At 40.3% G+C, this 144,179-nt stretch overlaps 3 protein-coding genes across 6 annotated transcripts; 2 read left to right on the plus strand and 1 right to left on the minus strand.

Moving 5' to 3' along the window:
- Positions 1 to 31,703: 31,703 nt before the first annotated feature.
- On the plus strand, positions 31,704 to 36,521 carry MOCS2 (molybdenum cofactor synthesis 2). The gene is made up of 5 exons (XM_041470686.1): positions 31,704 to 31,846; positions 32,192 to 32,313; positions 34,834 to 34,980; positions 35,078 to 35,149; positions 35,546 to 36,521. The coding sequence occupies exons 1-3, from the start codon at positions 31,835 to 31,837 to the stop codon at positions 34,958 to 34,960; spliced, it is 261 nt and encodes an 86-aa protein (XP_041326620.1). The 5' UTR covers positions 31,704 to 31,834; the 3' UTR covers positions 34,961 to 34,980; positions 35,078 to 35,149; positions 35,546 to 36,521.
- Positions 36,522 to 42,248: 5,727 nt separating this feature from the next.
- Positions 42,249 to 109,893, minus strand: ITGA2 (integrin subunit alpha 2). Its single transcript, XM_041470685.1, has 30 exons — positions 109,793 to 109,893; positions 91,352 to 91,475; positions 83,313 to 83,422; positions 82,297 to 82,388; positions 78,523 to 78,637; positions 78,005 to 78,132; positions 76,719 to 76,867; positions 75,546 to 75,696; positions 74,953 to 75,118; positions 73,493 to 73,566; positions 72,043 to 72,181; positions 69,329 to 69,474; positions 68,477 to 68,620; positions 66,397 to 66,600; positions 65,498 to 65,634; positions 63,875 to 64,014; positions 62,769 to 62,920; positions 61,616 to 61,726; positions 60,945 to 61,027; positions 60,016 to 60,157; positions 58,322 to 58,414; positions 57,233 to 57,309; positions 57,061 to 57,144; positions 53,913 to 54,015; positions 53,015 to 53,125; positions 52,450 to 52,554; positions 52,027 to 52,140; positions 49,676 to 49,765; positions 46,246 to 46,362; positions 42,249 to 45,500 (listed from the first exon to the last, which is right to left on the minus strand). The coding sequence occupies exons 1-30, from the start codon at positions 109,830 to 109,832 to the stop codon at positions 45,411 to 45,413; spliced, it is 3,531 nt and encodes a 1,176-aa protein (XP_041326619.1). The 5' UTR covers positions 109,833 to 109,893; the 3' UTR covers positions 42,249 to 45,410.
- Positions 109,894 to 117,896: 8,003 nt separating this feature from the next.
- On the plus strand, positions 117,897 to 138,716 carry PLEKHF2 (pleckstrin homology and FYVE domain containing 2). 4 transcript variants are annotated; one of them, XM_041470823.1, is made up of 2 exons: positions 117,897 to 117,990; positions 135,364 to 138,716. In XM_041470823.1, exon 2 carries the CDS (start codon positions 135,378 to 135,380, stop codon positions 136,125 to 136,127), a length of 750 nt encoding a protein of 249 aa, XP_041326757.1. In that variant the 5' UTR covers positions 117,897 to 117,990; positions 135,364 to 135,377; the 3' UTR covers positions 136,128 to 138,716. The 4 variants fall into 4 exon arrangements, with proteins under 4 accessions (XP_041326757.1, XP_041326760.1, XP_041326758.1 ...); XM_041470826.1 differs by having other exon boundaries at positions 117,899 to 118,013; XM_041470824.1 differs by lacking the exon at positions 117,897 to 117,990 and adding an exon at positions 118,195 to 118,397.
- Positions 138,717 to 144,179: the final 5,463 nt, after the last annotated feature.

Raw genomic sequence — 144,179 nt, forward strand, 5'->3', positions numbered from 1 at the left:
TGACATATTCACTAAATTCCACCCATATTTGCAACAGCTTGATGATAATGGGCTCACTTTGGTTTCTCTTCTGAGAAAAACATCCCATCATTTCTGTTGCGGCATTCAACTCTCTACTGAGCCTCAGAGCATACCTCAAAACATAAAAAAATTAAAATAAAAAAAGCGGGGGGGGGTGGGGTGGTAAAACAATCAATTGAACAACATCTATCAAAACCCACTAACTGTGGAAGTCAGAGTTGCACAGATGGTAGAGGGCTGGGAGGCTGGTCCCGGGGGAGGCTGTGTGCTGCTCACCCTGCTGCAGCGCCACAATGCCCGTCTTCTATTAAACTCTCCACCTGATGGGGTGGGAATTCTTATGCTCCTAAACCACTTATGGACAATTCATAGGAATAATGGAAATTTAATTAATTGAATAAAATATGTGCTGTAAGTTAGGCAATTTTGTCTACCATGTTCTCTGAAAGCTTTTTGCACTCAATTTCAAATTATTCCAGTCAGATACAAGGATATAATTTTTTATTTCCTCTGGCTCTCAGAACTTTAAAGTCTAAGTACTTTACCATCTGTGGCATATTTACTCTCACAAGACCCCTATGATATATAGAGGGACTATTAAATCCATTTTAAATTCATTTTAAGAATGAGGAATGAGAGCCAGAACAACTCTGGGATCAAATTGGTGACTCAGGCCTCAGTAGGGTATGAATTGACCTCCTTATCTTTGACTAAAGCCTTAATTACTGCACTCTTCGCCCTCCCAGTATTACCTTTGCTGTGAGATTTTTCAAGCTGGGGAATTCTGTAGAGTTGGCAAACATTCTATGAAAATGATTTATTTTCCTTTTTTAAAATCTGGACGGATTTTCCTAGAATGGAGGATATTGGAATGAGAGTGAAATCTGAGACAAGGAATATAGATTTACAATCATAACTTGAAGGTAAGTTTTGTGATATCAGTGAGATAGATATTCAAGTGAAGCCAGGAGGAGGGAGGGAGTGGGAGAATTTCCTTGTAGATGTGAGGGAAAAAAAATACATAAAAGCAATATCTTACACTTTCTAGAAGGGTACAAAGCTTAAGAGTCTTACATGGCTCTTACCTAACCCTGCTCGTTCACTTGTCAGAGCTGCAGATTGGTTTAGTTTTCCAAGCTGACTTGTAACTCTGCCCCTGCTGCCCCTTATTGCTTTCTCCTATGTATGTCAAGCCCTGAAATCTACTTTTTAGGCACTAGATGATATTACAGACCTCTAAACCACAGTCCATCATTATTACCTTTCATTTTTGCTGATATCCATGAATTCTTGATTCTTTAGTTACATTAGGTTGCATTTTTTCACACTGAATCACAGCATAATACTTCCAATTCATATTCCTTACCTTTAAGTATGGACTTTGTTATTACTTCTGGCCTTCTGCATGTTTATTTCAGTTCCCAAACCTCCTTACTGTAGTTTTGATATCCTTTTCCACTGAATCAATAATTACATGCAATGAGACTAATCCCTATGATACGGTATGGATAGTTTATCACCAGCTTAACCTACTGTCATGAACTGTTATTTTCATTTTTAACCCTTCAGCTCATTCTCTTCCAGTGAATTTACAATAATTTTTTAAGGTTTCGAGAAGCACCAAACAAATTCCTCTCTCATATTTGGCTCGATTTCCTATATATACAATGCCATAAATATCACTCATGCTGATTTACATGCTGCCATGAGTATCAAGAAAAAGAAGACACTATGATACTTCTATTTCTCCCTATCTCGATATGATCCTTTCCATTTTTCAGTAATTGTTTGCCGCAAAAAACAATGATCAGGCCACAAAGTGTGCATGCAGCACATTAACTGAGCCCATTGATGGGGAGTGATGTTAGCCCACAGCAAACAGACTCAATCTTCAAAGGAAAATGTTTGTTCTTTTCCATGACTTTGTAACTTGTAAAAGCTAAAAACCCCACACAACTACCACACATTAAATAACTTATGACACTTTTATTGCATTTTAAAATCAAGAGTCATAAATCTGCATTGTAAATGCTTATGGCTTACAGATACATTTCCTCTGATATTCCCAGTATCAATATATTCATGTTGTATCATGAACCACTGAGCAAATACAGCACCAGTCTTGCCACCGCCAGTATTGTATTGCACTGAATGGCACTGGAACTCAGATTCTGGTGTGACAGGAGTCTAGCTGGACATACCTGTGAAAGACTCAACTGTTAAAGGATTACAACTCAAAACTTTTCCCCAGTTTGTGGAGATGCCAGGGTGCTTTGCCAAGGTGGAAGAGGTGAGCTTTTGGGTGTGCAGTGGTTAAGCCTCTGATCTGAAAAGACAGAGGGTGAGGGATGGGCCATGAGTGAGACAGGAGAAGGTCCTGTGGAGTCAGGCAGGTGCCTCTTGCCATGCTCACTTGTCCTGCCTTGCACAAAACACTGCTATGGGGCTCCCTCCCCACCCCAGGGAAGCACTGGGACATTGACTGTGGCCTGAGGGTGCTCATCTCTGATAGCAGCCATAATGGGCCATAATGGACTCAACTGTGCTGGTGTGATGGGCAGCTCTTCTGTCTTAGAGGGTCTCAGGAACTCCCAAAGCGTCCCCACCCCAGGGAAGGTACCTGGGCATTCCCACCTGAACCAGGGTGGATATACAGCCAGCAGATTTTGTGTTTCATGGATTTTCCTGTGGATTTCTCCCCACCACTTCTTTGGGACTTCACCCATGACCCAGTGGATTCAGTTTGCGACCACACAAGATTGTGAAGCAACCAAGTCTCGTACTGGAGCCTACAAGTGGTGAAATTTTCATTCTCTTGTTGTTTCTCTCTCTCTTCCTTTTGCCTTGTGCATGTTCTTGGGAGATGTTGCACTTCCATATTGCAATGCTTTCATGTTGTTGTATTACTGATAGGAAAGATGGGTCTCTAATGTCTTTACAAACAACTCAGTGGGTGAGGGCCTTTAGGAGAAATGGGTGTTAATGTCTTTGAAATGGGTCTTAATGTCTCTATCAACCTCAAGCCACACAAGGTTTTACAGAAACCAGTTTGTGTACAGTTTGAACTACTGAACTTTAGGGCAATAGTCAAACTGGTCCGCACTAAGTCTATTGCGGGACGCAGATAGCCTGGATTCCTGAACTTTGGAGGAAAATGACGTGTTCAAGGGGGAAATACGTGGTAGGCAGTTAGGGAAGGTTGTACCTTCCTAGTACGTCAGCCAGTGGGGAAAGGAGGAGGGCAGGAGTTTAGGATCAAAGGAGGCTGCCTCTTCCAAAACCCTGAGAAACTGCACAAGTGTATGCCCCAGTGGGCTGTCCTTGTATTCAAATAAAGTTGCAGGACTCCTCTGTCTCCTTCATGAACATTGGCTTTTCATAGCACGATTTTGTGCATATAACTATATGCAATAATAACCAAAATGCCTACATACCTGCTTTTCTTTGCAACTAAATTTTTCCATAATAAACCATATATGTGTATATTTACGAACACCAATCATTCAGTTTTGCTCACTCTAATCTGCTCCAAGGGATTACCCTTATGGGTTACCTTTATGTTCTGCAGAAGCTCACAAAAATACCCAAAATGTTTTTCTGTTGAATTACACCTCATGAAAGAGTATTGTCCAGCATTTTGTGCAAAAGTGTAAACATTTTAGAGCCAACTCTTCATGACTGACTGCCATTTCTTTCTTTGAGTAAATTTTGAAACAATTCTTAAATATGTGGCTGCTTCTTTTTTTTTTTTGCTGCTTAAGGTGCTGTTTCTGAGAAAAGGTAAAATAAAGTCATAAGAATTTGCTGCAAATTAAATATTTATATATACCTCTATTCCTATTACTGATTCATGTATTTACAAGAAGTCCTTTAAACACGTTGACCAAATGCAAATGCTAGTAATTAGATCCAGCATCCCTAAGCATTCCCATTATTGTTTCATATGAAGACATTTTTCTTAATTTCCCTTACTCAAAAAAGCTGTTATTCCTGGCATGGTATGGTTACCCTATTCTTCTGTAACAGTAACTGCATTTCAGTGGTGGGTGAAGAATGATTTTTATATGTACAGTCTAAGTAAAACTCTTTGCGATCTGTCATGATGAAAGGTGCTCTGTGTACAGCACTATTATTAACTTAGTGTATTTCATCAGGTTATTCTATTTCACATCATGCCACTCTACTGAAAAAGCCTTGACAAAAATAAAAGCTCTGCAATGTCACCAATTGAGAAAACAGACTCCTTCAAGAGGCAGTGTAGCATGGAGATAGCAGGCATCCCCACCAGCTGAGGCTGCCATTGCTGGAGTGCCCAGGGATGCCTGTGGCTTCCGTGTGTTTTAGATGTAAGACATGGTGTTCTCAATGCAAAATGAGATGTAAAATAGGAACAGAATTAGATTTGAAGAATGATTAGTACACCAGCTTTTGAAGTAATATCTTTTCAGAATACTGAAAACAAATATTTTATTAGTTAATGCAGTTGGATGTAATTTGAAAAGTTATGCAACTGTTTTTTAAGGATTTTAGCAGTCCTAATAAAAAACATCTGAGTTCTAAAATAGAAAACTCCCATTAAATTATTAATTACTTCAAGAGATAAAGTAAAACTTTTGATACTTCCATTTATTTTACCGGAAAGTCAGTACCTATTTTCTTTAATAATACTTCTTTCTTTCTTTTTTTTTTCCCTAGCTAGCTCTCTGTAATTACATAAATTTTAGCATGGAGTTTTTATAAAATTTATAGATTATTGTAGCTAAAGAAGAAATATAACGAAGATTAAGCTTAGGATCTGATGATTTTTGACTTGTGACTGTAACTCCTGAAATCCTAGTCACATTCAATCAGCTCATGATGCCTAGATGTATTCTATAACAGTTCATTTTAATGAAAACTAGACTCAGAACAATATCTAATGGAGCTTGAAGGAAAAAAAAAAAAAACAACAAAAAACACATAAATACTTTATTACTCGTTTTGCAAACCTTTATAAAAACAAACAAGTACTACTGTGATTAATTCATTGTATTCAAAAAGCCTCATAAATCTACAGGCATTCTGTGACAATATAATAACAAGTTTTGTTTTGAAGGTTGTAGCTAATACTCTAGCTAACAAACTTGCCTCTCCTTAAGGCTGAATTGCAGATTTGTTCCAAGCCTGGAGCAAGAGGCAGAGCATTGTGCTCTGCCACCAGCAAAGACCAGGGCTGTGCTCCAGTTTTGGGAACCACTGTCTGCTTTGGCCACCTCAGTGAGGTGAGAAGGCAGCGATTACCCAGGGCTCTGCCCTTTAAAGGGTGTGTTTCATGGGAGCCCATCCAGCACAGCATGCTTTGCACTTCCACACTTCAAGCTATCAGACTGCCATAAATTAATTTTCTTATTTTATTGAATAGAAAAAAAAAAAAAAAAAAACAAAACAAAAAAAAACCTGTCAGAGATGGATCAGGTTCTCTGGTAAACAACACTGTTCTTAAAACAGGAGAGCTGAAAATGAACAAAGATGATTTTTCTCTTCACCATCCTAATTCTGTCCTATGCCTGAAAGTGGTCTTTCCTTAGTACAACTTAAAACAGCCTGAACATTGCTCAAAATTAGACTAGACTGAAATAGATCTTCATAGCTGCATTCTGGTAAAAGAACTAACTAGTAAATGCACCATGGCCATAACTTCTGCAGCCATGGACTCAATGGCCCCTCATCAGCTGCACTGGAATAAGTGGTATCCAGGTTACAACTAACTTTGCAGTATGCTAAGGAATAGTCTGCACTTCATTCACAGCACTTCTTTGAATGCACAATGATGCAGTGTCAACACAGAAATAAAAACCTATGTCCAAGTAGGTAGTAAAAAACTAAGGTTTCTCATTTCAGAAAGACAGGCAGCTATACCAGAATATTTTTACCACACTTCTGGTAAAATCTCATTGGGTACTATTGTCAGCCCCCCGTGGCTGTAAGCACAATGGGTGAACTAAGCATTCGCCCTGCATATGCTGCTTGGCATTAAGTCAGACTTCTTAACAGTATCTCAGTGGCATTTTCCCCAGGCCAATTTCCTTTGTTGGGTTTTCTTTTCTTTTTCTTTTTTTTTTTTCTTTTTAACAGGAAAAAATATATGTCACTGAAGAACCACATGAGAAACAGTCTTAAATTCTGACATATCCTTCATCTCAATGGAAATGCCCCCAATGTTTCATCTTAATGAAATTATTGTAGGGTTGCATAAAAATGTAACTTAAGAGTAAATGCAAGCAAAACAAGAAAAAATATACTTGCTACCCTAGAGTGAAGTATATTAAACTCCACTGCATCACTTTGTTAGAAGTGACTGATGAAAGAGAAGAATATCAGCCATGTAAAACACCAAGGATGAAGATGAGGAGGTTTCAGCAGTTGGGAGAAGAAAGTGCTGGCAGAAGTTGCTGAACAGCTGCCTGCCCAAAGGCCTTGGAATGAAAGGCCTTGGAATTAAATAAAGGTGGATTTAAGGTATCTGTCCATTCAAGTCCAGTGAAAGAAAAATCATGTATGGTACAATTCATCAGCCTTATCTCTAACCCAAAAAGTTGAATTAAACTAACACACCACAAGCTTTTGCAAATTGCTCTGACTGGGAGTGTTTTGGCAAAAATTTGGGTTCTACAAAATTGCAGAACTGCCATAAAAATTAACAAACATTTTACCTTCAAATCAAATGAATCTGCAAGTAACTGATGCTTAGTAAATATAACTGGTTGCAAAGAGGCTGCATAATTGTAATAAATGCCAAATAAATTCCATGCATTTCATATATATTCCATATAAAGAGCCTCTCTCAGGCCTTGAACAAACTCTTGGTTTAAGGCTTTCACACTCCACCTACTTCCTACAACACTCTAATCTTCCATTAATGGTCAAAAGTTTCTTTCTTGTTTATTACAATTACATGGTTTTTATGGGTCAAGAACAAGGCCTTAGGAAAAATGCTGGGATAGAAAGGAGGGGGAAGCACTTTGAATGCTGATGAAGAATTAATTTAGAACTCAGTTCTTCCAGGCTTTTAAGGATGTTTTCTTTCTGGAAAGACATTAGAGATATTTAATTCATGTGACCTCTATGCCATTTAGGACAATGCTTTGATTTTTTTTTTTTTTACTATGATTTCTGTTTTATCTTTTTTATTTGTTTCATTTAGAGGTCTTTGTTACTTATCAGATGTGATGTTTCAACTCTGCTGTAATTACTGGCTTTTCTTCTTTCTCACATTTAGTTTATTAATGTTGTTACTTAGAGCAGATTGTTTAAATATTTTGAGAACCCTTCAGGGATTGATAAAGGGCAATTAATATCAACTGTTGATATTGTCTTTTCTTTTTCCCGTGCTCCCTAGATCTTATCTTCAATTTAGATTAAAGGGATGAGAGAAGGAAAGGAATTCTAGTCATTTGGACCAGGATTTAGAAAGTAAATGTCTTCAAAGTTGTGCTCAGCTGTTTTGGCTTAGCCTTCTGCAATGACAGGGACCATCTGAGGGCTTTGGACTTGAATCCAGGTTTGGATTCCTTGGAAATGAACCTCATACACAGAGGCAAAGATAAACACACAAACATACACACAAATGTTCAGGCTGAACTGGGCCCACCTCTAATTGCATATTTATAAAATTATTCTGGTATCATAACAAGATTTGTAGTAGAATAAGCATATATAAAGACAGATGGTCAGAGAAAATTTGAGAAACAAAAACTGAAACACTATTTGCTAGACACCCTTCCCTCTTCCGTTTGCCAGTCTGGCATATAAATCCGGGATATTAATTCCTTGTGTATTATGAATGAAGTAAAATATTTTTTTGAAAACACTGAAATTTTAAATGCTAAAATATTCTGTGTGTCTAATAAGATACAAAATGGCTCCAAATGTTGGCTCAGCAGTGAAAAGGAGTGCATGAGATCCACTGGTCTTATTAATGCATACAAGCTTCAGTGAGATAGAAGGAGTCCCAAACCACTGCAGGACATGCTTTGCAGCAGATTGAAGTCTTTTCCCAGAAAAAAAAAAAAAAGCGGGCAACAACTGAGAACACTGAGAGGAGGCAGAGAAAGCTCTCTGATCCCAGAAGTGTGGGAAGCTAACAAGATGCACCTGGTATTGACTAGTGGACAATTATTGAATATTTATAAAATGACAGCTAGATATACAAACTGGAAATATTTAACCAATAGAAGAAAAATAAAGTCCTAAAGAATATAAGCATATCAGCCATAATTCACCTTTCTTATTTTAGCCAGCTTTGCATTTCTCCCTTCTTTTAAGTTTCTCATATTTTGCTTTTTCAGTACTTCCAAACTACTTTGTCACTTCATATTTGCAGGGCAGAATAAAATCCAAATCAGACTCTGAGTCTCTTGAATGATTTCTGAGCTACTGCTGGATTCCATTCTGTAACAGGGAGGAAGGGCTGGAGTACAGGGTGATATGGAGATCATTTAATTGTACCAAGGCAGACTTCATACAGCTCTGAACTTTGCCTGGAATTAGGGGTTCTACATTTCTCACAAAAACCCAGATGTATATTCTCATAACTGAAGAATTTCTATCAGCCCTCATCTTCCTCTCTTATTCCTATCTTTCACCTCCTCAGTTCAACATCTCTTTTTTTCTCTTCTCTGCCTGTCTGTTATTCTTCCTCCGAAAACTGTTTCATGCGTCTGTTCATCTGTGGTCTGTGGTTCCTGCCTGTGGGCAGGTTTGGACCTTGAGACATGCCAGGTAGCTTACTATTGTTAACTTCTCCATGAAAGAAAAATTAATTAGCGTGGAGTAGGAACCCACACATTGCTAGAAAGGACAATGTCATTGACATATGAAAATTGAAGGATAGAAGCACAGAAAAAAGGTTAAACAGGCCAGGTCTGTGTGACTCCTAGGGAAATTAAATTGTGGATTCAGACTGTTTGGATTAGGGCTGGCCTTGTTAGCATTTGTGCTCTGTCTGGTTTCATCTTGCCTAACTCAGGGTAGCTAGCCAGGTACCTTAATCAGGAATGTATTCATTGTTAGCTCCCTCTTGAAAGAGAAGGGGATGCCTCTTATTCAGCTCAACCCTAACACTCCCTGAAAAAGCCTGTTTCTTAACAGACTACTAAGAGAGCCTAGTGCAAATATGATCCTAATTTCAGTCCCTCAAACTGCGAGAATTAGATTTTTGCATTCAGTTGTGCCCCACAAACTTTAACTCTGAATGCATCAAATTGAGGAAGAATGACAATGTAGACCTGCAGGCAAGAAAGTGGTGCAGCTGAATCCTGTGTGACACTTCTATTCAGCCAGTATCATGGCGCATGTCATTGCATCATCTGGCACCCCACATTTGCTTTTTGGGACATACGGTAACCAGAGAAGCCACAGCGCTGTTCAGCGCTAAAGGCAAAAAAACGTGCTGGTCTTTGTTTCTTACATCCCCAGAGACTCAGGCAGCAAGAAACAAATGTTGAGAGGTCTGAAAGAAACCCACAAAAATGAGTCAAATAATGGAACCAGGTCTCCTACTCTCCAAGGAATATACACAAACAATGACATTTTCTGCAATTTAGCCATTTACAACCTAATGGGTTGAGAAAAAAAATCTGAATGGGAAGAGTCCTACAGGTTGGGCCAGTTCTATCTTTGCATCTTCAAAATGCATCAGCATTTTGTGGTCCAAACCCACTACCTGGACAGAAAGAAAAATCCAGACCATGCTTCAACTAAAGAAAAAAACATGAACTTGTTTAGGTATTTTTCTGTATCAGGGCTGATTTCAAATTTCTGATACCTCTGACCATGTGAATCTATAGTCAGAACAGTGAGTTCACAAAAGTATTTTGACATCCAAGCTATTAAGAGACAATTGCCAGCTGTTTTTCTCAAGAATATATAGATCAGAGTGAACCCCTTTCAAGAAACTTGTGTTAGGCTGCTATAAAAGTAGTTTTTGTAAAAAGAAATTAATTTTCTATTACTCATAACTAAGATTATTCATTACTCACCTAAGGTCAAAAGAAAATTGTCACATTTTTAAAATCACACTTATCTAGTAGAAATTCTCATTTTCTCCTCCTCAGTCAGTTATTTTATTTTACTAATTAATAAAGGCCCAAGTCTGAGTAGACAATAAATGTCCCTGAGCACAGGTATCTGCTGTAAATTGAAGTGCAAGAGTTGAAGAAGTTAGCACTTTCTGTGTAAGTCCTCGAAATAATAGGCTAAGAGAAGAACGGACTTTAAAAGAGAGCATGGGATCTCACCTAATCCAAAAACCTGCTCAGAGCAGGACTACCTGCAACATCAGCTCAGGCTGCTTAATACCTTGTTCAGATGATGTGAATGGAGGCTGCACATCCCTTTTGGAAACCTGTTCTAGTGCCTGCCTGATCCCACTTGGAAAATATTTTCCTTAGCATCTTGAAGGGCTAATTCCAGGGTAACAGCAGATATCCAATTACCTTGAACTGATTAAAAGGTTGAATGTTTGCATTACAAAAAACATTTCCTGGGAGAGATAAAAAAAGTATTTTCACTCTGGAAACTTTAAAAATGCGTGTTACAGATATATTGTTCTTCCATTTATCCCTTAAGAAAATTGTTCTTGGAAGAATAACCCCTTCAGAAGTTGTTATAGCTGGAAACCCTGGATATGCCATAGACAAATGAAAATAAATGGGGCAGATAATGGAGTTACTAAGATTTTTGTTTTCTTTTCATAAATCTGTCACGGAGTAACCTATACTTTTTTGTCTTATACTCAGTGGAATTAGAAAAACATTGAAAGAGATGTCATTGACATCTACAAATACACTGCTGGCAGTTCATTCTATTTCAATGCTGACAAAATTTTAGTGTCTCAAAAACATTCAGGAAAAAACACCTGATTAGTTTAATGGGCCCTGGCTGCAGAGCCCTGTAATGAGACCACTTTGTTGTCAGGGTCAGTTTAAATCAATTATGCCCTTGATCCCTGTTTTGAGAGACTGTTTACAACAACTTCTTTCCCCACGAATAAATGTAACACTGATGTAATGGCCAATACAGTTGATAAATGCCAAGAGCTAAAGGCCGTTCATATGAGAATTACCTAGTTGCAAATTTTCCTTTGGGAAAGGTACCAAACATGGAATAGTTACAAAGTTTATAATATGTATAATTACATATTATCAATATCTAGCAGTTTCCTGTCACATACTCTGTAAATTTGTCTGTCCCACCAGAAGTATTCCAGCTGCCTGGGATTGCATGGGGAAATAAAGCTGAGGAGCTCCATAGTCAGGACCCACTCTGGGGATGTGTACTGAATTCCCAGCACAGCAGCGACCCATCCTCCCTTACACAAACTGCCTCAGCTGTAAAACCTCCCACCCCAGGAAGGCCACATCCATGGGACATGCACATGAGGGGCACTGAGGAGGTGTCATAATCCATCAAAGACCCACAGAGCTCTCCCCAGACTCATTGCTGAGGCCTTGCAGTAGATCACTGCATGTGATACAAAGAGATGCAACAGATTCAGAGAGATCTGCAAGAGACTGTGTCAAATTTGTCCCCCTCCCCTGGGGAGGTACCTAGGCCTTCCCACCCAGCCCAAGTGTATATCAATGCACTGAACTCGGTGCTTCCTTTCACCATCAAGAAGCCCTCATGGAGACCATCAACGGGATGCCATTGGGATCAACAGAGTGGTGATATTTTCTGCTTAATCTGTCACTCTCTTTCTTGCCTCCACTTCTATTTCTTTCTCTTTCTTTATTCCTCTCTCTCTCATTTAGTGTTAGTAAAACCCATACTATTCACTTTGGCATATGTGTCGTTTGCACCTTAATTCAGGTGGAGGCATTTCTGAAAATTTTAATAGCTGGAATTTTAATAGTTGGAATTTTAATAGTTATGAGGGGGCTAGAAATCCACAGTTTCAGCAAGTTTGGTGGTTGAAGGGATGCCGGGTGTGGCCCTTTGTGACACAGGACACAGGTGTGTTTTGTCAGGAGACACGGGGTGACATGGGACATTGTGGTGCCCAGAGGCTCTTGTGACATGGCAGAGCCCTGCTCTGCCAGGGGTGTACTTAAGGGACACAGAGCCAGTCCTGTGCTGATCAACGCCATGAGAGCTTCCATCTCAGCAGGAAGCAGCTCCCAGGGTCCCTCTGCATTAAAGGACGTCTGAGATGGAAGAGGACAGGGTAAACCCCAGCTCCCAGCCCTCCAGACCCTTGACCAGCTTTCAGGAAGACCAGACCCTCAGCAGGAAGTGTCTGAGGGCAGAGGGCAGCTCAGTCTTGCCTCTGTCAGAGACTGAGAAGGAGGGGGTCCTTATCAAGGTGGATGAAGAGTGGAAAGATGATGCGGGTCAAGGACTTTCCCCAAGGAGAAATATTAGTGGCCGAGAGCTTTGCCTATGGGAAGAAGTGAGAGTCCAAGACTTTTACCAACAGCAAGAAGAAATGACATGCCAGTGTGAGGTAGGTGTGACAGTCCAGTGGGGAGATGGAACACAGCAAGAGCTGTGCCCCTGGGAAGAAAACATGACAGTCCAGTACCCATGGCATGAAGATGATGACAGATGCCAAGAGTGCTTCCAATGTGAAGAAGATCCAACATACCAAGAGCTGTCCCAGTGGGAAGGGGAGGGATACCAGGATCTGTCTCTTTTGCAAGATGTGCAAGGCCATCCACACATGTACCAGTTGGAAGTGGACAAGAGAGACCCAGAGTTATCCCAAGTAGGAGGCAACAGTGACAAGGAGTTGTCCCAAGGAAAAGGCTACAGTGTCAAAGAGCTGCCCCAATGGGAAAAAAACAAGAGTGACCAAAAGCAGACCCAACAGGAAGAAAGTGTGAGCAGCCAGAGGCTGCTCCAATGGGGAGAAGGAGTCAGATACAAGACCGAGGACAAACCCTTGCACACAGAGAACAATGAGGATGCCCAAACTTGTGCCCAGCAGAGGCCAAGCTCTTCTGGCAGCATGGGCACTAAGGTATCAGGAGAGGCAGCCCATGAGCTGCCCAGCACCTCTTCTGCCCTGGGAAGTCCCACGGAGGCTGAGCCAGCAGCTGTTGCTGCTGTGGCTGGAGCTGCTGAGGAGGAGAAGCCCCCTGAGCCTCTGGCTCCCAAGGAGGAAAAAGCACCAGATTCTCCTGTACTCAGTGATGAGGTGCCATCATTTCCAGGGACAGAGAGACCAGAGACAGAGACAGACAGCCCAGAGAGCCCAGGGACAGAGAGCCCTGCCCCACACAGCACTCCAGGCTGCAGCCAGGCTCTGCTGGACTTAGCAGAGCACATCAGCTCTGAGGTGGTGTGCAAGGCTGTGCTTGAGGTCCAGGCATCTGGCCAGCAATCAGAGGAACAGAGGGACCTAGAGCAAAGCATGGCTCCAGAACTGGAAGCAGCAGCTCCAGCAGAAAGCAAAGAGAGACCAATCTTTGCCCCACTCAGCCCCTTCTGCCTGTCCAGCCCCTCACCCAGATTCCTGGAAGACCACGTGCTCAGTAAGCAGCAGGAGGAAGCAGACAGGGCGTCAGACCTGTCAGGACAGGGATTGCATGGTGGACAGGAGAGAGAGAAGGGCACCTTGGCTGGGGAGCTCAAGCTTTTCCAGTATGATGATGAAGAGGACTCAGAGCTCTCCCAACGAGAAATGAATAAATACCAAGAAGTGTCCCAAGGGGAAGCCTGCTCAGAGCAAGAGATGTCCCCAGGAGATGCTGGTAGCTACCAGGAATTGTCCCCACAGGAAGCCTGCTCGGAGCAAGAGCTGTCCCCAGGGGAAGCTGGTAGCTACCGGGAATTGTCCCCAGGGGAAGCCTGCTCAGAGCAAGAGCTGTCCCCAGGAGAAGCTGGTGGCTATGAGGAATTGTGCTCAGGGGAAGCCTGCACAGAGAAAGAGCTGTCCCCAGGAGAAGTGGGGAGCTACCAGGAATTGTGCCAAGGGGAAGACTGCATGGAACAAGAGTTGTACCCTGAAGAATACAGGAGTTACCTAGAATTTTCTGACTGGGAAGAATGTACAGAGAAAGGGTTTTCCCAAGAAGTCAGTAGCTCCCAAAAACTGTCAAACAGCGAAGAATACAGTGAGCAAGAGCTGTCCCCTGAAGTCAGTAGCTACCAAGAACTCTCTGATTGGGAGGAGTCCACTAGCCAAGAACTTTCTGAAGAGAAAGATTCTATTGGTCAGACGGTGTCCAAAGGGAATATTAACAGACTTTCCATGCAGTCCAGCTGGGAAAATGACAGTGATAAAGAGCTCATGCAGGACAGCTGGGAACACATGAGTGTTCACGGCACTGGGGTCAAGCCCTTGCTGCAGAAGGAGCATGAGTGGGACAATCTGAGCATCCTTGAGCTGTCTGAAGAAGAAGAAGACAGAGACAAAAGACAGGGACACTTTGCAGAGGATGGGCACCCAGCACCTGCCCCTCGGGAGGCTTGGGTTAAGCCATGCCCCCAAGTGCCGCTCTATGCCTTGCCTCCCCATGTGAAAACCCAAGCCCTCAGAGGACTTGCAGTTTCTCCTGCCTTCAAGAAGCAGGTTCCAGAGGCAGACCCTGCCCCATGCAGTTTCCCCAGCTGCTCAAATCCCCAGATGGGAGCCCAAGCCTTCAGGTGGCAGGCAGCTCCCCACAAGAAACATCCCTCCCATCTCAGGCCGGCACTGCGGGCACTGTGCAGACAGCTCTGCTGCCCCTGCCTGGCGCCGCAGCCCGAGGATTAGGGCTCGCTACTGATGCCAGCCTGGGCCCCGCAGGTGGTGGCTGGCATCACCCTGCCCCACATCCTGAGGGAGCCACATGGGCTGCAGCTGCATCCCAAGACATAGAAGGGGTTGCTGAGGCAGGGATGCCCTGGGAAGAGACACTCCTTTAAGTTAGGATGACACAAAGAAATGTTCTCCCACAGTTCCTTGAGCCTTTATGTTAATAATCCAAGTTACATCATCCCTTTTCCTCCCTCTCCCCAGTTCTACAATGCTCCTCACTTCTGCTTTCCCTACTGGTCCTCATTCCTTACAGCTCCTCCCCTGAATCCCAGCTGGTTGTTACCCTCTAACCCCACCTCTGTACCGCCCCTATTCCCTCAACCCATTGGCCCTCAGACCTGATGCTCCACCTCCCTTCTCCCATATATGACCCTGGACCTCCTTTGTTCTTGGTTCTTTGTCCCTGCTTCTCTTCAGTGTGCTGCTAATAAAGGCCACTGGAATCTCATACAAAGAACCCCTCCCATCTGCTTTTCTCTCTGTCGACCTTTGAGTGACAACATGTAGTGCAAGTGACTGGTGTGCAGAGATAGCCCTTCTCAAAAAGGATGCTGTCGGGAAGGCAGTAGTTTCAGCAGCTCCTGCTGCGCCACCACAGGTGGCAGCCAGCTCCCCACAAGAAACATCCCTCCCATCTCAGACAGGCGCTGTGGGTGCTGTGCAGCCAGTTCTGCTGCCTGTGCCTGGCACCGTAGCCCAAGGATTAGGGCTCGCTGCTGGCGCCAGACCAGGCCCCGCAGGTGGTGGCTGGTGCGGAGCCTGCCCCACGTCCTGAGGGAGCCACGCGGGCTGCCTTTGCCTGGACATGGCCCTGCAGCCTCTGCAGTGCCCGGCTGCTTTGGAGCATCCCAAGTGGATGGTCTGAAGACCAAATATTACTGATGTGGTCAGCCCCAAACCAGCACTCCTGGGGGACATTTGGTGGCAGATGGCTCAGTGGTGAATCACGGAGAATCATCAAGATGGGAAGAGAACTTGAAAGTCACCCAGTCCCACCGTCACCCTGGCACCACCATCATCACCCTGAAGCCATGTCCCCAAGTGTCACATCTGGACAACTCTTGAACGTTTCCAGAGATAGTGACTACCTACCATCTAGTCTACCATCTCCCTGAGCAACTTCTTCCAATGCCTGACAACTCTGTCAGGGAAAAATTGTTTCTGATATTTGATCTGAACCTTCCCTGGTGGAACCTTCCCTCGAGGAAAGGTCATTTCCTCTTGAAAGGATTACCTACTGATCCTTTGCGATTTTATCCATGAGGAATGGGCACAGACAGGAGGTATTGCTTCCAGGGTCTCACTGCACACTGCAGGATTGCAACACACACAGCTCATTCAAAATGAATGAAAGGTAGGTTTAAGAAATAGTAGTAGTAAAAAAAAGAAAACCCACACCAAAAAACCTCACACCAAAAAAAAAAAAAACCCAAAAAAAACCCCAAAAACCACAGAAAAAGAATAAAAATAGGAATAGGAATAATAATAAAATAAGATTTAAAATATGAATTGCTAGTACTAAATAATAATAATAATAATAATAATAAGAATAATAATAAGAATAAGAAGAAGAAGAAGAAGAAGAAGAAGAAGAAGAAGAAGAAGAAGAAGAAGAAGAAGAAGAAGAAGGAGGAGGAGGAGGAGGAGGAGGAAAAGAAGATGATGTAGTAGAAGAAATAGTAGTAGTAAATAATAACAAGAAGAAGAAGAAGAAGGAAAAAAAGATGACGTAGTAGAAGAAACCGCAGTAGTAAATAAGAAGAAGAAGAAGAAGAAGAAAAATAAGAAGTAGAGGAAGAAGAATAGGAATAAGAAGAATAGGATGATGGAAAAAAAGAAATAGTAATGGTAGTAAAAATAATGATAAGCAAAAGAAGAAAAATTATAAGAATAATAAGATGAAGAAATAGTAGAAGTAATTAATAATAATTACTATTATTGATGATAATATATTTATGATAAAAATTATGTTGATGACAATAATAATAATAACAATATCAAGTTAAAATACACATAAACACATATTCTAGAATTACAGAATGCTTTGGAATGGGAAGGGCCTTAAAGATCCTATAATTCCATCTGATTACCTTCTGCTCTCTTTCTCTCTCTGAGACCTCTTTCCTATTTCTTTCTATCCCTCTACTTCACATTTCTTGTTAAATAAAATCCATGTTAAATAAAATATGCATGTTGTTGTCATCATATGGTCTCATTTGTGTGCCTTGGTTCAGGCAGAGGCATCTCCCCCTAATTGGATTGGAACATATTCTCTGCTCCGCCTGTCATTATAGCAGAGGTGCTCCACCTCTCTGAGGACATCCATCACTCTCCTCTGAACTCTATTCTATTCTATTCTATTCTACTATTTTCTATTCTAGGCTATGCTATTCTGTTCTATTTTACATCCTTCTTATGCTTGGGCCCCCAGACACAGATGTAGTGTTCCAAGTAGGATCTCACAAAAAGGGACTAGAGGACCACAATCACCTCCCTTGACCTGCTGCTCTTCGCTCCTTTCCATGCAGCCCAGTATATGTCTGGATTTCTGGGCTGTGAGCACAGATTGCCAGCTCATGCTGAGCTTCTCCTCCATCTGCAGCCCTAAGTCCTTCTCAGCCTCTGCCCTGCTCAGCTGCCTGTCCCCTGCAAACCCTGTGCTGAGGGGAAGGTCCATACAATCTCTGTGTCATTGGCAAAACCATTAAAGAGCCCTTGTGCCAAGGCAGAGCCCTGAGGGACACCTCTCATTCCCGGACTTCACCTGGACATGGAGCCACTGACCAAAACTCCCTGGCTGCATCCATCTGACCAACTCTTCATGCCTTGTATAGTCCACCCTCCAAAGCCAGGCCTCTGCACTGTGGGGCTTGGGGTATCATGTGGCACTCTGTCCAAAGTCTCACAGGGGCTCTGGGCATACCAGTGATGTCAGAGACTGAAATGTTATGGGTAATGGCTTAAGCATTGCTATGAAGCAAGCATTTTCTCATTATGGCAAAATTGTATAAAGAAGCTGTGACTGCCGAGGCCCACCCAGCCTTGACGTGACTGGAGCACCGGACTATGGTTTAAGCTGCCCAACAGAACTTGAGATACAATAGTGACACTACTGTTTAATTACCTCAGGTTGAGAGCCAAGTAAACAAGACTGAGGGAGAAGAATGTATCCACAAGTAAGCCAAACCCTGCATCTCTCCTAAAAATTAGCTCTGGCTGGGTTTGGCCAGGAGGAGGTGAGAGCCCACAGGCTCATCTGCTGAGGCCAGGTTTGCACACACTCCCCACCAACTAAGAACAAGGAGAAGAGTTATGGGGGTGTGGCATAACCTCGGGTCCGAGGCAGTAACCAAGGTGCACCAGTTCTGAGAGACATCTGTGACAAGCATAGGTCAGTGAATATCCCTCCATATTTCTCACCTAGAGAGAGAGTGGTGTTATGTTTCTCCTATAAATATATATATATAATATGTGTGTATATATATTTATATATATAGTATCCCTTAGTATCACACCTTCCATGAATGTTAACAGGTTCTATTAGGATCTTTGTGATGTTGTGCTCTCTTTCCATCTTGACATGTGTTTAAGATTATGGTGATCTAGTTTGCATGACAGTGAAATTAAGTAAACTGCTCTTAAAAAAGGATACCAAATTGCTAATTTTAGTTGATAATTTTACTGGATGATACTTAAATTTTCCTCTTGGGGTAGCACCACTGTGAAAACCCTTGTAGCCTGGGAAATATCATAGTTTTAAAGGTTGTTACTATACTTTAGCTCCTAAAGAGTGATATACAATGTGTACTTCATAATTTACACTATTTTCTCCCTATATATGCTTATAACTAAAGCTGTGACATTTTTCATCTGCATTTACTAAATGGTAGTAAAATCTCTGAAACATGAGTAGTCTGACTTTAACAATAGAATGTCTTTTACAGTGGTCAAGCTAGAACTGAAGAAGCTCCAAGATCAAAATGTAGAAAGAGTGGTAATGTAAAGTCTTTGAAAGAGAGATATTCCACTTTTCCTTTCCAGCACTTCTTGACAGTGTTGCTCTGTCTCATTCATGAGATGGAAATATATGGCTCATCTATACACAGTCCTTTCAAATATTGGCAATTGAATGTGGGGACATTAATTTTCCTTCATAGCTGCCAAACCAATGTGCTATAATTTGCCCTATCCACATGAAAGAATTGAAAAGAAACCAAATCCAAAAAAAAAAAAAAAAAGAAAAAAAGAAAGAAAAGAAAAAGAAGTAAAAAAGAGAAAAAAGTAAAAAGGGGGGAAAAAAGAAAAAAAAAAAATAGATCCTTTATTGGAAGAGACAGAAGACAAATCTCAATCAGAAACATACAAATACAATACCAAGGTGAAAATTTTTCACAGTTTTCATGTGTATCTGAAGTGGTGCTGTGCTGTGCATAAAGTATTACATTTTCTTTATCTGTGCTGTTACTCCTTTTAAAGGGAATTGTGACAGGCTGAAACAGTTACAGAAGGTATAAGTAATATTGAGACTGATCAGAAATAACTTGAATTTAATTAATGCCCTGTTGCTTTCAGTTTCTCAGTCTCTGACATGGCAGGAGAGTTTACAAGCCAGTATTGTCACATATTGACAGAGTGAAAAATAGACAACACAGTAGAAGTGATTCACAAACCACTGCTGCTCATGTAGTATATGACTTGTCACATGTATGCTGGATTATAAACTCAAGTCTTTTAACTAACAACTCTTGCTCATCTTGCTGCAAAGAAAAAGCATCACTAAACAACTTTTGGAAAAGAAAACCCAAACATCTCCATTCTATATCTATTTGAATCCAAAAGAAAGATCTACAGTAAAAAACATAGGCTTGTAAGATACAGGCTTCCACTAACCATTTAAATTTATTTGTGGATAACTGTGTGCATTATTCTGTCTTAGTAACAAAGAGGCTACAACTGCACATGGCCAGTTTTAAGCTGGTCTAATGCCAGTGCTGTGTGCAAATAAGATGGGAGCTTAGAAGATGCTGTCTAAAAAGAGACATTTTCCCCTCAGTCCTGAGAAGCATTCTCAAGATGTAGCAACAGAAGCACTGAGGAAAAGAATAATTACTTTGGGGTCACTGAAGGAGGTTATGTAGTATTTGAGCTCCTATTAGGTTTGTTACAGATCACATTTATTTCCCAGGTCTGAGGTCTGAGTACTGAGCCCAAAGGAAATTCCATATCATTTTCTACTTTGCAGAGTTTAATTTTACACAGAAAGCTTTATTCCAGATTAGCTGAGTAATCCATAGGCCCTGGTGTAATGCTAGGAGCTTACTTAATACTCTAGCAATTTCTCATTGAAACTTCAAATATCTTTTTTTTTAGTTTAGCTAACCACTTGTGAGTCTTTAATTTGACAAACCAATCACAGAGTCTAGGTTTATTCTCAAAATATAGGGCCATTTTACGTTTCAGGAACCTGCACAAAACCATGACCCGTGTCTTGGAGCTACCAACACCCTGATTCCAGCTGCATAGGGCAGCTGATGATGTGCATGGACAGCAAAATGAAAGACACTCAACTTCATTAATTTAAACCTGCATTTCTTTGGCAACAGCATGCCTATCTCCATGAACAAGTTTCTGACAGGTTTCTTCCTTGAATTTAATTTTGAGGGAATGATTACATTCTGGTATCAGACATCTGGAATTCTTTTTAAATCTGGGTTTTCTATTCTTAAATTTATGGATGACTAACAAAAGACTTTATCAGTAGTGAGTTTCTACTTACATATCATTGTTATATTGGCAACCCTTAGTTAGCAGACCCACCAGCAGTTTATTTTGGCATATGCAGATGAAATAAATGATTCTACTTTCCTACTGCTAGTTCCTACCCATATACCTTCTCTCTGTAGCTGGCATCAATGTTCATGCAGCTGCACGGTGAACTGATACACTTTCTCTGCAAAGTTTCTTTTGGCTGAGCCTAGGCATCTTTCAGCAGTTAACACATTTGATCATGATGCTGGCCTCTAACCAGAAGTACTCCCAGAATTAAAAGTGCTACATGTGTATCTACTCTGAGTTAGAGAGTATATACTCAGGCAACAAATGCTTTTGTTAGTCTTTTAATACAAGGCTTACTAATAATTTGCATCAGATTGAACAAAGTGTATCAGTGCATTATCAAAAAAAAAAAAAAAAAAAAAAGGGATAGTGGATAATCTACAATACTTTCAGGGTATTCTGAGTTTTGAAAAGACTTGTAAATGCAAATTCTTCAGAAGAGACATTAAATGTCCTAATTGAAGAAAGCACACAAAGGTGTGTGAAACTCAACCCTGCAGATAACATGATGAATACAATAAGCTGTATGTATGTTCTTGCTGTTTAGATGCATAGACTTAAGAGGAAGTGACAAAATTATTCTTAAGATTAGCTGTAAATGCTGGCCAGCCAGGAAGAAAAATTAAATTCAATAGTAGTTTTACCCTTGGAAAGGCAGAGAGACATTCTTTTAATTTAATCAATATTTACTTGCCATTGCTACTAGTCCTGCAGAATGTGACTCAGGGTCACCAGGTTTCTATAAAAGGGCAGGTTTTGCAGTTCCCAGAGCCCTATAAAGCTGCTGTACATGAGTACAGAGTAAGCTTCTCTCAAGCTGCTATAGGTACCATTTTTGGCATGCTCTCGAAACATTCTGTAGAGATCTACACTCACTTTAAAGGTGGGAATAAAAGAGCTACTGCCATCTGTCCTTCAAAACAAACACCAGCCAGAAGCAAGTATGTTCAGGTCCTGCTGCTTCCTGGAAAAAGAGGTTGCAGGTCCCTGAATCCAGGGGAAGTCCAGACTGAGGAACCAGAGGCTAAAAGTCTGCCTAAAAAAAAAAAAAGGAAAAAAAAAGTAGCAGAGCATCATAATTCTACTTGAATACTTAAATATAATTTATACAGGCAAATGTTTGCTCTAGCAGGCAATGTGATAAAAGTTGCCATAACTGCAGTTCACTGCAGTAGCTTTACTAATCATACCAGTACCTGATCTCCATGGCAGAGATTTCTGGTAAATCATCAGAGTTAACCCATGGAAAATGTGTTAGTGCTTTTGCTCATGGAAAGATTACTCTTTTAATAAACATACTGTTGAGTTTGAGGGTTTTCATATTAATTCAATATTAATAATTATTTCAAATATGTCACTGGAAAATCAGGAGCCTTTAGGAAACTTTAGGTCCGGTATCACAGAATCTTCATTTTGTTAGCACACTTGGATTTAGCTTGGGAAATGGTCCATTTGAACCAATTTACTGTTATTGGGTATTGATGTGCCAAGGCAGAGGAGCTCTCAAGTATGCAGAAAGATCCACACTCCCATTGAATACTTTTCAGCAAGAGTCGAGGAAAACACCACACATGATTCCTGTCATGACTTCTAAATTTTTTCCACAGTTGCCACTTCCCAGTACAAGGATGCCTGTGTCTTCAAAGCCTGCATGCATGTGGACTCCTGTCTACATCACCGTTTTCTCCTGTGCCACACTGGTGTCATTATTTGTGTGTTACTTTTAGCACCTGGGTCTTCACGTAGCAAATATGAGACAGGTCAACTATTGTAAGTTTCTTATCTAGAATTACTAGCCATGTAGCAGGCAGGTCCTGCTTGATTTACCTCTACAGCCTTTCCCTCATATATAAGTGGGTCACCTTGTTAGAGAAGGAGATCAGGTTAACTATCCAATGTCTAGATATGGCACCTGGGAACATGGTCCACGGGGAAAATGGTACTGTTAGGTTAAAGGTTGGACTCAATTGTTTGAGAGGTATCTTCCAATCTTAATGATTCTATGGTTCTACACAGAAGACACCATTACTGAGATGCTAGTTATAAATGCACACCACCACTCAGAAATCAATGGGACTATTTCACTTAACTTTGGTTGTCTAAAAGTTTTGTGCCTAATACCATCCCAGATGATCCTTCTACAGTCAGTGAAACTGTACAGTTGCCTCTAGACAGCAGATATCTTACTCAGGCTAAGTATTAAAGTTAGATTGGTATAAAAAAACTGAACCACTAACCTTCAGATAGAGACTATCTGAAGATGTCTCTATCTCTTAATCAATTATAAGAAAAACCTAGACAACAAATTAAGGCTCATTATACTGGACAGCTAAAAGTAGATCACACTATTCCTCTCCTTTCTGACAGATCTCTGCTCAGAAGCTTCCTACAGAAATCACTGCTACTCTAGCCAGAGTTGCTACTGCTCTGTGCTACAGCTTCAGTTTACAGTCTTTTGTTTTTCATCACTTTCTTGGTTCTTGTTGTTCCTGTAATGACTTTGAAAGTTTCTTTAAGTTGTTTTTACTACTTAGATGCAAGAAGCTCTGACTCACATGTGCCAAAAATCCTGCCACACGGAGTGCTATCAACTTTACAATTCCCCTCAGGTATGAACATTCCCATAGTGTTACTGACCCTCTCAGTGTTTTACTCAGCAACAAAGCTACATTTTCTGCCTTATTCCTGTTGGCTCAGTATGCATGCTGAAATCTCAGGTCCTCTCTTATGCATCATTAGATTTGTCTTCTTCTCTAAGGACATAGAATTTTTCTCCTGTATTATCAGCTACATTGAAACAAATTGAGGTCTGACTTGTGCTAAAAGTGATTCAGCATCTTAGAAATCTTCTGGTGTTTCCAAGGCATCAGGGTTTTCAGATAATGAATATATATTCAGCTAATCCAGACTTCTAGATAGCTGATCAAATATTTTATGGATCAAGCAGAACCTCTTCTATTGTAACACTTGAAACACTTGCAGTGGTTTTTTTCCTTTTTGATTTTTAGAAAAAAATAGGCTATTAAGTCACACTTTGCATCAGATTTTCAGTAGGTACACATTTTCTCTATTTTTTTAGTACCTGTTCCCATGCTCAGGTTACTTCTTAGGTTACAAAACATACTTGTGTCTGTATCTGTGCTTCAATAAAGACTGAGGGTCATTTAACACCTTTTCTGATTTTTCTGCTAAGAACAAATTTTCCTAGCCTTTCTCCACTCCACTCAGAGTACTCTGTTTACCATGATAACTTTAGTAGGAAAAAAATTGCATTTTGTTTCTCTGGGGAGTATACATACCAGGGAAGTATATTCCCCAAGACTAAGATCAGCCCAAAATCCCTGATTTCTCCAGTTCACTCCAACAGTCAATGGAGAAACAGGCTTGGCCAGGGGAAACCAAGAGAAGAAAGTGATTTCTTCAAAATCATTCTTTGGAGAAACCTGTGGGTTTCCATTTCTCAGAGTCTAGAAAGATTAGCTTTACTACGCTAAAACATTTTGTGAGTGTACTCTGATGCATTTTTGAAGTCCCTGACTTCAAAAGAAAAAGGAAATTTTTCTTCAAAAAGCTGTCAAATTGTTTACAAAGAAACATAACCTTTACATCTCTTCACATTGTGTGCACTTGTCTCTGTCAAATAACCCTGCAGTCTGCTTGGGTACCCTTCCCTAAGTAGGTAACAGACTGATGCCTCCTCCTTACAGCATGCAGTCTGCTGGTCCCTGAGGAAAGCCTCAAGCCTTTGCTGTTTTTATTGCCTGAAACTTTAGGAGATGGCAGAGGAAATTAGATTGTTCCTGTAGTACACATTGGTAAATGTGCTTTATATTCAGCAGGGAAAGGAAGTGGACAAGCTTGGTCTTGGATCCTCAGCCTAACTCAGAGTACAGTCATTAGTACTCTGTACATGTAGAGAGTACATCAATTACTCTTTGCATTTTTTTAAAGACTGTGTAACTTCTATTATATATAAAAATAAAATAGTGAAAATAACCTGATTGTATGCTTGTCTACAAATGAAATGGGTGTTGACTGCTTATTGTTGTGGGTTTAATAAGAACGAAGCTAAAACCTCGGGATATTTGTTCTGTTTCCAAAGCTAAGAAATACTAAAATTTACCAATTTTAATGAATGTTCCCTCAGATTCTATTATATAGCCAAATTAAAAAATAATTTTGATTTTATTTTAAAAACTTAACATCCCCACATCTCTATATGATTGAAGCATATTTCAAGATTTCTGTTGCATGTAGAGTTTAGGGAAAGTGAAAATATTGCTAAGAATATTGAAAAAAACCCCAAAATTGGAGAAATGTAACATTTAACAACTTAATCTTTACTGCAGCTCTGTAAAGATGGAACAGCCATTGATAAACATGATCACTTCAGAAACAGATTTCACACTGGTCTGAGAATAAGATGTCAGCTGGTGCCCTCATGTGGATAAGTATGCCATTATATATAATAGAAAATGAAACTTTTAGTAAAAACAAAGCTACAGAAACTTTAACATCTCAGATTTCACATAGAATTTGGACAGATGGTTTAAGAGTCGTTCATTATCCACTTGCAGTACAGGCAATGCCATTTACTTAGTTGTAAGCAGAATTTGCTACCTGGATGCCAGTATACAGCATAGATCTTAATGTAAATTTCAAGTATGAAATTGAACTCATTCTTACCTGCAGAACCATAATCTCTCTCCCTCAAAAAACCGCTATGGATTCATACTAAAATGTAAAAGTGTCAAGTGACTGGCTTTCAGAACTAATCACACAACCTTTTTCCAGGGTTTGGAAAAATTTCAACAGAATATAATCTTTTTAAAGAAAGACCTTTCCTATTTACAAAGGAAACATTCCAGTTGTCAGCCATCACAGAGAGGACTTGAATATGACCAGGGTATATGGGCTGGTGGAAATAACACCTTTCTGGTCAGCTTCATTGGAAGACATTATCAGTCAAGATCTAGGTGTGTTTTCCTGGAAGTGTGCAGAACAGGTGAGTGAAAAGCATAGATCCCTTTCAATAAGAATACTAATTCGGTTTCATACAGGGACTGTATGGTGATGAACATCTGCAGACTGTCAGCAGGGATTCTGTGGATCGCAAGTAGGCAGGTAGGAGAGCAGGCAGGATGCCAGCTGCCGCCCACCCCCTGCTAGAGCCAGAGCAGGTACACTTCTACTGTTTACTGTACAACTATTCTTTTGAAGTGCTTATAAAAGTGTATGTATTTTTAACTCAAGTTGCGCAGCATTCTACAGAACCAGCTATATAATATTTACATCTTAAATACAAGGAAAAGATTGAAGGCAAACCTTCTACTATACTTTAACAGATATCAAAAGAATCAACATGTCATATAGCCAGAATCTAAACCTAAGACAGACTGCCATTTGAAGAATATTTTATTACAGTTGTGCTGTTTGTGCCCCCAGTGGCAGCTAAAGACACTGACTTGCAATAAAGATACTAAACTGAAATACTAATCTGAAATAATAGTAAGAAAAAACTTCAGCAAAACCTCCCCATTCAAGCTGAGTAAAGCAGCTATAATGATTATAAAGAATGGAAAGACAAGGTTACTGCCATCTGTCCTTTGACTTTACAAATTATGAACTGATAGAGTTTGTCTTCATCTGTCACTCAGAGATCTAAGTAGTTCTTGGGGAATTCCATTGGCTTCAGAAGACTAATATTCTGAAATGCTTCTTACTCCGTACAGTGTTTCAAATTCTTACACATTATGATAATTAGAGTGCCAACAATGTAATCTGGGAATGCAAACCAACAACTATTATTTATCTGTCAGCCTTTCATGTCTCCCTGTTCTAGGTGCTTTACAAAAGGACAGAAGAGCATACAAACCCACTAAAATACAAGAGTAATTTTATCTTTCTAAACATTATTTCAGATATCTAATTTGATAGTATTCTAAATTCTTTGCCCTATAACCACTTTGTTATAGAAATTCAAGACCTTTGCAGGAAGCAGTGCATTTTTGACAACACATTTTTTTTTTTCCAAGACAAACAACACATTTAATCTTTTAAATATTTAGATAATCCAGATCAAATATTAGTCAGGAAATTCAGTACACGGCAGTTTCAAATATGAGGTTCTATGGGTTAAAACTTGCACTTTCCTTTGGCATTGAAGTTTGCAGAAACAGTTTTTTATGCTAGCATCAACCCTGAATGCCCTAATGCCCTTTCCCATCATTCTTCAGAGCATGTGTTGTATGACTTAATAATCATCAAAAACTGCATAATTGGTTTTATTTGAATGACGATGGTGTGCATTTTAGTTTAATAAAACCTTGAGCTACCTTTTTGGGCAAAGGACAGTATAGAAATGAAAGAAGTAATCTCTCTAAAAATACTGTAGTTGCCAACAGAAAAGAAAAACACTTTATAGAAACCCTGAAAATTTGTGGATTTTTAAAATCTCATTGAAGAAGTTACACATTTCACTTACTGCTGTTGCTCAATAAAAATAAATTCTTGTAGAAAAGACTTGCCCATAAATGAGACAGTTGAACAGAAATACTTGTGTGCCTATGAATTATAGTTCCGGACTGCTTATACTCTGCCTTAAAGCTGTGTATTCTTTCTCTGTACTTGTGCAATGCAATTATATTAGAAGGCCCTCTTAAAACTGGGTGATCTATTGGTTTAGGGAGCTGAAGATTGATTCCAGATGTAGTCATGCTCTTCTAGTCCTTCAAAAAGTAACTACTGCACCATCTGTTTTGTAACAGACAATTTCAAAGAGTGCCAAGGGAAATGTTAAATACATTGGTCAAACGGCCACCTATACCTCACACACATGAATCCTAGAGGTCACAGTGTCTCAGACAGATTCATATTCTCAAGTTTTTCTCTCAATTGTTCCACTATGGAAACTCAAGGAACAGCTCTCCTTCCTTCCAAAATAGGAAGGTGTTTTCCAGATTATTACCAGTGTTGATATGTATGATGCCAAATTCAGATCTGAATTCAGTGGAATTACTGGAATTCACAGTGACATGTCTCCTATACCTGCCTGACTTCTGGATCCTTGTAGATTATTCCAAATGGCTTTTGGGGTTGTTTGGGTTTGGTTTTTTTTTTTTGTTTTTTTTTTCTTTTGAGGGGTTGGGGTGTTTGTTTTGCCTCTGAACACTCAGCATTTTACTTTTTTTTTTTTTTTTTTTCAAATGAACCCAGTAGCAAAAAAATTAAAGCTAAAATTACTTCAGATTTGGCTGGTTGCCCAAGGAATATGAAGGGTGTGTGAGGTAATGAAGGGTTATTCTATGTCATGAGTGATAATTTTTCCCTAGTTATTTCAGGAAGCTTGAAGTAAAGGAATTTTCTTTGTTCTCTAAATAAAGTCTTATGCATCAATATCTCAAAAAAAAAAAAAAAAAAAAAAAAAAGAGTACTCAAGTCTGACATCAACATGGCCTAAATTCTTCACAACAACAAAACTGGAGTAAAAAACATTCTCTGAAGATTTCCCAAGTATAAATCTGAACTTCAGAGCAGCAACTCATGATTTATACCAAATAGTCCTGAGAAAATGTTTAAAATGAAAACAAAAGGAAACAGAAAATCTGCTAGAAATTAGACAATCACAATCTTCTGCAGTCCTAGAGAGACTCTTTTTTTCTGCAGCGACATTAGGTAAATCATTGGTAAAAAGAATTAAAGATTAACAACATGTCTCCAGTTCAATCCTCTTTGGTTTTCCCAGTGTATCCAGTCCTGTTTCATACCAATTCTTGTAATAAGTTGTTACAAAATTAGCTTAGGACTAGCAGACAGACTAGTGTACCTATTTAAGTATTGCTGACTTTGCTGTGGCTCTCTCTAGTCAATATCACATGCAGAATCAGTGCTTTACACTGTAAGTGTAGTGTCTGGGCATACTCCAACTACATCTAAATGTTCAGTTTCCTTATGGTAAGTAAGAAAAAAATTAGTAGGTAAAACCTCCTTATCTAGAGGATTCCTTAGAACTGAATTTCTTCAAGCTGTTATTTGAGAAGTGTAAGGATATCCCACATACACAGGAAAATTTGCACTTTTTCAGTATTAAACATTATTAAAACAAAGAAAAGTTGTGATGTGGAATAGGAAACACCTGTTTTGGAGGACTTCATAACATAACTTTTTTGACATTGAAGACATCTGAAAGAAATAAATTCTGAAAATGTACATACACTACATTCTGGCTAATGTACATATTGGCATAGGAGAATACATAGATGCCTTTCTGCTACAGCAAAGGCCCCATTACTTAGGACAAGATTTAATTGAAAATAATAGACTCAATAAGTGAGAGAACTAGCTATTATAAATTGCAGATACCCGTATTTCAAGCCCCAAAGAAGGAAATGGTGCCTGAAATAAGGATACAGAACAGGAAATATTTTAAGGGAACATCATATAGAGCTAGTCTATATAACAATGGATAGTTTTGAATCCTGGTCTCTACAGAGCTAACATATCTCTTCCAGAGCTATAAAATTATCTCTTATTTAATCTTAGAAGGTATCTATACTCTCCCCTCAAAAAACACCAAACAAGCCAAAGAACCAAATAATTAAAATCAATCTGGATACAACTTATTCTTGCAAACCAAGCAGTGTAGTTGTCCCACCTCTTGCTGAGGCTGATGATCCTGGAAGATAAGACTTCCAGAATAAAGAAGTATTTAGGGAGAATTTTGTTTTAGCCACTAATACTACACCTCATCTTAATTCCTGGTTTAGAGTAAGAACTCTTAGCTGTTCAAGAACATAGATAATGGATCATAAGAGTCACAAATCATACTCTATTCCTCTGCTTTCTAGACACATAATGTGCCTTTAACTAAATCATACAATGCAGAGCTGAAGACTGGTTCATCCTTTGAAAAATATGCAAGAATTGGTTCAGGTGAGTTATTTCTTGGAATCAAAGAAAGAAAATCCAGAAATTCACGGTCAGTAACCCATCTCTCCTTATTCCATAGTTGTCTTAACTCTAAATGTACAGATAAATCCTTCAAAGCTCACTGTTTTCTGAGCTGAGAGGCTAATTTTCTCCAGCTGAGGCCATTACTCCTCCATTTCACTCTAAGAACACCTTTTATGGTACACCTTTTGCATGGGAAAAATGTGCCAGCCACTTGCTGGCTACTGACTGGGTCATACACACCATGTCAAAGTGATCTATTCCAGCTAAGATGTATAGATCCAAAATTACTCAGCCCAGAGGAAAAAAAAAAGCAATTATTTTATTCAGCTGACACATGCTGTGTTTAGGAGAGTTCAATTTGTAACACTAGTTAATCATTTACAAAAGAACACAGTTTTTTAAAAAGTAACTTATTTGTTCCTCGCAGCAGAGGATTAAGACACAATGTACTGAATAACTGGTGCAATACAATTGCTCTGCAGAAATTATTGTATTTCTATCACACACTTTTTGGAAAACGTAATCACTTTAACTTCCATTGTGTTTGTAACTCAGAGGCAAAAATTATTATGCAGAAAAGTCTGCTTCCTCTCTCAGCCATCTTTTTAGTTCTTTGAGGTTCTTAGGTTTTTTGCTGGTGGTAGTTTTTTGTTTTTTGGGGTTATTTTGTTGTTGGTGGTTTTTTTTGTTTTTTTTTTGTTTTTTAATCAGACAGTGTTGCATCCAGCAAGGATTGATGTTCTTGTCCTGAGAGGAGCAACAAAGCTGGTGATGGGTGTGGAGCACAAATCCTGTGAGGAGCAGCTGAGGGAGCTGGGGGTTTTTATCCTGGAGAAAAGGAGGCTCAGGGGTGACCTTATCACTCTCTACAGCTGCCTGAAATGAGGCTGTGGCCAGGCAAGGGTCAGTCTCTTCTCCCAAATAACAAGCAACAGAACAAGAGCAGACAGCCTCAAGTTGCACCAGGGTAGGTTTAGTTTGTATAAGAGGAACAATTCACTGAAAAGGTGATCAGGCTTGGAACAGGCTGCTTGGGAAAGTGGTAGAATCACTGACCCTGGAAGGGTTCAAAAAACCTGTGGATATGGCATCCAGGGATATGGTCTAGTGGTGAACACAGAGGTGCTGGGGTAATAATTGGACTCAATGATCTTAGAGGTCTTTTCCAACCTTAACAATTCAATGACCACCAGCCCAAATCACAATTACTGACCGTAAATTCTGTGGCACTGACAGTAGGAGAAACGGGTGTGCACGCCTTTACAAATGACTAGATGTCATGAAAGAACCAATCGCGTTCTGGAAGAATGGGTGTGGGGGTACATATTGGAGGGGAGATATGTAGTATGCAGATCTCTGAAAGGTTCTATCTTCCTCGTACCACACCCAATGGGGAAAGTAGGAGGGTGCTTAGAATAAATGGAGTCTGTGTCTGCTAAAAACTGGAGAGATTCTAGATGGGTATGCCCCAGTGGTATCTCCTTAGTTTTCAGTAAAGTTGATTTTTGCAGGACTCCTCTGTCTCTCTGTGGATCCTGGGCTTTGGCAGCATGACTTTCGGCACACTGTTAATGGCTGTGGACTTGCCCCTGGCTTGTCTGCCTGGAGGAGCTCCTCCGTTACTGTTCTGAGGTTACGAGTGTCACCAGACAAACACTACAGAAATAACCCTGGCCACCCACAAGGAGTCCTTTGGCGCACAGTTTGCCGTGGGGAACAAGTGCCGTGGCTCTCCCGGCCGCACTTTCTACACTCTCCCCTCCCCGGTGAGAGCCAGCGCCCTCCCACCCCGCTGTCCTCAGTTACTGCAGGCAGAGGTGACAACAGGCCCTAACCCTGAATTCCCGTGTCAGCACTGAAACGGATCCGTGGCTTTTACACGCCAGCTATACCTGTACTGTGCATCTGGTACATGTTTAACACGTAAGGCTGGGGAAGAGTAATGTTTGCGAACATCTGCAATCTCGATGCGCGCAGGGCTGCGAGTCCCCCTGAAAATCCGACTTGTAAAGTGCCGTCCCCAACACTGCCCCCTGAGTTTGGGGGCAAAGCCGAGTCATCTCCCACCTTCGCCACCACCCGTGCGGGAAAGGACACGGCGGTGCCAGGCCCGACAGTGGGAGCGGGCCCGCGGCGCTCCCGGCCAGGCCGCAGGGGGCGGTCCGGGCCCGGCGCGTCTCTCCCGGGCGCAGGCGCCGCCGTGGGCCCGCGGTGGAGGGCAGCTCGCCCCGGGACGGCGGCTCCATGCGCTGCCAGGTAGGTGCCACCAGCCGGCGACCCCGGGGCCCGTCCGGCCGGAGGCTCGGCCGGTGTCGGGCAGGGCGGCGGGGCTCCCGCTGCCCCTGGCCCTGATGGGCAGCGGGAGCGGCCTGGGCAGCGGGCGCGGGGCGCGGATCCGCGGTCACTCACTGCCCCCCGCCCTCTCCGCCTGTCCCCCGCTGTCCTGAGAGCTGGGGCAGGAAAGACGCGGCTGAGCCGATCGGCATCGAGACAAGCCTGGGAAAGCTTTTCTTGGCGCTGTGGTTCCGGCTGTGTGCTGGTATTTGGGAGCGGTTTTCTGGGCAGGCCCGCGGCCCTGAGCGCTGTTTGCTCCCCGGGCAGGTCTCGGTGCTGTATTTCGCCAGGAGCGCAGAGCTGGCGGGGCTGCGCTGCGAGACCCTCTCGGTGCCACGGGAGATCACCTCTCTGCAGCTCTGGGAGGAGATCGTCAAGGTCCACCCCAGGTATGCAGCAAGTTACCCTTGACGTGCACGAAGAAACGTCGATTTTAAAAATGTTTTTTGTAATACAAATTCGGTGTTTAGCATTGGGCTGGAGCACATAGCAGTTCTTCAACAGCACAAAAACAGTGGTGTTTCCTTCTTTTGGTAACCCGCACTAAATGCTTTGTGTTTTGCACAACTGGAAGCGCTGTAGCTTTATGTATACACAAGGAAGGCCTAGGTGCAGGAGATGTACCCAAAACTGGGCCTGAGAATACATGTGGCCCATTGTCCAGGAGGACTGTGGTGTTGCAACCTGAAAACTACCATGTTATTAGTCTGTGGAGAAGGCGAGATGTTGGAAGGAGGGATCAAGCACAGCTAGGGCAATAAATAAGAAACAAATGATAATATGTGGGTGTTTCCAGTTGCTTAGGTTAGACATTAGGAAGAAGTTCTTCATTGAAAGGATGCAAAGACATTGGAATGGGCTGCCCAGGGAGGTGGTTTTTAAGGAAAAAAGGTTTTGAAGGTTTTTAAGGAAAGGTTGGACTTTGTGCCATGGTCACAGAGTGCTTTTCAAACTTAATTGATTATGTGATTAACTGTACTGTAAGCCATTGGTCTGAGCCCATGCACACTCTGGAAGGCAGGTCTGGAAGGGAATTGAAGCCCTCCCAGGCTTCCAGCCACTCAGCCCTGACACAGCAAATATGGTCAGCCACTTCAATGAGCTGAAAAAGACCCACACCACTGTTGCTTGCATTTCATAAGGAGTCTGGTCCTGAGAAAGTACTGTGTATGCTGTAGGGGTCTCAGCAGCATTGGTGCTTTTGGGGGTGTCAACAGAAATGTCCCCTCTGTTTAAAGCTGAGGGAAGGTGCCCAGTCCTTCAAGAATGAGTTTGATGGACAAAGGTGCAACACCATTTTTGAGGGATAGAAGGGAGTAAAAAAAGAGTAAGATATAAAAGAGGTTGTGGTCCTCAGGATTTAGTGCTCACTGCTCTGGAATTTCCATAACTTTGGACTTCGGTGTCCAACTCTTCCTTCAGGCACAACCTTTCTTTAATACAATGCTCTCAAACACTGTGAAAAACAATGAACTATTTAACATTGGTGTCTGTTTCCAAGTGAGAAACTGTTCACAAAACACTGGAACAGGGACCTTTTCCTCACAGAATATTGAAATAAAGTGTGTTTGGGTGCTAGAGGCAGTAGGGAATGCGTATATTTTACTTTGCAGCCTTTTCGTCTATGTCAGAAGCAGCAGCAGCACCCTTGGTCGTTTTGCTGCAATTTGTCAACTTTGTCCTTTTATGAATGATGACTTGGGGCAGTAGAATTTTCTGGAAAAACTCAATATAATTGTAGGGCATTGACCACAGACTTCTATTCACATTGCTAATGGATATTCAAATTGCAGCTTGAGTGTACTTGACAGTGCTTTTCTGTTCCACACTTTTTCCCCAACTAATTAGCTTGCAAGGGACTTTAATTAGAGCCCATCCTTCTAATGGGCACTTCAGTTTCATGGTAGTGCACAGTTCTTTAGTGGCTTGCTTTGCTTTCATACAATCCCTCCCTTCAGTCTGTTCTCTGAATCAGTGCTACTGTGTTTTGTTCAGACTGTGCCTTGACTACTTTTGTCTGTCTGGCTGGTAGGAAACAAGGTGATTTTTACTTTTACTCTTTTGGTCTGCTTACTTGATTCTGGGCAGTATAGCTGAACTGGCTGTGCCAGATTTTGTAGTCTCAAACAAGAACTGTTATCATGCCTGTGCCATGTGAAGCAAAATGCAATACTTTTCTGTCTTACTGCTATGGCCCTCATGCTTGCTATGTAATTGCACTTAGTCATAGAAATTATTCCCTGCCTCGTGATATCCAGAGCTATGGACTCTCACAGCAATATCTCACATAAAAAATTTGTAGAAGATCTGCCAGAAGACACATCACATTTGCTCTCTTAGTTCTGTGGCCACTCCTTATCAATAGCAGATTTCAGACCTGTAAGTACAAAAGACCCAAAGCCTCACAGAGTCTGAGCACCACACACAGCAAGAGCAACTCTCTGACTACTGACTGAATCTTCATGAGATCTCATAAGCAGCATACCACAATGCTTCTTGGTGTTTAAGAAAATTGCTCCAGTCCTGCCAGACTGCATCAGGACAGTATTTCCTTCTAATCCCAAATTGGATAGTTGCTGCCTCTTGAGTTACCAGCTTTTTAATAAGCTTCTGAAGTGGGTCTGGTATTGATTGGTCTGTTCTGACATAGGCCTGTGACAAATCCAATTCCTGATTTCTGAAAATTATACTGATCTAATTTCTTCTTAGCCATTACAAGAAAATCCAAGACTGGGAAGTGGGTGTTTGTTATATTTTTGACAGTGTCTTGGAAGTGAAGTTGTGTAAGTCTCAGTGATTTTTACCTCAGCTGCCCTGTACTGTGCACCACCTTGCTGTTTAATGAAATCTCATGTTTAAATGCAAAGATTGTTTGGAAACCTATTTGTGCTGTTGCCAATCCCCCTCAGGCTTGCTCTCCTCCGGGATCAAGTGGTATTTGCTGTTCGTCAGGAGTACGTGCTTCTTGGAGATCAGCTCCTGGTCCTGCAGCCTGGAGACGAGGTTGCCATCATCCCACCAATTAGTGGAGGCTGAACCTGCCCAGGTTCTGTTAGGTAGGTATCACTTACTGCCTAGTTTCCTGTGGAGTGTAATCCTGTGCTAAAATATCTCATGAATTCTGTGATTTTACAAGAACCTTTTCTTGTTTAGGTCTGAAGATATGATTGCAATTCTCCCTCCACCCCAGTACTCTTGAGAAAACCCAAATTGTGTTTCCGTCTGGTGAGTGCAGTTGTGCTGAGCAGAAACTATAAGCCAGTGCACCAGTAAATTATTAACATGTATGCAGTAAATGGAAGACACTTGCCAGAGAGGTCAGGCATTGCTTTGAATCTGGGTTTTAGGTCTTTCCTGGTTACTATTTCCTTGTTGTATCTTCCTACCAGTGGAAACTTGGCTTGCTTAAACAAGATAATAATGAAAAATTTCCTGCCACTTTTAACAGAAAAGATAATAAAGTAAAAATAATTGACTGCTTCTTAGAAATTTTGTTAGTTTGTTGCTGTTAAAAAGATGTCCTTAGAATACCTTCATTTCTTTGCCTGTTTTCAAGTGCCAGTCCATCTATTCACTGCGGCTTATTCTATTGCTGCTGATCCTATTGCTTCTTATTCTTAGGTGATCTGATGACTGGCTTCTACTCAGATAAGTTAAAAGTGTGTTCTGTGTGTCTGTAACAGACTGATAGTATGAGGTCCTGAATGTGCTGGAGAGCATACTCAACTTTAGCTTTAGAACTATTAACTTAATTAGAAATATTAATGCAATAAAACCAAGTCATTGCTTGTTATTTACAGTTAATATTCTCTCAGTGAGGCTGCTGAGAAGTGAATTTCACATGTAGACTAGTCTCTTGGGCAAATAGATAGTGCCTGTGTTGTGCATAAATTGGGGCATGAGCACTGGATAAAAAGCAGTTGGCTGATACTAGTATCTCCAGGAACAACAGGTAGGTATCACTTTGCTGATACCTCCTTGAGGAGATGGAAGCTCTCTCAGAATAAATAATCAAGGACTCAGAATTTGCTGCTTAGGACTGGACTGAAGTTGGGTAATCCAGTCTGTCCTTAAGATCTGTTAGTAGTGTATTTAGTATATCAATGTAATTTTATTTTAATATTGACATTTTGTTACATCTAAATTCTTGTCTGAAAATGATGGTAGGTAGGTTAATTACAGCAGGTTAATGTAGCAGCATGAATGCTGTGTACTCTACAGCCATTACATAATTTCTTCTAGATCTCTCTGTGAATTGACTTCAGCTTAGGTAGGCCCTTCTAAATTCAGTGGGGATCAGCCTGGGGTTCAGCCAAGTCCATATGTTTTAAGGGTGCTGCCCTCTCTTCTGCTTGGCAGCCAAGTGCTGTGCAGTCCTGATGTAATCAGTAAATAATAGTGGGATGGCTATTTGAGTTGTTTGGCCTGGTTTGTAGCTGTATGTAGCAGACTCACAACATTTCCCATTCTTTGTTTATATTACAGGAGATTTATGAGGATGAATATTCTTGGAAAGAAAACAAGGAATGCTTTTGGGCAAATTCAGAAAAATAATTGTACTCTTTTGAAAATAAAGTGTTACTCTTCCTAATGAGCATATTTACCTTTGACTTTTTACAGAGAAAAAGTTTCTGTGTTTCTAAATGGTTCTAACAGATGTTTCAGTTTCAGTAATTTAGTTTGGACTGAGTGAAATGAGTGAGGATTAATTAGGGGTTTTAGGTGTCTTGACTCTCCTTTGGAATTGCCTTTTTGTGCATTTTAACACGGAGTCAGTTTTTAAAATAATCTTCCCTAAAATTCTTTGTTGCAAGGTTTAGACTACTCTGTCATAAATATTGTTCTAATGCTTTTACCTTGGTAGTCTGCGTTCTCTGTCTGCATGGGAGGTCACCACAGGACAATCGCATTCTTTTCAGTCTTAAAGTTCAGAAAGGTTCAATTTTATATGAGTGCAGACTTAGTTTGCAAGCTGTATGCTATTTTGACATTCTTGTAACATGAAAGCTACTTAAAGTAGATTAACTATTTTAGTGCAGACAGAGAAGAAAATACAAACTATACCCCAGAGTTACTAACTTTTTAGTAGTGCTTTTGTTCCAGTAGCTCTGTCTCACAGAAAGATTTTTACTGTGCAGCTGATGATTCCGAATCCATTGCATTAAAAAAATATGGATAGAGATTGATTCAAAGTTAAAGCTAGTACTCTACCAGCAGAAAGTATTGCCTTAGCAATAACATACCAATCTGTAAATACTTAATGATGTCTAGACAAAATTTTGAAGGTGACTTTTTGGTTGTGTAGTTGTGTGGTGCTGCAGGAAGAAAAACCCAATCCAGCTATTATTACAAATACACAACTATAGTGTAATTAAGTTCAGTAATTTGATTTCATATGTGTGGGAATTAAAAGTCATCAAATGGAATAGTTTTTCAAAGAAAAGGGACTTTATTGAACTTACTGCAATTCATATATGCATTTATATTCACATTTAAGATTTAACCTTATTACAGTTTTTCTCTTGTCACTGTTTGAAAACTAATTAAATGAACTGATGTAATATGCCTGGGTTTCACTGGAAATACTAGGTTACCTGTCCGAGCAAGGTAATTTTATTTTTTATTCTACTGTGCCATGGTAGTATTTAGATGCTAAGAGTTCAAAGTCCCATTGTGTATGGCATTTCTGCTAATGCTGGGAGGCAGTGTTATCTAGTCATCATTATCAGTGTAGAGAAGGTAAATACAAGTGAAGGAAAATAAGGTAATGCAAAATTATTTGCTCAGTTGCTCATATATATGTTCCTACATCATATATAGTTATTTATAATCTAGGTGCAAGGTCATACTTCGTAGTCAGGGCAATCCCAATCACAAGTACATGCTGGAGGGAGAATGGATCAAGACTAGCACTGGAGAGAAACACTTGAGGGTATTTGTGAACAAAAAGCTCAGTATGAGCTGGCAATGTGCACTTGCAGCCCAGAAATCTGGCTTTCTCCTGGGCTGCATCAAAAGCAGCAGGGCCAGCAGGTCAAAGGGTTTGATTCTGCTCCTCTGCTGTGCCCTCAAGAGACCCCACTGGAGCACTGTATCTGGTTCTGGAGCCCCCGGTGCAAGAAGTTTTATTGGAATGAATCCAGAGGAGAACCACTAAGTTCATCAGAGGACTAGAACACCTCTCCTATGAAGACAGGCTGAGAGCTGGGGTTTTTCAGCTTTCAGAAGGCTCCAGGGAAACCTTACATCACCTTTTAGTATCTAAACGGGGCTTACAATAAGTTTGGAGGGGGAATTTTCACAACAACGTGTAGGGATAGGACAAGGGAGAATGGCTTTAAGCTGAAGTGAGGGTAGGTTTAGATCAGATAATACGAAGAAATTCTTTACTATGAAGGTGGTGAGGCACTGGCACAGGTTGCCCAGATAAGCTGTGGATGCTTCATCCCTGAAAATATTCAAGGTCAGGCTGGATGGGACTCTGAGCAACCTGGTCTAGTGGAAGGTGTCCCAGCCTATATAAGGATGGTTGCAACTAGATGATCTGTAAGGTCCTTTCCAGCCCAAACCAGTCCTTGATTCTGTAATCATTGCATCACACACTAGCGAAGCCTCAGCTGTATGTTCTATTTTATCCTGTCTGCAAAAATATACTAACAACTTCTAGCTGCACAAAGTAAAATGAGGAAAAAAATCTTCCCCCCAGGGATTTTAATCACTTTTAATACTTAGTTACTATATCTGAATTAAGTAAATTGTAAGGAAACATACAGCTTCAGGCAGAAACATCATTAAACTGTGCTTATTGATGTTTTTCCTCAGTGGAAGTCAGTCCTTCATCTGCAGGACAGCAGCTGCTCCTTGTATGTTTACAGATAGACACACTACAAACCATTGGGCTCTATTATCTAGGCAGAGCTGGTCAAGTACAAGACTGAGTTTTCCTTTTTTTTTGGAGGTTGGAGAGAAGCCCTCTGCTGTTTGAATGTCATTTTTCCTGGGAATTGTACAGAATACTGAGCACAATCACTTGATTTGTGAAAGGATTATTTTTCGCTTTAGAAGAGAGAAATACATTAACTTTTTCATATTTGGTGTTCCTTTTTCCATGTTTATGTTTGCTGTTACCATGCAACTAATTAGTGTATTAATTTCACAAAAATAAATGTTTAGCTTGTTTTTCAGTGGATATTTTATGAGTGAATTAAAACTTATGCAGTGGTTCCATACTAGTGTTGTGCTCTGATACAGAAAATCAATGGTATATCTTAGTTATCATTGTTAAATTCTACTTTGGGACCCCATGATCAGGGCAATTCCTGAGTAGCAGTAGTGTCTCGTTAGTGCCTTTCTAGCACTGCAGTCTCCTGGAAGATTTTTCCAGGGTGACCTTAAGTGCACCTTCCCCATCAGCAATGCAGCTGGGAAAAAGGGTGCAGAAAAGAAGAGAGAATAATTGTGTACTTCCCCACAGTGACCAGGAACAATGAATGGAAGAGATGTTGTACTGAGTCACAGTTGAGTGTTACAATGTGTGTATGCTGCCATGGTAAAGACAATGAAATGTCATTTTTTGTCCCTAGCTGTGCATGAGGCAAGTACTGCTTTGTTCTGGAACAATGATATATCAGTCTTGTGTAACTTTGGGTTCTTCAGCTGGCATGTAAAAGCGAAATGGAAATGTTTCTGGGAGGGATGGTGTGCTAATTAGAGGTAAAATATATCTCACTGAAATTTAAGTCCATGCTCTAAACTCAGTATTCTGTCTCCCTCTGTAGGGCTACCCTCTCTGCTAGGGCAGTATTGTCATAAGAGGGCAGATTACTATGTTCTAAGATAAATGCTTAAGCTGTGTCTGAAGTGACCCAGAAGCATTTCCAAATTGCCAGGTCAGGGGAAGAATCCCAGCAGTGTCACACTGTGTGTTAGGAAAAGATGTGGTTGTGCTTCTTGCTGTCCACACATGCGGAACTACAGTGCTGGATGACAGCTACTCTGTGTTATGGTGAGGTCCATTGAGTGGGATGATAGCTGCAGATCTGTCTACCTACAAGGAAAACCCAGCTTTCTGGAATGAGTCCAGATATTTCTCTTCCTGTAGTGAAGGCCAAACCCACCTCTCCATGAGATCAGCCATGTTGAGTTGGTGGCTCTGGTACATAGAGGGATGTTCCCAGACACAAATGCTACAGACCCAGAGGGTCATCATGTGATTCCTGCAGAGATCTGCCAGATGAGGGCTGTCTGTGGAAGTGCATGTCTTCAGAGCGATAATTTGTCCTTCTGAAAAGATGCTTTATTCTTGGCTGGCAAAATTTGAATACACTGATCCACCCCTTTGTCTGGTCGAACATCCATATACCAGCACTGATTGATTTTAAGAGTTTCCTTTCCTGACTTTGAGCATTGTGCTGTTCTCAAGAGAAGCTCAGCCTGATGCATACGATGAAAACAGCAACTGATGGACTGTCATGGGAGGGACAGGGGAGGAAGGGGGTTGTTTTATAAGGGGCCTACCCAGGAGATGGCAGCTGAGAGATGGCTGAGCAGGAGGAGCGGCTCCTGACCTGCTGAGGTGCTGGCTGTGCTGGGGAACACAGGCTCTCACTTCGGCTGTCGCTGGTGAAAGTGGCACTGCTGCACTTAGATTGCTCAGCTTTGAACTAGAGTTTTGGCCTTTCTCTCTGCTCACTTTATGCACAGCTGTTCCAAGTAAGTTGTAGTTTTATGGAGTAGCACATTCAGTTGTTTCTTCAGAAGCATTAAAAAAGAACTGCTAAATCTAATTATTAACAAATTGTATGTTAAAGCAGAAAGTGCTGCCCTTTCCCTTTTAAAATCCCGTGAAAAATAGTCTTGAGCATTAAGTGCCATTAAGTACAATTAAGTGTCCTGTGGAGGTGATTGAAAGGAATGCAGAATACATTGGTGACTATAAATTACCAGTTTCTTTAAGAACCTTAGGCCAGTTTTTTGAAAAACAAACACACCATAAAGTCTGATCATATCAACTTACCAAAAATTAGCATCCTGATGTATCTTTATAGCCGTTCTTTTTATAAAAGTTCCATTTTGACTATTTTAAGAGGCAAGTACATTTTAAAAACTGCTAGCATACTAAAACCTTTGATTGCATACAAATAATTGACTGATTAACTGAGAACAGAAATGTTCACTTAAAATGTAGGACTTGACTTTTCTAAAGCTGTGAAAATGTACACTTCATTTACTTTCACAGGCAATAAAAAATTGAGGTAATTAGCTATAGATTTTGAGATGCATTTTCATACCTTCATTTTTTTAGTCTTTAATTTGCAAGCTTTTGTTGTAGTTTGGTTTTGGGTGTGCTTTAACCCCAGTCAGCACCTCAGCCCCACCCAGCCATTCACTCACTCTGCCACTCGTGGAATGGGGGAGAGAATAGAAAGAGTAAAAGTGAAAAGTCTCCTGGGTTGAGAAGGAAGACAGTTTAATAGGGAAAGTAAAAACTGGTCATGCAAGCAAAGCAAAACAAGGAATGCATTCACCACTTCCCATTGGCAGGCAGGTCGAGTCAACCCCAGGAAAGCAGAGCTCCATTACATGTGACAGTGGCTCGGGAAGACAAACACCAAACACTCCGAATGCCTGTGGTCAGTTGTGGACAGTTGTCACATCTCTGTCCCTTTCCCACTTTCCTATGCAACCCCAGCCTCCTTGCTGGAGAGATGGGGTGAAGAGCAGAAAAGGCCTTGAATCTGTGAGCATTGCTTAGTGACAGATAAAACATCCCTGAGTTATCAACAATTTCTAGCACAAATCCAAAACACATACCAGCTACTGTCAAGAAATGTACCTCTGCCCCAGTCAAAACCAGCACAGACATAAGTCAGTATATAGGGAATCTGGCTTGCAATTCTGCAAAACACTTAGACTTGCTGAAAGACAGAACTTTGTGCCTTAAGATTAGGTTCATCTGATACTGTATGATGGAAGTGTTGAAATTGGTAGCCTACCTGAATGTTTATGTACCACTGTTAAAAGTAGGGAGGAATTGAAAGTGGAAATTAAAAGCTCTGTGAAAATGTGTAGTTTTCAGGTGGTAGTTTCTGACAATATTGTCTTCCTCTCATCTTTCTATTCATAGCCAAGTTCCTCCCTCTCTTCTTTTAGAACATTGTTCCTGCTGAAAAGTTGAATTCAGCTTTTCCAACATATGGTGGGGTGTAGCCAGAGCCAGAGTCATGACATGTTACTGCTGACCAATTCTGTAAATAGGTGAAGTGCAGAGACTGGCAGAATGGGTTGTAATTTTAGATAGCACTGATGATAAGCCCATGTTTATAGTAAGGCCTGGCCATGGTAATGTTTCAACAACATCTACTCAGCTAGAGCTTTCCAAATACTTTGCACTTACGTGAGCTGGGTTACAGTACAGCTTACTGGTTATGTTACACTCTGGACTGTGATCTGCAAGACTTCAGGCGCAGTGTCATTGTCTACCTAGGAGAATTATCCCCTTAGATTCTCACTGTGTGCTACTGGGACAAAGCCATATTTGGCCCCATTTTATGCAGTGCTTTTTCAGTAGCATTGCTTCTCTTTAGGGTGCTGTCTGAAAATAAATGAGTCTGCATTCAGCAGTAGTCTTGGGTTTTATTGCAGTAATGCTGTTAGGCCCTCAGACAGGCCACCACAGTGATACAATCCCTGCTCCCACAGAGCTTACATGCTAGCTTTTAGAAGTCAGCTTTATTATAAACTCTCTTGTATATTCCAAATTTATACATAGGCTCATATGAAACCAACTCAGATTTTGGACTTGATTCTAGTACTTCAGGAAATCAGCAGCTAGATTTCAAGACCAGAATCAGATATAACTTGAGTTTGCTGACAGTATTGTCGACTTTTCTTGCTGCAAGCACAAACAGAAGTACATGCTGAAGCTCAAAATTTCAGGGTATTTAAAACAAGCTGCTTTAAAAAAGTAAATTTAAAAGAAAAAAACAAACCAAACCCTTGCACACAATACAAAATATACATAATATTTCCAGTATTATTTGCAGCTGTGCCAACTTAAAAGTGCAATAGACTTACCCATTACAAAAACTGAATTATCCATTTAAGTATTAATTGTAAAAGTAAAATAAACTAGTAACTTGGAGTAGTTAGGATACAAAAACCTTACCCATTGCTATGTCTCCCCTTTATTTTGGAAAAGCAGTATTGTGTCCAGGCTGGGAAGGAGAATTATATTGTTCATGTCAAAATATAATCCAGTGAAGGCCAGTGAATCGAATCATTGCTACCTGATTGATAAACTGTTAAATCCCCAGAGAAGTTACACATTGGATATTGACCTGTACCTCCCACTGAAGGCGGAAGAAGCAAATCTGGGTCAAGGCCTGAACTGCCCGGTAGGCAGCACCAGAAATTGAAAATTCTACCATCTGGTGTATTGTGAAATTCCCCCTCTGCTCTGGAGTGCATGACCCTGATTATGTAGGAGCTTCCTACATACATGGCTGTAGGGTTTTTTTTTTTTTTCTGCACAAGTTTATATAAGAATTGAGGCAGACAAATTTTTTCTTTCTACTCTCAGAACATTTGCCCTCAAAGTTTATAATTACAAGTCAGGAGCTTATTCTTTAGATTTATGCAATTGCTATTTTTTTTCCCCACTTTTTAAATATTTGTTTTGGTCACAGACTCAGCTGATGGCAAGAATCTTGTTTGATAATTGATATAAGAATCTGAATTGTTTTTCAGAATGTTAGAAGAACCACAACAAAATGTCCCAAAACATAACATTTCATAGATACAAAATAAATTCAAAACACATATAAAACTACACTGAGCATAATCCAGCTGTTGCTGCAAATGAAGCTGTTATTTGCCAAAGACATGGTTGGCTTTTGACTGATTAGCTATCAAAAAAGACTGAGTAAAACTTTCAAATGTGCTTAAGCCTAGTCCCTCAGAAAATAATGTAAAAGTGCCTAAGCATAATTACAATCTAGCTTTGGGGGGGAAGAAACCATGACTTCATGTTCTCAGTCAGGCACATTTGTATGTTTTACTCTTCAAGTAAATCACCTGAAGTTGGAAACAATCTCACTTGCATGGCAGCATAGATATGAAAAACGCACACATCTTCTCTCACAATCAATTGTAAGTGTAACTGCCAGGCATGAGAGAGAAAGGCAGCCAAGAGGCCAAATCTCCTGACTATTACCAGTCTTACAGACTGAGCTTTCACTATAACCAGGCAGCGTAACAGCATGTGATAAATTTGAGGTGTGTAACCAACACAAAGTCACCCAAGTGTTGTGCTTAGAGCTCATTCCAGAGCACTACAGTACTTCACCATATAAAACATAAGTTAACTTCATCAAGACATGAACAGGTAGGACCAAAAAAAATGTGACAGGTAAGGAGGTTGTACTGAACTTTGGTCTCCTGGAGGGCACTGAGATGCTAAAGAAGTGCAGTAAACATTTTATAGAGCTTAGATCTTCACTATCCCCTTTTGTAACGTGCATCATTCCTCAGTCAGCTATCCCCTTTAGTTCACTCTATGCTCTTACTCTTGCAAAATCTTTCAGTACAGAATTAAAGGCAAGATCTTGACTGTCTTTCCTATTTATGTCAAAAGCCAAACTGATATCAGAGGGACCGAGAGTATAAAGGCCAGCATAACAGTAGTGCTAGTGCTTCTCAAGATGAAAATGAGTAATAACATTGCAGAGAACATGCTGTAAGTGATTATGAAATTAATATTTTCTTCTCAGGGAGAAAGTATGCAGAAGACAGTTTTACACACCATTTGGCAATACTTCCCCAAAACAATATCCTTCAGTAATTTAGTTGTGACCTTAGTGCAAGAATTATGTGAACTTTTGGAAGACTTTGCCCAACCAGTTGTCCTGTAGCACCCAGACAGACATCTTCATACACAGTTCCCAGTTTACAGATTAGTTAAAGCAAAGGTTTGCTGGTGGAAATTATTTTTCTAAAACAATAAGGATGGAGCTAGTCATTGAAAAAATGACTTCTTCTTCCAGTGTGGAAGCAGTATTCACCACACATTCATCATCAACTTAATAGAAAATGTCCTTTAACACATGTGGTACTTGTCAACTGAATTACCAACTGATGCTGTTCCACAATAATCTGAAATAAATTCTTCTGTTTCACTCTGCAGTGGATCAAGAGAAGGGCTGCTGGAACAGTATGTTACTGTATACTCCGGACCTGCCAGTTCTAAGGGTTAAGTGTGTTTGAAAGGCAAAAATTTACAAGAAAAGGCATTATAAATCATTTTTGAAAAAACCAAACTGTCCTGCAGTTACTCTTACAATAGAGTAGAATCTGTAAAATATTTCATCTATAAAGACACTTTTAAAAATGTTTAAATGTTACTAAGCTTTAAGGCACTCCAGCTGAAGAACTGACTGATCACAACTACTATTGGTGGCTCAGATCTCTTTATCCATGTAACTCGTCTTCAGTCTTTGTCCTTTGTGAGTTCTGCAATTTCATCCACATCTTCTATATCCTGTGTCATTTTCTCGTACTGTCTCTTGAAGAAGCCAAGCTGTGAGAAGTATTAAAATAACACCACAATGCAGTCAGTCATTGATAATTCATTACTCAGCAAAACGAAATACTGTGATGGTAAAAAAGCACATGTGTGCATGCATACACTATAGAGTTTGATTTGTAGACAATTCCTGCCTCTAAAATGAAAGGAGGTGGGCCCTAAACTCCTACCTGGTGCAACTAAATGCTAGAGTAGCAATGCTGTTAAGCCACTTTTCTCTCTACTGAGATACAGACATTTCCATGATGCCTTGGTGTGCCAAGGAGCACTTCAAACACCAATGCCCTGGCACGCAGAAAAACTTTCCCCTTTTTCTATGTAACCTTTGTATTTTACTTTTTGCCCCTGCCCTTTCTTTTGCCTGTTCTTTTGTCCAATATATATCCTCTCTCACCTTGTTTGTAATCCCCACCCTTGTCCACTGGGAATATCATGGGTTGGTTCAGAGCCCAGATAGGATATTATGGAAGGAGGCAGACAGTGTTGAAAGGAGAAAAGTAAATGCCACAGCCCCTGTTTTGAATGATTGGCAGCTCATTTAACATCTTCATCTTGCCAGTTTCTATAAGGACTCATTTCATAAACCCTTCTAAAATATGTCAAGGGTGTCAATGCAGTACTATTCATACCACCAAACTGCAGATGTGGTTTTGTTTCACACTAGAAAAGAGAGATTCCAAAGAAAAGAGCCCAAATATATTCATCCCTTTCCGCTTTTAAGATATAAGTACCAACTTACTTTCCACAAAACAGCAACCAGTATCAACAGCAAGAGGAGTCCAGCCAATATGCTGCCAATCACAACACCTACTGGTACCTCAGCTTTCTCATCTGGCTTCATTATTGTAACTGGGATCTGAAAGCAGAGAGATTGTGTCTTAGGCGCTAATGTTAACTGCAAATAAGGTAGGATTTGCAAACCAAAGATCAAGAATGCCTGGACTGCACATATTCCAGGATCAATGACCAGAATACACAAGCAATTACAGCCCTTTCCCTGGTGTCCATGGGTGCCTGGTTGCACTGTGGCACACGGCAATGCCAGCTAAGGACTAGAGGCCCCCATCGCTCTCGGCCAAGCATAACAGGCAGAGGACCAATCTCTCCTGCCAGCTCCTCTCCATCAACAGCAGGCCTTTCAGAGGCTCCACACACCATCACTGTGTAAACCAGCCATGTTTACATGAAGGCGGGGAATAGCCTGGTGTACAGCCCCAAAATCAGACTGCTGAGAAGCACTACTTTTCACCAAGCATTGTCAGTGCCTGTTATCTGTGCTCGGCAGCTGTAGGAGGCAGTACTAATCACACTGAGGCCAGACACCATGACATCTGCTGAAATTCCAATGCTCCTGCTGGGCCTCAGTCTCCTGTGTCTGCTGTTCTTACCTTCTATGAAACCACTAATGAACAGATCTTATGGTGATCTGTGTTCTCCTGGGTCAACTGCATGAATCTGCTGCAAGATGTATAGGTCAAACAGGAGCACACCCCTAGCACACCCACATTTCCTGAACCACACCTACATTTCCTGAACCAATACCAGAGAGCTCCCAGAAGGGCATAGAGTGTCTGGAAGTTAGTTTTCAGGTCATACCCCATCTAGCTGGATTAGGTATAACCAAATATATAATTACATATAATAGAGTTTCTCAGAGTTGTTGTAATATTTATGAACTGTCAAATTTTTGGATTTAATCTTGGAACAACATGCAGTTAGCTGAAAGTTTTTTTCTTCCTGAAACATGATAAAACAAGTCACACTGGTTTATTTTCTCAGGGTGGTTGTTCACTGCATTTGTCTGGAGTAATTTAATCTTAAGCTTTCTGGGAAACTTGCACTGGACTGACATTTCAGCGATTTAAGTCATTTCTGTTGGAAGGCTCCAGTGTTGTGCTAGGTGTGGTTATGTGTATTCATTTCACCAAGGCAGGACAGCTTTGTGTATTTTCTAACTGAATGGCCATAGTGATGATTCTAGCAGGTTAACATTCTGGCCTCCAGCTGGCAGTCCTTTCCAACTTGGAAAAAAATGTGAAATCTTTTACGTAAAAATACCTAAACAGCTTCCCCACATAGCATCACAAGGCAATATTCATTTTTTTGGCTATATAACAACCCAGTTCATCCAATGTAAAAAGTCAATTTCATATATGTAGTTTGCCCAGTAATGCTTTCTGCATTAGATTAACAGTGAAGTGGCACCATTGGAAAGCAAGATTGATGCCTAAGAACAAATTATCTTTCCTGAAGTTAAACTGGTCAATAAGACACCATGAGAGTGGGATTCAACTCATCTGGTGTTTATCTACAACATGGTTCCCTGACTCCCAAAGGAGGATAGGCTTTTTTAAGAGCCTAATTCACCCTAGTTATTTTCAGGATCAAATTTAGGATGAGATGAACTGCATTTCAGAAATACTTGTTCTTTCCAGGGACTAGGGCATATAGAATACAGATGACTAATGCAGATATTAAATTGGATGAATCCTACCACATCCCTGTAAATTAACAGGGTAAGTAGGGAAGTGAGCTCTGTTTGCTTCTGTACTGTCCTGTTCCCAAGGAAGTGTGAAGGGCAGACTGGGTTTCCCTGTTGGCTTGACAAGAAGTAAGTGCTGGGTACTGACTCCAGGTGTCAAACTGTCTGCCCTAGGGAGAATGTACCTCCACAGCCTGGCACATTTACCAAGACTTCTCACAGGGCAATAGGTCATTGAGTAAAGGTCAGGCTGGAAGTCACCAAAAGCCACTTTATTTCTGAGGAACCCTGTGGATAACTTTCAGGGTCTGTTCAGCTACTGCCTCAAAGGTGTAGAAGTCCCAGCTGCACATGTGTCAGTGGCTGGGAGAGGAATTGACTTTCATTTGTCAACTATCATTTGAATAATTCTAGTTCTCCTGAAATTGCCAACAGAACTTCTGGTAATGTAGACTTGGCAGTACCATGCTTCAAATGTGGAAAAATACTTATTAATACATGGTTTAAGAGTTACCTAAAAAGCCTGTGCAATTACCTAGAATATTTGCATTGTATAGTAGTGAGCTTCATCTCCTAATAGAAATAATACCATGTCAAACTGAAGCACTCAGAACACTCCAAATACTGGCATCTAACTTTTCTGCGAAAACATACTTCCTTTGTTCTTCAGGCACTGGAGGTTTTACTGATTACAAAATGCTTATTTAGAGGTTCTTCACAAGAAATAGAGTGATCTATGAGAAACCAGTGATTAAAAATGGTGTTGGATGATGATCATATCACACAGTGAGAGAGACCAATCTGTCACTGCTTTTGTATACATTTAGTTGAATTCTCTATTCCCTGTGAATGGGCTATGCTGCACATTCCTACAGATATTTGACTCATTTACTAATTTCCATTTTGCTGTTTAATGGCCTTGGTTATTTTATGGATAAAACAAGCTACTAAGTCCTGTAAAAATAAATCTAAAATTAGTACTGCAAATGGAAGAATGTTCCTTTCAAGACAGACAAAGAGAATAAGGTATCCTTTTTTATTATAAGAGTACCACAGTACACTGTATTCTTCCAGACTTTTTTATGTTTGTGTATAGGAAATAGAAAGCTTGGAAGAAGAATTCAGTACTAATAATGCAGTGGTATGGAGACTTCTCTTGAGATTAGCTGTGTCCACATTGTCCATATGACAGCTCTTCCAAATGCTAAAAATATTCCACATTCTTTTACAAATGAGATTATTTTCTGGAGACCTTTGCCAAACATTTGTGTAGAAACCTCAAACCATACTCTTATAGAAGTAAGTAAGACTACATGTCAGATTGGCGAACATGTTTCCCAGAGCTCATTTATCTTTAACAAATAATTCCATTGCAGCAAGAAAGCCAAATCTTGATCTTTTCATGAACAGAAAGCTATCAGAATTGCAGAAGTTTCTAGCTGACTTTTTTGCAGAGTTTTACGATTTATTTGACACCTACAGGTTTTAACTATGCCTGGTTTATATAGCAGCGGGCTGAAATGAAAATATTTTAATAACCTAAGGGACTTGTATATAGTCAAATGATACATTAGTGCAACATAATCAAGTTGCTATGTACTCCTAAAGGACACTGAAAATTAAATATTATCACTTTAATACAGTCAAAGATTGAGAAGTTGAAAAAATACACTTAACTATCACTTACAGTTAGGGTATTCTCTCCAATGATAAATAACTCAGGGTTATTTGTATCAATTTTTGCTTCTGCAGAGAGTTGTAATGTCTGGAAAATTAACTGAAAGAGAAGATTAAAACAACTGTAAAGCTCTGTTATAGGGCAAATGTAAATTTAATTACATTTTAAAATTAAAATGTAGATATTCTAAAATAATTCTATTGCCTTGAAATGAAGACTTCACAGCCAGAAAAGAAAATCATAGTATTAAGAAAATTTAGATTATCTTAATATTTTTCCCAGCCATAATGTCAATCAAAGTAATAATGTATCAGTAATCCACTTAGCAATGACACTGAGGAACTGTTTTTTTCTTTTTCTTTAATGTACAGTTCAAGCAAAACACAAGGAAATATTTACACAACCCTTTTTGTAGTTATTTCAAAGCTGTCACTGCTGCTAGCAGGGAAGAGATGGGAGGAAATTGCAGTTAGAAAATGAGACACAGCAACAAAAGACAGATGGGAATGTATCTCTGGCCTTTGAAAGAAATGGAAACTGGATGTTCTTTTACTTCCCCCCGCCCTCACTTCTATCCAATGCTTCTGTTTTTCCCCATTTATTTTTTCCTTTCACTGTGTATTCCTCTTCATGTCTCAAATTCTGACATAGCTCTCTCAGCTTAAACAGAGAAGATGACAAAAATCTTAAGCCAATTCCTATTTGAAAAGGGACCTTGTGCCAGACCCCACTTCCCTCTGTGGACGTACTGGAGGAGAGGTGCATGGCTGTGTAGATGCTGACAGTTCACTGCTGCTCTTCCACAGCACCACAAGGAATGGCCTCAGGTTCATGGGAGCACAGGACCAGTCTCTCCAGCTGACCCAAAGGCAATGCCTGCTCTGCCATTTTGCTTCCTCAGCCATTTCTCTGTGGCAGGGCCAGGTAGCACGGGCAGCTGTGGGTCTGCAGTGGCCAACATGCCAAACTGACTGGCTCTGCAGTGTGAGTTATTGCATCCCTGCACTGTGGCCATCTGCCCAAGTGGTGTGTCCTGCACACTTAAAAGTTTAGAAACACACCTGAGCACTATTCAAAGCACATAAATTCCTAAACACATTTTTTCTTTGCTTAGCAGGTACTAGCAAGCCTGTTGTGCCCTTCTTGGACAATGGCTGATTGCCACTAAAGAGGCTGATGTTGTGTATGATTGAGTGAGTGCTTGCAAGATTATTTGTGCTGAATTTTGATAACCAAATAGAAAATTACAAAATGGGTGATGCGAGGAGAACTGTGACATATGCACTTTCCTTGCCATCAGCCAGTAAACATGGTAAACAAACCATTCCCACTCACTTTTTTGTGAGGCTAGTAACCTTTTGTTCAGGTCTCCACCTTCTGCGTACCTAACAGCACTAACAAATGGTCCTAAACCAGTTGATAAGAAAAATACAAATGCTAGACAGACAGATGCTTTTCGTCGCACGCTTCCATAACACATTTAACAATATCAACCTGACCTTTTCCTTTTAAGAGTTGAATGCTGGAGCTGACAACAGCCCTGCTGTTAAATGTCAATACCTGCCACAAGAATCACCAGACACACTAAGGAGACTGCGTCATGTTCCTGATGCGTTAGGCAAACCCAGGACTCCAAGATCGTTTGGTTGGTTGCCTAGCTAAGAAGCAAACACGGTCTAACTTCAAAAGTCTGGTAACTCATGATGAGTTATATCCTGGAGGACACATGGTGACTGAAAATAGGCTGAGATATTGATGTTTTTTTTAAGCATCCTGTAGGTCTCTAAGCAAGGACTGTTTCTTTGACACCTACTCTAATAAACACAAAAAATCAATTAAAGATGTTTTCCACACTTTCTCTATCCAATAAAACTGGCAGCACTAACAGGGTTTTGGTATTTTGATGTGATCTAAAATAACCACCATGTAGGCTGTGATATTCAAAAGCTAAAAAGCATGATTATTTTACAGGCTATGATGATACCGTGCCTGCTGGCCTAGGATGAGCTTTGTGGAAAATGTAGTTCCCCAAGAATGAATCTAACAGATGTAGGAAACATTTTTTTCAGCTGTGAAGGTTGCATTATCATAGCATTTTCTTAGATTCTATGCTGGACTGAAGTTTTATCAGCTCCATTATGCAGCCTCATACTTTCAGGTTCAAGTTTTCAATCCAGAAAAATACAAACCAATATAAAGTAAAGGAAGGTCTTTCTAGACTGAGGTCTCTGTACTCAGTAAGTACTCTGATAGTACTCTGTACTCTCTCAGTAAGATCTCTGTATTGGACTTTGAAAAATATCAGGAGTTTTAAAATACTTGAGTATTGTATCCTCTGTAAAGATGCAGCTGATACTCACGGCAGCAAAAGTTCCGTTCCAGATTTGGGTGGACACATTCACAAAATACTCTCCCTTCAGTGCAATGTCTTCCAGTTTGCATGTGATGGTACTGCACTTTGCATTCTTACAGTTCTTCCAGGGGAAACAGCAAGAAGAGGCAACAGCATGCATTAAAAATACACTTTAAGAAATATTCTTGCAATATCCAGAATTTTTGCCCTTGCCTTTGCCATTCTGTGCATACAAAGTAAGTGCTTACAGGCTGTGCTAAAGCAGAGGCAGTATCTGTGAGAACATCCATAGGATGAGCTCCTGCTCTGTAAATGAGGAAGGCCACCCCATCACAGCTTTCCTCACAAATACAGCAATGGGCTCAGAAGGTCAGCTCTGCTTCCCTCAGCTCAAAAGGTCCTGCTTACTGCAGCCCTGGCTTTTACTCACCAGTTCTTTGGAAGCTCTGAAGTTCTCCTTCATGAAAGATGGAGAATAAGGTCTTTTCCCTATTTGCAGTGGATTTATCTGAGCATCACAAGTAATACCTCTGGCCTAGGAAAGATGGCAGGAATGAGACAGATGACATGCTACTCAGGAGTTTATACTTATCATAATAATATATATTTCTGGGCTTAGATGGTGGCTGTTAAAGGCTGAAGTGTGAACACTGAATTCTTTAGGAAACAAAGAGTATGTGGTTTTGGTCAGAAGTAAATAATTGTTATGACACTTTTTTTGTCCGTAGATTGATCTGAAGGGTTTTTTCCTTATCTAAAAATTTCCTTTTTAAAATAACTTTATCAGGAACTTGGAGAAGGATGTAACTGAAGAGATCCAGATACTCCACATCTGCCAAGTAATAGCATAGTGTACTGCTGGCATTGTGGTTCCCCCTTTATGAGGAAGGAACAAGGAGAAAGAGCATGGATTCTCTTAAACTAAGCTATAATATTGGGGAGATAATTGATGTTTATAGTACTGATAAACCCCCAAACACAATTTACTTCTATACCTCATCTGTGGTGACTGCAGTTAGGTACATCAGTGGGTTCCCTTTGCTCGTCAGTTCAGGAAGATTGATTGTTACAGTTGCCATCTTTACTGGAATACTTCCTGTTGTTACCTGCAAAGCAAAAAACTCAGGAGTTAATTCAGGTAGCTATGCATAAATTATTTGATACAGCAAGAAAATTAGAAATAATGGATGAGTATGGAAGAACTGGACTCCTTTTACATAGATTTTTTTTACTAAGACACTGGGGTAGTAATTTTGTGAATAGTAAAGTAGAAAGTATATTGTATGGCTCCAGGTTCCTGTCTGTTTTCTTAAGAAAGCTCATATTAACTGCATGAAATATGTTTTGAAAAGCAAATATTCTGCCATGGCCAATAGGCCTGTTTAGTTCTTTGGAGTAGCAGTTACAGGAATGGAAATGGAACATAATTTAACTTTCTTCCACACTGCATATTTGGATCTAAGTTTTTTTTTTTTTCTGTGTTATGTAATAAACACTGTGATTTGGCTAGTTCTTGCATCAGGTTTGAGCCCTTAACCCTTGCCAAACTTCAAGTTTCAAAGTCCAAGCCTTGTTTTTCTTTATCAAGTTGTCAGAAGACTCTGTAAAAAACCAGTCTAAAGTTGGCCTAAAGTTAAGCATTAACCATCTTCTAAATATGTACACAGTGCAGGACCAATCCCTCTCCCATTCTACTTGTGCAAATGTCATCCTTAACCTTATGAAGACTCCAAGAACTTACGCTATTTGCAAATATTTTTTCTTATTTGACCTATTCAAAAGCTTCAAAATAAGACAATGAAAGCAGGAGTGTTTTTTAAACAAGGTTTTGGGAGCAGGCTACAGAGGGAGCTAAGGTAACTTCTTGAACCAGAACAAAACAGACTTACTAACCTTAACTGAGAAGTTGAACGCGGGGCCAATATCTTCAAAATTATTCACAGTGGAAGGAATGTTATGACCAGAGTATACTTCATAGAAGTTGATATTGGCAAGCCTGGTTAACAACCATAAAACAATACATTTCAATTGGCAGCTGCTTTGAAAACGTATGTTACTGGATATGACTTTGTGAAAAAGGTCAGAAGTACAGAGAGAGAAGTCAGTCACTTAGACTGTTGTTTGAATTTTACAAAGTTGGTTAAGAAAATGGTGTGCTGAAGCCCAGAGCTGGAAAAAACATATGAAATTAAGACAAGAGAATTGTACAGGATACAGGCTCTCTCAGGCTTCTAGACCCTGCATTGTTTCAGGGTCATACTGCAAACTCCTTCTCTGTACACAAACTTGCAGTCACCTTTTTTCTCAGGAAGGGCCTTCCTGGCTGTCTCCCTGTAACTGGCTGGGTGTGGAAACACAGGCATCACCCTGCTTATGTAGATGGTACATATCACATAGCCCTCACAGTCCTCTTTGGGTCATATTGTTTAGTAATTATAGGGTTTAAAATCCAGAATTCCCAAAGTAACACAAGAGTGGTTTCAGCCTACTGCAGCATGGAATGGCAGGTGTGTGATGGAAGGGCATGGGGCAAGGACCTGTGGGTGCTTGAGGAGCTCAGTTAGTCAGAACCACACTCAAAGGCAAGGAAAACATCCCTGTGCAGTGCATCACACCCACTACTTGCTACCTGTGAGCAGCTCCTCTGCTACACCATGCCAGAACTGTCTGTTCTTTATCATTAGCTTCAATTACAAGGCTAATTTGAGCACTCAAAAAGCAACCTGGTGAGGGAGTGAACAAGAAATAGAGGCTATTGCAACTCCCACATCAGCTCTTCCTGTTCCACAAGGAATCTATCATCTTTACTGCCCTCCCTGTTTAATCTGGGTAACATCTGTGAGTACAATTTCATGTGTGTGCAGTCTCACAGATGTGCTTCCTGATCAGTGGTGATCCTCCATACTGCACGGTGGTTCCTTTTTGAGCCTCCATACCTTCTCCCATGGGCCCTTTCCTTGAAGGACTTGCTCACAAGGACTCCAAGGAAAACACACATGACATATTTTCTGCTTTCTTACTGCTGAAGATTTTAGCCCTTCCAAGATTCCTTGTCCTTTCAGAAGTCTCTGGAAAGACATATTGCTACATCTTCTCCTAGAAACTCAGGAATTATCCCTAGAAAGACTTCACTTCAGCAAAACAATACTTTTTTTCAGCTCTTGTGTTTTAAGGGATTACTTCTTGGCTGCATTACCTGCCTCAGGAAAGAACTAATTCCAGGTAAATACTTCCTAAGCCAAGTTATCCCATGGCTTAATATGCATTCATTTAATTATTTTAAATTTATTATCTCCAAGAATAAACTAACCATTTTCTGGCAGTAGGTATTCCTTCATTCCTTGATGTGCATATGAAATTGCATTTTTTCATATTCAGGAGATATAGCTGAATTCAAACACTTGTTTTCCCTTGAATAACTTTTACAGACTCCATTCCTCACTTCTTCCGAAGCATTTCATTTCAGTTCATATTTCTCAGCTAATTACACCCGCTGATTCAAGTTTGCACCATCTGAATTTCTAAGAAGCTAGCCCTCTGCACAGATGCTCCTGCAGTCTCTGCTGCTGCTGGCGAGGTCTCATGCAACTTCCTCAAGCAGCTGAAAGAACTCGCACCACTGACTTAAAATGCTTTTCTGCACTTAAAACAATCTCAAAAATTCTGCATGACTCCAGGACTGGTGCACCTATTCATGATGCAAGGCCTCAAATATTCTGAAACTGCTTCTGCAAAGAAGCTTATAACACTAATCTTCTGTACTGTGGTCCTTATTCCAGCTCATCCTGGAATAAGAACAGCAGCCAACAGTTTTTGTAGCTATGGTGATCTCTGAATATTAATTTCCTGGATCCATTGTTGCTGTGCATTTTGAAGCAGCTCCCTCTTTTTAAAATTTATGTTATTCTCTGAATATCTGCTGGGTTTTTTTATATCCATTTATAGTTACTAATTTCTGAACACTTTGGGATGCAAAAGCATTTTGTCACCAAGAATCGGTGATCAAATTCATTAAGTGTAATTACATATTGATCCTAGAAATTCAGTATTTGGGAGAGATAAATAAATCTATTCTTTGATGAAAATGCAAACATCCTACCTTGATCCAAAAGTGACACCCATGTATTTTTGTTTCAGTTGCAATCTAAGTTAAACTGTAACTGAAATAATTCTTGTTTGGAACAGTAACAGACTAATTACTGTTTGAGTGCATCCCAAATCACCAAGTGTTTCCAGGGCTCAAGATAAGGGCTTTCAAGAGCACTATATGATGATAAAAGGTCTTAAAAGGCTTTTTGTTGGTCTCTCTCTCCCTGCTTGCTCAGTTGCCTCTCCTTACCTTCCCAGGGTAAAGGATCTCTCTTGCAACAGCCCTGACTTGCCTTCTGCATGGAGAAGAAAGGGCTGGCACCAGGCAGGGGGGATAGGTTTGAGCCAGAACCTGGATGGGTGCATGGGAAAGCAGGCTGTCTGCTTCCAGTGCCAGTGCAGCTGCAGCAAGGGAGAATCTGCCAGGTGTACCTCAGTTTTAGTTCAAATCATTATCTCAAACTGCTAAAAAGTTTATATTCTTGCTCCAGGTTCAGCAGAGAGGTCCATAATTTTTTTCTTTTTTTCTTTCCCTCCTTTACTGATGGGGGACATATTTTTCCTTTTGATATTCTTTTGTTTAGTTTTGATCACTGTAACTCCAGATGTGATCCCATGTCATTACATTTGAGCCAAGAAGCCCAATGTTATTATACAGTATATACTATTTATATTACCAAAACTACATGCACTGTTTGGCCTTTATATCACTTCTGTTCACAGGAGCACCTGTACCAAGTGTTCGGAGGTAAACACAGGTCCACAACTTTCCTAATTTTTTGCATATGAGTTTGGTTGGAAGAATGGACAAATCTGCTACTACTGGTGAAGAGGGAATTTCTTATGACTTCCAAAACAAAAGCAAAACTTCACTATATTTTAGTGGCCTTTCAAAACTATTACTTCAAGTAGCTTGGGAAATGACCATGTATGTTTACATAACTCAGCATACCTTGTGAAGTGAATCTCTGCATCATATCGCAAAGGAATTGATAAGGCGACCTGGTTGTCCGAGTCTTGCTGTTCCTTACTTTCACTGTTCATCAAAACACATTTCAGTCAGGTGTAATAATTTACACAAGCTTTTAATACCTAACTTGCTTTCATATCATTAGGTACTTTACCTCCATGCATGAAAACTTAGAACTGCCCCATTCTGAAGATTTTTAAGGTTAAAATCAAAGCTAATATCAAAGGATACCTACGGAAGAGACAAGGAACACATAGTAAAGAAGTTGGTACAACACCCTGAAAGACATTATTCATATGTGCAACGATCTAGAATCGTCCTCTTTACCTGAATTCTCTACAGATTTCTGTGTAATATTTCAGTAATTTCTTAATACTTAGAATTGATTTGTTCTTACATTCCCCTACAAGTTGGCTTTCTTACACAAACATGAGTTATTTGCATTTTAAAAATGTGTACAACTAGCTGTAAGCTGCAAAAAAAGGTGTTCACAATTCCTTCATTTTAAACTCTAGCATTGACACAAGCTTTGTGTTCACTCTTTTCTTCCATTTGTTCCAGCAGGTCCACTTTGAGCAATTCCATTAACATTCAGAGCAAGCTTAACTTTCTATACATGATTTTTTAAAATTATTATTCCACATGTCCTGCCACAGGACATCATGTTTCTGTTCTTTCAAGCAAGTTTCTTATTGCTGCAGCTGATTATGTTAGAGGCTAGAACCCTGTTTCTGCTCTGCCCTTGAGGAATAAGAGATTTCATCAAACTGTAGATATCCTGAGGTTTATGGTACACATGAAAAAGAAAGATATACAATTCATCTTAGGGCTGTGTGGGCCTCCAATCTCCTCCCAAAACAATACTGCTTTCTTGGAGAGATGAGATTCACAGAGCTGGTGAGGGAGTTACCCCAGATTCACACTGCAGGAGGGATTTGATGGGAACTGTGCTCAGTTCTTAGGAGCCTGCACATGATGCTCAATGCTTCTTTGCCCCCAGCTTTCACTCTCCAAAAGTTACATAACTGCAGCAGCATCTGGGTTGTGTGGGTTATGAGGTTTGATAGCCGTTTGTCCTTTAATCTGACAGGTAGTCACATATTTTGAGCCCTAGTTTGCTTATTTTAATGCCTCTGTTGTAAAATCTAAGAAACCTTTATCAGCAATAAATGCAGAGTTAGGAAAAAGCCAGCAGAAAGGGTTTTAGGTATCATTCAAGGTTACTTAAACATGCTAGCTGTACCTGTTGTCCTGTTCTGAATACAGGATAGCTTATTTGGCAAATGACTGTACTCTGTGCTGTTCCTGTCTGACACGAGACTTCAGTCCCATCACTCTGCAGAGAAAACAGACAGAAACACCATCTTATGTCAGGTTTTGATAAGGCAGAGAGGTGTGTACTTCCAACAGCATATGTATTATAATACGGAGGAATGAAGATAGGTGTTATGGCAGTAAATCCTAGAGATGCAGCAGATAGGTGGGGTATAGGCAGGGCAGGAGGAAGTCACAAGGAAGGTGGGACAATAACCATTCCCACTTGATTTCTTGGGGGCTGCAATCATGTTAGTAGAACTTTGTGCTGAGCTTGGAAGAAGGAATAGAGGCCAGAGAGTACAGGTCAGCTCTACACTACTTCTGTAAGTCCTTTTTTTACAGAATTTTTACAGAACTTTTGCAGACATATTTACACAGTCTTAGAGCTGGAAGAAATGAAACTTTCTGTAGGAAAATCTGCCATACATAATAGTTTGTTTACTGCTTTCCAGAATATTGGCTTGTCATCATCCTTGATTCAAAGACAAATTCACAGACCAGAGCCAGTTATCAACCCTTGGAGAAGAATTTATTTAAAAGTACTGTCTTTTGTAAAAAAGCATTCCTACTAGACATTTACCATTCATGAATTGTGCTACAAAAAAAAAAAAAAAAAAACAACTCAAAACAAAACCTCCAAAAAGACCCATACATACTCAATTCATGTTTTTCATCCTGCCTTGAAGCAGGCACATTTTTGGTCCAAACTTCACTTGCAGGCTGAAGTGCTTCTAAGCAAAAGGGCTTTTAAAGCAAAATAAAATTCTAGCTCCAGTGTGGTCTTTTGGCAGGAGTGAAATGAACAATCTTGCTGCACAACAGGATGGGGAGGTAGAGGGGCACCCCCAGCGCTGTGTGCAGTACTTTTGCCAATTCATTGTTCAGAATAATGCTGCTCTTGGGCAGGAATGAATGCTATCCCTCTTCTCCCTTCAGTACAGGGATTGCTCTGGATTTCACCCCCAGGATTATCACGCACCTCTCCAGTAGGAGCTGACCATTATAAGCCAAGCACTGAAATCTGCATTTCATCCTTTGTGAATTGGGAGCAACAATTTAAATTATAAGTATACTGCATTCCCCAAAATAGTATGCACAGTTCCTCTCTTTTGCTTTCTCTAAGATACAATTTGTTGGAAGAAGAGCTTTTGGTATAGCCATCGTGTCAATCTGATTAACTGTCTAGCTGGAACACATGGCCTTGGCAGTGACACTATTTCTAGATCCAGAGTCTGTGCTTTAAGGATTCATCATCAATGCTGCATGTCTGATTTATCAAATAAAAATTCCCTGTGGCACAGCAACTGCTTCAGGCATGCTGCTGTGAATTAAGAAGAAGATGTAGGTGCCAAGGCCTAAAGTGAGGAAAAAATGTCTGAGGTGAGGTCAAACTGGAAAAGTTGCCAGCTTTTATGCTGAGTTGGAAATATCTCTCCTTGACCTAAATAAACTGATCTGCTGGGAGAATAATTCTGGTATCCAAGAAAACAAATTGTGAGAGAGTCTTGTACACACATTCTTTTCTGGAATAGGCACTGCCAGAAAGAAAAAAAGAAAATTTCTCTGAGAACCTCAAAATCAGGGACAATAACAGAAACATTGAAGTTGGGTGTCACGCACCGGTAAAGAAGATGAAGCAAAAAACAAGTTGTCTGAAAACGTAGCCTGGATTCTTGTGTTATATGCATTTTCCTTTTTATTTCTCAATTTCACGTTGAATGTTAGTCTTCTGTTTTTGCTGCTGACAATAAACTGTTGCTTGCTGTTGGAAATAAAGTCCATTGTTGTAAATAGAGGTACTAGAACAGCTGTGGATCAGGAAAATGTGTTGCCCGAAGCCAACAACAAATAACAAGCACAGCAAGACATTTCCTACATTGTACACACTTAAACGCTTTCTAAACCCCTTGGCATAAGAAATTCTGTGATGGTGTTTCCTAAAACCAGATAGAATTATGGTATTCTGAAAGTGCAGGACTTTGATTATGTGTTGTCAAAGTGACTGCTGAATTTTCAAGGGGTCTACCCTGGTGGGAAGGTGGACAGAGTGGGCAGCACACATGGGCAGCCTTATCCCTGTGATGCATATAGATGCATACACATCTGACATGGACTTAGAACATGTGCTGCCGAAAGAGCTGACCACAACTCCCCACTAGCACAGCTACTGCAGGATCCTCGCTGCTCCCTGTAGGAGGGATGAAGACAACTGCTGCAGCTGCTGCTGCTCTCCCATTGTGCTCCCTTTCCCAACAGCAGCCAGTCAGACACAATTTGTCCAAATACTCACTATGTCCTCATCTCTAAGGTACCAAAACTTGGGTTGGTCTAAGCTGACAAGAGTCCTACTTCTGTGTTTGTGTCCCTATCCTACCTCTTTTTTCTCCATTAAATTTAGATTAAAATGCCATTGCTTTTTTTATCCGTGCTGTTTCTAAGCAGATGTTAAACTGGAAAGGCATTCTCCTCTAGAAATTAATCCAAAGCCTACAAAAAAACCAACTGTTGAAAACAGTGGACCTTAACAGTTCCACTGATTCAGCTCTTACCTGTCATCTGCCTTCTGCTGAACATTCAGAACAAGATCACAGATACAAAGTTCATCTTCACCACAGTCTTTAATAAAAGGAATCTAGGAAAAATAAAAACATTTCCTGAACGACAGGGCTCAACTTTTAACATGATCTGAAGACACTAGAGTGCAAACACCTTCAAGGTGAAGCACATTCTTGGTTTGCAGATAAGAAAATCCCTCTGAAGGACATTAAAAATCTTGACAAGTGAATGAGTGAACTGAATAATGTGTTGCTACATGTCAACTGATCCAAGAACGCTACAGACAGGTTACACTTCAATGACAACAAAGGTGGTGTAGTCAAATTAGTTTCATCTCTCTTCTATCCTTTTTACTCTCTTCAGTACCTTTTTACTGTAGAATAAACTGAAAGAATTCATCTTTGTCATCAACTAGAAGCTCACATCAATGGTGACATGGCTGAACTGACATGCTTGTTATGTGCTAAGGTGGCTGATGTGTGTGTGCGAGCAAGCTCACGTAATACAGGCAAAGGTATGAAAGGAACCAGCGGACAGCCCTCCCTCCATGTGACTTGCACAGAGCACCAGTTTCACTTGCATGTACCTCTTGGGTGTTTGTGAGGGCCACACATTAAGGGTGTGGATGGCCATGCACTTCTGAATATCAGATCTGCACACTTACGCTATAGGCCACAGATGCTGGAGAAGATATGTCCAGGACAGGGCTGGAGCCAGGATTTGCAAGACCAATGTCAATGCGCAAACTAAGAGAATTCACAGCATCTGAAGGCTCCTGTAAAACACACATGGTTCAGATGATGGCTGCACAGAAAACGGGGTAAAATTGGTAATTTCTATTGTGAATTGAGAATGAGCAGTAAGATAATTGCTCTAAACAAGGAGAAGCAACAGTTCAAAGCTTCATTTCTTAAAGAAAATAATTTCGTGAGATTGACCAGCGTGGGCTCCTCTAGATTTAGAGTTTTCAGTGGGATTCCATGATAAAACTGATTTTTTTAGGATTCCTGGAGACTGTGCAGTCACAGTCACTACTAGGACTAAGGAACATGCAGATTGTCTGCAGCCGTAGGAGCTGGCCCTCAAAGCCATCACCAGGTAGCTTTCATTCTCATCTAGCTGCAGAAGTCAAATTCCTATTCCACTCTGCCTTACCATCACAAAGAGCATCTGGGCCTGAGTGACACTAAAACACAGAAAATGCCATGTCTCCTCTTTTTACAGTCCTGGATAAATAATCTTCTAGCCCTGTGGCTCACTGTTCCACATGGCACTAAATGTGATCAATAGGTCACTGCAAACCAGAGCAGGGACAGAAGTCATCTACCTGTCCTAGCATCATGCAACAGAGCTTAAGGCAAGTCTCAGGGCTCTGTTCAGTCTTTGGCTCTGGATAAAAATGGAGACCTGCTTATTTTAATTTAATTCCTTGGTGTGTACCAGGGGTTAGGATGCATGCAAAGTCTGCCTGAATGTTAGTTTGAAGAAAATATCTCCATGAATGTTTTAGTTCTTACAAAAGGCTCTACTCAGAGGGAAATGAAAATCTATTTAAACTATAGACCATGGGCCCTATATTACACCAAAGCTGAATAGCACAATTAAGACCCCTCTTTTCTATGCTAAAAATCTGTACTGAATGTGACAGTTATTTGTTTCTATGAAATCATAATCTTATTATGTATTTTTCAGCTGGGGGCATTTGGGAAACATAAATAATTCAGTACACCATGCATGAATTCACACTACAGACAAAAAATTAATCCATGTCTTCCTCTGATCTTTTGTTATGCAAGAGTACTTGCAATTGTACTTACTTGTACACTGAAGACATCATGAACACAATTCTCTTCATGATGCACCACAAGATCCCTCTGCATGTACCTTTCATTATTTTCTTTGAAAAATCCTCTAGAAGTCACTCTGGAGGACTGGAGATCTGCATCCAATGTTGCATTGTACTTTATAGCTGCAGGAAGAATAACAGTACATCGTTGACTGAGCATGGTTGCCCATGATCTCATTACTATGCTCAATTTTATAGGGACCAGGCTTTCCAAACCACACTAAGAATTCCATGTTTTTCACAGCTAAACACAGAGCAGTTTCAAAATGAAAATACTTTCTCTTGTGTCTTCCAAAGCAGTCAAACAGGTTTGGGTCCTGATCTGCAAGAGGCACATTAAATGGCAATCAATCCAGCCTCCATTGCAGATGTCTGAGCCTGCAGCTCAGGCAAGAAGCCAGTCAGAAGGGCCAGGGTTACTCTAGATAAAGGGGCCTTGCAACAACACCACTGAACTCAGAGGTGACTTTAAACAATCTGCATCTTCTCTCGATTCACATAGTAATTTCTGCCACCCCCTCTTTGTTTTATGACTATTATGTTGTGAAAGTTCATTGTTATTTCATAGCTTAAAACCATGAGTTCCTAAAGGCACTTTATGTAGCACTGAAGCAGTCCAACTGGTGCTGTCTGTGAGACTGAACTTAAAAACTTCATGGGAGCCCACTGCTGGTCACAGAAATATTCACTGTGCTCTGAAAAGAAGAGCTTCCTCCCACTGAAAACTGCTCTGACCCTCTGGAAAATATTTAATTTACTTTTTCTGACAAGGAAAAGTATGCAGTCTGCTGTTGTAAACAGAAGGTTGGATGAACCTAGCTCCTCATGATTTGCATTTTTGGGGATTGTTGAACAACAAGGAAACAGCTGTCCTCTATACTGTTAAATCCCCACTTTTCAGAGTATGGAGCCAGTGATGAATTAGGTCTTAAAAACACTTTCTCAAGCACTTAAGTGTTACATTGATTTTGTGATTCTTGACATTCAATCTAATACATATTTAGGCTCTCCATTACTCATTTAAATAATGGACTTTTGAAGAAATTAATATAAGACAAATCATCAAAATACTCTTACCCACTTGATTATTTTTCTTAGCAGGTCTAAATGAAGCCTGAAAACATATTTTGACAGTTATATCTGTACTCTTGTTCAGCAGACTGATTTTCTCGGGTTTAAATGAAGCAGTTATGGACACATTTGCAATGCCTCTTGACCTGAAAAATATATTTTAAAAGTTACATGGGGTTTTGAAGAACACTAGGTAACATAGAAGGTCTTGTCTAACACTATCTGTAAATGTTAGTATTGATTTTTTTTGTTCCCAATGTAAATTTCTTTTAATGGCACTACTAAAATTATTTTTCCTTAGGTATACAAGAATTTGTTGATATCATTGCTTACAGTAATAATAATACGTATTGTCATGTCAAATTAATAGCTGATTGATGGCTTCATCCTATGCTCTAATCAATCCCTCAAGGTATCAGAGAATGAAGCTCTTGGCCTGTTTTCCAAATAAGTAACCTTCTGCTCCTTTAGAGCTCTTCTGGGAAGGTGAGAATGGGTAATTCTTCATTTTATTTAATAATCTAATTTTTCTGAAAAACAACTTTGATGTAATTAATCAAGATTTTGAAGAAAAGTTTCAAAGGAACTCTACATGTAAAAACAAACACTTTAATCAAAATGAAATGCATTAATCAGCCCAAATGTCAGAGTGAAAGAAGAATGAGCATCTTCATTAATCAAATCTCAATAAATGCTGGTACTTCAAGGAGCATAATTTTCTTTAATGAAATTCCCAGCAGCAGCAGCAGCAGCAGTCAAAGGTCCAAACTGACCATTCATTTTTAATTATCTTGTTTCATTACGAAAGAAGTAGCAATTCACTAATATTTTTCTTACAATGGGGAGCCTCAGGCATAAAGACAGGCAACAGATAGGAAAGGAAACAGCATTTGAATTTAGCTTTTCAAGCAAGGAGGGGAAATCACAGCCTACTTAGGCAGGCAGATGATTTGGGTTCTGTGAAACCTTTTTTATATTTTGTGAAAGTACTCTGACTTCTGTGGCAAAGGCAATGTGCCATTAAAAATGTGTTTCTTGCCAGAACTAGTTGTCAACTCTCCATTACTGCTCTCTGTCCTTACCCTGCAGGACAACGCTCCCCCCATACCAGGCTATCAGCCAGTGAAGGTCACGGAGGTTGTGTGAGACATGGCTTCATCTGTCTCAGGCTCAGCTGTCAAAATTATACTGCGGCTACTGAGGTACACAGCTTACTGTTAAAAACACCCTCCATCAAGCCCCACTTCCTGCTGCTGTCCCTTCCCTCGGGACGATGTGCCTGCACAGCAGTAGCAGGAAGATGTCTCCTGGCCCTCTCATTCCTGGTCAGGTCCCTCCCATCAGGGAGGGAAGCTCTGCCACCTGGTTTCCTCCCACCTGCCCTGGCTCTGCCCTGTGTGCTGCCTTGGCTTTCAGTGGTTTAATGATAAATGCCTAAAAGAGATTTAGTCTAATGCTCTTTTTTAAGCTAGTTTTGATAGCAGTGATGAGGCAGTAAGTGTGCTAGCACTGAACATATGTAACAAAAGAGCTTTTTAATTTGCTTATTTTTCCTGTTTAATTAACTGCACCTTAAACTGCTGCATCTGAAGTACTAACTGCTTCCTTTCTAAGAAAGAGTATACTAACCATAGCACAACCACATTTCCATCAGCACCAACCGATACGTCAGTAATGCCATCGTCATCTAAGTCTCTATGGCCATCTACTGATCTTCCAAAGAATTGGAGCTTTTGTCCAAAAGCAGAATCCGATCCTAAGATTTTCTGGGAAAGAGAGTTTGGTTACTGAGTTTGCCAAAGCATGCTTAAGTCCATAGATAGTAGCCTAATTAATAGATTTTCACAGATACTCCCTGCATATGCAATGCATTGTTTAAACAAAATGCATTTGTGTGTGTTTTCTCAGATGCTTTTGCAGCACTTCTTTCTCCTCTATTGTAGCAAACAAAGGACTAGATTTTTCTGAGCAGATCAACCGACTGCTGTATGCCAGATACAGCTGGAAACTTTTTCCATCTCACATTGAGCAACTCAAAGAATATGAAGCTTAATAGGAGTTCTAACAAATAATTGTTACAACCAGAAAATCTGCATAGAAAGTGACAGTAAGATTACCATTACAGTATATATGAAGACCAGTGAAAGACTTCCCCTTTAATACTATGTATTTGTAATTTGCAGAGCTGGGATTTATCTAATCTTCATTGCTGTACATCAACACTAAAAACCTGAAAATAATGGTGTCAGTTTTAGGATAGTAGTTGACTTCACACTCAGGCATCAAAATGGCTCAGAATGAGCATCCTGCACACCTTTTCCTCTATATGGTTCATTTATAACCACCACAACATCAGCCTGAATAGGTTAGCATGACAGCTGAAAGAGGGAGAGGCACAAAATGTGAAATAAACCATGAGAGTAACAGTATTCCTTTAAGAGGTTGAAACAGTAGCCAATTAAAGCACAGAAAACCTTCTAGCAGATTTAAAGGTACCGAGTACAGCATTATGCAACACAGTTATTTACCTGAGAATATTTGGTACGTATAGTCTTTTGAAATCCATTATAAATGTAAATTGCTCCCGAGTTTTGGTTTTCCAGTGGTGCACCTATTACAACATCATTAGAACCATCCAAATCAATGTCTGCAAGTGCTGCAATTGCTGATCCAAAGCGTGCATTTTCTGATCCCTGTGGACCTTCCAAGAGTTCTTGTTGATCCAAGATTCTCTTTAAAAATTGAAAAATGAGAAAAAGGAGAAACACAGCTATCATTGCACCAGATTAGACCTAGGAGCAGTATCTATGTGCATTGTTTTTTGTTTCTGTTTTCCAGTACATTCCCCTCAGATAGCTCAACACTGAATTCCTTCCCCATTGTATTGCCCATTCAGTTTGCATTATGTCTCAAAGTCTTGGCAAGAATTACACAGCAAAATCAAAGCATGCTATGCAAAGTACTAACAGCAAATATAACCATATGTATGAAGCTTAAATGCCCTCTCTGTCCTCATCTGACTGTTCTGAAGTTTCACAATACATTGAAAAATACAGTTTCCAGTTTTGGATTACTGGTTTTTATGCAGAGGGAATGGAAATTATGTAACTGGACATAATTCTTTGAAATAGAAATGGAATTTCCTTACTAAACTAATGCAAAAAACATGTGTCCAAATGGTAAACTCCTGACCTCTCCAATGCCAATGAAGAAAGAAAGACTGGAGATCTTCATAGTTAAACAAACCCATTTACACTAGATTAAATGCAACTCTGGCAAATTGCATTCTCACCTTTAACTTCAGTTACCATACTGTGCTTAAAATTTTAGAAATAACAGCCAAGTTATTTATTAAAAATGACTAGAAAAGTATTACTTGCGCAACGGGGACAACTTGCACAAATCCAGATTATTTTTAAAAAACATTAAAAGCACATTTCATTATTCTTTCCTATTTAAAATTTAAACCAAACATTTGAAAACAACTGAATATTGTAAGATAGTCTTCCAATTTATTTGGTTTTCAAAAGCAAAGAAAAACAAATCCTTTCATTTTTCTTTTCTTTCATATCTCATGTCTGATACCACAGGCAAAAAGACCAATGTCAGCTGCCAACTTTCACCTCCTCCAACCACGTTGAAATTGTTTTAGGGTAGTTTCGTGTTGCATCGCGATGCTCTGACTGAGGTCCTGCTGAGGAGCATGGTCCTTCCTCTCTATTTATTTGATTGCAATTTACCTAGTAAAGAGATAATTTTCTGTTTTCTCTGATGGATGTCAGAGATTAATTTACTTTGCAGACATCCAGTGAATGAAAGACTGATTAAAAAATGCCAGAGGGCTCAGTATGGTTAATACATATATTCTGAAAACACTACTGTGGGTCTGAATAAAAAGTACTGTCAGTCAAGCATCAGACAAATAACTAAGCTTTACTGAATAGAGGGGACAACAAGAGTTATGGTAACCATCCAGTATTAGAATCTATGAAACAATGCAGAAAGCTGGTAGAAGAGCATTTCTTAGAACTGCTTTGGGAATACTGTCAAGCATTGAATACATTCACCAAAAACAAATGGCAAATTACTTAGCAAAAGCCTTGAGCTAGGTTTTTCAGAGATACAGCCAACCCATGCTATATTAGCATGAAGTACATTGCCTGACACCAGGACCAGGGAGACACTGAGAACACCAGGCCCCTGACCACTAACAGTGCTTAGCTACTGCCTTGCTCATTGGCTCCATTTTGGTCTGTTCCAGCTGCCTAATTCCCAGATTACATGCACAAGCAGCTCTGGGGCAAGTTTGCACCTGCTACTGAAAAGCAGAACATGTAAGGCAGCATTGGAAAGGCCTCCACACACATCCCTCTAACCAGGAAGGCTTGGCACCATTCATCCCTGCCCTTATGCCACATCCCAGGATAAGCACATGCTCTGTTAAAAAAAAAAAAAAAAAGTCACTTGAAATATTTCTAACACTTTGAAAAGATTCACTAAATAGTGACTTTGAGGATCTGGAGAGGCCAAAGGCCCTTCAGCATCCATGTGGCCAATCTGATTTGAAAGAAATTAGCCCGAAGTAATGCTGGCTTGAACCATTTTTACCTTTGTGATGGAAAACATGTATACTCTCCCTTCTTCCTTCTTCAGGTCGTTCATAAACATTGGTGCACCCACAAGCAGCACATCTGTCACAGAATCTCTGTCGACATCCACTGAACACACCACACTGCCAAAGTAGGAGCCAATCTGAAATCAGAAGCAAATGGGCTGTTGCTGTATATGGTTTTTGTAAATTATGTTTTAGCCCCTGATCCAGAAAACTTACATCCAGTTATATTCCAATGCTACTGAATGTTGATGAATTTAATTACTCTGTAGCATACTCCATTATTGGAAGAATAATATTCTTACACATATTTCACTATTTCTGTCCCGTAGTCACTGCTATGGCTTTACCACTCAGCAATACAAATACCAACAGAAAGTAAGATATGGGAAGTATTTATTTTTCTATAACTGCACATGAACTACCCAGCCTCTGATCTACTCTCAGATTTGTCCTAAAGATGATACCAAAACCACCTAAAATCATTCCTCTTTTCCAAAGAGAAAAAGAGATTGAGCTTCTATATCTGTCTTCTGATGTCATCTACTTCATAACTTCTCAGACAGAGCAGAGTTTACTGAGTATCTCCTGATTTGAATTTTTGACAGAAGAATACATTAGTTAGAATTGTATATTATCTATCTTTTGCCACTAATTGGATGACTTCCTAAAATACTGTTTAAGAGCAACAGCTAACCTCATTTAAATAGTCTAGTGGCAGAGAAAAGTTCAAGTGGATTTTAAATGCTTTGAGACAAAGAGGAATTTTCAAAACAAATTGCAATTTACTGCTGGGTCAATAAAAAAAGATTCCTGAAAGTCTGTATTCATGACCAAAATATACTTGCCTGCTCGCCTCTCTGTGACTGCACAATTGCAACGTTACCATCACTGTCAACATTATAAACCACCACTCTGCCAGTGTAGTTGGATCTTGGTGCGCCAGCAACAAAATAGACAGAGCTCATAGTTGAGAGAACAGCAACAGAATAACCTGGGTATAGAAGTCAACATTTAACATATGTGAGAGATCGTTAATTACAGTTTATCAATTGGTTATCCATAAAGGCACAGAGGATGAGTCAGTCTGGTATGTTAATTGCACAGAGTGATGATTCCAGATGGGAAGTTATGCTGTCACATATGCATAAAATTTGCAATATTCTCCTGAAGAGAACAATGACACACAGATCAAGTTGAAGCAGGTTTACAGAATAATACAATAGCTTAGCCTATTCAGTAAAATGTAGACCACAAAAATGTCATGCTTGTGAAGGAGACAGGAAAAAAAAAAACGTGCAAAGAGTACCCTTGGAAAGAAGAAATAAAAATGAGATGACTGTTTGAACCAGACTTCAGACTAGGGAGGAACACCTAGCTTCTGCAGAGTTTGCAGCGCATTTTCCCACAGCTCACTAAACCACAGGCCAGTGGTTTGTCTGAATAGAAGAGGCTACACTAACAGCTTGTTAGCTGAAGGGTTGATTGAACTTCTTTGAACACTTTAATCCTCATTACCATTATTCTAGCATTTATTTGCTTTCAGGAAACGTCATTTAATACCTGTAAAAATGTAAATGTGTTAGCAGTATAAACGTAGCATTAGTGCGTACTTCAGACTTCTGTGGTTTAGTTCCAGCAAATTTATTTTAAGCAAAGAAAACAAAGTCATCCTTTATAAGTCTACAGTAAACTCAATAACAAAATGCCAGTGATGGGACACAATATGCAGATCTTTAGCAAGTAGCAGAACAATATGAGGAGCACAGTCTAAAAGGATTATGCCTTGCTCTTTACATCACACCAGTCTAATTCAGGTTTTTTGTTCAGATACAAGGTGAGAACAACTTTTGTGACTGGAAGTTCAATGAGCAACAAAATGAGATTTTATTCTGCAAGTTAAGTACACACCTTCCTAATCAACACAGAATACAATAATTTGAAGTGAGTGGGTGCCATGCAGAGCAGGGTGGCAGAACAGGCTGTGATGTTTTAGCAGCTCTTTAACTTATGCTCTCCCAAGCAGAAGTGGTCTGTCTCTGGTGAAAGAGAGCTGGGATGGGAAGCTCCTACTGGAGGACAGAAAGTGGAGGAGAAATAAAGGCCACAACATTGTCTGCTCCAGAAAGATTAATGTAAATACACTGAAACTGCCTTGTAGAGAAAGAAAAATACCTCAGTTTTTAAAAATTATTAAGAAAATGAAGTAAGGGAAAGTCAGAAGAGATCATACATGCAAAAGAGCTACTGCTTATTTGCTTGGGTTTAGATTTATTCATTTTGTTGGATGCAAGTAATGCTGAGCCATAGGGAAAAAAAAAGATTATGTTAATTGCAAAGAGAGGAAATTATTAAATACCTTTAAGAACGAGAAAGTCATAGATGCTTAATGTAGTAGAATTATTCAGGGATGAAACAGCAGAATAGGCATGTTGAAGATTTACAGGAAGCAGTTCAGTGAACTGAGAATACAGACAGGCTTTACTGGGTCACAAAAGCATGTCAAAAATACATATGGAGATTATAACTAAAATCTCTATTAAGTGGTAGTAATATTAAAAATCTATAAACTGAACTGGAAAAGGCTAAGAAAACAGCAAACACATGTAAAACAATAGAAAGTCAATCAGCTTCTCATCCACATCGAACTGGGGAAGAACACTCAAATATTGTAACAGAAGCAACTCATAATGATCAGTATAATTCACTAAGCAGCCCTTTCAAATCCCATGATTTATTTTGTCTCTGTAACTGTGCTGGTTTTGGCTGGAATACAGTTAATTTTCTTCACAGCAGCTGGTGTGGAGCTGTGATTTGGATTTATGATAGCAACAGTGTTGATAACACAGGGATGTTTTAGTCACTACTGACAGTGTCAAGGCCTTTTCTGCTCCTCAGTGTGTCCCAGCAGCGAGGAGGCTGGGAGGGCTCGCAGGGAGCTGGGAGGGAACACAGCCAGGGCAGCTGCCCTGGAATGGCTGCAGGGGTATCCCAGTCCATGTGCTGGCATGCTCAGCCTATAAAGCCGGAGGAGGAAGGAGGGGATGTTCGGAGTGATGGCATTTGTCTTCCCAAGTCACAGTTGTGTGTGTTGGAGCCCTGCTGTCCTGGAGATGGCTGAACGCACCTGTCTGCCCACGGAAAGTGGTGAATAAATCCCCTTGATTTGCTTTGTTTGCATGTTTGACTTTCACTTTATCTGTCTGTATCTCAACCCAAAAGTTCATTCACTTTGACTCTTCTAACTCTCCTGCATTCTCACTCCCCGTAAGAGGACTGACTGAGCGGCTGCTTAGCTGCTAGCTGGGGTTAAACCACAGCAGGGACAAAGACTGATTTTTTTTTCAGCTTACCACTTTGATACTAGTAGGATTTAAAAATAATTCAAGTTTTTATTCAATGAACTGTTGACTAGTAAAAAACAATCCTTTTTGACCAAAAATTCTTTTCACATTCTCAAATAATTTCTTAACACAAATCTGGCTAGGGGAGAACTTTCCAACTTCTTTAATATCTTAATCAAGGTTTCATATATTTCCAGATTTGTATTTCAACCCCTTACCTAGATATGAACTATGATTTCTGTCCTGTAGAATCTTCTCAAACACATGGCTTGGAAAGGTGGTGGCTCTGTCTGAAGACTCCTGAACTACTGTTCCACTCCAGTCATAGGCCCCAACTGCACCCAGCAGCAGAACATCCTTTAAAAAAATAGAAGTCTACATTTTAGAACTACCTGATTTACAAAAAGTGTGAGCAAAGCTGAAGGTTCTGTGCATAATCTCCTACATCACTGTGTTTAAGGCAGTAAAGCCTGCAGGCAGCTGACTGGAGCTGCTCGTAGTTGCTCCCTACATGCAGGAGTTTACTGCCCCATTAAAAGGGATTATCACCCTTCGACTGCAAGAGGATAAGTGACTGCTTTAGTTCCAGTGGCACTGCAACTCATGATAAAATGGGTTTATTTTAACACTGATCATTTCCTATGTCTGTCCACGATGGGGTTGGGCTTACTAAGTCCATGCTTTTGTGCACCCATGATCCTCATAAGACTGAGGATGACACAAATGCAGCTGTACAAAAAAGCTAAAGGTCCTTTTCTTGACAGCAAATGTGCCAATGACAGCACACAAAAGCTGATGTGAATAGATATGGTTAATTCTTTATGTAAGATGTTCCTGAGAGAACAGTTAAATCTAAAATCCAAATTAGCATGGCTCATTATGCAGAATACTTCGTACAGAAACACTTAATCTTGTACATAGAAAACAAACATAGTTTAGTTTATTCAAGTTATTAAAATTCTTACACTAAACTGACATACTGTTACAGAAAACTGCAATAAAATTGAATGTGTAATTTTCCTGATAAAATGCCCATATGTTTCTCTTTTTTTTTCCATTTCTTAGCATCAACTGCTTCGTAATTTAAAACTTCAAATTGTGCAAATACAAATGACTTATAAAAATTATTTTATTCATCTTTAAGGGTTATGAGAAAGAAACAACCTTCTTCTTGTATTTTCAGTTGAAAGCTGATTGAACTACATTTGGATTTTACAAGGAGGACTTATCTGATAATCTTAAAATTTATTAGCACTAAAATATATCTGATTTTTTGGTTCTAATTTTTAAGTGAAATACGCTTTAAACAAATATAATTAATTTTGTAATTTATAAAGAAATTATTTTCAGATTTGATTTATTTATATTTTGGTGGCTGCCTGCCAGCTTTACAATATAGCTAGTCACAAACAAGGAGGAATTAAATTTTTCCTGCTACATGAACTCAGAAATCACTGAAATCATTGTATTAACACATCTCAAAATTAGCACATGAAACAAACTACAATATAATTATACTTATTAATATATATTCAAGTAAAAAAAGGATAATTTGATATTCTGCTTGTAAAAAGTTCTTAAAATTGGACATTGTGTTTTTATTTATCTTTTCTTACATTCATGTATATGTACATCTATTTGTATCAATACATAATTAAACTCACATACCTTTTTCTGTGAGTAATATGCACTGAAGCCCACCTGTGACATTTCCATTTGGAAAGTATCACCTTGATCAGTACCTAGTAAAACAGATATGTATATATGGTTATCTCTATGTAACCACACAAAATCCAGTCTTGCTGCCTCTGAATTTAGCTATACAGGGGCTGTGTATCCACCAATTTGGCTAAAGCATTTACAAGCAATGGAAATCAGAGCTGGTAAACTGTAGAAAATTTGGAGGATTTAATGGCAAATTGATAAGATAGAGCCAAGAGCCATGCTATAAGTCTCTTCCAAGAAAAGGGCAGAAGATGATGGTCAAGATGGTTTGGATCAGTTTGCACAGACTTGCCATTGTGGCTGGTCTATTTTTGTGTTAACTAGGAAGCATTAATACCCTGAAATTAACAACTTTGATGACTGTATATTCACAACTTCCAAACAGAATAGAATCTTTTACTTTCGTATAGGACTCCTAAAAAACTGTTGCAATTGTCTTGAAAAATACTGTGAGATCCATTTCCTAAGGTAGATGGATAGGAATTCAGTGGGAGTACTCAGTAAAAAGACCTATTCCCTTGCTTTGAGCAGCATCACGGGCCTAGCAAAGAATAAATTAAGGTGAAAGAGAAGGGAAGATTCCTTCCTGAGCACAAGAAAGTGGTAGACATAAGCTTCTTAGAGAACAGACAGCAGGTTACACACCTCCAAGGCAAGGTCTGAATTTAAGTTAAATTTAAAAGCTGACTTTTGGGACAGCCAAAGTTTCTCCGTGTCACCTCTGCAACACCTTCCTCTGAGCAATACACAGGAGTGTGGGTGGTGCTAGGGAGGGGGCCTGACAGGCACTACACAAATTGCATTTTCAGTTCTGTAATAAGCAACCTAGTCTTTTAGTTTGTTTTGTATGGGTTGTGGGTTTGGTTTTTTTTATTATGTTTTTTGTTTGTTTTGGGGTTTGGTTTGTTTTTTTGGTTTTTTTTTTTTTTTGGGGTTTTTTTTTTTTTTTGGGGTTTTTTTTTTTTTTTGGGGTTTTTTTTTTTTTTTTGTGGTATGGTTTTTTTGTTTTGTTTTGAATTTAAAAATAGCTTAGGATTCACACAGGTGAAGCTCATAAGTATACAGACACCCTTATTCTCCTGGTAGTAACAAATATATTTGGTTGCATATGGAAAAGCCCCCATGCCTGAAGCTCATGATATGACAGAAATTTTCATTAGCTGGGGAATGTTTTCTCCAAACCTCATAAATTAACTTAAGGTTCAGGCTAATTAGGGGTGGAGCAGCTGGGGGAACACCTGTGAAAACCAGAGGCCACCTGAGAAGGGAAGAGCAGGGAGAAGCCTGCAATTCCAGCTACCCCTCATTTTCACAATACTGCACTAAACGGAAGCTAAATAAAATCCTAGGCTCATCAGCTGGGAGAATCATATCTAAATTTTCAAGGACATTGAGTATTTTACCTTCTATACTAAAAATGCGTTCTCCAAGCGTTCCTGCTTCTTCCAGTAGTGCAGCCTCAGATGACACATTGAAGAAATACTTCTCTGTTGGGTGACTAGCAATTCCCTTGATTTCTTTAATTAAGTTTTTAGTGTCAAGCTCATGCCTTATTAAGTATCCCAAAACCTTGTGTAAAGAAACAAACAAACAGCAAAATAAGAGGAGAGAAAGAGAGATCATGGTCCTCCTCCATTTCTTCCTGTATTATTTTAGCAAATATTCTACATAGTTTAAAAAAAATTACCTTGTTCATATTACTGAATTGCTCATTAGAGTTCATTCCTATGCAAGGGACCATTCATACAGGAAAAGCACATAAGGCCTGACAAGGGAGAAAATCACTGAAGTTGCTCAGGCAATTAAATTGCTTTTTCAGCCAGTGAAAAGACCAGTATTTCCCTCAGTTCAGAGGATTAATTTGCCTTTGCTTCAGTCTCACCAATGTAACAATGTCTGCATTACATACCACTTTTGTATAGAACTTGTAGATGACACATACATAGCAAAACAATCTTTCAAACATGAAGTAATGTATAATTTCAGTATTACTTACAGCAATGCCAAATCTGGTTATATTGTCTTCATTGCATTTACCTATCACTGTTTTCAATTTGGAGCCATCATGTGATTCACCGTCTGTCACAACAACCATGACCTTTGTGGCTGTCGGGCGTCCTCCCGACTCAGCTGAGAAGGCATACTGTCTGTTATAAAACATTGGGTTTATCACACATCAATCCATCATGGATGGAATCCAGCACATTCACTGTAATGGATATGTCCATCACTGAATTAGAACAAGTTGATTCTGTAGTGCATAAGAAATGTAACTAAAGAAGCAGAAAAAAAAAAAAAAAAAAAGTAGGACTGGAAGGACTGGGTAGTGTTTCTGATAAAAATGTAAATTCCAGGAAAAACAGTATTTTTTTTTTTTGGTACAAATATTTCTAAATGAAAAGGGGATTGTATCAGAACTATTAAAGTTTTACGACACCAGGAATTGGCATCATCAAGGTCATACAAAAATGGAACAGAATTAATAATAGGCTTCTCAATAGTACTGCAAATATTGACTCCATTGACAGCTGAGCCTGTTCCTAAACCAAATTCTCAAGTTCATTTGATTCAGCATGTATTTTGGCCTCTGTACTTGATAAAACTTCAAAACAGCATCTTCTTATTGAGAAATGGATCTGGTTTGTATATGTATTCCGAGTCATTAAACACTGGTTTAAATTTTCCCTGTTTTTTCACATTCATGGTGCTGCAGTGATAAGCTGACAACAGACAAGAGATTTTATTTTCTCTGCAATCAACCAAAGCCTGATCTGCAAACACAAATGTTACTGGGCCCACTGAATCCCTGGATAAACTTTGCTTCTTTCAGTGCTTTGTATCTTTCCCAAAACCTTGTCCACTCTGACGCACTGTCATGTTTACAGATCTGTGACATAACAAGCAATTCTAGTTGGGTGCTAGAATTCCTTTAGAGTAGAGTTGAACCCAATGGTTAACAATATGCTTTTCAGCAATTCTAGTTTACATATTCCCATACCAGTCTGCATGGGACACTGTAAATGTACCTGATGGATTCTGCCTAGTGCTGGGAACCTACTCCAGAGGCTCTGGGCACATGGACTTCCAGTGGGAATCAAGTCCAAGATGTTCTCATTGCCATGTAAGGTAAGTTACAACAGTTGCACAGTAGATCATCAATGCATCTCACCTTGCATTGTCAATGGCTTTGAAAGTATTAGTGAGATCTCCTCCCTTCTGAGACGTTTTCTCCATTGCTTTAACAACCTCATCCTTGGTTTGATATGTATTCAAGTTGAAGACTACTCGGGGATCATTAGCGTACTGAATTAAACCCACCTATGTAATAAAAAAAATGGTGTTAGGTTATGATGATTTACAATTACTTACATAGAATCATGGTGCTTACTTATGCATCAGGTTGGTGTAAAAGGTCTGCAAATGCACAGTTCTCTTTCAACACATATAAAACCAATTAATATTAACACATTTGAAAAGCAAAGAAAGCTAAAATGCTCTTGCACTTTGTATCATTTGTTATGGACTACAGTATGTTACTGCAAATGATCTGAAATAGTAGACATTAAATGTTTGCTTGGTTACTTCTGGAAGGGCTGATGGATAGCAATAATACAAGGAGCTCTGGGAAAAAAGAGAAAATAGCAATAGTTCTACAAGCTGACAACACCTCAGTCTGATCTCTTCTAAGGAAGTCCTAGAGGTTAGTTACTTTACAGCACTGCAAACCCTACTTGTTTTTAATATAGGTGAAGCTAAAGATGTAAGATAAGATGTGCATTTAAAAGGAAGACAAAAAAGAGAAGATGCTAAAGGTGAGGTTCAGAAAGAACTGAGCAGGAAGCCTAGCTTTTAAGCACCTCACTTCCAAAGTAGCCCAAGGAAGAAGGCAGCCTTTGGGAGAGAGATTTCCAGTGCCCCAGTCTTTGTTCTCAGAACTGTTTAGGGAAAACGGACAACTGTAAAGACAGAAGATGTTTAAAACAAAAAATGCAATAAAATTTTCCTTACCATCATCAAATCAAAAGGAAAAAAAAAAAAACAAACTCAAAGATCAGTGAGTAAACCGGCAGGAAAAGTTCCTCTTTTAAAGATGCAGCAGTTGGAAAGTAAGAGTTGTATGAAAAGTCCATTAAAAGTCTGTTCTACTTTTATCACATCCCCAAAGGCTATTTTCAACTACTTTTACATCTGTTGTGTGAAAGAGATCTGACTCTCCTAGATACAACATAGACTTCTATTTCAGTTAATTTAGATTTTGGATCAAATGACTAATTCCTTTTGAAACAGGATAACCATGAGATAAAATTCCCAACATTGAGTAGGATAACTGTGTAATCTGTGGCTTTGAGTGAGGTACTGTTGTTACACAAAATCACGCTTAGTTTCCTTTAAAATTGTTTGGTTTGTGTTTTGTTTGGGTTTTTTTGGTCTTTCTCAAATATGTCTTTGACTTACCTGGGTCTTGTTAACGCCTATGTCTAAGCCTTGTACAAATTTTTTCAAAAATGCCCGCACTGCATCCCAGGGATAAATGCTGTTTGACTCATCACAAACCACCACAACATCTATAACAGAGGAACACTCTAAAACAAAAATAAGAAGTGGACATTAAATGCATTTGCAATCTCAGTATACTCCTCAGCTAAATCCAGACGTGCATATTCACATAGGCAACACTTCAGATCAGGAGGCTTTGCCAGAATGAGGACTCAATAAGAGCATATGGAGGTTTCAAGCCTGCGCTGGTGTGATGCCTTTGAAAACAGAGGACTAAGAGCACATTTACATCAGCATCAGATCACAATTCGTCAGCCTTTACATATAGATCCCAGGATGTTGCTTTTTTTTTTTTTTTTTTTTTTAAGAAGTCAAAATGAACAGTCCCCAACACAGTTATCTCTTGATTTTGTTTGATATGTTTGGTTTTGGTGGTTTTTTTAAAAATTGAATGTATTTTGTACATGTTGCCTTACTTTGAACAGCTGGAGAAAAGCTTCTTAAGATCTCAAAACTTGGACTGATTTCAGAACAAACTCCTGTTGCATAGTATTGTCTTCCACACTGCTGTGCCCACAAGGGACCACAAGTCTTGAAAAAAATAACAACAAAAAGAAACAATAAAAACAACAAATACTTGTCTCATCTATACACAAAACCGCCTCAAACAGGCGCATAGGACCAGCGAAGCTCTCTGGGGTTACGGGGCCAGCCAGCGCCGCCCTCTCACAGTTCCCCACGGAGAGGAATTCCTGCCGGGGGCCCCACGCCCATCCCGCCCACCCGCGCTGCAGCGCCAACGGCGGCCGCCAGGTGGCGGCAGCGCCCCGCGCAGGCGGGACCGGGGGACGCGCGGCGGCGCCGAGCGGGGCGGGCAGAGAGCCGGGCCGGGACCCGGGACCCGGGACCCGAGCGGGGCGGGCAGGGAGCCGGGCCGGGAAGCGGGACCCGAGCGGCGCGGGGGGCCGACAGCTCGGACCCCTCCGAACCCTCGTCCCACCGGGAATTCACCTGGCATTCACGGGGCAAACTGCACCACCCCCCGGCTGGCGGTGAGCACTGTCTCACTCGCCTACACCAGCGGGAGAGGTCTGCCCCTGGGCGCGCATCCCCCCGCTACGTGTTTCGTTGGCTTTGGGGGAAAATGACCCCGCTTCGCTGCTGGAAACAATCTCTGTAAACTGCAGTATTTTCAGCTGGATCAACCTGCTGTTATTTACGTTTTATACATCTTTATACGTACTGATATCAACCACGTATCAAGACAGTATCTTGCCGTGAGAATGTAGGGGGAGGTGTGTGTGTGTTTGTGCGTGTGTGGGTTGAGGTGGCGAGTTGGTGGGTGTATTTCCTTCTTAAGAGAAAACATATAAACTCCAGGAAATAAATATAACCTCTACATAACCTCTCTCCAACCGGTCTGTGAGAAATTATAGTTTCCTTATATATACACTCTGGTGTATATGCACCCACCTTTACTTAGGAAAAAAGGGACTTTTCTCAAGAATACTAGAGGGCAGAAAAAAGTAATTAAATTCAAAAGCAAGTCGAAAATGAGCTAAATCACCCACTTGGTTTCCCAGTGAGAGACAACATCAAACTATCCTAAGATATTTGACCAGATGGCGGATTTTCTAGATGAGAAAGGAAGTATATCCACATTATCTGATCTTGAGATAAGTGCTTTTTTTAGCTGCTACACAAGGCATGGTTAGTTCTTACTGAAAAAGGCAGATTTTTAGAGGTGAAAGGTACAAAATAAATCATCTGTACGAAGCTGGAGGAGAGTTACTGACTGGCCTTTAAAATTAATTTAAAGTTCTTTTTAGATCATTCTTATTTGCCCATTTTCTAACTTTTTTTTTTTCTATATTGCTGGTAGTTCAAAACTGTGATGTTAGTCTTGGAGCAAAATGCAAAAATGTTCTAATAATCTTTTTTGATCTTCAGAGGAACAAAAACGGGGGAAAATTAATGTTCTAGCATTGCTTAAGTCAGAAATTTAAGATGCATCATTACTGAAGGGAACATCACGTATCAAGGACAGATGAACTTGAAAGGCAGAAAGTTATAAAGGGATGGAGACTTGCCCTTCAGGACTAATACTAAGAAATGTGGGCATAGACTGGAAGGTCATTAAATGGAAGGGAGAGAAGCAGATGGATCAGGCACTGGATGACTGCAGGGTGTCTGCAAGCATGCAGCCAGCATGCAAAACAAATATGGCTTAAAGATGTGTGACAAGAAGCTGTTGAGTTGGGGAAATACCAAATATACTGTATAGTGCCTGGGAAAGACTCACATGGAATGCAGCAGAGACCTGGTCATTGATGTTTGAGAGAGACATATTTTTAAAAGAACATTTCAGCCAAAAAAACTCTTATTTGTTTAGCAAGACAAAGGAGAAAGGTGGTTGTGGGCTGTCAAATAACGAAGGGAGATTTTACATGCAGGGAGATGAGAGCTGCTTCTTTCAACTAAAGGCACAGCACTGCCCAGTAAACAAACTGATAAAAATATAGATGGGAAATCCAGAAAAAACTTGTTAACCATCAGTGAAATTCTTCAGCACCTCTCCAACAGGACTAAGCATGCCTCAGAAAAATGTAATGAGCATGTGGGAAATGACTGCCCTGCACTGAGAGCACCTGTGGGAAGCAATCCCCTGGCATCAAACAGCCAAACCAGCAGGACTGGGAGCTGCAGCACAGACATGCCAGCCCGGGTCACGCTCCCAAGCCAGAGCGCAGGGAGTGAGCACGCAGCACAGACTGGGGCAGGCAGATGGAGGCTGAGAGAGGCCACACGAGGAAGGAGAAGAGTGAGGTGGGAGGAGGAAACCCTGAAATAACCCACAGAGCCCATCACGGAGGCCGGCTGCCACAGACAAGAGTTTTGGAGCAAAGTCCCAGCTGGAAGCAGCTTGCAAATACGAGCAGGCTGTCCATGCCTGGGGTTCAATACCTGCCACAGCTAAACCATGGGGCTTTTGGTATTTGTTGAGGCTGAGTCACAGATAAGCACTTGTCTCCAGAACCTTGTTCTCCTTATGTCAAACAAGAACTGCTGTTGATTAAAACGTGACTTAGAGTCTAATGTCTTAGAGTTCAACTGGCTTTTTGTGTTGTTTTTTTTTTCTTTCTTTTTTAAATCCATGCAATTCAGAGAGAATCAATCAATAACATGTGGATCAGAAAATACTTTTTAACTGAGAGAGGTTCAAATATTATTAGAAAGTACAAATTTCCCTTCATTAGATATTTTTAAACGCTGCAGTTACTCATAATGACTAAAAGTGGGTATGCACAGGACATTAACAGTAATTGAAAGTACTACTCAAGAGAGAGAATAAGATTTTTTTAATCAAAGCCTTTTCAAGCCACAAGTCAAGAAAATTACTGTTGCTATATTTTGAAGTTAAGAATAACTTTACTAATTCCATGAGAACTTCCAGAAAGGTTGGAATTAGGCATACTTCTAAGTACTTCAGTAAACTGAACTACATGTTAATGAATATAATAAATACTTGAATACTTTTGTGGTTAGGAAGATGCAACAAAAATTACAAAACTTAAGGACAGCCTAGAGCTCTTTTCTCTGTATTTTATTGTTTTACTTACGTACTGCACATGGCTACATCAAACTGAAATACACCTACACACCAAGAGTTTTCATGCTTATGATTAGGATCATAAAAAGGCATGTTAACAGGCATGCACTTCCCTTCAAGTAAGAATTCTATTTTGCAGACTCAAGGACAGTGGTTTGTGAAATCTACACCGAGAAAATGCATTCTCTTCCAAGCTCACTAACCAAATAAAACACATCACAAATCCAAGGGATTAGAAATACTGATATCTCAGGAGAAGAGTGCCAGTGCAAGTGCGAATGAGAGAGAAGAGATTATATAATAAAGTCCACTGAAAGCACAAACAGAACTACACTAGACTGCCTTAAATGATTTAATGGTGGAAATATTCTTGCCTATATTGTCTGACTTAAATTACTGAGACATTAACTGGATAAGATGTTTAGATAAACAACAAAGGAGAGACCTCACAATTTTTCCTGCATTAATGATACATTTCACAATTGATTTTGGACCCTAGGTAATTGCAGTGGGATGTACTAGTCCATGATGCATAATAAAATACATTTAGCCTGGACTTATGAAAAAAATGTGGAGAATTCTGGTTTCTTAATTCTCTTCAGAAGTTTCTGTGTGTACAGCATATGATCTTGATACATACCAAAAATCCTCCAGTTTTTGAGTTCTGTATCAGAGTCAAGCCAAGGTTCATGTCCTTTTTAATTTCAGTCACATTTGGAATATTTATTAAAGCTGAAATAAAATTAAATTAAGTAATGACAGAATAATAAATAAGATGTAGAAGCAATTTACTAAGTTAGAATTCATTCCAAAAACTTGATTTTTCATAATCTAAGGTGCCTTTTCCGAATGGCTGCATACAATTCTGAGACAAAAGAAACAAAAGCCAATCTTTGGGCGGAAAAAATGCTAACCATCAAATATAGACATCAGTATAAATGGCCATTAAGTATGGCCATTTAGAGTATCTGCCCTCAAGAGAGCTGAAGGCAAAAGAGAGGAAGAAAAAAACCTACCTATTGCATGTTTTTGGCTGGCTGAATAGCTGCAGCTGAGTAGCTACTGTTACATTCCTCAGGACACCAGACTCCTCTGATCTAGTATCAGGCTTTAGACAAAAAAACTGGAAGGGGCAGTGGAGGGCAGAAATTATCTGCACCGCAAATAAACACAGAGGAGGCATCTCAGCACAGCCTGCTGCCTCATATTTTCACTATATCCAAACCTGAGCTCCATTTGATAGCTAGCTTGCAAGCACAGACACACACCCATATCTGGTTTAGGGAGGACAGGGACAGGCACCCGCCCAGAATGCCAGCATGGAGCCCTGTGCCCACCAGCCAGGCTTTGGGATCCACAGTGCTCCTGCCCCTTGGCTGGAGGGTAAAGACCCCAGGTGCTCCAGTGGGTGAAACCGAAACCTCAGTGCCTCCAGCAGCTGGCACCACCTGGCCTGAGTCCAGTGGCAGGCACCAATTTTTGCTCAGACAGACATGTCTCAGCAGCACTGAGGCCCTGCAGCACACACATGCCTTCACAGAATCTGAGATTATGCAGACAGCTAGTTATGTAAAGTTTTAATAAGGTAGATTGGCCTCGTACAAACACAAGGGAAAACTGAACAAGTGCAGCAAGACACTGTTAGTCAGAACATACCTTGTAAATTCAATTTTTTACATGTGCTTTTGGACACACCAACAGGACATGCATATATATCTCCAGTTCTGTTTGCAGGATAGCCACTCCAGGGGGAACCAACCAACAACCTAAAGGAAAAGGAATTTCATTATGTCCTTAACGATACTGAAAAAGTTCAGCAGCAGCATTGCATGGCACACTATAGGTAACAGGTAGAGAGGCTTCCAGGAGCACCCAAAGCATTCAGGTGTAGGAGTCTTCTCCAGAACTTTCAGAAGCTTTCCTTGCATGGCAATACACTGCACTGGATTCACCAGGGACAGCTTTGGTGGAGAAGAAGAACAGGAGAGCCTTTGGGGATTCATCTGCCTCCAACACGTGTACCTTTTTAAATGTGACATTATGTCACAGGTCAGAAGCAATACAGTGAAGGTACTCATATATATAGACACATAAAAATGTACGAATATGTATGTTGGGGATCAAGATACATATTACTTATTGTTCTATCAGTTAATGGCTAACTGATTCCTTTTAGGTTATTATTTTAACTGATAAGAAGCATTATCTACAGGATCTGCTCAGCAACAATAAAACCCTTATGTCTGAGCTTGAGCACTACCACACCTTGATAACACTGAGTCAGAAAGAAAATACTGCAGCTGGTAACAATCTGCTGCATAAATTCTGTAATCCTGAACAAGAAAGTTAATACGTATGATAATTTTGCCTGCAACACAAAGTGATTCATGTTCTCTGACTCATTTCATCTGCCATAAGGTTCCCCCCAACATCTGCTCCTCAAAACTCTTCATTTTTATCTGAAAGCTTTCACAAAACTGTTTAATTCACCTTCTTGGAATACTGCTTAAGAATACCTATCTTTCATCGGAAGTCTCTAAATGATGATCTCAATGGTTATTAAAAATAAAGCAGATTATTGAAAAGCAGGGACTATGGGTGTTTGCTCCAGCAGCAATATGACTTTATTTTCAAACAGAACAATCCAAGGTAGTAAGCAATCCATTTTGGAGACTGTACAAAGACAAGCAATGGGGCCCCAATACAGAATACTGAATTCAATTAGAAATCATATTTTTTTGGTCCATCAATAGGTTGTTTAAAGCAAAATCGCTATTCTCTAAAATTTTATAGATAGCTAACACAAATATACCTTGTGCTATAAAAAAAAAAAAAATTGTGAAATTATTATATTTTAAAGCAATTTCTACATATATCATATTAACTTCCTAGGGATCATCTGATTTTACTGCTGTGATGTTAGTTTGAATAAAATGGTTACGACAAAAAGTTTTAGATGCACATTGAAAGAGTTTTAGACCTTTCTCACTGGCTCAGAGAAAATACTGCTAAACTGCAGTTTCTTTTTTAAGTTTATTTCACCTCAATTAAAAACAAATAACATTATTTTATCAGTGCAGCTGGGTGTCTGGTTTCAGATTCTCTTTCTTGTGTGTCTGGATATTTTAAAAATGCCTAACTCCTTCTCAATTACCTTGTTGGAAAAGGGTGATCATGCAGGCAGCAGGAACAGGACTTTGTGTACTTCTCGCATCTCTAAATATGCAACTTAGCTTCATACAAACACTCTATCACAACAATTGCAGTAGTTGTGAGGAGGCCTCTGATTTTCTTGTTATTTTATGAGTGCTTCTGGACCTTTTCAGCACAGTGAAAACCAGAACCGCCACTGCTCAGGACCAAGTAAATAGAGCTCATAAGCAGCTACTGTACTGGTCATGTGCCAAAAGATAACATAATCTGCAAATACTTGCAGTGACACGGAGGGCTGGAGCTGGTCAATAGTGGGAGGAAGAAGGAGGAAGACATGATGTTACACTCTCCTGTCTTGCTAGGTACTACTGAGTGGGTACGGGCATAACATGCTAACTGGGATGATGGGAGAGAAGGGTTAGGAGTTTTTGTGGAAAGAGGAAACAGCTTTAAAATGAATGGCAACACTGCGTGTGCAATATCTGAAACTGGAACAGCTTTCCAGCATTAACTGTCAAGCTGAACATTGCACTGTGTACATTTATAAACACTTGCATTTTTTTTTCCTAAGTTTCCCAGAAGACAAACCTATTTCAGAGTCCTTGCAGGATGACAGCTACTGTTCAGAGAATGGCCTTGTATTTTGGAAATACCCACAGCAACTACTCCCATCTAGTCATGAAACTTACTGTGAATCTCTGTGCTGTGCTGGCACAGCTCTGCAGCCACAGGTTTTCCTGAGAGCCCAGAGCGCACAGTTTCACTCACAAGAAGAGTGAGTGAGAAGGAGAAGAGGAAGAGAAGCATGCTTGAGCACTAGCTGACCCCAAATCCAAGCCTAACCCAAGCTAACTCCAAGCTCTATTGGCAGAGAGAGAAACATCATCCCTGCTCTAGCATTTATTTGCTAAAAGCTGTTCTCCCCTTTTCAGCATGCATACTTTTGCTCATTCCATGGGCATTATTTGCCTCCCAATTTCCCTGCCCTCAACATTAACTGCAGTCCAGACATCCGCTTATACTAAGGAACTATCACTTCTCAAACTTGATATTCACAAAACAATTTTACTTTTGCTACCCCTGAAACTAACCTTGGGGTTGCTGCATGGTGCAAACAGGGAAATGTAAGACAAAACAAGATGAACTTTTCTCATTTTAAATCCAGATTTAAATCTATGCCAAATGAAGAAATTTAATTTTGTCTTTCATTTGTCTTGCACTCTTCACAGTTTGCTGGGATTTATTTTATTATTTTATTTTTCTGCATTCTTTGAAGATTTGCAGTCTGTGAATCTCAATGTCATACCTATATTGCAGGCCAAAAAATGCCACTCCGTACACAGAATTCACACTTAGAACTGTTACTGATGGTGATTTCAGAAATGAACAGAGCAATTAAACCCGTCGCATTATTTGACTTAACTAGTCTAACTGTCATCAATACATGCCTGAGAAAAAATTATTAACTGACTTATGCCAAGCTTAGCCCTCTACTTTTGCCAGCCTTAAAGGCTCTAGGAAATAACATAATTTCTATTTCTTTTGTATTCTTTGCCTTACTTAATATTTAATACCAGCCTTAATCTACATAAGAAATCAGAAAGTCCTACTTGCCTTTCAAAATTAACATAAACCATTACAGTAGGGAGTTACACAACACTGCTCTGGGAAAATGCATGTGTATCTTTCTGAAACATCAGAAGTGAAGACAGCAAGAGAGTATCTGGCTAGCATCCTGCTAACGACAAATTTTTTTACTGTAATTAGACAGGATACATGAGACAAAGCGAAACGGAATATATCAGGAAAGAATGCAAGAAAGCAGTACTAAAATACTTGAAAATGCTTGTTTCCAAATAAACTGTATAATGTATAATGTATTAATTAAGGCTCTTTTTCAGCTACGAGTTAAATATTTATTTTTACGAAACCTCTTTATGTATCCTTGCAGACCATCTTTACAAAATACTATAGTGAGTATAATGTAATATTGCTACTGCTCTTATTATTCATCTCCCTAATCATGCTCCGACACTGTATACAAAGCAATGGCACTAGGAAGTCAAATGAAGTTCAGCAGCAATGCCTTACCACACAAGCTGCAGGAGTGGCAGATCAAAGTGCAACAGGAATTCTGGGAAATTACACCATGACAAAGCTAGTAATCAGCAAACTGTGATGTAGCAGAAAGCAAAATCTGAATTCATAGTAAAGGGCTGAATTCCCAGCTGTTGTCAGAGCATGTTTTGTATTTTCCGGTTTCTTTACTTTTTTTCCCCTCTCTTCTCATGTATTTGCTTTTTATTGTGTTGTGTTTTGTTTTCTAAACACGAAGATGGCTAATAGGAAAATAAGAGTAGAAAGAACCTCTTAGATCATCTGGCCTTTTTCCTACAATTACAGGAAGTGGTGAGTAGATATGAAGACCAGAAAACTCTTCACGGTCATAGATCCTTCTCTGCACACACTAAAGCACTTCTCACCATCTAAAACTTTTGATCCTTTCAACAATAATCAAAAACTACAGTAAGCTATGGCAAGACAGTTTGAGTGACAAACTCAGAAGTCCTAGAAAAAAGCAGCCAGAACTTCTCCAAGCAGGAAAAGGGCAAACTGTGGTGCATGCAGTTAGGGAAAACAAAACTGGGTAAAGAACTCAGCTTTAGCAGTGGTTCTGGCACTGAAAAGAGAGATCTGCAACAATGGCAGCTTCTGTTAGGAGAAAAAAAAAAATCAAAAAATTGCTCTCATCAAAAGAAATGGCCTTCCTCATTAAAATCTTCTTCAATAGAAGTTCATACAGAAATGTGTCTTTTTGGCAAAATATCTTACTGGTCTGAAGAGGCTGCACAGAACATGAGGAGAAAGGCCACTATATTTGGTGACCAGTGAGCAGTAGGCAATGATTTTTAAAACAACTTTTGGTAGTGCAATAACTATAAGATGCACCAGCAAGTGCACTGTATATTGTGTCATTACTGACATGTGAGATGAAACAAAATATTTTAAGATAAAATCCCACAATATAAATTCAAAACCAAAATAATTTTAAAAATTGCAAATTCTAAGCACACAGACATAGCTGAGCATATGTCTGAAGACACATGTGTGTAGGAAAAAGCATTTCACAGCTATCTACAACTACTTCAATCTTCCTCATCTGAGACAGCTATAAAACCAACTCTCAGCATGGAGTAAATATGGTTATCTCTGAAGAGTATACTGTCAGCTGCTCAGGGAATGCACATTCAAGACGAACTTGATAGAGTGCAATCTGGCTTTCTCAAAGATTATATTTATAAAATAACAGAAATTTTAGTTTCCATTTAAGATTCAAATGCAGATGACATCTTGACAGGGAGAACAACAACATAAACTGAATTATGTTTCTGTGGTTGCTAATTACTTGTGTGGTAAACTGCTTTTCTAATTGGTCAGCTCCTGTTTTAAAATTCTGACCAGCAACTGTGAAAAGCTTGAGCTGTGCAAGTTTGCAAGTTTGTCCTTATTTATGAGCATCACATGCCATCAAGGCTCATCAATGCACAGCGGATTAGTGCCGAGTTATCCTGGATCGTCTGTCTAACACAAGAAGTCTTACTTGTGGTTTGTGCCACAAACATGTACCAGACTCTTCAATAGTCCTTCATTCCCTTTTGGACTGTCTTCCCTCTTCTCTCTGAACTCATCTCCAAGAAAAGTAACAATTCTGCAAAAATTCTCTCTTTATGATTTCTTTTGTTCTTACTGCCTCAGGAGATGCACCTCCCAGAAATACTGCTGAATAATATAACTGGCATCTGCTGTATTTCTGTAGCTCTCCTTTCTACTCTTTGAGTACAGGAGGTTTTTTAAAGCTGTATTTTATATAGCACCCTGTGAACTTATTAAGCAAAATCTAGGAAGTGATAAAACTTCTGGTGGACCTCAGATTCTGGCTAACCTCTTCTGGGGAGAGACGGCACCCCAGCAGCACATGGTGCCATCAGCAGCCCCGTTCTCTGTGCCTGGACAGAGTTTCTGATACGTCACATTCTTGCTGCACAGTGACGATCTCTTGACAAAAGCATATGATGATAAATGCTCCCCTCAGACAGAAAAATCACTGATCTTATCTCAGACTGTTTATCTTGTTCCCAGTTCAGCCATGTCAACAAGAATTCAGCCTCCTCATTGCTCATAGGAGAAAACAACTCTACTGAACAACTTGAAAGAGATAGAATGTTCTGTTTGGGTTGGGGTTTATTTTTTGTCTGTTTGGTTGGGATTTTTTTGTTTTGGGTTTTAATTTTTTGTGTTTGTTTGTTTTTTAATAATGCATACAAGATAAAGCTCTATTGTTCCAAGAAAAAGAAAACAGCCTAGAAATTAAGAGAACAAGACAGCAGAACATGACTCACTTTTTTTTTAAGCTTGCCTAATGATTTTTTGATTGGAAGACTGAAAAGGGCTTTTCTTCACTGAAGAGCCTCTAACAAATCCTAGTTACTTGAACACAGGCTGATAAAATTTCCCTGCTTTTTGGAGATAGGTCAGACACCATGCTATGAAAGAACTAATGGTGAAGTGCCTACATACAGAAAAGTTTACCAGATTCAAAATATTCATATATTTAAGATTGGTTGAACTCCATGTTCATAAAGGTCTTTTCCAACCGAAATGAGTCCATGATTCTGTAAGGTAGGAAAAGTTAAACTAAAGTTACTTCTTTTTTCCTTCTATCCAGCACACATTATCCAAGAAAGTGGTAGTGGAGGAATTTTTATATTGGAAGCAAAACTAAAAGAGGGAAATATATAACATGAATGGCTTGTATGGATCAGGCAGCTATTGCTTCTTCTGCAAGCTTTCAGAAAAACTCACTAGAAGTACAAAACACAACAATTTCTCTACGTATGAGGCAAAAACGTTCAATTCAGTACAGGCACACATTGTTGTTCTCCTTCAATGGCTTTACACAAAAGTTGGGGGGGTTTTTTTCGTTGCTTTTTTTTTTTTTCTTTTAAAGAGATCTCTGATCTACGGGTGACTAAACACATAATTAAAGCAGGCAGAAATGCAGTGAGAAGCCACCACAGCATCAGATGAAGAGTGGGGGTAGGTTGGAAGCCTACTCAGCTGAGGGAGAGGAAATGGCAAGGTTTTAGCTCTGAGGCCATAGCTCGGCTCTCGTGTCGCTGTGTCTCCTGGTCCCTGGAAGCACACAGCACTGAGCAGTCGGGGTGTGCGTTTGCGCGTGCAGCAGCGCCGTGCCCCTGAGCAGCGCCACCACAAACCTCTCAGCTGCCTCAGTGACCCTGTGCCAGCTCTTCCAAACTTCAACTGCAAAATACGTCTTCACGTGCGACGTCTTATTTTCTCTTTACTGAAAAAAGTGCAGTTGCTGAGGGCATTGTCAGGAAAGCAGAACTGCCAGTTTGTGGCTGTTTGGGTTCTGACACAGTTCCTGTCCACGGAGGATGACCGGTCTGAAGTGTCTCAGCGTGCCATGATATGTACAGTCTGGTGTGGCTTTCTGCTCTAGACTTAAACCCATGTACACACAAACAGCCACTGAAGAGTCCAGTAGCTCTCAACTGCTTTCAAAGACTTACAGTCCTTACACATAAAGACGCCTTAAGATTTGTGCCTGCTGAGGCTGTAGAAGAGGAAACAATGTGTCTTCCACTAAATGCACTTACTCCTGATAATATGGTTCTTGAAACCAACATTACTAGGAAAAATATTTTACTAATTGCTCATCAAGCCCAATGTTGTGGCAACAGTGGATTTCAGGTCAAATTTTGTGGCTGAAGAAATGTAACAAACAATACTTTGCTATGATTGTGTTATCATAAACATCCAAATACATCATCTCTTGCAAAGCAGTTAGTACTGTACCGGACACAAAATTATATCCCTTTAATTTTAATATTTATAATTTTAGGTTTTTTTATTTATAATCTTTATATATATATATATATATATATATATATATATATATGTGTGTGTGTGTGTGTATATAATATTTTTATAAATAAAATTATATTTATATATAATATCTTTAATTTTTGATATTTATAATTTTATAGTTTAATTTTAATATTAATAATTAGAACTCACTAGACCTCATAATTTGTTTTGACCTTAACCATGTTAAAATGGAAAAATATCCCACATATATGTAAAGAGTAACAAAGATGCTCTGGGTACACAAAGGAATGAACTGCAAGTTAAAATTACAGAGAAACTGTAAGCCTAGGGAAATTAGAGTATTGGAGATGAAGTAAAATATTATCATAAGAAAGACCTCGGGTCACATGATGTTAAGGAAAAAGTGTGAACCATCACATGCACATACTTTTAGAATATCTTAGCTTTTGGTTTAATGATATTAAGTATTTATTTGTAAAAAGATAGCTCTAATATTAAAAAAAAAAAAAAAAAAATTAGCCAGAATCCCTTTAAATGAGGTGTGGAATTATAAAAGAAATATTAAGAGTTGCAACATTTTTTACTTAACCTTTTAGCTGGACATAAACCAACCCATTCAAACTGCTTACCATTTGCCTTGTTCATTTATAAACTGTTGAACTGAATATCCAAACTGCTCTCTTCGTGGACCAGAAAATATTTTTGCTTCCAAGAGCCCAACATTGTAGGCTTCACAGCAGTTATGAAGAATGCCTGTTAACAGAAAGATTATGATTACAACAGCAATTGTAATTAAAGCAGAATTAAAGCAATTAAAGAAGAATTTTGATCCCAGTGAAAAAGGCTCTTAATCTGTGACAGCTCCCCCAACAGAAGAAAATAAATACAGCCGTTGACACATGCTTGAAAAAACAGTGATTTTGCACAGTACCCTGGCCATACGAAATGCCTCTCTGGCACTCTTTATGTGTGTTGTATTACTGTGGGCAGAGATCAGTGACTCATTCACTGTTTGCCTTAACAAAAGTTGCAGCATTACTAATGGGAATGTTTTAGCTGAATAGAGGCAAAATGTATGATTCAGAGGTCTGTTATCCTCTTTACCTTCAGGCATAAGTTAAGCTTATGGCATAGCAAACACATCAAGAGCCTGCTGAGGTGCACTAGAATCACAGAATCTTTTAGGCTGAAGGAACTGTGCTCAACCACTGCCAAATCCACCAATATACCATGTCCCCAAGTGCTACAACACACATCTTTTGAAAACTTTCAGGGATGGTGATTCCACACTTCCCTGGGAAGTGTGCTTCAATACCTGATAACCTTTTCCAGGAAGAAGTTGTTCCTAATGTTCAGTTTAACGTTCCCTGGTGCAACCTGAGCTCATTTCCGCGTGTGCTATTGGTTGTGACCCAAGGACAGGACCTGGCACTTGGCCTTGTTGAACCTCACGCCCCTGGCCTCAGCCCATCGATGCAGCCTGTGCAGATTCCTCCGCAGAGGATCTGCAGCAGATCAACAGTTCCACCACCCAACTTGGTATCACCTGAAATCTGACTGAGGATGCACTCGATCCCCTCATCCAGGCAATGGAGATATCAAAGCAAAACTGAGCATTAGAACACTGCCTGTGACTGTCCACCAGCTGGGTGCAGCTCCATTCACCTCAACTTTTCATGCTTAAACAAAATGCCCTGACTGTCTGTACCTGCTAATTCTGTTTATATTTTAGTTTGCAGCACTGGAATAAAAATGAGATTATCTGCTGCATCAGAAAACCTAAATTTTTGAGTCATTTCATTATCATGCCAGAAGCCTTTGTTTTCAGTCCAAACAGTCTGAACAGTTGTCCAAACAGGAAAACTTCGAACTACAAACATGCAAGGTAGAACAGCATTGATAAAGCGTGACATTTAACATTGCAATTCTACTTAGCTGTGGTTTTGTTCTTAATTGCTTTTCCCTGGGCACTTATATGCCTGGGAATAATGGTGTGCCATTCCATGCCATTTTGGAAGGAACTAGCTATGTGGACTGGGGACAGAATTGATTTTGTAGGACATGGGGGTCCACTCCTCATCCACAAAGGGCCTGATTTTTTTCTGATCAAGAACTGTAGGTGGATACCTAGGAGAATATCTACTGGGAAGGCTGCAGGAAAAAGGCCAGACTCCCCTGAGGGGCTCTGCTGTGAGTAGGTAGCTCCTTCCCCATTGTGGAGGTGGAAGGACTGAGACAACAGTGGGATTCCAGGAACAAGCTACAGCCCAGCTGAGGAACACCTTAGAGCTCCTGAAAAGCCTCCAAAAATGGCAATGATGGAAGAAGTCATGACTTGTGGTTGCACTACTCCCTGAGGTTTCCAGATGAGGCAGGTTCACAGAGCTGCTTATGGGTTAAACAACGTCCCTCGTGTTTCCCCTCCCTTCCTGTGTGCCCAGACAAAATGAGTTTTATCTGCTTTACACACAAATATGCCTCACCACAATTATTTAGTATGAATCATTGTGTAGTAAAGAAGCAGCCTTTTAAAGAATCCCTTACAACAAGGACACATTAAGGAGAGTTGGCACCTTAAAAATATAATCTCAAATTGTAACCATTTCTCAAGTTTTGATGGGCAGAGAGCTTACTGTTGGTATCACTTTCTCCAAGGTCTCAGGAGCAGCTTTGGAAGAGAGGTTAACATGGTTTATATCAGCATGAAACAGCCCATCACAGTAGCTGAATTGTAGTAGTAATAATGACAATAAAGTCATAGTGAAAATATTAAAATCACAACCACAGGTTTGCAGGCAAAGTTCATGACCTGTAAAAAGTTTCAATGTATTTTGTACCCTTGCCCACAGAATTCAAAACAGGAATATCACTAGCAGAAGACTAAATACAACTCTAAGAGAGTTACTACTTTTTTACCACAAATTCAAACAGGAAATCATATATTGGTTATCTCAAACAACCACATCTACAGTCAGCCTCTGGAAAGCAAGAAAGCACCCACTGCTAGAAGTATAGTTCCTTGAGAAACATCCTTAGAGATAAATATATTTCTTGAGTCAAGCTATTTAAGACTGGAGAAGAGAATGTGTACAGACTCATTACCCTGTGTTTTGCAAGCCTTTTGACACTAAACACAACCTCATATAATCACAGTTTATGTCTGGGTTTTGAGGACAAGAAAACGGTGTACTGAGATAGTAATCGACAACTGCCAGTAATTCCTTTGTGATCTAATAGACTTGTATTTTATAAAAACATTTCTTTCATGTCATATCCTGAGGGATTTTTTTGTGTTGGTTGTTAAATTGTATTATCCTCAGTCAAAAATCAAGCATGATTTAGCAGTTTCCCATTCTCAAGAGGCCAAAGGAGACTATACCACAGCACCATCCTGCATGTACATACTGAAGAAAAACCCTCCACACTACATGCTGCACATGAAAATAAACCCTGGCTTTCGAACTTAAGAGATGCAAGCTATCTAGAATAATAAACAGTTCCAGTCTGACCCAAAATCCAGTGACATTTAGAGAAAAACTCTCAACTCTCTGGACTGTTACACACTTAATAGCAAATCACACTATAAGCCAAATGGTAACATTGCCGGGTGCATTGGACAACTTTGGTGCAAAAACATGGAAAATGTTTCTAATTTGTGTCCAAGGTGAGAGTTTTTTTAAATGCTACAGACAGGGCAAACATTTCTTCCAGAAGCGGGTGAAAGTACAGGGAGCAGGTATGACAGCCAACAGCCTGAAGGAAAGTCCCCATGGTTCAAATTCCCCTGGGGTGATGTGACAAATCACATGGGGTCAGCAAAATGCATTGAGGTTAAGCGTTGCCTGCTCATCTCCTCCCTTGACCTCCCACCAGTGTGTAACATCTATCCCTGAACCCAGGGCCACTCTCTGTGGTCCCATTTTCTCCAAGACGGGGCCTTATTCCAAGGAGCAAGGACACCTGTCCCTGCACTGGGAAGCTTCAACTCCTTGCAGCTCCCCTGGGCTTCACCACAGCTTATCGAAGCAATGTCCTTTTTCTCTTCCCACAGCATGACACATGAACCATTTCACCCATCCTTCCCATTTACCACCGGGGCTTGATTGTATTCTTTTTAATCATTTGCACAAGTGCAGCATCAGAGTGCTGCTCTTTGAGAGCAAAAATGTACAGCTGGAATAACGGAGAGGTGTCTGCCAGATCACAGGTCTCTTCAAATCTGCCCTCTGTCATGTTCACTTTCTGGACAGGCAGCCAGTCAATGACAGTGAAAAGAGAAGAACAAAAAAAGCAATCATAAAAACCAGGCTCTGAAGACACACTGTTGTCCACAGTGTTCTTACAGGTCAGCTTTGCCTCTCATCCACAACAGGTCAGCTTTGCCTCTCATCCACAACTGGTTTGCAAAAATCAAAGTAGAAGTGCTGGAAAACACAATGTGACTCAGCACAACCACTATCAAAAGAACCTATATTTTAAATTCCACATTTTTATAAGTGTCAGCAGATTTTTTAGATCTACTCCATGTAAGTCTTAGCTGGCTTGGGCTAGCAAGTATATACTGGCAATAATACAGCAGGCATTTTTCCTGCCATTTTCCTCCATCTTATATAGTGCTTACACTGTAAGGACATCTTTTATACATTTTGTACATCTATCTTAATATAGTATCCATAAAAAGAAACTCACTCAAGCATTTGCAGCCAAAAAAAGAGAAAATTGTAAGTTCCCTTTAGACCTATTTTAAGCCTGTGCAAAATAAGAGGGTCTCTTATGCATTAAAAGGGTGCCAATCATTGAAGTATCTAGGTTCAAAGTACTGTATATTCCAGGCTGGAACGATTCAGCATCTGTTGCTGCCTTCAGGCAATGAACTTTGATAATTTAAGAATCTTGAAATAAAGAAAACTAATTCACTATCTGGATTTTAATAGCTTTTGGTGACAGACTTCTATTTTGTGACCTAATGATCATGATGAGAGATTGGTCCGGCAAGTAAAAATCCACTTCCTAACTTCTGTCTGTAAATGGCACTTTATTTACAGTCAAGTAAACAGACTCCATGGAACAAAGGAAGCTAGATACGAGCCTAAAGCTTCTGAAAGCCCCTCTGCAGACTTCAAAAGCACCAGTTCCTTTCCACTGGGAAAGCTGCTTGGGCAGTTCATTTTAAAGGGAACACCTTCACTAAGTAGAGTTGTCCCAACACCTAGCCTCAGAAAGGAAACGCAAGAAAAGAAATCCTAAAGAGATAAAAGAAACTGTAAGCTTTCTAATAAACTCCAGTATCTCTCTGCATGGTATTTTTTTTTTTTCCCTGGGAATTCCCATATTTAAGCAACTGCATTACTGATGTGTGAGCCATGGGAGCTGCTGTGTAGTTATACATCTGGTTTTATAATTTAACACCAGGATTTTTTTTTCCTCCTAGTAGGATGAAAAATAATGCATGCTATGACTGGGCACCTTTAAGCCTCAACGTGTGGGAATACCTTTGTAACTATAAATGACATATCTAATGATAGCTCTAATGCCTTCTGCTTTGTTCTGTTTGCACTACAAGCTGAAGCAAGTTTTAATGAAGTAAAAGCTCATATTAGGTACACCCAATTCATAATTGTTTTGATTTTGTAAGCAAAGTTAACAGCTTAAAGTGATCAAGCAAAAAATGTCTGTTTGATAATCAATCGTTTGATGTTAAGATTATAATAGCTGTTTTATTGAAACCTCTTATTCAGATTAACATCAAGCATAAAAACATCAACAAGATAAAAAATGAAATCTGATTTTTATGTATTTGATTATTTCATTTGGTGGAACAACTTTATAAAGCTCTAATAGAATGTACTGAACATATTATTAGCCTGTATTTTGTATCATAGGTATCATAATAAATAATGAATTTTCACTCACATTTTACTACATTGCAAAGGTGATGTGCCAATTTTAGATGGCAATAAATTACAAAATACCATAATTAGGCTCAGTTATTCCAAGTCTCACCTCTTATTAAAATACCCAAACAGAGGCATTCTCTGCTGTTGTTATTTATAGCTCTCCATCAAACAGGTCTAGCAAAGACAGTATCAAGAAAAAAAAAAGAGACAATGGACTTTGACCAGTAAGTAAGGATCCACCACACACTAAGTTTTAAATTTATCTAATATTAACCTTGCCAGTAGGAAAGTTCGCCTTTTTCCTTAATGTTATAGTGTTCACTTCTTTGAACAACTACTAGCTAAAAACAATAAAAAGTTTGTTATATAACCCAGCTAAGTAACCCTTTGTCTTTGTGAGTGAGCATTTGTGTCAGTCACGATGTCAGGAGAGCATCCTTGGCAGCTCCCCTCCGCTGGGTAGCACAGCCACAGCTATAACCACGGCCCCTGTGCCAGCTCCAGCAGGGCAGCCGACCCCAAGAAACCCAAACTCAAGGTCAGCAGCATGCTGAAGGATTTGGGGGTGGAAGGGGTAAGCATGTAGTCACCAAGGAAAAGCAAGGCCATGACCTGGCATTATGCTAAAACCATGCACTACAGTTTTTCCATCTATAAGTTATTTTGGGTGGAAAAATGAATCAAGAATACCCCACTGGATTATTGGTTGCTTCCTGAATTAGTTTCTTATACTGGCAGCCACTAAGATGTGTGAGGCTAACATTGCCTTAATTGCTCAGTCTGGCCTTTTTAAAAACATCTATTCATTAGAGAAGAGGGCTTTGCTTTGCCCTTTTATGTTAAACTGCTCCAAGAGAGCCACTACAAATTCCACGAAGAAAATTTTTCTGTTGGTCTCAAAGATTTCTACATCCAAAGAACACACATCAGCAGGGCCCTGAAGCCTGTCAGACCCTGCTGAGGAGAGAGAAAAGAAAGGGGTGGGAGGGATGAGAGAACTTGTAGCTGTTGTTTTCCACTGACTTCATCTCACAGTGGATGCACACTATGGTTCAAGCTTTCTCCATGACTGAAATATTTCTAAGGGCTCTCTTTGGGGTAGATTTTCAGCTATTTTCTATTATGCAAAGTCACACTGGATCTCCTTAGTTGTCAGGGAACTTGAAAAAGCACTTTTGTCTCCATCTGATACCCAGCTGGTATGATTTTTTTTCATCCCTCAGCAAAAGTCTGCTGAAGTTGGCTCACAGATTCCAGAGTTAGAGAGGGAGTACAGGCACCTACAGACCCCCTTCACATTATCACCTACTGTCCTTGCAATGTTAGCCAGAAGGTGGAATGAAGGCAGGAAGGGGAAGCAATAAAGTTATGAAAGAGGGTAGTCAAGTAGTATTTGCTTTATATTAAATATATGTAGTCTTACTTTACTGTTTGAACAACATTTTGGTTTAAGAGTAATGTTATTCCCTTATTATTCAGAACATATATTATCACAGCAATAATCCAACTGGAATTAGACAACTATTCTTACAGAAAGAACTATCCAGCTTTCATAATACAATGTACTTTGAATGCTTTATTGATAAGACTGTGGAAACATAAAGGAAAAAACAACGGCATGCAGTTACTTTCGTCTATTGAATTTCAATATGGATGTTCTTCATTGTGGCTTTCAGAAGCTATTGAGCAATTCTCACTGCAGTGAGCAAAATCTTCAAAAAATTTCTTTTGTACACTTCCTTTTGTAAAGTACTAGTCCAACTATATTGGTTTCACTGTTTGGGACTTTCCTACAAATGAACATAAATATAAAATAACTTTTTTATCTGTCTTTAGAATATTCACAAATGGCTCACATGGAATCCAACCCAACATGCAAGGAAAATAAAGGACTACTTATAATTCAATCTGGAAAGGTGTATTAGCCTTTACTGAGTATGGTCAACATAACTGAAAAAAAATTCTCATTAGTTTTCTCTTTTATATTTACTTTTCTACTTTCTGTAATATTTTTTTCTTCAATATGCACACCCACAGCAGTAGATACAATAGCATGTAGATACCTTCGGCTCATATACTAAAACAGCAGTTTTATAATCACATTTAATCTGATTTTATTTAAAACTGAACAGACTTCTTATAGAGAACAACCTCCTAAATAGAGACAATGTGAACCTCTACAGGAATCAAAAAGAATAAAGAAAGTGATTGGCAAGACACTGCTTTTTATACTGGCAGAAACATTGTATAATCCTACTTCAGTTTCTTTGTCACTATTTCATATGTTTACAGAAGCTTGAAAAAGGCAAGTCTTAATTTTCCTACTTCATCTAACTTTTTCTTCAGACCAACTTTTTCTTCACAACAGCCACAATACCTCAGTCTTCTTAATAATTAACAGAAATCATAACATTTAGAGTAGAAATAAATTATAGGCAAAAAAGCCTCCCCCAAATCCGCCACTCGGAACAAAAGAGAAACAATGCCTCATTTAGTAACAATTCTCCCACCCTTCTTCCTCCCCTTCTTCCCAGCAAATTTTCTTGGCTTAGTTGGCTGACTGCTTCTTCCTGGAAATAGGTCAGCTTCCAGCCTGAGAGCCTCTGTGTGTGTGAAAGCCTGAGACACTGCCTTTCCCTTGCAATGGTTCAGAATGCAAAAGCTGCACTGAGCAGTTATCAATAACCTCCTGTAAAAGCAGTCCAAACCTGACAGGACACAAATTGTGACTGAAAAGTTGGAGAGACTGTGATAACACAGCTAGGAGCTGTCGGTTCTGCTGTTCTGACACTGCTGCAGAACAAGAGATCTAATTAAATTTATCCACAACTTCAGTAGTTAGTCTACAAGACTTGTCTTTCTCCTGATAACTCCCTACTTGTGCCCCAGATATTGCCCTCCTTGGCTTCCAGAGCAGACAAATAAACCACTCTTCATCTGTAGTTAAGAAATCCAGACAACCTACTATACACACAAGGACTGGTTCCAAATAAATGCTTAGGAGCAGCTCCTGCAGGACTGACAACTTCCTATGAGTTTTTAATAAAGACAGCAAGTATACAAGCCTACTCAAGTTTATTATCTTGGCATGTTTCCATCCATGTTTTCAGTGGGGAAAAGCTTTATTTTACAGAAAGTTCACTTAAATTCTATCTTTTTGTTATGAGATGCAGTTTTTCTTTTATCTTGGTACTAACAGGATTTTTCAACTTTGGCCTTAGAATACCAAAATTTTTTTTTCAACACCACAAAGAGATTAAAAGTATGTGAGGGTAACAAGCTGTACACATACATATGTTATTTATGCAGTTGTCACTGGCCTTCACAAGTAATGATGACAAACACAACAAACCTTGCATGCTTCCCTATGATAAAAAATGACTTTCCAAGTGGCATTTCACTCCAGCAGTTTCTCTTCCCTTGTGTCCACATTATCAGTGGTTGTGTTTTCTCTTTTTTAAACCAGGAATATTTCCAAATATAGTCAGAGAAGCATGAGCCACACTACAACTGTAAGAGAGGAAATGCATGTCACCACACTGAAGGCAATGTGACTGCTATCTGTACACCCTATATGCCACATTTGCTCATCTCAGCTGCTATGAAAACATGATTGCACAAAGCAAAAAATTCAGGTTTTCACACAAATATGAAGAAGGGAAAGGAACCACAAGTATCTGTACTTCCCTACCCATATCATACCCTAGCCTATATGAAAATTACAGTGTATTATATTATATTGTGTGTTATATCATATCACACCACGGTTAAATGTGACCTGAAAGGTTAGACTAGAAAGAAACTGAGGGACTTGCCATCACCATCCATCCCTCTGCCGCTCCAGTGTCACAGCCTAAAGCATGAGGACTGCAGTGGCTCCAGTGACCATTCCACCATACCATTTTTAGGACAGCATGTTTAAGACCCTGTTCCTCCCTCACAGCTTCTGAAGCTAACTGGAAGCTTAGCTCTGTGCACTGTACACAGACAGCCACAGAAATAAGAGCAGCTTCAACTGTAGAAAGTTTGCTACATCAGCTTCCTGCAAGAAGAAAAACTCCAAAGCACCACAGGATATATAATACAATACTTGGAAGAGCTATAATTATCAGAACATTTGTTCTCCTATGCCAGAAGTAATGACTACTTCTCTCCTTTGATTTTAATGGGAGCTCATGGCTGGGTGTCCTGAATGGTAGGCAGGTGGTCCCAATCACTCACCTGAAATTGCGCCTTAATGCACCTAGAAATGATCAATTCTGGCACCAGATAGTGTCTAGGCAGAATTTAGGCACATTAAAATCAGGAAAACAATCCAGGAAGCCCAGACTTCAGCAGCTGGCTAACCCACAATGAACCTAAAATTACCTGTTACTTACGTGTCATTACACAAAGTTGCACAAAGTTTAGAATATGAATCAGGTGTAGAAGCAGCCCTGTCTAAGAGCAAAGTATTCTCCCCTACTGTTAACCCACTCTGATGCAACAATAAGAGGCAAATTAAGGATATTCAATTTAATTATTTTGACTTGCAATAATTAAATTGTTTAACTAAATACCTGTGCAACATTATACGCACAACCAAATTACCAAATGTGAATTGTACGGGTAGTTGGTCCCAGAAAGCCAACTCAGAACTCCTTCCCTAAGTGCCAAGACATTAGGCCACAGGCAAGATGTATCTTTGCATGTCTGGAAACCTGAATATACATCCTGGGATGAGCTGAGACCTTGTTTCAATATATGGGGTAGAGACTTGCTTGTCTGACTGCTTTGTTGCCAGGTAGCAAAGACAGTTCTGGAAAACACTAAGAGGTGAATCTACATCACCATGAGTCTCAAGGAAGAACTAGACCCATATCTCCCAGGTGACTATTACCATTACTTCTGAAGTAGCTACCTCTCAAAAAAGCTAAATTGGACACCTGTCTCCTAAAATTCCCCATCCTTAGCCTCAATAGCAGGAGGCACCTCATGCTGGTGCCTGAGAAGGATGCAGTTCAAACACCCTTGATCCACCTCTTAGATGCAGGAGTCTTCCAGATTTGCAAGAAGCTGGCTTTTTGTGCATTTTAAAGTGCTGAGTCCAAGGCACCTAACCCTGCACTCTGGAGCAGGGGGACCGTGTTTTAGGTGAAGTGGGGCTGCAGCAGGCACTCTCCCAGCCCTCATCCCACATGGGGTCTACCCAGATGCCAGTGCTCAGGTTGGTGACAGGATACTGTAGTTGAGTTCAGAAGGAAGTTATCTTCTTTTCTTTTTTTCTTTTTTCTTTTTTTTTTTTTTTTTTGGTAAAATGAAGCCATTGTACATTTTGGGATCAGAGAGAAGGGCCCATGTACATTTAAGAAGAGTTTTCTGGAGATAATACTTGCTTCCACAAAAGCAGAACAGTTGCTTTTTTGTCTTCACAGAACCAAAGTCTATTGTAGCTCTCAGCTTCTCAGAAGGACAGCTCCAGAGACTCAAGCACTTTTTTACTGTTCAATATGATGAACTGGCTTTTGGCAGCTTGGAAGGGAAAACAAAAAAATTTTAAAAAATGCGTACCAACCCCCACTCCCCCCACCCAAAAAAAAAAAAAAAAAATAGGTGGGGGGAAGAAAAGAAAAAGAGAGTAGAGACAGTGAAATGAAAGGATTTTTGGCTAGAGTTAAATGGATAACTATTATTAGCAGAAGGACTATGTGAGTAGCACTGCTGGATTTTTTTCTCAGTTTATTGTTTTGCCCATCTTACTGAGAGTTTCTCCTTTGTAATTTCTGCTATTTTATATTTGACCTATATATATTTCAGGCATGTTTAAAAGGGAACTTTATTTGGTGAGAACAATTAAAAAAGTGTTATGTCATTAAAATGTTTTCTATGCAGAAAAGGTTAGCTAAATTATCATTTGAGGAATTTCAGCTAAATCTGAGTTTAATACTTTAAATTCAATCCGTTCTATGTGCATCTCAGGTACTGCATATACAGACAACTGAATTTTATACTACACAGTAGGTATACTGGATAAAATAGTTTTAAAATTCATTATTATAGACTGCTGCCATTGTCGTATTAGAACTTACTGTTAAGAAAATTGAATAAAAATTATTTAATAAAATGTTTTACTATTCTTTAGGTAGCAATTAATATTGTCTCAAACAGAAAATTCAAATAAGAATACAGGCACAGAGACATTTGAGTCACACACTCTCCTCTGCAGTGATATTTGGTAACAGTCTAGGATGCACTGGTTGACTTAGGACATAATATTCCACTTGATGCTGCTTCGGACAGGTCCCTCAAGGAGATTCTTTTATGTTTCACTCTCCTTACTGTAGCATGTTGCTATAAAGAAACCAGGACATAAATTCTTGACATGAGCTGCCCTGATTTGACACCTATTCAGACATCTACTCAACTAAGAGAATGGAACCAGCCAAGAACAAATTTAGGCCTGAATTGCAGTAATTTACTGTTTTGTTCTTTTAGCTGAATATATAATGAAGTAGAATTTCTCAGTCAGTGTGCTGTCATAGCTGAAGGGAAACTTGAACACAAAAGTCACAGAAACTGAGGAATTATGAGAAGTGACTGCTGTGCATGTGGAAATTTATACACACTGACAGCTGATTCCACCTGTGTGCAGTTGCCTTACTGCAGGCAGCACAGAGCATGGCACAGGTACATCCCCCAGAAAGTACTGGGGTGACAACTTCTAGTAGCAGCATCCTTAGCTGCACTAAGCACACAGACCCAGCACAAGGCAGCTACTCCTCAAGCAGTTAAGAACACTGATCTTGCAGCTGGCTGAGGTAGTTGTTTGCCAGGTAAACCAGTGGGTGAAGCAGCCTGGTCATCTGCACTCTTATCATCACACACAGCTTTGTACTGCAGTCCTAACATAGCATCAATCGCTGCCAGCTTTTCTTGCTTAAGGTCTCTTATGTTTGAGACAGATAGCTAGACAGGCAGATAGATTAGCTGTCATATAGATAAAAGGTAAAAATTTAGTTCAGTCCTTCACACCCATCCACCCCCACCTCACCTCTCCATCCTCAAACTCCACTATTTCCTTAGGTACTTCTATTGTGCAATAAGCTTCCTCCCTGAAGCCTGCTGTTGACAGTAATTTTCCCCAAGATTTCTTTATTGTCTGTCCTTTAGAAATAACCAACCATGTTATGCAAGGAGATTCGTGTGATTAAGGAAAAAAAAAAAAAAAAAAAAAAAAAAGGCATACAGGTGTACGATATAAGGGAAGAACTATAAACTTGGAAGCAGGTTGCAAAGGGCAAAATAAATCAGGAATAAGGCAACAGTTCCATCAGGGCTGTGCATAATTTCCAAGCCCTTCACCCTGTCTAACAGCAATCTGAAAGGAACAAAAGAATCCATGACATACATCATGTGTGACATTCAACCATGCAGATGCCATTCAGTTGCACACAAAATGTCTTTGCTCATCCTCCATTCAAATAGTCTGTGTTGATCCTTCTTCTTTGCCTGCTCCTTTAAGACCTGAAGAATATGTAAGTCTTACTATATTTTTACAGCATGTGCATCTCCAGGAGAAAATAAAATTTTCTCCTCTGAGGAACCTGAAATGTTACTCAGGGAATAATTCAAAATAACAATTACCAACACTCAGAATATTGAGATTATTTGGCAATTCAGAAATCACAGCCTTATTTGGAAGTGATGGAAATGCTTATGTTGACACCACTAAATGCCTTCAGTATTCACCACCTCCAGAAAACAATTGCAGTATGAGCAGGAAGAAGATTATTGCATATTGCTTCACAAAGACACATACTCACACTCAACCAATACAGACAGAAGACTTCATTTATCCTTGTAATTCAAACTCATTTTTATTATCCTTTAATAAGTGCCTTAAGAATTGGTATATTCCCATAACTATTTAGCACAGATATATGTCAGTCTTCCACCTAAGGGTTTATAAATAAAAATCCTTCTGTGTTATCACTTTTAACAGAAAAGAAAACTAAGGCTCAGACAGTTCTCTGATGTCCTTGAGTAATTTAAATTTGAACAGTAGAGCCAAATTATTTACACAAAAAAATAAGCTTATCAACTTGTTCTGTCTTCCTGCACAGGGTCTGAAACCCCAACACTGTGCACTATCACAGGGCCAGAGATCACTATGTGGTCTAAAAGCTCCAGAGAAAAGAAGCTCTAAACATTAAAACTGCTAATGAAAATGTCCTAAGCCAAGCAGATAACATGTGTTGGTATGCAAGTGCATGGCTATGCCGATGAGAATCCAGTCTGTGTCCTGTCTGCATTTCAGCACGGTCACCATGGAAATGGGAACCAGCCTGCACAGAGCCTAACAAAGGAAACCTTTAAATGAAAATAACAACACTGGATAGAGGCTGCACAAGATTTCTGCTGGGGAAAATGACTTGTTTTACTCATCTGGAGATGCAGAAACCCCCTTTTACCTGCATTAATCTTAAAGGAAGGTACTTTATTCACATTTAGTTGTTTTGACATAAGCCATTACACTGGTAGTTGCAGTTATTAGCCCTCATGAAAATACATCACATGAAGTACATACAAACCCCACTTTCATTCATTCATTCAAAATTACAATAGTGAAGAAAGACCACAATGAATAATATTTACATAGTGGCTAGGAAGCACAATGAAAAAAAGGAGTAGCTGTACTTTTACTTCTTTAACTTCTTAAATTAAAGTTCTGTGATACTGAATTAAAAAAGCAAAGAACAATTCACATGTTGTTCCAGAGAGAGGCAGCACACAGTTAAAACTTGTTGGTAGGATCTCATGTTGACTTTGACCAAATTATGCACAAATAAATATTAACTATTAATGTGTTTAGGTGTCTGATGGTAATAGCCAGTATGCTTTCTAAAATAAACACCATACAAAATACAAGTCCTGTAATGCAGTATGAATGAAGCCTTACTTCAATCTGCAATGCTGTGAGAGGCAAAACTCCAAAAATAATACATAGTGGTGCTGCTACTTCTTGCTACCTCAGAAAGAAGGAAAAACTAGAAACAGGTTTACTTTAAGAAGAGTTCATGTTTAGATCCTCCTTTCAAGCCATTTCCAGATTATAGAATAATTTTTAACATTAACATTACTCACAAATATGATAATAAAACATCAAGGTATCAAAAGATGATCACAAAGAGAGAGAAAGGCAGAAAATAGGCTGTATTGGTGTGCATGATTGTACATTAAAAACATTTTCACCCCAACTTTTAGCTTCATTTATTACACCAAATATTCCATTTCCATTTGCTATTCAGTTATCAGTTTAGTCCATTCTGCTTTGCACATTGCCATATCCTTTTATGTATATGATTTTAATCTTAGCAGCTTCCTTGTTGATTATTGCTTACATATCTTGAAAATAAACATTTAAGTATTTGCGTGTGACAGAGGATTTATTTTTCAACAATCAAGTGAAATGAGAGACCATCCTTACCTCCATTAAAAAAAAAAAAAAAAGTACTTACCACTTTTGGATATCTAGAGATACAGCTAAACCCTTTTTGCTCACATTTGAAACACAATTTCCATTTACTTCAGTCACAGCTGTGAATACAGAGCAGTTTTGCACATCAAGATGCACTTGCACAACCAGCTCAAGCCAGTGGAAGAGCTATCAGTGACAGAGACTTTTCCAGCTTTCCTCCCTCCTCTGGCCACGAGTTCTGACTGTACCCTATGCCAGCACTAACAAATAAATTGCTCAAGTGAGCAAGATCAGTTTAGCTCATCTCCAAAACTAACCTGGCTCAAAAGGGGGAAAAAATTATTCAAGCAAATGGGTCCCTGACCTGTTCCCAAGACTAAGCCATAGAGATAGCACAGAGGAACTGGTGGAAACATACAAACAGGAGTGGATGAAATGTCCTTGCAGCGTCAGCTCCACATTCAGGTCAGCTTAACCAGATCGTGAAAACGCAGCTTTGAGAACCCCTGGCTGAGCAAAGAGAAAGAGAGAAAGAGAAGAACACAAAAGCTCCAACCACATGTCAAAGATTTGATTTAAATGACTCGTCTGAAATTGTACTCAGCTTTTGCGGGGAAAAAAACAAAAAAAAAAAAAAAAAAAGAGAGAGAGAGTGAGAAAGAATCCACTTTTGTAAGGAAAAAAGAGAAATTTATTTATCTTAATCCTGTATTTCATTCTCATTCATTAGACCACTTTCTAATTTTAAAACTAAGCAAGGCAGGAGTTCCAGTTCCAGTTCATTATCTGATCACACCATCTTTGTTCATAGGCAGTGACAGCATGATGTACTGATGTGCAAAAGAGACAAATCCAGGTGGCTAACTTACTCTGGGCACTTTCCACCTTTTGCATGTTAAATGCCATTATCACAGCTTCCATCCCAGTTTAAACAAAAGCATACTGAAGAAAAAGAGTCTGTAGGTTGGGTCTCCTGTTCCTCTATGGGGCCTTACAGCCTATTACTTACCAGAATTTCCACCACTGGAAACTCTCTATTCTACACAGACACCCCAATTTCAGGTAGACCTGTTTTCTCTTTCCGTCTGCCTGGGTCCCACAGAGAGACTTGAGAATCCACGGCACTCATGTGGTAAACCTGTAGCCCAAAAGGCATATCCCCCATGTCGCTGCAAGTTTTCATTTCAGAATTAAAGAGTTCAAGGGATGTGTACTTCACAGAATGGAGATTTTATGAATGTGCTAAGAGTTGTATCATTCACATCCTGGATTGCTGGAGGAAGGTGCATGTTAGGCTTCAATATGAAGGCTTGCTGAGATAGTATAGGCGAGGTCACCTCAAATTTTACTTCCTCCTCTATGTATGGTCCTCCAACACTATCACTTGGTATTTCACTATGAAGTTAATTATTGTTATAAAAAGGAGAACAAGCTGGTTCATCTGAAGGCCAGGAAGCAGTTAAGAGTATGCAGTACAGACAGTCAGGAGACCACCATCCAGAAGCAAACTGGAAAGCAGAGTGACTTAAAAAACTATGGATATTGCTTTAAAAATAACAAATAAGATGAGAAGTCAAGAGAGAAATTTTTTGCATTTGCAGGTGTAGATCTAAGACCTCACGCAGAAACATCTTACTAAGGTGCACAACAAGGTGGACATAAATTAACTTAGAAACTAGCTGATGAAAATGCATTTCTTTCCAGAGGAATACAGTTTTGCACAGACTTTTTACCTGGCCAGATTTAGGTAGACAATGCAAATAGTGCCTTCCTGCCAAATTTCAAATATCTCCTCTGAAGCATGACACTAGAGCTTTCCAAAGAAAATGTTACCAGAATTGAGCCCAGGAAAGCTACTGTATTTTCCACTGGCTTCATTCTCATAGAGAGTGGGGCTGTTTTGGCTCTGACTTTTAAGAACAGGATAAGGAAAAAAATGCACTTAAATGTAAATTTAAAGAACTTGACGTGGCAAATCTATCAGCAGCATGTAGCAACAGAAAAGCTTCTGGCTTTGTTGCATAGGTTGCCCTGTAATGCATCATTTATTCCTCTTGACATAATCTACTTCTCTATGCCATACATTTTTTGGTCAACAATTTACAAGGTTGGTAACAAAGTCATGCTATCAAAATTATAGTTCTGTTTCAGATCTCTTCTTGTAGCATCTACGAAGTCTTAATGACGTCCCAGACACAAAAGTACACATCAGCAAGAGTAACCCACTACTTCACTGTTGCACTATTTTTAGTTTCATTTAGAGACACAGCAAAGCACCCCATGTGACCTATTTAATACAGCTGATAATTCAGAAGTTAATATACTGACATAAAATCAAGTCTGGGATAACTTGGAATATTTTCTAGAAGTGAAGACTAATTCAGCCAAGCTCTCCCAATTAAATTTAAGAGTATCACCTCTGAAAGTAAACCAGTTCACTAGAATTCAAGCAACTTGAAAATTATCGTGGGAGAGCTACAAGAGTACCACCATAGCAGAGCTCTAAAAACACTTAAGGAAAACTCTCCTGAAACTTTTTGGTGCTACTGCAAGAAGATCAAAAAGGCCTTAGCAAGTATTAACCCAGTAATTGCATCCACTGACATCAAATGTCATGACACATCTGAAATCAAAATTATGACAGCTTTCAGATGTATAAATTGAGATAAATCATGGGTAGTGCCTGAACAAAGTAGATCTATCCCACTTCGGTCATTCAAAATGCCAGAGGAACTCTCCTCTCACAATCAGCCCTTATCTTCTGCTTTCAGCACTGCTCTACAAACTTTGCAAGTCTTAAGACCCCATGAATTACAGTGAATGCTAATGATCTTGGGTTTTAGTAGCTGTAACCAGGAAAATAAAGGATAGATTAAGCAGAAGTACAGGGTGGAATGTTTTGCCCACTGGTACTTTTCAGATTTTTTTTTTTTTTAAAAAAAAACTGCCAGGTTGTTTTTGTTCTATATATCACATCACAGGTTAATATTTTTGTATTTTATTTCATACCCTGAAGCCACACATTCCACTTGCAGTGTTCGCTATAGTTACTGAAAGAACAAGTTAGAACAGCTCATCAGTGAAAACTCATTTTCATGCTGCCTTTTCGGTGACTTGCTAATTAAGGGTTTTTGAGAGTATACAGTAATATTAAAACTCTGAAACTGCCTGGGAATTTGCTCATGGCAAGTGAATATGATTGCTTATAGTTCCCAGGAAAGTAGATGTAATGGTAATTAAGTTAGCCAAAAGAAGGAGGAGATGGTTCAAGTTTCCCTATCCTTGTCCAAGGAGCGACATCTGCCCAACAGTGCAGCAACAGACCTAGAGGACTCTTGCAAATAGGAGCAGCATTCACAAAGAGAACATCATCTTTGCGCCTAAAAAGGTATAACCATCATATAATCCTAAATCCACACATCGGGCTGTCCCCGCTCCCTCTGCTCCAGCGCGCACACACAGTCCATTTACGGGAAAGTGTAATCTACGCCACTCCAGGAGTTTCACCTGCTTTAAAATCGCCGCCGATGCATGGCGCTCGCCCGCAGCCCCATCCCACCAGTTCGCAGCCGCGCACCCTCCGCGCGTCTCCGCCCGGCCCGGCGGCGCGGGAGGGGCCGCTCCCGCTCCGCGCCTCGCGCCCGCCGGCGGACCTTCCCTCCCTCCCTCCCTCCTTCCCTCCTTGCCTCCCGGAGCGGCGGGACGGACAGACGTACCCAGCGCGAGGAGCAGAGGCGCCGTGCCCGCGGAGCCCATGGCCGGCGCGGGGCGAGGTCGGGCCGCGGCCGCTCCGAACTGGCCGCTTCCCAGGGCGACACTGAGCGCCACCTGCTCCGAGCCGCCCCCAAATACTCTTCCTCCTCCTCCTTCTTTTCCTCCTCCTCCTCCTCCTCCACGCCCCCTGCGGTCCGCGGCCGTGGAGGGGCCGGAGGCAGCTCCTCCCGTCTCCCGCCCCTCGCTCCGCGCCCGCGGCGCAGCCGGCGGTGCTGTCCCCTGCAGGCTCTGCTGCCGCGTTGTCCCACTCTGTTCCCTCCTGGCTTTACTCCCTGGAGGAGCCACCCTGGCGCTCGGCCCACCTGGCGCTGCCCAAGGCTGCGTGCCCTTGCCTCATGGCTGCGCTGGAAGGGGGCTCCGGGATCGGGACACCCACCACCCCCGCCCTGGGAACCTGGGCGACAGCGGTTTGGAGGGCTGGGGAAGTTTGGAGGGCCTCTTTTTCTTATTAAATTGTGCATTTGATGTCACTGAGTCTATATCTTCTTCTTTAAATGAAATTTTTGCAGACTATGCCCCCCAGCCTGCAGCAGTGAAACAGGATCCAGAAGCCTTGCCACGCAACTGTCTCGAACTTGGATAGTGAGGATGTATTGCCTAGGCAAAATAACTGCCTGCGTTTCCTTAGATGCCAGGCAAATGTCCAGGTAGACAAAGAGAATCAAAGCCAGTAAAAATAGGGAGGTGAGGATTTTGACTTCCTAAGAAATCAGAAAGGGGTCTGTGTAGCTTTCAGTCTACCAAGCCTTGTCAGCACTGACAAGGCTTGAATAATGTATGTGCAGAGTATTTGAGAAACATGCATTTTCTCCATCCCACAGTTCCAGTAAATATCAAAATTTATGGACTACCTTTTCATATGGAATATATTTGTTTCATTTTGTACAATGAATTCTGCTGAATAATTTGAACTTCTTGGCATTAACGCTGTGTAATGAAAAAGACAGTTGGCCTGGAAAATTGAAATAAAAAAGCTTCCTTCCTTCACCCTCCTTGCCATCTAGGTCATCGCCGTTTAGGTGTGACACACTGTAGCTATTATTTAAGGAGCACATGTATTCTCTCAGCTTCTTATTTATTTTTAACCTTTGGAAACTGAGCTGTAAATTAAAATGAAGAAGTTTCTCAGCATTTGTCAGCAGGTGGTTTTCAACAGGATTTTTTGGACATGGGTTTTATATGGACATCATGCGGTTAAAGAAATCTCCACCAGCATGTTAAAATCCACTTGATGGAAGTGCAGCATGGACCTGTCTTTGTATAGCTTACATTGGATTCTTTCATCTGCTTGCTTTATAGGACACACAGGACTGTTACCCAACTTAATGAGAAAGCTTGCATGGACTCACTGTGAGCACTTCCCAAAACACTGTCACTGCTGGGCTCCAAAGCTCTTTCCAAGGCCCTTGGTCAGTCATCACCAGGGACAACTCACAAGTCTCTGGGAGCACTCTGTTTCCCTTGCGTGGTGTCACAGGAGACCTGCAGACGCCTCAAGCAGTATTGAAGTGCAGATATTGAAGCAGTAACACCAGCTTCAGCACCCAGACTGGTCCAGTGACCAGTGGGAAAATTGTGATGGGAAGAGCAGCCATGGGAGATTTTTTTTCCCTCTGCACTGAGTGTATATACATGTAGGTGCCACTCTGGGACAAGAAGGAAAACCTATACTTCTACAAGGAATAAGAAGAACATAATTAATAAATACTAACGAAAGGACAATAAAAAACAGCAACCAAAAATCCACGTCACAGAGAAAAATGGTTTCTTAATAATGGAATAAACCTAGAATTGCCCTCTGCCCCACCCTAAAATAACCTCAGCAGACTAATGTCTGTTTCCTAAGGAACAATGACTTTGATTCAGTTACATCATTCTAATTATAAATATATCCTTAGGATATGAAACTTTCTTTCTCATCCAGATACAGTGTTGAAGAATAATTTCTCACACACAAAGGCTGTCTCCCAGGGTGCCGCTTCTAAGACCAACATTCTTCAGTGTTTACAAAGAATAGGCTGTAGGAGAATAAATTCTTGTATTCTTCAACAATACTCCCTTGGATTAATGCTTTTGTTTTAAATTATTTTAAGCCATTTGATAACAACCTTCTCATATAATCCTGAACTGTACTTTGTATATTGTAGGAAACAAGAGTTTTTATATTGTGCAATATTTCACCTTTTTTGACTCACATCAGAAATTTTATACATATATTGCACATATTCAGGTAAATTATTATTTACTATTGTTCACCTACACCGATAGAGAACAGTTTGGTTAGTGCTCCTTATCTCTGCACTATAAAATGGGGTCTGATACACACCCTTTGCTGTACACGTGTTTGTTGTTTAATGATGTTTTATAGCACCTTGTCCTGTCTGCTAGCCATTGATCTCAGGGACACTTGCCAAAACCACCGTATCTGCCTGAGTTTATTTGCAAAGTTTCAGGCTTGGCTCTATGCAAATACAGTGTGTGCATTAGAATAAATTATTTTGTTATCAAGGGCAAACAAGCTTTCTTTCTCACAGTAAGGACTGTGTGAAGCAGGTTGCTTGATCACTATGAAAAGATCACTATAGGGTTTGCATTTTCAAGAAAAAATAGAAGTTGCAGAGTAAGATAATGAAGAAATCTTGCTTTTAAAAGTTATTCTGGTGAACACATAATTCAGTGATCAATTTTACAATTTATGCATGTTATTCTAGCTTTTTAATGTGACAAAAAATGTTCAAATTAATGCCAGCCTTCTCAGAGAAATATGCAGGTATCTCCATTTTTTGTCATTTGCAAGGGCTGACCAGAGAATCAGAGTTTCTGTGGTATGCAAAACTTAGCTGTTATCTATTAATGTGTTTCTGGGAGGAAATCTTGGAAAAGTGACTAATTTACACACAGAAGTCCAAGATGAATGGCTCCAGGTCACACTTTGATTTGTCTGGAGATGCTAGAGGAAAGGGCTACAAATATTAGTTATTGTTTTTAACAGAACATGGTGTCTATAACAGAAATGTTACATTAAGGGCTCCACTGAAGGAAAAAGAACAAGCTACTAAAAAAAAAAAAAACAAACCCAAATCTATAAAGGGAATGTTAAAATTAGCTGTGAGGATGTAGTTTAGACATTAGTAATAATTCGGATCTGAAATAAAATTGGAAAATGTCAAAAATACACTAATGGCATTTTAGGTATCACATAGGGAATAAGCAGAGGACAAACCAGCACTTTGCTATGCTACTGTGCAAACCACACATTTTTAATGCTTTTTGCAACTTTGATTCAATAATTTCAAAGTGCTACACAGGAACTCTCTAGTCTTGGTCTTGATGCACAGCACCACTCCCTACTCTGGAATACCAGCATACACTTACCTGTCTCTTGCTGTATTGTCTGAACTGTGTTCTACCCAGCACAGAATATACACAAATATTTTTACCAATTCTTTTTTCAGGTAAGAAAAGCTTAAGTCTGTCATGGGGAAATAATATGAATGGGATGTAATGAAGCCAGTGAAGTGTTCCATTCGCATGTGATCTCAAAAGTGAGGTCCTACAGCAGAGCCCACCAACACAACCTATGTAATTTCAGGGTCTCTGGAGCAGTTGATGTGCTACTCTAATTACCAAAGTATTTAACCTTGATACAGCTCCAATAACCGCATGAACTCTTAAAATTGTGTGTATCTTTAAGTATCTTTAAAATATTTATCAGACAGGATTTAAAAGTATCCGATGAAAAGACAGGAGCCTCTATTTACTTAGAATATACCTTTGTTTACATTTCTGGCCATTTCTATTTTGAAAACATCATCATTGTTTGGATTTTTTTTTAATTAAGATCTATAAATTATTCCTTTTTATCTGCCTGCCATCAAAAGTTGCTCAAGAATTCGGCAGACATTTTTTAGCAAACCTGACTCCCTTAACAATTTACACTGAATCCCACTGAATTTTTAACTAATTATGTGGGATTTTAATTAATTATTTTTATGTGGGATTATTAATTATTTTTAACTAATTATTCTCTCCTGGTTATTTGGTACATTTTGTAGGATTAGCTACAAAGCTTGAGTAAAAAGATGAAACATCAGAAAGGTGGTGCAAAAAATTTGGTAACATGATCACGTGTTGTCTAGTAAAAAAGCATTCACATTATCACACAATCAATTAGATTGGAAAAGAATTCTGAGATCACCAAGCCTATTCCAATGTCTAATCACCCTTTCTGTGAAGAAATACCTCCTGATGTCCAATTTCAACCTCTCCTGGTGCAGCTTGAACCTACGTCCTCTCATCCTGTCACTGCTTGAATGGCAGAAGAGATTCATGCCTCCTTTCAGGGAGTGATAAGGTCTCCCCTGAGCCTCCTTTTCTCCAGGATAAACACCCCCAGCTCCCTCAGCTGCTCCTCACAGGACTTGTGCTCCAGCCCCTGCCCCAGCCCCACTGCCCTTCTCTGCACTCTCTCCAGCTCCTCAGTGTCTTTCCTGCAGTGAGGGCCCAGCCCTGGACACAGCACTGGAGCTGTGGCCTCACCAGTGCCCAGCACAGGGGACAATCCCTGCCCTGGCCCTGCTGGCCACACCATTGCTGATCCAGGCCAGGATGCCATTGGCCTTCTTGGCCACCTGGGCACAGCCTGGCTCATGTCAGCTGCTGTCACCACCGCCTTTCCTGTGGCACTGCCTGTGGCTGTTGTGACCCAAGGACAGGACCCAGCACTTGGCCTTGTAGAACCTCACCCCACTGGCCTCAGTCCATCGATGCAGCCTGTGCAGATCCTCTGCAGAGCCTTCCTGCCCTCCAGCAGATCAGCACTTCTGCCCAACTTGGTGTAGACTCTGGATTTAGTAAGGGTATACTTAATCTCCTCATCCAAATCTTTTAAGATATTGGTCAGGATAATAAACATATTGAACAGAACTCTGCCCAACAGTGAGCCTTGTGGAAGCTGAAGAGTGACTGGCCACCAGCTGGATGCAGCACTGTTCACCACCACTCTCTGGGCCTGACCATCCAGTCAGCTTTTAACTCAGCGAAGGGTGCACCTGTCCAAGCCAGGGGCTGCCAGCTTTTCCAGGACAATGCTGAGGGACACAGTGTCAAAGACTCTTCTGAACTCCAGGTAGACAACATCAACAGCCTTTCCCTTGTCCATCAAGTGTGTCACCAGGTCACCAAAGGAGATCAGGCAGGGTCTGCCTTTCCTAAACCTGTGTTGGCTGGGTGTTATCCCTCTGATCCCTACCAGCTGTCCTGTAAGTGCTGTGTGATCACACTCAATATGTTTCATAACCTTCCCTGGGACCAAGGTCAGGCTAACGATATCTTCCTTCCAGCCCTTCCTGTGCATGGGAATCACAGTGACCAACCTGCAGTCATCTGTGGACCTCCCCATTAGCCAGGACTGACAATAAATGATGAAGAGTGTCTTGGCAAACTCTTCTGCCAGTTCCCTCAGTACCCTTGGGTTAATCCCATCTGGTCCCATTGACTTGCGGGTGTCTGAGTGGCACAGCAGGTCACTGACTATTCCTCCTGGATTACAGGAGTCTGTTCTGCTCCCCATCCCTTTCAAGCAGCTCAGGGGGCTGGTTGCCCTGAGGATCACTGGTTTTACAGTTGAAGACTGAGGCAAAGAAGGCATTAAGGACATCAACCTTTTCCTCATCTTTGGAACCGTATTTCTCCCCCATTGAGTTCATTAAAGAATGGAGTTTTTCCTTTGTCTTCCTGTTGTTATTAATGTTTTTATAATACATTCCTTACCAGCTTGCAAAAATCCTATTCACTTTCTAAGAAAATTTGTCCTGGGGGGAACCAACAGGCCAGCCATCAAAAACTGGAATAAAATCTGAAAGTTCTTTGCATGAAGGCTGGTGGGATGGTCATGGAAGAGGGGCCATGTGATAAGAGAGGACATGCCTCCTCTGAGGGTTAGTGAAATGTGACTGAAACAATGCCATTAGGCCATGTGCAAAGGTGTGCATGTTGCACCTTCTGTAGATTTCGTTTGGTCACTAGTGCTATTTCCCTAGGTCTTGGTACTGGGGCCAGTTCTGCTTGGTATCTCCATCAATAACCTCAACAAGTTGTTGGGTGCATTTTTGAAAACTACTTAAGAATTAGGTCAAATGTTTACTTTTTTTATAGATACTTAGGAGAAGTATTTGAGGATTTGCAAACAGACCATTTTCAGGTTTATTTTCCCCTCTTGCTAAACAGAGTAAAAAAATCCCATTCAGTAGGAAAAAAAGAATTCTGAAGATATAGGAAGATAACAGGAAACAATTACGGCAGGCTTTCACAGCACTAAAGTTGCTCTGCATGATAACATTAAGTCACTTTTAGTTCCTAGCCTTCCTCAGACAACTTGTTACTTAATACTTAGATTACTTATTCAGCTCTTAACCCGAGTTAAGGTCTTGTGATGATTTTCCATGACTACATATGGTAGAAAAAGCATCTCACTGCTCTTAGTTACACTTCGCAAACCTTTCAGAAAACAGTGTGAGTTTGCACTTCATGGTGAGACTTAAAACACAGACACACAGGTAAAAACACTAGGACTGCTTCTCTTTGCCTGTATCCAACTTTCTGCTGCATCTTAACTCGACTGGGTGTTACAAAATTATTTGTAAGCATGAAAGAAAATTTAATTAACCATGAAGCTGCTTCTGATGCCAAGAAAATTGATTTAGAGGACAAGTTAAATCTACAGAAATTTACAACACAAAGAGATCTTTTTGGTTCACAAGAACCATCCCATCCCAAAAAGATGCTCTGGTGTGAAGATCTCTCTGCAACTGGCAGTAGCAAAATGAAGACACTTGTGGCCAATTTAAATATTGGCTGTGCCCGAATTCTTTACACATGAAGCACCTGCCAAATACACCCTGCTGCACACACTCTGAGATTTGTGGCTTAAGCCACAAGAACCTGTTTCCAAAAACTCATGTTAAACAGTTTGGCCCACGCCTTGTATAAATCAGTGCATTAAGAGTAATTACATGACAGCTCAGGCTGACACACTGGATGGATTTCAGGGAGAAGTGATCAGATTGTCATGCCGTAGGGTGCTCAGACCTCCATGTCCTGCTCCCTTTCCTGTGTGCCTCCTCCACAGCAGGAGAAACCCAGCTCAGTGATGTGGCTCATGCCTGTCTGTGTCCCTGAGCTGGGATAGAAAATTCAGCCAAAAGTCAGAAAGTTCAGCAGTTTCGTGATTACTACTGGAAAGCCCCACTACCTATTTTTAATCCCCAGAAAAGCCAACCACATTATTGCTCAATAATGTGAAATTTGAAAAACGAAACTGCCATATTACATATAAGTGAAATTTTCTTGGGGGAAATAATAAAAAAAAAAATAATAATAAAAAAAGCCCATTGGGCCATTTTCCAGCGCACACTTTGGCATCAGAGCGACACCATCGAAGTTAATAGTGCTGTGCCCTCTTACCTCTCCTTCCTCCACAGCTCTTCAGAACCTTCCCAGCCACCCTTCCCCCCTGACAGCATCCATCAACAGATTGAAATCCTAGAGGATCAGATGAGCTGCCGAGCAGCCGGCTAGATTTGGAAAATACTGCTCTGGATGACTCGATGTGTACACACAAAAAATTCTGACACAGAAGGTGGAAGGGGCTCCTTGTGTTGACAGTGTTTCTGTTGAGAGCATTTCTGCCATAGCTTCTCCAGGCTGACCAGCACCTCTTCAGACTGAGACATGTTACTAATTCCCTTCCGTGTGCTGCGTAGAGAGAGGCGCTTAAAAACGTGCCCATCCTGAATTACCTCTGGGCGAGCATACTTAGAGCCACGGGCGCGAGCACAAAGCCGCGATCGTCCACAAAGAACGCCTCTTAAAAAAAAAAACCCCAAGAGGCAGCTGTCCTGCCTGGAGTATCCCTCTACCACGAGGTGCCACTCATGGGTCGGGATCAGCCGAGCCGCCCCCAGACCGCTCAGGGCGGCTCTGAGGGCAGCTCCGGGCTGAGGCGCTATTCCTTCCCGCCCAAGATGGCGGCGGCCCCGCCCCGCCGGGCGGTGTCCCGGAGCCCGTCCCCCGGCGCGGGGTGTATGACCGCGGCCGTGCGGCGAATAGGGCAGGCGGCGGCCGGAGCGGGGTGTACCGGGTGAGCAGCACCGTCCGGCCGTGGTACGGGCGGCCAGGGATCGGCTTGGGTCGGGGCCCGCCGGGGAGCGAGAGGAAAACTTTCCTTGCGGAGCCCTTCTCCGCCGGGACTCCGGCCGCTCTCCCGCGGCCATGTTGGGAACCGGGGGCTGCCCGGGGGGGGGGAAGGAGCTCCCCGGTGGGAGGCGGCGCTGGGCTCCGCTGTCCCGCCGCGGGGCTGGGGCAGCGCCGCGTCCCGCCGGCAGGGAGGGAGGGAGGGAGGCGGCGGCGCGGGCAGGACCTGGGGAAGGAAGCGGCGGCGGCGGGCGCTGGCTTGTCCTAGGGCACTGAGGGAGTTGGGGGTCTCGGAAACGAGTTCGTCTTCGGGAAAGGGGAGAAACAACAACGGCGGCGGCCCCGCGGCGTTACGTAAGTGCCCGAAACTCCTGGACTCGTGACTCCGCCGAGGCGCCTTGGGGCGGCGGGACGGGCGGGCGGGCGGAGGGCGCTTCCTGCCCCGGCGGGCTGGCGGGGCGCTCCCCCGACCCCTCGCTCGCCCGGTGAAATTCCGTGTCGTTCTCGGAGCGAGTCGCCTGAAAAGTGTTGGCACTGTTGTGAAAAAACAGCGGAACCGCGATTCGTGCGGCTGCGAGCATAAGGTGGTTTTTGGTTTTTTTTTTCCTCTATGAAAGTCGCCTGTTTTGAGGGGAGTGTAACTGGTGTGCCAGAGATACGTATGGCTCATAAGCTGTTTTATGAAAGTAGCTCGAGAAAAGACAGCTGCATGTTTTTCCTCTCGCCTCATTCGAAATACTTACGTTCATACGCACCGATGTTTATAAATGGCAAAACTGCTCATCACGGCAAGAAAGCGATGGGTGAGTCTGCTGGGCAGCACGTCCTGGCATCGGCTTTGTCCCTACTAAGGGAAACAGCTGTAACTCGAGTTTTGACATGAAGCATCAGTACAATGGCTGTTGATAACCAAAGGACCTTTTTATATTCTTAACCAGAGATCGAGGATTGTCTTTTGGCTCAATTGATGCAAATGGTTCCAGAAGCATCATTAAGTTCTAATTCAGGCTGTCCTCAGGCTGTGCTAAGAGTCACTGAAAGGGTTGATGCTTATTCGAGAAACACTATATGTGAAGCTTCAATGTGCCTAACAGCTTAAGGTCAGATGAGGTTAATACAGTAGGCAAAGTGACTCTAAAACCAGACCCACAACACAGGAATCTGTTTCAGAACTGAGACTGCAAATTCCCCTTTCTCTCTTGAAAGAAGGAGAACTTAAATATTCCGATGTTAAGTTCTGATACTTGTATATTGAATTATTTTAGGGATGCCTGTCTGAAAGAAGGAAAGTATTTAAAGACAGCAGTGTAATCGGTGCTGAGATCCTGCAGATTAATTGCTTTGTGTTCAGTCATCAGCATGCAGAATGGAATCGGTTCTTTAGCTCAGAAGGCAGTGCTCTTGCTTTTAGCCTCTAATCTAAATACTGTTGACTAATCCCAGTGGGTAATAAGAATCCCAGTGTTGTTAAATGTATTTTATATCAGCTCAGTTTCCTAAGTAATACTTTCCCAAGAGTTTTAGTGCCACCAATTTTGTTGAAAACAACAGTGAAAGTGAAGTGTTGTGTGCCTGAGTCCCAAATTCTTCCTTCTGAATGCAAATCAGCTATGTGCCGTTTGGTGTGTCTGAGTTTTGCTCTACATGGAAGCCCACATAGAGGAAGTCCCTTAAATGCTAAATGAAAGCTGGTGTGTAGAATTTTTTAGCTGGAGGAGCTGGTTCAGTTTCCTCTGTTGTATTCTGTAGAAAGAGAGTAGCATCTTTTTACCAGAAAAGCAAGTTTTCATTAGATGCAGTGATTAAATAATTTTTCAGCTAGAGCTTTGTCCTGTCTCTCTGAAATCAAGGGCTGAGCTTTAACCGTAGTAATTAGACATGTCCCCAGAGTGACAGAAGGATCTATCCGTAGTATCCTAAAGCCCTTTAGTTTACAACAATTATCACTGGCAAAACCTTTGCTATATTCAAAAGGTATGGTGGGTTTTAAGTTTCACTGCTGTGGTTAGTGGATGCAGGCTAGTTTCAGAGCAGTAAAGAGGTGGAACTGCAATTTCAGGTAAGGCACAATATGACAGAGCATTGCCAAAAGCCCCATGAGAGCAATTATGGCAGAGTACAAACACTGGTTTTGTACACTTACAGCATTTTTAGTGGCTTGTTTTCACCAAAGAGGGCTAGAACTGTTTAAGTGAAAGCTGAGGGTCAAGGCATGACACATAGATAAGGCAGAGTTGAATTTTTTAGTACTTGCAGACCTGATTTTATGAAAATGTATGTGAGAAAATGTTGGAAGTGGTGTCTTAGCAAACAAAATGGCATGCCAGTTTTTGTTTTTAAAGTACACCTATTAATGTGTGATGTCAAATAAGGAAACCCCAGTATTAACAACTAATACGATTCTTAGATGATGATAGGTAAGAAGTACAAGTTCTTGATTTTATACTAGGAAATGAAACCTTATTCTGTACAGCTTCAAATTGTGTAAAGGTACGTTTGTGACTTATTTTGAGCTGTGTTAATATTGAAGCTTACTTTTTCCATTTAATTTTTGGGGTTTTTTAAGTTATAGATTTTGCATGTATATTTTACTGCTTTCATGAACTAATTCAGTATTTGGATGAAAGTATGATATTCCAAAAGAGAATACATACAGGCAAATATGGATTTCTGAAATAGAAACACGTATTTAAAACTTTCTCTCTAATGCTGCAGGTGCCAAGTTTGCTGTTGTAGGATAACTTTTGTCTTCATGATTCATTGGAGGACTTGTTTTTATAGTTGAGGGGGTGAAAATGAAAAACTACTCTATAGATAGTTGTGGTAGAATATGTTTGCTAAAGATTATTTTATTGTTGTTGTGAATTGTAAGATATGAATATGTTAGCAAGTAGAGTCCTGCAAATTCAGGACTGCAAGAGTAGTCAGGTTGAAATAAATGAATCTTTACACATGAGAAGTGGCTTTATTGAGACTTGTAGGACAAAGATTCTCCTTTTATGAAAATAAGTATTATTGTGCAGAAGTGTTGTTGGAGAGAAGAGTATTGCATGTTTTTCAGCCTGCCACTTTAATGTTACACAGTCAAAAATGCACACATGTTGACTTTAGTTGCATACATAGGTAAGAGTACTGCTTCTTTGGACAAAATCACATTTTGATTTTTTTTTTTTGTTCATTTGGTTGGGGTTTTTTTAGCTTTTAGTGATTGTAAATAATTTAAGGATTTTAAAAGTGAAATGGAAGGGAGTGACTTTCTATTTTTTCTCTTTGCATAATTTTATTTTACAGTAAAACAGTGTTAAGTGTCTTGTGTATGTAATGTAGCGGGATTTTGGCATTTGTCAGACTGTGCCAAAATCCTACTACGTGTGCCAAAAGAAGAAAAAAAAAAAAAACAGTTGAAAGTTAAGGATTTAAAATACAGGAATGTTGTTGCTGCATCAGCCTGCCCTGCAATCCCCGATGTAATGGGGGTTGTAAGAATGGTGGGTGAATGCAGTAAGATGACATGCAAGCAGTTATTTACTGTGTTGAGAGGCAATCTCTTGAGAAATTTTACTGATTCAAATAGACACAGGGGGCTGCTAAATAGTGATAAATAGGATCTTTGTATCAGCAGCTTTAGCTTTTTTTAAGTGCTTCTTGTGCCTCCAGCATATCATCTAGAGGTAACTGTTTTGCTTTTAAGTGCTTAGTATGCCTTCTGAAAAAGGAAAAGTTACAGCATGTTCTTTAACATCTGCATTTCTAAAGTGTACACATAATTTGCTAACCAAATTAACAGTGTGCCATACATGCAGCCATTCGGGTTGCCAGCATCTTCCTTGTGCAGGTTAACTTCAGTGCAAACCTTTGTGCAGTTTTTTTTTTTGCTCAGTATAGTCTGTACTCCAGTTGCTTTCCATATAACTAAAATAAATCAAACACATCTGACAAGCAGTGAAAGGGAAAAGGGCCAGTGAATGCATTTCCCAGGAAGGCCATCACCTACAGTAAGCTGCTGTGATTAAGGGGTTCTTTCAGGAAATAATTCCTTGATTTTACCCTTCTCCTTCTGCTTTAAATTTCTCCTGCCTTAGCTGTCAATACTTGGTAATGTAAAACTTCTGAGAGTGATTTTCAGTGTACTTCTGTTCTGAAAGCTGTGTGTGGCAGTGATTAGTTCCCCCTCCACCCTTCTCTCTGATCTAGGTTAACAGCATCGAGGCAAGCAAACTGCCCTTTTAACACACAGGTTATGTTTGAAAAACTGGTTACATTGAAGGTTGACAAATTTTATTTATGGTATCATTGTTACAGCTTTCCTTTTGGTTTTTATTAATAGCTGTCAGATGTCGGTTTTCTAGACCTTTATCATTCATCCATGTTTCACCAGGTAGCAGCATTTAGTGTAAGAAAGGTCTTATGTCCCTTGCTCAGAAAGAGAATTCAGCCCTTGCCATATTGGCTTATGTGTTTTTAAATAATGCTGGGTAAAGATATTTTAAATACTGCTAGGGATCAGCAGTGACAGGTCCATGATTGCAGTACTTCAGGGTTGTCAAGCTTTCTGAAAATCATATGGAGTTTGATTCCAAGCCCTAAGCTGTCTTTTGGCTGCCTGCACCTCTGGGATCTCCTGATGCCAGCCCTGCACATGGTTACTGGGGTATGAGCCATTTTTGGTACGAATTTGGGCAACTTGTTTCAGTGGTTTTAAATAGTAGGGAAAGGATTCCCTGCAACCAGTCATACTTGTCCTTAGTCCGTTCTTGCTGGTGAACTAGTGGTAGAAGTTACTTGGAGCTTTTTTTTAATTAAGGAGTGAAGAATTTGAAAGAGTTCAGTAAGTCTGTGTATTCTGGTTTTCCTACTATAATATTGAAAATGTGCTCCAGCAGTGTTTTGTTTGATCCTGTTAGGTCAGCAATCAGCTGCCTGACCTCCTGAAAGTATTTCTACAGTATAATATATTATTAGGGTTACCTCTTAAAGTAGAAATTTCTTAGCTTAGGTGGGTCAGGAGAAAGTTGAGGTGATTGCACCTGCTTAGAGGAGAGAAGGTTGAGTGTTGTTACCTGGCTTGTCTTGTTTAGTTTTGTGGAAATGCTTAAAATTACTGAGCTGATAAAAGAAACCTCTTTGTTGTGCAGCTTCTTTTCCTATAACAGGATTCAAAGAACATGTGCAGGTGAAAAAAATTGATATAATAAAAATGAAATAGCAATGATATTATGTTGCTGTGCTTGTAAATTGTGAGACTTCATGGGAAAACTTTGCTCTCTTTTAAAACATGGCTTGCTAGAAGTGAAAGTCCTTTTGTGTTGTAGTACTTTGTAGAAAATTAATGGCTCTCATCAGGCTCTGACTACTTGGTTACTCTCTCTAGTTTGGTCGTGCTGTGAATTATTACCCGTCCTCTAGTCCTTGTTTGACTGTTAGTGAAGTCAGTAACTTCTCTCATAATGGTAATAAAAGTGAACCGAAGAAAACTTACAACAGAAAGCTTTTTTTTTTTTTTTTTAATCTTGTTTAAGTACCTGTGCATAATAAAAAATACATGAGCCACTGAACAGGCTGGCGTGTCACAGGTTTGCATTTTTGGGGGGAAAAAAAAAAAAAGGAAAAATAAATTCCGTGAACTTTGATGAAGGCCTTTGGAACATGTAGCTGGTCTGGTAGCTCTCAGGTGCTGAAACAAGCAGGTGCCCTGACATCCAGGAGGTGCTATTTTTAATGCATACTTGTGTCTTACAGATGCATAGAGATCTTTCTGTGAATGTTCTGTACTTGTCAGTTAAAGTTGCTGCAAGAAGCATGCTGAAAAATACAATTTATTTCAGTCACTGGAAGCCAAAATCCTCTTTTTCACATAGACTGAGAGGTCTGGGTAGCCATTTACAAGTTACCTCCCTGGGTGCTGTAATAATCCATAACAACAACAAACCACACAGCCAATCTGGTTTTGGAAAATTGCTTGCGAGATAGATTTGGCAATAGTTTTTGTAGAACAGCTGCATCTGCATCTGTGTTTTTCTATACTGATGATGCTGTGTCCCCTCCTTAAAAGAATTTAAATAGGTCTTTTCTAAAACTGAAAATGTTGATGCAGTGGGTTCTCTTTGTTATGCCGGGTTGACAAAGCTGAAGTAGGCTCTAGCTTGCTCAGAAATTGGTCAGGTCCTTTTGGCTGGTTTTTTGGTTTTTTTTTTAAAATGTCTCTCACCCAATGTCCATTTAATGTTAAGTGTGTATGTCTGTCATAGTATTTTGCTAGCCCAGCTGTCCGGATGTGCGGCCCGGCGCTGCCGAGGTGGCTGTCACCAGTTAAGCTGTTCCTTGAAAAGCCGTGCATCGCATGGGAGGGGCGCGCCCGGCGGCTGTCCAGGCGGCCTGGGAGGGAGGGAGGGGTGAGCGAGTCCCTGCTGCCAAACGGGAGAGTAACATTTTGTGGGAGAGGCTCTCCAAACAGCTAAACAGTTGGAGTAGGGAAACGTTACATTGTAAACAGAAAAATACATCCCAGTGTTTGGTATCGCTGCCTGGTCAAGTGATCTTTCAGGCACCGACCTAGCAGCTGGGATTTGTGTCTCCTGGAGCTTCTTGAAGTGGAGTAGGATCCCAGGCTGCTGTCCTTTGCCCTTGACTCTTCAGGCACATTTCGAAGGTGTTGATCTGTGCTTCTTCTGATGTCTTTTATTTACTTAGAACTGTGGAAAACTTCAGAATGAACTTCAGCTTTTTTGAACTTCAGCTCTGTGGAAATTGATTTTGAAACTATACTCTGGTGTATGTCCCCAGTGCTTTGGTTAAAATGAAAGATGCAGTTTGCTAGCACCAGAAGTTAAGCTAAACCACTGATAGTGCTCTTAAATACATGGAAATGCAAGTCAAAATACTAAGGTGTTTTCCCATGACAACAAAAACTTGATCTGAATACTGGACTTTTTTAGTCAGTTGTTTGTTAATTAATTTTAAAGGGCACGCTTGTGTTATGTAGTTTATTAATACATAATTTTTAGATATACAAAATATCAGCCTTTTTACTTATCCCTGTTTTAGTATGCTGACAGCTGCAAGTATTTGCTGTGCCTGTAGTTGCTTGGATCTTGCTTTTTGTGCTTTGAGAGACAAGTTTGTCAAAGTTGAGCACTATTCATGGTGGATCAGGCCTGCCTGTTCATCTTTACAGAATTCAAGCTTTCAGGGTTTTTGGCTGTGTGCTGTGGCTTGGGTTTTTTTTTGTCTCCTCTTTCACCACAAACAGAGGATTGCCTAAAGGTCAGTTGCCTAAAGGTGTTATGGGTGTTTGGGGTTTTTTTTTTTTTTTTTTTTTTTTTTTTTTTTTTTTTTTTTTTTTTTTTTTTGGTATGTGTTTGGTTGGTTACTTTTATAATAATTGCTTTAATTGTAGCTATTTTACATGCTCATGCTGGCAACCTTCTCTTTCACATCTTGAACAGTGTTAAGAATTTCCTCATCTAAATGTGGCAGCGTCTCAGCTCCCAAAGTGCTGCTCAAAGCCATGTAAGCCTGTGTAGGTGCTTGGGAAATGCTCAGTTTATCAAGAGATGGGTAAGGACACAGAGAAGTTAGTTTAGATAACTGCTCTGTTTGCTCCAACTCCTGACTGCCAGGTGGGGGATGAAGAATTATTACAGAGCAGCAGCTCTGTCTCTATCATGCCAGAAGACAAAAACAGTACCAGCTACCATGGTTTATTGTAAATAGATGCCTGACAGTGGTAATAAGCAGCTGACTTCATTAAAAAGTTGGACCTCTTACAAGAATGTTCCTCCTGGACTTCTGCACTGAGGTATCCTCTCTCCTAAGAGGCATTCAGGGATGACTTCTGGTGCTGCAGGGGACAGAAGGGAAATACTACCCCTTCCAATTGGTCTAGGAGTGCATTGAGGCCTCCTGTCATGTACTTCCCTGTGGTACAAACCCTTTAGTAGTGCTTGCATTTCCATCTTTCATGTTTTCTCAAGCAGGAGAAGATAGTGGGAGCAGCTTTGAACTCAGTAATTCTGGATTTGTCTGTTTCTTTCATGAGTGCCACATGTTTCTTGCTTGGAGCAGGGGTGCTGCTATTCCTGCACGTGGCTTTATGGTCAAGGTGGTTCCTCTCATCCTTCACGCAGGGCAGGTTTAAAACAGGCCAGACATGTCTGGTGGGACAGCCCTCTTCTGCATGCCTTTATTTTCTTTGTGTCTCCTCTATGATTACTTAGAATTATAACTCTTCTGGATGTGGGAGGTGGACTTTCTGTTTACAAGCAGGTTAAGTGGGTGTTCTATTTCCAGCTGAGGTTTATGGTGTTAAATACCAAACCTTGTGTGCAGCTGATGTGCAGAACTTGGGCGGTTTTGCCTGCATACAGCAGCTCAAGGAGTGTGGTGGTGATTGCTCAGCAGAGTAGCCTGGATGGTAAAACAGCATTGCTCTGCTCTTATTCTGCTAATACATATGCTGCTTGGCAAAATAAATAGTCTTTTGCTAAAAATAGCTTTCTGTACCCAAATGAGCTTCTGAGTGGGTTAGGGAACATACATCTTGAAAGATCTCCCTAGAAATGATCTCTATCCTGAAGATAGAATTGGCCTTTCTAGGCAGTCTTAACTCAGGACTTCCTAACTCATTTGGGTAATGCAAACTTGAAAAGCAACGCACTTGCTGTGCAAGTTTGATAATAAAGTGAGATTTTTGGTTGTTGTTATACATTTAGAATTATTTACATTATATGAGCAATTATTGCACAACTGGTGAACTAAAGTGAAAGAGCAGTCTTTGCTTGTAAGATAGAAATCAGATTATACAAATGTTAACTGTAATTTGTAGAAAGGATTACTAAACTATAAGATGTCAGCCAGTTAAAACAAGAATTTCTACACTGTACTTTGAAGAAGAATTTTAGTAGGATTTGCTTTGTGACAATCATGTGCAGAAGGTAAAAACAAAACAGTTAATTATAGTTTGTATGAACTGTCGTATGGTTCATTATAGTAATTATAGGTTTATGATGACATCCAACCAGACAAATGCATGGATTTGCTTTCATGACTTTCCTGATGTAGTTGGACATGACTATATGCTGAATTCAGAAATAATCTGAAGGTTTCTAAAGTTTTGTCAAGGCAGAGTGTTCACAGGCTGCAGAGTATGAAGTAATGTGGTTGCTGTTAACATATTTCCGGCATGGTTTCTGTGGTTGATGCCACAGCATTGGCCAGCAGGTTGAGACAAATGAAGGGTTAAGATTGCTGGGTCATACTGGATATACCAGTAAGGGGGTGAGTTAGCTAATCTGTGTTTCCCCACGCTGGAGCCATTGCTCCACAGGCTTGCGCAATGCAGGAAGATGTCTTCATGGGGGGAAGGAAAAAAATGCATTCATATAGAAAATCCTAAAAATCATGAGAATCATAAAATAAGACTTGGGAGAGGTCCACAGTAACACCCTCTTTGCTGCCAGTGTGCTACTGATTGCTGCTTACACTGTTTCTTTATAGTGTTCAGAATAAAATGTTGCAAGCATCTTTACATCTGTAAGCTGAAGCAGCCTTGGTGTTGCCATCATCTGTTCTAGTGTTTTGTCTTGCAGTTTTTTTGCCTTTTTTAAGTACCAGTATTTATTAAGGATGTGGGGAAAGGTTTGAAGATTCAGTAGCTTACATTGCCATAAGGATAAGGTTGTTTGAGCTCTGTTTTTTTTGTGTCTGTAAATCAAGTCAAAGTTTCTATCCCACTATCAACACCTTTCTGAACACTGCAGCCATTAACCAGGTCAGTCAAAAGTGATTATCTGAATAAAGACTGTGCTGAAGTTCAGAGGGATCTTATTGCCTCATTTCCTGCTATCATCTCTACCTTGATAAATTCTCTTTAATATCTCTGGTCTTTTTTCTTTTCAGTATTGCGATGAAGCTTTTTGTTGCACTTGTTACATCTTTGATATATTATAAGGGTTATCCTCGATATCCTTACCAGCTGGTTATGATAGGGATAGCAAGACTGTTTGTTAAATACAGCAGTTTGGGGAATACTTTTTTGAAGAGAATCATTAAGAGAACTGCTTGTTAGAAGGCTATATTTCTCTTTAAGTGACAGTTGTTGGCTTATATTTTAAATAGCATCCACCTAGCTCCAGCACAGGACAGGCATTTAGTTGTTGCTGTCGTGTCAGCTTTTAGCAGTGATAAGACCTTTAGAAAACATTTGTCATACCCATATCTCCTATCAACATAGTATTTTTGTGGGTGCATTTTTTTTTTAATTTTACTTAACTGTATGCTCAAATTGGTCTTTTTACTATTTAATAAAAAGCAATTGGTGGATAATGCAACTATATAATGAACAGTAAAAAAGCCATCAGTTAATTGTTACAGATGTATTTAAATAACTGTAGATAATTGAATGAAATACAAATAGATTAAAAATGGGCTGATAAAGCTTAACTCTTAATTTTCCTCAGTATTTTCTTTTACATGCTAAATTATAGAAATAAAGTTTGATTAAATGCTTCTTTCTACATTATGTTTAATCCAGCTTTTGTTATTGTCCCTACCTGTCAAGGACCATAAAGGTGGCTTGTGCATGAATGCTTGGATTCTGATTACAGCTGATGAGATCTAAGTCCATAGAAAATGTAATTTTGCCAGCCAGGACAAGCGTCAGTATCCATCCTTCTCTGGATGTACTGAAGGATGCAGGGTAGGAGGTGTAACTAGTGAGGCTGAAGTAAGATTTAAAACATGCTGATTTGTCTTCTCACTTGTATCAGATCTGCTGTGCGTGTTTTTAGTTCAGCAATTTTCCACACTAAAACAATTTTCAGCACGTTAAACATGGATAAGTGTCCTTAAACAGGTTGCACTTCAGAAATTTACACTTGTGTTTTACTTGGCAGTAGTGCAAAATGTCAAATGTTGCTCTTAAGAGCAATATATGTAATATTGATAGAGGTCACCATATTGTATAACAGTACTGAGATGCCTTTATAGCTGGAAGTTTGTCCACAAAAAGTAGTGATACTGCTGTTTCTGACAGAGCTTTAAGTGAGGGATGTATGAGGGTTCTGGGTAACTTAATTTTTGGTGTTTATGCAACTGTAACTCAAGTTAGCCTGTCTTCCTTGCATAGATAAAGTGCAAGAAGAAAATTGCATGAGTCTGATGTGATGATCTAATATATAATAATTATTTGAAACTTGTTACTAAAATACTTCCATGTAACTAAATGACTGATTCTGCCTGATGAACTCTTTTTAGGAAGAGTGATATTTTCCTCTGTGAATCCAAATAATGAACCATCTTGCAAACCAGTCATTTAATGCACATTAGATATCTGGTCTGCAGATAGTTCTTGGCTGTCTTTGGTTTACAATTTACTTGTTTCTGTCTTGCAAAAATTTTTTTTGCTCTTCTGTACCTTTCATATATGTTTAATTTGTGTGATTTAAGTATTGTGAGGCAAAATGAATTTCTGTCTGAAATGTCTGTTTTATTTAGAACCTTCAAGTTGTGGAGTCAAACATGATAAAACCTGTAACTTTTGCCTGCTATTAAGAGACTTAGAAACTTGTATGAAGCATGTATGTTGCCTTTAGGTAAGAAGGAGAGTTGGCTAATTTGAACGTATGTGTTGTAGTGTAGTTGCTGGTGTTGTACGTGCAGGTGTGAGAACAAGGGCTCTCTGTCACAGCTGGATAATTATTTTTAAGTTATTGGGTGGCAAGGTATAACGTGCTTTGATTTAGATCTGCTGTTTCTGCCTTTTCTGTCTTTATTCCTTTTTATACTCCTCCATTTCTGACTCTTTTCTATTCCCTACGTTTGCTTCAGTGCACCCATATCTAGATCTCACCTGGCCATTCTGATGGTGTGGCTTGTGACACTTTTTTATTGGACTTGTGTTACTGAATCTGGCTTCAAAACATCCAGGATCCTGCTGCAACTTTAGGACTGGATGGACCTCTTTGTGATTAGCTCTTGTGCTTTTTGCATCAGCTTAAATATGCTTCTTTTTCTTTAAAGCTATCACCTTAACTATGAGTATTCATAGGAATGGATAAACTGCCTGTGTCCTGATACCATAGCTCTGAGAAATACAGACTGCCTGGTTTGTATTAATGCAGTGTGTTAAATGTAGTTGTTAACAGCCTCTAATAGCTAATTGCAAAGATGATGATAGATGAACTGATAATTATAACAAGGCCAGTAATATTTTTCTCCCTTGAAGCAGTGTTGAAGAAAAATAATGCTAAAAATTAGATGCTTATTAATTAACAGTTGCTAGCAGGGACTGTACACTGGACTTGATTTGTTCTTGCTCAAGCCAGAAGTAATGAAATACTGCCAGTTCTGCTGTCTTGCTGAAGAAACTTGGGAATTTGGGTTGTGTCCTGCACACCCTCTGTGCCTGTCCTACAGCCTGAAGGGAGTGCAGGTGATAGTAGTATACACTGAGCTGGGGTGAGGAAATGTTTTTGTGCTGAGCTGTATGCAGTGTGCCTCACTGTGCCACAACAGCTTTTTCATTTCATTTCTCCCCTCCAGCACCTTTGTTGTTTGTGGTTCTGTTTATGGTGCTAATGCTATCTGCTGTAGTGCTAATGTACTGGTAGTGAATTGGGTGTAACTATGTCAGTCAGGGTTGCATTCTTTTTGGTTGACTCCTTATGTCTATATTCAGCTGCAGCAATTCTGTGCAGTTTAGTCTGGCCACTATCACAAGCAGAGCTAGCATATGAAATAAACATTCTATTTTAAATGAGACCTGTAGAAGCATTGAGTTCTGGGATGTCATTGGTTTGGTCTCCAGGATACAGAGGCAGAAAGAAAAAATTATGTGGAAAGTGACTTGTCAGTGCACAGCAACCCTAATAGAATTATTTTCCTGCTGCAGTAGTTTGGAATGTTAATAATTGTAGTGAATGTGTGACTTCCTCAACACATATTGTGTTTTAGGTAACTGGATAACTTGTTAGTTCTTCAGAAATTTCACTGATGTCTATTGTTTGATCACATTGAAGGTGGTTGTTCTCACCAACAGGATACAAGTGTAAAACTAGATTGAAATAGGGGAGCAAGAAGATCTTGATATCTTGATAACAGAATTGTTCTTTCTCTAGAAGCTTCTTGTGAGTAAAAGTGGAAATAAGTGTCATAAACAGTTCTTCATATTGTAGAATAGTTGGGGCTTTGTGTCATGAAATATTTTGTCACCTTTAAACAGCATATTATGCCATGGAAATGAAAGCCTTTGCCCAGCATTTTAATCATGAAAGGTACTAAGAGTGTGTGTGTGAGAGGGACAAACTGAAGGTATTGCAGCATTTTGAGAGTTGAGATTTATTAATTTGGAAAGGCTGCTAAACCCTGCTTGTGAAGTAGCTCTTTGTAGCTACTTTTCTTACAAAGTGATCTGTTTGTGTTCTTTCGGTTTGTTTGGGGGCAGGTTTTGTAATGTTTTGACTAGCTGCTAGTATTGTGCTGCAGTCTGGACACAGCACATGAATCTGATGTCTGTGAGGACCATCAGTCCATCACAAATGGAGTCCCCCTTGCATAAAGCCTCAGGACTTTTAGGAGTTTGTGTGCCAGAAGTGTGAAATTAGTCACATATGATAGAAGTCTGAATGATTTCATAGCATCCCTAAACTGAGACTATGTGTAAGACACTCTCCCCTTAAGTGGAGCTGTCTAACCTTTTATTTTGAAGCCTGTAGTTCTGGTTTATTCCTCACTTGCTTGAGGAAGGATTTGGGTATGTTTTCAGCAATTTGCCATCAATCAGGAATCACTTTGCTTGGTCAGGTCTTGACATCCTGCGTCTTCAGGGCAGTAATCCAGTATCTGCTTCTCGTGGTGGCCAACAGTAGAAACTTCAGAATAAAGTTTAGCTGGAAGAGAGGAGCATATTGCCACCCAGTTCCAGAGCATGATGATCTGCTGTCTCTTACCATAGATCTGAATATGCTTGAAGACAAGATTGTAATTTTTAAAGACTGCTGATTGATAACTTTGCTTTTGGACTGTGACATCTTGGGGTTAAAGACTCCTTTGTGTGTCCAGACAATATTTAATTTAAATCTCCTTGGTCAGTGTGCTCATGAGAGGAAGAGGTGCACTTGTAACTTCAGCTCCTGTCAGTTAGGGATGTCTTCTCTTGTATTTGTTTTTGTCACATTTCATGATTATTTATAATCAGGATGTATTTTGGGTAGTTTCCCATCCATTTCTGAACTTACTTCCTTTCTCAGAAAAGGCTAGTGAAGGTGTATGAGCATTAGTGTGCATAGGATTTCAGATGGATTTTTCATTTCTAGTTCTTGAAAAACTCAAGAGAAAAATATCTGAATGCTTATTCTAAAAAGTCCAATCTGTTAGTGTGGGAAGATACAATTAATGCCTTGGAAAGGTGGAATTGGCAGCAGCAGTCTCTGGCATTTATGGCCTTGAGGCTGGCAAGTGGGAATGTTTATCCATCACAGAAAAAAGTTTCAATCTAGAAGAGATGCAATTTATCTTGTCTTTTGTAATAGTCTTTAACTTTCCCAGGGTTCTTGTTTAATGTCCAGTTAGTGGTTATTTTCACAACAAGCTCAAAATAGTCTCAGGCAGAAGTTCTGGAGCCGTGTCTCTTGATTTCAAGCCATGGTGATTATTAAATGATCCTGGCTGGAGTTGTTTTCTCTGAAATTGTCCTAGGGAACAGTTAATTAAAACCTTTAGGTTTTTTCTGCCCTTGTTTTCTTCTCCCAGTGACTTGTATTTTGAAAGCTTTCGCAGTGGCCTTGAACTGAGTTTGCTGTTTATTGGCGGGGAGCGCAGAGGCTGAGTTGGAGCTGTGGAGCAGCGACTGCTTCCTACAGGTGGCTGTGACTTCACACGAGAGCTTGCTCCACTGAAACCCTTCAATATGGTTGTGTTTGTGGGGGTGGGAGTAGTGTTCCCCCTGTGGACTAACTAAAAGCATTTAACTTGATGTAACTTGCAGATAATTTGTGTAAATGTGTAAGTACATAAGTGCATATTGATTTGTACCTGCAGAAAAATGTGTTTTCTGGGCTGTTCGCTTTGCGTTCTGATGACTGATGTCCTTTCCCACTTCATGGAGAGCATGGGATTACTAAATAACTTGAGACTGACCCTGTGACTGAGGCCTTGCTTTTTAAGTTTGAAGGGCTGTCGGTTCAGTTTTGATGCTTGCAAAGGCTGTGAATTTCTGTTATGTTGTTAAATGGGAATGGTTATTTGGCAGTTAATGGTAATTAACTGTCATTCCAGATCCCAGGCTTCAGCATTCAAGCACCTGAATTTCATTTTGGAGCCTAGGACAGCAGCAAGTGCACATAAAAAAGCTCCTAGTTTCTTTTCCATTCCCTTCTTATTACTTTTTACTTGGCAGTTTGTATTTTGTTTTCAACATCTGCAGATCAAAATTGTTTTGTATTTGGTGGCTTTATAATTCTCCTAACCATAAAAGCAGTTAATGCAATACTCATGTATTGTAACTAATGCTGTGAGGCATGTAAAGAAAATTCAAAAACAGCGCTGAGAAATAACTTTTAGAGGTTATTCTGTCTTGAGTGTCAGACTTCAATACAAGATAATGTGTGCAGAGCTTAAAAAAGGTAGTTCTATCTGTGCAAGCTCACTTGTCAAACTCCTTTAGTGTGAAACTAATTACACTTTCAAAGCAGTAACTTACAATAAAATATATGTGATCACAGGTAACATATTTATTTAGATGAGGCCTGGTGAGATGTTTCATCCCTGTTTTCTAAGGAAGTATCTGTGCTTTGATTCATAGGAGGAAGATTGCCTGGATCAGGTTGTAGCAGAGCAATGGAGTCTGAGTAGCATCAAGTCTGAGCCTTGTTTCAGCGCAGTTTCCTCTCAGTTGTAGGCTGATGCTGTATGGATGGCAGGCAGTGCAGATTAAAGAAGTAGGTGATGTAGAGGACTTCCCAGCCTGGGATTGTGTTGTGAAGCACAGGTAGAAGGCGCTGGAGTATTTGCTGCTCTACTCTTCTTCACCGTTCAAAGCCGTGGCTGTAGCAAGGGGTGGTGTGAGCATCAGCCCTGTGCGAGGCATGGCGGGGCGTCTTCGGTGTGCTGAGCAAGTCTGTCTGTAGTACTTGCCTCTGCCAGATGCCTCACTGCTCCATCAAGCACAGCTTCATGGCTGTACTCACAAGGAGTTTGAAGGGAGCAGATCTCGATTGGGCTGGCAGGTTTTGCCTTTGCCAGAGTTCTGCCTGGGAAATTCTGGGGCAAAAGAGGCTAAAGAGTGGTTTGCCAAGGTATGAATCACTATAGTGACTTCTTAATTTTAGTTCCCTGTTGGGTGCCTTAGCTATCTCACGCAAGAAAAAAATCTTATTTGCTACTTGAGGAACAGCAAGATGGGGCTTTAATCTGTAATTGGAGCATACAGTTCATTAGCACTTCCTGAAATAAAAAGTAATCTTTTTTAAACTTTGAGCTGGTGCAGGTCACTTAGTCTTTGTCAGGAGCAATTGTGAGCTGTGTGGCTTATCCTCTGTGTAGGTTGCCTGAATGTGATGGATGCAGATGTGGTTCATGTAGATGAGGAGGGAGGACTGTGGGACTCCTGCAAAATGAAGGCAGCAGCAAGCAGGTGATGAGCCACCAGCCATGACTCACTCCCTGTTTCTGGCTCAAGAGTTTGCCATGAAAGCAGATGTAGTGGGGGGTGCAAGCTGTGGCCTGTGCAAAATGTTTCCAGCAGGTAGATTCATGGTTTTGGCCCATGATTTGAGGTTTACATACTGGAAAAAAACGAGCAGTAGTGAGCTAGCTTGGGAAGTGTGGTTTCCTATGTGAACAGCAATTATATAATTTGTTTGTTGTGTTAAAACTAATGTGGGTCTCCAGGCTGCTCAGTTAACTTGATGTTTTTTTAGCATTAGAATTTGAAATGATGGATGATACTTCCTGTTGCTATCTGGAGTAGGTGCAGGAGGATATACAGAAAAATATGAGCATTAAACCAGGATGCAGTAGTCTTACTAGAGAGGAGCTAGTTTGTTGCGGGAGGCTCCCAAATGCAGTGCTGTAGGTGCTGTCTGTGTGATAAAGATAGCTGTCAGCAGCATAGAACATTTTTGCTTTTGGAAAAAAGACTAATCTGTTGCTAAAAATTCTTAGGTGTTAATACTTATTTAAATCTAGCCCAAGTCAATGCCTCTCAGCCAGCAGGTCCTGTTAGATATTTTAAGAAATGCGGGGTTGGTACCTTCCTTGGGGAAGGCTGCTTGCTGTTGAATTCAGTCCTCTTCTAATAACAAAACTTTTTTTCTGATTTTAGGATACTTGTGAAAGATGGTGGATCGCTTGGCAAACAGCGAGGCAAATACTAGAAGAATAAGTATAGTGGAAAACTGCTTTGGAGCAGCTGGTCAACCCCTGACTATTCCTGGCCGTGTTCTGATTGGAGAAGGAGTCCTAACAAAACTGTGTAGGAAGAAGCCCAAAGCAAGGCAGTTTTTCCTGTTCAATGACATTCTTGTTTATGGTAACATCGTCATCCAGAAGAAGAAATACAACAAACAGCACATAATCCCACTGGAAAACGTCACTATTGATTCCATCCAGGATGAGGGGGACTTACGGAATGGGTGGCTTATCAAGACACCAACAAAGTCTTTTGCGGTTTATGCTGCCACTGCTACAGAGAAGTCAGAGTGGATGAACCACATAAATAAGTGTGTTTCTGATTTGCTTTCCAAAAGTGGGAAGACCCCTAGCAATGAACACGCAGCTGTGTGGGTACCGGACTCGGAAGCCACGGTGTGCATGCGCTGTCAGAAGGCCAAGTTCACGCCCGTCAATCGCCGTCACCACTGCCGCAAGTGCGGCTTCGTCGTGTGTGGGCCCTGCTCGGAAAAGAGGTTCCTGCTCCCCAGCCAGTCCTCCAAGCCAGTGAGAATCTGCGACTTCTGCTACGATCTTCTTTCCACGGGGGAGATGGCTGCTTGTCAGTCCACTCGGTCAGACTCCTACAGCCAGTCGCCTAAGTCATCTTTAAATGATGTATCTGATGATGATGATGATGAAGACAGTAGCGATTAAGGACCAAATGTTTTTCCATGTGTTGCAAGCTGTGTTTCAAACCATATGGAGCTGCTTTTGGGGAAGTCTGTAGTGAGGTTCCTCAGAGAAATCCTGTTCTAGCCATGAAATATGCCTGAATATCTTCAACTGCAATGTGCCTCAATCTATGAATTCTCTAGACAATAGTTGGTTTTTTTTCTCCTCTGCAGGGATAGACTGGTGCAAATGTTATTAGAATATTTTCCAACTTCATTTACTTGAGTTGTGTCTAGGTTAGACTTTCATGGAAGATTGGAGAATGAAATGTACTTTCTTAATTTAACAATCCATACTTTGTAATGTTTCACATTGGTATGTTATGTGGGGTTTTTTTAGAACTAGGGAGGAAAACTGTGAGCATGCACGGGATGGTGATGTTTTTGTTAATCATGTAGACTGTCTTATTTTTCTAGCCATGGTATATAATTAATTACAAGGTCATCCAATGCACAAACCTAAATGTCACAAAGCTTGGGAACTCTTGTTTTGCTGTTACTTATGACTTCCTATGCCAAACAGTGCCTTGTACCAGTTGTGCTGATTCAGGAAGAAACAAACCTATTTTTTGTCTGTATTTGCCTAAATGCTGGTATCTGAGAGATTGTTGGTGCTATTGAAAATAACTGCTGTGTTCAAAGCGGAGCTTTGACAAGATCATAACTGCACCCCATGTTGGATAATGGACACCCAAATGTTACGTCCTCACCTGTGCAGGCTGGCCTGAAGACTCTGCAGATTCCCACAGGCTTCAGCAGCTTCCTCCTTGCAGAAGTTGCGTTGTAGGTTGGGATCTTGAGATGAGAAAGTTAAGGAGATTCTTCATGGGCATTTATATACTTTATTTTCAGAACAGTTTCTAAGTTTCAAATTTGGCAAATGCATACTGAAATTTTAGTTGGGTGATACAGCATTTGGGTGTGCTAGCCTACATATTTTTGGAAGTAATTCCCAAAGATGTCACAAGTTTTTTTCTTAAAACACTGGTGAGAATGCTGGGTTTTTTCCTTCCCCACAGGAGTTTTATTGGCTTGTTTAAAGATAACCTCATATTTTGAACAAGAAGCCTGCAAGTATCCTTGTAAAACTGGCTTTCCTTTTTACACAGCTGACCTCAGGATAAACATGTGATGCAAGTTCATTTTAAATGTATACCCAGGACCAAGAAAGATATATTTAAGGACTATCATGAAATTGTCAGTGCAGAAAATGTCTCTATCACAGTGTTCACTTTAATTTCTTGAACATAGAAGTGTCATGTTCCCATATAACTGTAGAATTTACACTTGCAAAGACATGTTAAACCCCCAGCTACATGTTTCTGTATTTTTATAATGATAACCTCAATTTTGAATCAGAAAAACCTCTTTGAAATAGTGTATGGATGTAGTAGCAACTGACTTTATACAAAAAAATGTTAAACTTTTGTATCTATAAATGACAATTTCTGCACTGTTTGCCTTGGTTGGCAATAATTGGGTTAAATATTTATTGAATAAACAATCAATGCTGCATGTTGCACTAGTCTCCCATTCTGTATGCTGAAAGTGGCACTCATTTTTTACAAAATTTAGCAGAGTACTTCAGAGCTGTATCCCTCCATGAGATTTCTGGTAGCTAAAGATGCGCTTAGCATCTATAGAGAGGCACTCTACATTCATACTTTGCAAGACATTGCTTCAGGTGAAAATTGCATCAGTATTTTTAGCTTAGACATGAGGCTCAAAATAAGGCTTTCTGTAGAAGCACCGAGGAGTATTTGTTCTACTTGGAAATAAATACACAAAGGGGAAAAACACTTTGATACAGACTTGGGACCAAGAAGATTCTGTAAAATTACCAGATTGTATATCTTGAAAGACTAGTGGAAATAAAGAGTGGCATATACTTTTTCCTTGAAAGGTGAGGGAAAATGGGCTGTTCTGAGAAGGCACTTTGGGTTAATAGTGCTTACTTTTTGTACCTTTTGGTATTTCTATTTTAGGAGTGGAGACTTGCCAGCTTCAGTTTTTCTATGGATTCAAAGTACAAACCTCCCTCGTACATACCTTCCAATGACTAACAATCATTTTCTTCCTTATCCAATTGTTTCCTCTTTCTTAAGCTGTCAAATATTAACTTGTTGTATTAAAGAGTCCATCTCCATGTGTACTTTCCCCTTGGTTTCCATATGTTTTGCTTTTCATCACCTTTTGGTGGTGGGAAAAGGGTTTCTGAGAGTTAGATCGCATCCTGTATTTTGAGAATGTACTTGTACCTACTTCATATATCTTTTTATCTGTGAATGAAACTTGCACTGTGCTGCACTGACCCCTGAAGCTGTAACCAAACCAATGCGTGCGTGTGGAATTTTTCATCTGAAATTGTTGTATATGGTCCAAGCTTTTTAAAAAAGCATTAAAAAAATGTGTTTTATGGAAATATTCCTCAGTGATATTTGTTTAAAACTTTACAAAATGGACTGAACATTGACTCCTCTTGTAGTTAAAACTTTCTGAAAGGGCTCATTTCATACTTTGTAATCTTATCCTGTCAAGTTATTTTATTTACAAATACATGGTGTAGCTTCAAGCCTGTGTTTAATTTTCTTTAACTGTGGGCCTTCAAAGGTGAGAGAAAACAGGGCAGCTGGTTTTTATATTGACATGTAGTTTAGTGCAGCAGGTTTATTCACTGTCAGGAGATACCAATAAACTGGGAGCATAAACCTACCGAAGGAGTTTTAAGACTAATTTTGAAATAAGTGCGGTTATGGATTTAGAAGCCACTTAGGCACTTCAGGAATGGTTTAAAAGAAGTATGGCCAAGCATGTTGCAAAGTTTGGGTTTTGTTGGATTGGTATTGGTTGCTGGAACTGACAGTTCCAGTCACTGGAAGAGGCTGGGGGCTCCTGCATTTGGAGTGGCCCAGCTCCAGTGCTACTACAGGTCTCTGTTCTTGGTCCTGTCAGACCACCCCTGGGAACAAGACTTCTTGGGGTATCAAACAGGAGAGGAATGTGGTACTTTTCCCAAAACTTCTGCACTCTCCAGATCATAAAATAGGGATTATGTGTGAGCAGTCTTTGTATTTGATGTACTTTTTTGTTTCTGGTGGTTTTAACCTTTTTTTTTTTTTTTTTTTTTTTTTTTTTTTTCCAAATTCAATTAAATAAAAGCAACAGGGGGAATGTCTCTTGCAAGGCTCTGCAGTCAGTTTCTGCTTTGTTGAAGATTCTGTATTGGAAAAATAAGTACGTGTTTGCTTTAGCTGAGTTCACATTTTGAGCACTGTTTACCAGTACTTCATAGTTCATTTGCTGGAAATGTTAAAGGAAAGGGAAAAGACTTTCTTTTGAAGATTTTAATTGAGCACTGCTAATTTTAGCTTTTGCACCTAAACTGCCATTTAAGATAATTTCAGCTGCTCTCCGTTCAGATTTGATGCAGCTGAATTTGCTGTCGCTGTAATCTGAGGGTCAAGCACTGCTACTCAGTTGAAACAAAGTTTAACAAAATGGGAGAGTGGATTAATGAGTGCTGAGTGTGCAGTGGGGCTTTTAAAGTCCTGTCTCTAACAGGCAGATTATGAAAATCACATTCAGAAACCTTGTATTTATGTGAGGCTTTTCCCCCAGGGGACACGCTTTAGCTAATCTCTTAATGCAAATGAAACGGTGGTTGTCGTAGTTGCTGGTTAATGTTTCTGTGGAAGCAGATTATGGATTGTATCGTGATTTTTGTATTTTCCTGTAAGCTCTGAACTGAGAGAAGTATGCCTGGTTCTGTTTGCAGATACAGTCAGAAAAGAGTTAAGGGTGTTGATGTCCCCCCCCGCTTTCCCCTCTAATTGCAAATTATTGTAGTAAATATTGGAAAGTCTTTTGGCTCTCTGTTGCATTTCATTTGATGAAATCTGAGCTACTTGTTTGTGCCTGCAGCCGGTCTCTTGCCAGAGCTGGCTCCCGTGACTCATCGGGTCTCTCCCGGCGCTGGGAAGAATCTCTGCTCTGTTCCCTTGCCGTGATGGAGTTGGGAGCTGCTCGGGAGCGCAGCACTGGCTCTGCTGTACTGCACCGACCTGAACATTCTCTGAAATTCATTCATCAGTAAGAAATTTGAACCTCACTCTTTGGAATAGAGTTTAGTTGCTGTATAAATTTTTAATTGTCTGTGAAATACTACATGTGCCCAGAGTAAAAACCAAAATGTTTCAAATGTACTTGGACACATTTAGGATAAAAATTAACAGAGTGAATCAGTTGAGTTGACAGTGAAATAATATGCTAAAGAGCAGAAGGCTCCTTAGTCACTTAGTGCATCTAACTGGTCCTATCTAAGTGAACGAATGTGTCCCTTGGGATGAAGTTTTACATTTATGAAACTCAGAGTTACTTGTACCTGGTATTTTTTAAAGCTCCATCTCAGGTTAATTTCTGCAAGCATAGAAGGCTAACACAAAACAGCAAAAGAAGCAGCAGCAAAGGCCAAGATGATGCCAAGAGGCTTGATTGCACTCACAGCCTCCCCCCTGCCCTGTTCAGGGTCATTCTCAGTTACACAGAAGGTAACTGGATTAAATGGTAAGAACTTCTCTAAAAGGAGCCTCCTTTACAAATCCTTTTAGACAAGATGATACCCCCAGACTAAATAATTGTTCAGGTAGAAAGCAAGAGATTATTTTATTCAGATATTCTGAGGCATAATGCTAATGAGTTCAAGGGCTTAAATCTTTCAACAGTCAGATCTTCAAGAGTATTTGTTGACCTTTCTTAGGTAGTCTTTTTTGGTGATGAAAAGTAGATGTAGTCAGCTCTATTACAGGTGTGAGTGTCTTGCTGCTGATTCATTTTAGCATCTGGCTGCTAGACTTACTATTTAGATTTTTGTCTCCAAAAGCTGTTGCCTTTATGCAAATTTAATCATAGACTGTGTTGTAATGAGAGTTACGGCTTGCTGGCTATTTTATTTATAGAGCCTGGTGCTACTGTTGAGCACTTCTAACCTCTGGGCTTGTATCAGATTTGCATAACATCAGCAGTCTCTGAGAAATGTGTCCAGCAGCAAAGGAAGGGGATGTGCTTTGTCTCTTGGAAATAGCAGTCAGTTCCTTCTGGTACTTGTTTGCCCCACTCCAGGCTTGTGCACTCTCCAGAATGACAACTCCAAAATGAGTTGGGATATCTGCTTCCATCTGTGTAAATATATAGGTAATTTCCTTCCTTTCCCACCTGGCTTGCTGCATACTTGCCTTATCAGGGTATTGTCCTAGAAGATAAATGACTGAGGGCTGAGCCTGCCTCTCCAGTGGGACCAGGATGGTTGAGTGCTCCTGTGGTGTTACAGCAGGTTGTGGGATGTGTACACTGTGCTGGGAATGAGGAAGACAACAGAGCCAAGGGCTTCACTGGCAAAACAAACACTGTAAGGGAAGACCTGGCCTCTCAGTCTACTGAGAGCGTGTAAAATGCTGTGGTGCTTACTGCCAGATGCAGAGGGAAAGGCAACCAGCTTCAGTGGGAATGGGCATTGGAGACTCTGCAGTCTAGAAGCTAAAGTTACTATTAAAAGAAAAAAGAAGTCTGTATTAGGTCTGTGAAAGTATTACTCGTGTGCTTCTGAGCTGAAGTTACTTAAAATAACTTGACTTTTTGAATAGATGGGCTTTAAGGTTGGAAAGATCAACCTGGCTTTTAAATAAGAATGTTGTATAACGTTCTTAACAGTGCTGAAACAAGAGCATGAGAGGAGGAGCACATGAAAAAGTCTATTTTGAATATTATTCTATTTGGCTTTTAGTGATGCATAAAGTTTGTCTCACATGAGACAACTGGAAGCAGAGGAAATTTACCTTCTGTTGAGGTACTTCCTAGTTCATGTGTTACTTCCCTTGATGGAAGTTAAATGTGGTAAATCCAAGAAAATCTCATCTCTGTGAATACGCTAATCTATCTGACTTGTTGCAGGGAATATTTAATGCAAATCAATGAGCACAATGCAGTTCTCTCATTCCTAAAACAAAGTCTCGATGTGCTGCATACCGGTGGCTTCAGGTTTACAGGTGCTGACAGCAGGTCTTGAGCAGCACATGAGTAGAGTGTTAACAAGGACCCTCCTTGTCACCCTTTCCAAGGGACAGGAACAATTTGGGAAGGAAAAATTTATTGCTGTTGCTGGTCAACATGTAGAAATTAATGCTGGCAAGTTCAGTGTGTGATTCTTAGTGGCTGCAAATGCCTGAGGATCCTTTGATGTAGTTTTGGAGACAAGTACCTTCCTGCCATACTGTCTCAAAACCACTCATGGGGAAGGAACATGCCTTATCTGAAGTGTCCTGTGCCTGTCTGCCCTGGGAGAGGGAGCCCAGCACTGTTGGGTGCTCTACAGCAGCTCTCCAAAAATGCAGTGAACCCTTGCTGCCCAGCTGTGCCCCTGCAGTCCTCACCTGAGCGGGCTGGGTAACTCAGAGCTGGCTAGGGGGTGCAGGGAGGATCACCCCAGGATGCAGGTGGGTTCGGTGAAGTTTGGTGAAGCAGTTGGTAGTACAGCAAGTGCAGAGACCGCAATCTGTGTAGAGCACAAGTGTCAGCATGCCTCGTGCCTGTCGCTTGGCTCTGTCGGGTGGGTGCGGCTCAGCGATGAATACCTGGCACCGCAGCTGCTGGCTGAGAAGCTTTATCTGCAGTTTCTGTCTTGGATCTGGTGTTCTTTGTTGGTATCCATGTTAAGAGGCTGTTTTGGTTGTCAGAAGAGCGTCAGGCAGTTGTCCTGCTTGTGCAAGCGTCAGTGCTGGTGTACAGGTGACTAATGCTTGGTGCCAGCTTCTGCCCTGCTGTGTTTCTGGCTGCTGCTGTTCACTCCAGCATGCAGTGGCAACCTGAGTGGGGTTAAAAGGAAGCTTGTTGGTCCACAGAATAAATACAGCACAACTGCTGGCAGGAGCAAGGGACCAACAGTGCCACGCAAGGTCTCTTCTGCTCCTCTGTCTTGTGTGCTGTTAGACCAGTGACATGAGGCTGGGACTGACCCAACTCCTTGGCTGAAGAAAAATCTGTGACCTATTCTCTTGGTCTTGTTGTACCTGTGTAAACTGGGAGAAGAAGGAAAACGGTGTCTGTCTGCTGCTTCCTGCGGGAAGTCATGGGACAGCTGAGGCTGGTAGGACCTCTGGAGGTTGTCCGAACTATCCCCTGCTCAGCAGGGGGGGCTGGAGCTGTTTGCCCAGGCATGTGTCCTGGTGGCTTTTTAATATCCCCAAGGATGGACACTACACCATCTCTCTGGGCAATGTATTCCAGTGCTCAGTTGCCCTCACAGTGAAAAAATGTTTCCTGACATTCAGAGAGAGCCTCCTGTGTTTCAGGGTGTGCCCTCCTCTGCCTCTGGTCCTGTCACTGGGCACCTCTGGAAAGAGCCTGGCTCCCTCATTGTACCCTCCCTTCAGGTATTTATATACATTGATAAGGTTCTCCTTGAGCCTACTCTTTTCCAGGCTGAACTTTTCCAGCTCACTCAGCCTTTCTTCATAGGAGAGATGCTCCACTCCTTTAACAATCCTTGTGGACCTTCATTGGATTCTCTCTGGTATGTGCATGTCTCTTTTCTACTAGAGAGCCCACAGCTGGACTGGATTCAGGTGTAGCCTCACTAGGGCCAAGTAAAGGAGAGGCTGGCAATTTTTCCTCATGCAGCTGAAGATACTGTTTGCTGCCTTTGCTGCAAGGGCATATTTTGCCTTGTATAAATTGGATCATGAAGTACTGGGCACATCTATAAACTTCTGCTCGCTTAATTTTTTTATTTCAGGTTTGCTGGTCCCACCTGTGTAGTTGTGTTCCTTCTTCCCACCCCCCACCTCCCCCGCCAACCAAAAAAAAACAAAAAAAACCAAACCCAACTTGTATTTTTATGTGTTTTGAAAGAGGAAGGAGGAGGAGGTTTTAAAAGTTGCTGGTATTTTCTTTATTTGTACCCAGATTTTTCAGACGAGGATGTTTACCCTGTTGCCACCCCTTTGCTCTGCCATGCATTCTCACCCATGTTTCTAGGTGGGAG

The sequence above is a fragment of the Pyrgilauda ruficollis genome, unplaced genomic scaffold, assembly GCF_017590135.1.
Source record: "Pyrgilauda ruficollis isolate IOZ18807 unplaced genomic scaffold, ASM1759013v1 scaffold25, whole genome shotgun sequence".
Classification (NCBI taxonomy): domain Eukaryota; kingdom Metazoa; phylum Chordata; class Aves; order Passeriformes; family Passeridae; genus Pyrgilauda; species Pyrgilauda ruficollis.

Excerpts from the sequence above, each read along its gene's own strand:
- PLEKHF2 (XM_041470823.1), top strand. The coding sequence starts at position 135,378 with ATGGTGGATCGCTTGGCAAACAGCGAGGCAAATACTAGAAGAATAAGT.
- ITGA2 (XM_041470685.1), bottom strand. The coding sequence starts at position 109,832 with ATGGGCTCCGCGGGCACGGCGCCTCTGCTCCTCGCGCTGG. Across the intron at positions 66,601-68,476 it reads ACATGTTTTCCATCACAAAG|AGAATCTTGGATCAACAAGA; the intron begins GTAAAAATGGTT and ends CAATTTTTAAAG. Across the intron at positions 65,635-66,396 it reads TACGTACCAAATATTCTCAG|AAAATCTTAGGATCGGATTC; the intron begins GTAAATAACTGT and ends TCTCTTTCCCAG.
- MOCS2 (XM_041470686.1), top strand. Across the intron at positions 32,314-34,833 it reads ATCGTCAAGGTCCACCCCAG|GCTTGCTCTCCTCCGGGATC; the intron begins GTATGCAGCAAG and ends AATCCCCCTCAG.